Source organism: Lissotriton vulgaris, chromosome 8 (genome assembly GCF_964263255.1).
Source record: "Lissotriton vulgaris chromosome 8, aLisVul1.2, whole genome shotgun sequence".
NCBI lineage: Eukaryota > Metazoa > Chordata > Amphibia > Caudata > Salamandridae > Lissotriton > Lissotriton vulgaris.
The window spans coordinates 1,561,774,849-1,561,919,027 of NC_141696.1; the positions used below are offsets into that span (position 1 = coordinate 1,561,774,849).

General features: G+C 44.8%; 1 protein-coding gene across 1 annotated transcript; it reads left to right on the forward strand.

Moving 5' to 3' along the window:
• The first annotated feature begins 21,966 nt into the window (after positions 1 to 21,966).
• Positions 21,967 to 91,116, forward strand: LOC147700416 (uncharacterized). The gene is made up of 4 exons (XM_086935824.1): positions 21,967 to 22,019; positions 84,553 to 84,619; positions 85,162 to 85,215; positions 85,709 to 91,116. Exon 4 carries the CDS (start codon positions 86,866 to 86,868, stop codon positions 88,546 to 88,548), a length of 1,683 nt encoding a protein of 560 aa, XP_086791950.1. The 5' UTR covers positions 21,967 to 22,019; positions 84,553 to 84,619; positions 85,162 to 85,215; positions 85,709 to 86,865; the 3' UTR covers positions 88,549 to 91,116.
• The last annotated feature ends 53,063 nt before the right edge of the window (positions 91,117 to 144,179 follow it).

Genomic DNA, 144,179 nt, shown 5'->3' on the forward strand with positions numbered 1-144,179 from the left:
CGATAGGTGAGTGAGGTGGAAAATCGGTAAAGGGTGAGGAGCCAAGGGAGGAGTTTGAGGAGCCAAGAGGAGAGTCAGAGGGAGGGAGGAGGATCGAGGGCAAAGCATTGTTAGAAAAGGGGGGTGACAGGGGGTCGGTAGGTGACGCTGGCGGTGTGGCTGAGGTATTGGAAAGGGGGAAGGTTGCGGTGGATTCATCGAAAACTGATAGTCAGGAGGTGAGCGTGTGGCCACGACCTGGAAATTAGTGATAAGGGAGGGGGCCTGAGTAGGCGTGGGGGAATCAGGAGGTAAAGGCGATATAGGGGAAGCAAAGGGGGAGTCGGGTGGGACAGAAGTTGTGGGGGGTAAAAGGGGGAAAATACAATGGAGGGCTGTGAGACATTCAAAGGTTGGGAGAAAGTGTGGGATTGGGCGACATTCAGGGACTGGGAGAAAATAGGGGATAGGGGGATTGCGGTGTCGTAGCAGGTTATGGTGTTAAGGGAGTTAAGAGGTGATTGAGGGTAGTCTGCTTGCTTGGGGGAGGGGGAGAGTGCGATGGAGGGAGGTGATAAAGGTGGAAGGAGAGTTGGGGGATCATTAATAGTAACATTGATAGAGACGGGGGAAGTCAGGTGTTGTTGGGAAAGGGCGAAGATGTTGGGTGTAAGAGATCAGGAGGGCGTATCAAGGGGAAAAGAAAAGGGGGCAGGAGAAACGATGGGAGGGGAAGGAGATGTAGGTTGGGTAGGGACCAAGAGGGGAGCCAAGGGGGCCGGGACAGATTGAGAGAGGGTTTGTGATAGAGAGCTGAAGTGGTGTTCAAAGATGAGTAGGTGATTTTCAGAAGCTTGGATAAGAATGTTTCCAGATTTAAAGATGGAGATATCGATTTCACCCGGAAAGGAAGGGGAGGGAGTTGTGGAGAGTTTCAGACCGTATGGGATATTGCGGGAATTAGTGATAGGGAGGTGGTGGAGAAAAAGGCTTTTCCATTTAGAAGTGCGTTTGGTGTAGAAGATGAAGTTAGTAATGATGGAGGAGTTAAGGGTATTGTGGTGGTCCGCAAATAAGATTTTTGGGTGGAGACAGCTTGAGTTTTTTTTTGCCGTGTTTGGATAGATGAGATAGATAGAGGATAGACCAGGAGTTCGGGCCGGTTTTAGAAATGGGTGAGGCTGAGGCGGTGTGGGGAAGCGAGAGAGGAGGCATGAGTAGGAGTATAGGGAGAGGAAGTAGGTGCAGATAAGTTAGACCAAATAAATAACAGCACAGGGTACTGAAATGTGGGAATGGGCAGGAGTATGGTGAAGTAAGATCAAGGCAGGCTAAAACAATAAGGTGAGGTTAGCTCAGAGCGGGATCAGACAGTAAGAGGCGTGGGTGCAGGCAGATAGCGGGACACAAGTGTGGAGGGGCAGAGTGTACCGAAAAATACATAAAAACATAATCTAAATAATGAACGACCTAAAGTGAGTCCGATAATGCTTCTTCAATTTAGATATTAACCGTGAGAGGAGAGGGTGACACTGAGCATCGTTTGAAAGTGGAGTATACAAAACAGTCTGAACAAGGGCAACCATAAGGAGTAGGGGGGGGGCTAGGAGAGGGGGGGCGTGGGAATATTTATATAGCAAGAAATGAAGTATATAGGGCAACTACATTGAGAGCACTTACACTGCGGCACAGATTGGCCGTGGCGCAGTGCCCTGAGCAGCGAACCAGCAAAACATCTGAGGCTCATCAGCAAAAAGTGGAAGGGAGACTCACGCCAAGGTGCCAGGTCTAACAACAGCCATCCAATCCTTGTTGCCGCATCCAGGCCCATACTATCCATTAAAGTTTCCCTATTAAAATATGTCTCCTCTGTGGTCCATATCCTGTGCCATAGGAGGACAGGTTGAATCTTTATAATATCTTCAATATTAGTCAATCCTAATTCCTTGTGGCATACAAAGGAGGAGGTACTATTTGGAACCATCAATAGGAATTTTAAAAACATATTTTCAGCAACCTGGATTGAGCCCACATCTGTGTATCCCCATATGCCTGCACCGTATGTAGCAAGCTAACGCATTTCACCTTAAATAATTTCCATTAACTCCACAGCAGGCTGTCTCCCAAGTCTCCTGCTAAAGTTGGCGAGAGCTGCCAAAGTCTTGATATAAACCAGTCTCCTTGTTCTTATGGCCTGCACCCAAGACCTCATGCTATCAAACCATATCCCCAGGTTAGAGAAAGTCTTTGTGATATCAATCCACGTATGATCGATAAAAATAGACTTCCTCTTAAAACATCCTGGCCCACAATTCATTACGTATGTTTTTGAGGCATTTATAATAAGACCCCTATCTAACATGTGGGTTTCGAAACTGGAGACCACCTTTTGCAAACCCAGTGGAGTACGCGCCATTAATACAGCGTCATCCGCGTATAATAAGGTGGGTATGGGTCATTTACCAGCCTGGGGCAAATCTCTACAATCTTCAACTAAAACTTTTTCGATGCTGTTTATGTACAGGGTAAAAAGGAAGGGTGCGAGAACACACCCTTGCCTGATGCCTCGTTTGACTTTAAAGTGACTTGTGCATTCACCTCTTGTCCCAAACCTAACCCGCGACCTAGCCCCTAAATAGAATTCTCTAATATTGGAAATTAAAAAAGGGTCAATACCCATTGCTCCTAAAGTAACCCACAGTTTTGTTGTTTACACAATCAAAGGCCGTTGATAAATTAACAAAGGCCAAATATAGGGGCCCCTTTTTTGCCTTGATATATTTATTTAAAAGAATATTCAAATTTAAGCCCTGTTCTACGGTACCTAATTTTTTTTCGGAAACCAAACTGTAGGTCACTGATCACTGAGTTTTCCTCCGCCCAATCTTGTAGCCTATTTAATATGATTCGTCCTATAATTTTTACGGTCGAATCTAATAATAATATAGGACGGTAACAAGCCGGATCATTTCTATCTCCTTTTTTATATATTGGAACGAGAATGGACTCGTACCATGTTGTAATGAGACCAGTTGAGATTGAAGCATTAAATACTTGAGTAAGTAGGGGACCCCATAAAACGATGTTAGTTTTAAAAACATCAGCTGGGACGCCATCTTATACAATAGTCATAGTCCCAGATAAAAAAATCAGAATGAAAGATAAAATGACATTCTGACTCAGTGAAGTGGGAAAGATGTCAATTTAAAGCACTTTATGTTATAAAGTCTCTACAATCGAGGACAGCATTCTTTGTGCCTGACTTGAGATATCCCACCATGCTTGTCCTTAAATTCAGGAAAACCAGAATAGGAGGCTGCTCTCTGTGATGATGGCAAATCCCAACCTTGAGACAATTGTAAGTCTACGATTAGATCTAAGGAGATGGTGTGCCAAGGATACAGAGGAGTGGGTACTGGCCCTAAAAGCCCTTTCGTGTGTGTCCGATTTTCCCCATGCACAAATCTTGCACCCTAAAACGTATTGACGTATGTCTCGACTCATGTGAGGCCACCTCAATCAATCAACCAATCAATCATAACACTTGATTAGCGCACTACTCACCCGGAAGGGTCTGAAGGCGCTTGGGGAAGGGGGTCGCTACTGCTCGAACAGCCAGGTCTTGAGTTGTCTCCTGAAGGCGAGGTGGTCCTGGGTCAGCCGAAGGTGGATGGGGAGGGAGTTCCATGTCTTGGCCGCCAGGTAGGAGAAGGATCTACCACCGGCGGTGGCTCTTCGGATGCGTGGTACGGCAGCGAAGGCGAGGCTAGTAGACCGTAGCTGGCGGGTGGGCGTGTAGAAGGTCAGGCGGTCGTTGAGGTACTTGGGGCCCAGGTCGTGGAGAGACTTGTGTGCGTGGGTGAGGAGCCTGAACGTGATCCTCTTGTTGACAGGGAGCCAGTGCAGGTCCCTCAGGTGGCCGGAGATGTGGCTGCGTCGGGGGATGTCCAGGATGAGTAGGGCGGAGGCGTTCTGGATGCGTTGGAGTCTTTTCAGTAGCTTGGCTGTGGTTCCGGCGTAGAGGGTGTTTCCGTAGTCCAGTCGGCTGGTGACGAGGGCCTGGGTGACTGTCTTCCTGGTTTCGGTCGGGATCCATCGGAAGATCTTGCGAAGCATGCGTAGGGTATGAAAGCATGATGAGGAGACGGCGTTGACTTGTCTGGTCATCGAGAGGGAGGAGTCCAGGATGAAGCCCAGGTTGCGTGCGTGGTCTGTTGGCTTGGGAGCAGTGCCCAGGGCTGGGGGCCACCAGGAGTCGTCCCAGGCAGAGGGCGATGGTCCCAGGATGAGGACTTCCGTCTTGTCTGAGTTCAGTTTCAGGCGGCTGTTCTTCATCCACTCGGCGACGTCTTTCATCCCTTCGTGCAGACTGGTTCTGGCGGTGTCGGGGTCTCTGGTGAGGGAGAGGATCAGCTGGGTGTCGTCAGCATAGGAGATGATGTTGAGGTTGTGTTGGCGTGCGATGGCAGCAAGAGGTCTCATGTAGGCGTTGAAAAGGGTGGGGCTGAGAGATGATCCTTGCGGAACGCCGCAGATGACTTCGGTGGCCTCGGATCGAAACGGGGGGAGGCGGAGCTGTCTGTTGACGATCTTCTCGATGACTTTGGCAGGAAAAGGGAGGAGCGAGATGGGGCGGAAGTTTTTGAGGTCGGTGGGGTCCGCTGTTGGTTTCTTCAGTAGGGCGCTGAGCTCGGCATGCTTCCAGCTCTCCGGGAAGGTGGCGGTGTTAAGGGAGGTGTTGATGACGTCCCGGAGTTGGGGTGCGATGGTGGAGTGGGCCTTGTTGAAGACGTGGTGGGGGCAGGGGTCGGTCGGAGATCCGGAGTGGATGGTGTTCATTGTGCGTGCTGTGTCTTCGGTGGTCACCGTGGTCCAGGTGCGGAGGGTGGCGGTGGGGGGCTGTCACGAAGGCCGGAATTCTCTCGCAGGGGCAGTCCAGTTGTTAGTCCCAATCTCCCCGCCACCAGTGACCTCGCCGAACAGGCAAAAACACAACAGAAGGGAAAAGAAGAAGTGGACAGAGAAGAGACAACTTGAGACCTTCTGACACCACGTTCAGACTGCTGAGAATAGGTCTTCTGCTGTCTGTGCTTCACAGGTGCCTAATACACAGATTGGGGAAGAGAACATAAGCAACAACCCACCTTAACAACTGTACTCTCTCTCTATTTAAATAACAGAACTTGTCCTACCAGGATTTCTCAAGTTATTGCCTCTCTTCTTACAGTGAATTGGTAAACTGCCGGATACTCTTATCTGGAAGAACAGGAGTCAACATTACTGAATGTTCTACTTATGTTTCTCTCCTACCCTCTAATGAAACTTTCTTTACCTGAGAATATCCTTGGCAATGCCTTAATTGGGGTTCTGTTGGAGATTGCAGGCGCTTGAACCTTGGCTTGACTTCTGATAGTCCATAAATCCAAAGCGCGCAAAAAGGGACCAGGGAGGAAGAAAGGGGGAAGGAAAGGAAAGGGGAAGCGCAATGGGGAATTGAAGAGTCTTAGTTCGCAGATACGAGGGGGGAAGAAAAGAACGAGCAAGTCAATGAGATAGGCTTACTATTTCTTCGTTGTGCCGCTCACCCTCAAACTCCTTCTTCTTCCGTAGCGCTGATGTCTTCTTGAAGTGGAAAGGCAAGAAGTCTACCTCAGAAGATAGCATTCTCCATGACGGATTCAGTCACCAGAGAAGTTACGCTTTACCTCAGGAAATGTGGAACTTCGAACTTCTCAAAAGTCTTGAACCTTACTACTCGACGACTTCTCTGAACTAAAAATTACACTATTAGAAGACCGCTAAACTCCCTCAGAATTCCTGTCACGAATACTTGACATGGAGCGAGGAAATGAGCGGCCGCCTCAGGCAACGAAGCAGTTGAAGTGCGCAGATACAAAACTGCGCGCGAGGCACGTTAACTAGACCTGTCACTGCCTTAGATTATCTTTAGCAACCACACGGCGGCCATCTTAGGGAGGGACTCTGATGACGGTAATGAACTATTTACAATATAACAGCCACCTCAACTAAGGGCAAGGATACCACACATTCACCACCCGGGGTCTGGAAATGGTCCTTGCTTTCTTTGCTGGTTTATAAACAGAGGTGGCAGCAACTCGCAAAACCCTGACAGTACCCCCTCTCAAAGACCGATTTATCGGTCCTGGTTTGTTGGGATATCGGGTATGAAATCTTCTAATCAGTTGAGGAGCATGGATATGAGATACTGGTTCCCACGACCTTTCCTCTGGACCATACCCCTTCCAGTCTACCAAATAGTACAACTGACCTTTTCTGAACTTAGAGTCTAAAATATCCTTAACCTCATATTCGGTATGACCTGAAATCTGAAGAGGATCTGGTGGCTTGACAATCCTCAAATGTGGCTTAGTCTTTTTCAGTAGAGAGACATGAAAAACTGGATGAATACCCACTTTAGCAGGTAGTTTCAGCCTAACAGTAACTGGACCCAAGACCTTTTCTACAGCATAAGGACCTCCAAACCTAGGCTGGAATTTTCTATTTCCCTTCAGATGTAAATTTTTGGTAGATAACCACACCTGATCACCCACTTGATATTGTGGAGCCAGTTGCCTATGTTTGTCTGCACCTTTTTTATAAGACTGTTTAGCTCTAATCAAATTTTCCTCAGCTGACTTATGTAAGGTAGCCATTTCAGACACTAAAGTACTGGCAGCAGGGACCTCCAAATCTTCCTGGGTGAGAAATGGATTAGGGTGACAGCCAGAGTTCAAATAAAAGGGGGAGTAGCCAGTGGACACACTGCTCGCATTATTATAAGCAAACTCCGCCATCCACAATCGGTCTACCCACTCACCCCCGTTATCCATCAAGAACAAACGGAGGTACTGTTCCAGTTCTTGATTAATGCGTTCAGTCTGACCATCGGATTCTGGATGGTAACTAGTAGACAGCCTACTCTCCACTACCAATCCTTTCAAGAAAGCCTGCCAAAACCGAGAAACGAACTGGGAGCCCCGATCTGAAATCACAATTTTGGGTACACCATGTAATTTTACTATGTTTTCACTAAAGGTTTGTGCTAACTCAGGAGCTGTAGGAACACCAGACAAAGCGATAAAATGGCTCATCTTAGTGAATGTATCCACAATGACCAATATAGTGTCTAACCCTCTACTAACAGGCAAATCCACTATCAAATCCATAGAGATGGTGTGCCACGGATGAGTAGGGGTGGGTAATGGCTGTAAGAGTCATTGAGGGGCTTGTCTACTGGGCTTACCCCTAGCACACAGAGCACATGACTGAACGTATTGCTTGACATGAGAGGATAACCCAGGCCACCAAAAGTAACGTTGCACCAAATCCAAGGTCTTTGAAATTCCTTTGTGACCCGCTAAAGGATGGTCATGACAACTCTGCAAGGCTTTTTGATGCAAGGCACTAGTAGGGAGATATAATGCCTCCTTAAAGTATGGCAATTGTTGTCGCACCTGTCTCTCCTGATCACATTGAATCCACTCTTGGATCTCACTTGGCGATAAACTTTTCCGAACTTCCTCTTGAAAGTTATCCAAGGAAAGGGTGCACATGAACTTGGCTTCCGGAATGATGGGCTGGACGTCCACGGGATGCTCACTTTCCTCAGTGTTCAAACGCGATAAAGCATCCGCCTTCCCATTCTTATTCCCAGGACGATATGTAAGCACAAAGTCAAAGTCCGCAAAATATAGGGACCATCTTAACTGGCGTGGGGTCAAGGTCTTGGCAGATTTCAAAAATTGCAGATTTTTATGATCTGTGAACACAGTAACAGTATGTTTGGCGCCCAACAGATAATGTCTCCAGTCTTCAAACAAATCCTTTATTGCTAACAATTCCTTTTCTGCAATGGTGTAATTTAACTCTGCAGGATTCAGTTTCCTGGAGCGATAGGCCACCGGATGGAGTTGCCCCGTTTTCGGATGTCGTTGGGAGAGAACTCCTCCAATCGCTTGGTCAGATGCATCAGCTTCCACAAAAAAAGGTTCGGCCGGATCAGCATGCAACAAAACGAGAGCAGATGTAAAGGTGTTCTTAAGTTTGCGAAAAGCTTGTCCTGCCTCTGTGGACCATTCAAACCTTACTCCTTTCTTCAGCAAACGAGTGATAGGAGAAACCAGTTGAGAAAAACCCTGAATAAATCTTCGGTAAAAATTAGCAAATCCCAGGAATCTCTGAATCTCTTTAACATTCCGTGGTTCAGGCCAGTTCTCAACCGCTTGTACCTTCCCAGGATCCATGGTAACTCCTTGCGGGGAAAGGACAAACCCAAGAAACTCCACAGTCCGAGTGTGAAATACACATTTCTCCAATTTCACAAACAGGTGATGCCTCTGTAGTCGTTCCAATACCATCCTGACGTGGCGAGGATGATCTTGTATTTCCTTTGAGTAAATTAGAATGTCATCTAAATAAATGATGGCTACCTTGTCAATTAGATCGCCCATGATGTCATTAATAAAATGCTGGAATACCGCAGGGGTGTTGCAAAGGCCAAATGGCATAACACAGTATTCAAAGAGCCCAAACTTGGTCCGGAAGGCAGTCTTCCATTCTTGGCCTTCTTTCATTCTGACAAGGTGATATGCTCCTCGTAAATCCAATTTAGTAAAAATCTGAGCCTCTTTAATTTGGTCCAATAGAACTGAAATCAAGGACAAAGGGTAGCGGTTCTTGATGGTAATTTGATTCAACGCTCGATAATCTATGCAAGTTCTTAGGCTTCCTTCTTCCTTCTTAGGAATGAAGAGAAGCGGAGAGGATACGGGCGACTGAGATGGCCTAATGAATCCATTGGCCAAGTAACGGTCCAGATACTCCTTCAAATGGGCGTTTTCCGCTTCCGCTAACGCATTAATTTGGCTGCAGGGTAGTACAGCCCCAGGCACAAGGTCTATGGTGCAATCGTACGGACGATGTGGAGGTACCAGATCAGCCTCTTGCTCACTAAAAACTGTGGCGTATTCCTGATATTCAGGAGGAATTCTTTCAGAAGTGATCGCACAAACTGACTGTCCTCCATAGGAAAGTAACGAAGCTTGCGATGGTGACTTTAATTCTTCTTTTTCCCCAAAGCAATGTTGTAGACAAAAACTAGAATTCATACTCACAGTTCGATTCTCCCAATCAATTGCCGGATTATGTTTGGTTAACCAGGGTAACCCGAGAATTAGCTGGAACTGTGGTGCATCAATCAAATTAAATTGCAGTATCTCCCAATGCCCATCTGCCTGAATCAATTCTAATTCTTCAGTATGGCTAGTGATCGGTCCGGATGACAAATTGGTACCATCAACAGCTCGAACAGATTCTTGTCTTTCTTTTCGAATGGCTCGAATTCCCATGCGTTGAGCATACTTAATGTCGCAGAAATTTCCCGTGGCGCCAGATTCTAACATGATAGCCAATCCAAAAATCTGGTGTTCTCTAAACTTCAGTGTCATATGAAGAATTACATGAGGAATGTTCGATTGCAAGGTGTTAAGGATTGAATGAGGATCTGGAGTCGTCTTTGCCTCTGGTACCATCAGTGCGGCTCCATTTACTGATGGTTCCCCCCGTTTCCCTACAGGGGAGTCTTAGGGCGTTTTGGGCATTCCTTTACGAAATGTCCTGGGCTTCCACAGTACAAGCATTGTTTCTTTTGACGTCTCTGCTCCTTTTCTTCTTTGCTCAATGGCCCTCGGACTGCTCCAATTTGCATGGGTTCAGGATCATTACTTCCACCGATGCCCTTCTCAATTTTGGCTCGATCAAAGCGAGGAAAATTTACTCTCCAGTCCTTGCGCTTCTCTCCCTTTCGTTCTGAGTGACGAAAATCTAATTCCAGCACCAGATCTACCAGAGCAGAAAGTTCAGTGGGACGATTCGGTACTTGTGCTAGAACATCTTTGATTTCATCTCTTAGGCCACGATAAAATAAGGCTGCTCGCTTCTCTTCGGGCCAGTTAGATTCCAGAACTAACTTGTTGAACTGCGTCAAATAAGTAATGAGATCTTTAGATCCTTGCCTCAGTTCTAGCAACTCTTTGTCCGTGGCCTGAGAAATCCTTCTCCTATCAAAAATACGTAAAAACTCAGTCTTAAATTTATCAAAGTCACAAAGTATGGGGTCATCCTCACTAACCAAAGGCATTGCCCAATTTGCTGCATCCCCACTTAAATAGGATAGAATGAAGTCCACCCTGGATTGAGCGTCCGGAAATAATGTGGGACGGCACATAAAATGGAGGGAACATTGGGTCAAAAAAAGTTGCGCCTTTTGTGGATCCCCGGAAAACCTTTCAGGAGCTGCTAATGGAATCAGCGGCGATACAGAATGTATCACTTGTGCTACTGACTTAGAATCTTAGACTGGAGTACTGGTACTAGGCATGGTAGAACCCAGGACAGGATTTCCTAAGACCAACCCTTCTACCTTCTGAGCCAACATCTTAGTCTACTGACGAGAGGCTACCAATTCTACCTTTAAACTTCGATTCTCCTCCCGTACTGCTCCTATCTCCCTTTGAATACCAACTAGAATCTCTCCTAACTCCTTTAAATTCAACCCTTCCGCCATACTGCCCAGGCGAGATAAATACTTGGGCACTTCAATCTGTCACGAAGGCCGGAATTCTCTCGCAGGGGCAGTCCAGTTGCTAGTCCCAATCTCCCCGCCACCAGTGACCTCGCCGAACAGGCAAAAACACTAGCAGAAGGGAAAAGGGGAAGTGGACAGAGAAGAGACAACTTGAGATCTTCTGACACCACGTTCAGACTGCTGAGAATAGGTCTTCTGCTGTCTGTGCTTCACAGGTGCCTAATACACAGATTGGGGAAGAGAAAATAAGCAACAACCCACCTTAACAACTGTACTCTCTCTCTATTTAAATAACAGAACTTGTCCTACCAGGATTTCTCAAGTTATTGCCTCTCTTCTTACAGTGAATTGGTTAACTGCCAGATACTCTTATCTGGAAGAACAGGAGTCAACATTACTGAATGTTCTACCTATGTTTCTCTCATACCCTCTAATGAAACTTTCTTTACCTGAGAATATCCTTGGCAATGCCTTAATTGGGGTTCTGTTGGAGATTGCAGGCGCTTGAACCTTGGCTTGACTTCTGATTGTCCATAAATCCAAAGCGCGCAAAAAGGGACCAGGGAGGAAGAAAGGGGGAAGGAAAGGAAAGGGGAAGCGCAATGGGGAATTGAAGAGTCTTAGTTCGCAGATACGAGGGGGAAAGAAAAGAACGAGCAAGTCAATGAGATAGGCTTACTATTTCTTCGTTGTGCCGCTCACCCTCGAACTCCTTCTTCTTCCATAGCGCTGATGTCTTCTTGAAGTGGAAAGGCAAGAAGTCTACCTCAGAAGATAGCATTCTCCATGACGGATTCAGTCACCAGAGAAGTTACGCTTTACCTCAGGAAATGTGGAACTTCGAACTTCTCAAAAGTCTTGAACCTTACTACTCGACGACTTCTCTGAACTAAGAATTACACTATTAGAAGACCGCTAAACTCCCTCAGAATTCCTGTCACGAATACTTGACATGGAGCGAGGAAATGAGCGGCCGCCTCAGGCAACGAAGCAGTTGAAGTGCGCAGATACAAAACTGCGCGCGAAACACGTTAACTAGACCTGTCACTGCCTTAGATTATCTTTAGCGACCACACGGCGGCCATCTTAGGGAGGGACTCTGATGACGGTAAGGAACTATTTACAATATAACAGCCACCCTCAACTAAGGGCAAGGATACCACACATTCACCACCCGGGGTCTGGAAATGGTCCTTGCTTTCTTTGCTGGTTTATAAACAGAGGTGGCAGCAACTCGCAAAACCCTGACAGGGGCGTTGGTTCGACGGTTGGGTGCGTGGATGGTGCGCCGAAACTGTTGTGGATGTCGGCAATCTTGCGGTGGAAGAACGAGGCAAGAGAGTCGCAGAGATCTTGTGAGGGAGTGATGTCGTTGTTGCCGGTGCTGGGGTTGGAGAACTCCTTGACGATGGTGAAGAGTTCCTTGCTGTCGTGGGCATTGTTGTCCAGTCGTTCCTTCAGTGATTTCTTCTTGGTGGTGCGGATGAGCTGGTGGTGCTTGCGGGTGGCGTGTTTGAGGGCGGTCATGTTGTCAGTGGTCTGGTCGAGGAGCCAGGCTTTCTTGAGGGTGCGGCAGGTCTTCTTGGAGTCCTTGAGTTCGTTGGTGAACCAGGAGGCCTTCTTGCTTCTGGGTCTGCTGGGAGGGTTCTTCAGTGGTGCGAGGTCGTCGGCGCAGGCGGTCAGCCACTGTGAGAAGTTGTGGGCTGCTGCGTTGGGGTCCGTTGTGCTGGCGGGTGGGTTCTGGCTGAGGGAGGTGGTGAGCTGGTCGGCGGTGATCTTGCTCCAGCTTCTGTGAGGAACCTGTTGCGGGTGGTGGTGGGTTGTGGTTCTTCTGAAGCTGAAGTGGACACAGCTGTGGTCGGTCCAGTGGAGTCCGGTGGAGTGGCTGAAGGTGATGTGCTTGCTGGATGAGAAGACGGGATCAAGCGTGTGGCCGGCGTAGTGGGTGGGGGTGTTGACCAGTTGCTTGAGTCCGAGGTTGGCGAGGTTGTCCAGCAGGGCGGCGGTGTTGCGGTCCTTGTTGTTCTCCAGGTGGAAGTTGAGGTCCCCTAGGAGGATGTAGTCGGCGAAGGGGAGGGCGTGTGGGCTGATGAAGTCCGTGATGTCTTCGCTGAATTGTGTGTGTGGTCCCGGGGGTCTGTAGATGAGGGTGCCTCTGAGGGTCGTCTTTGGGTCGGTGTGAATCTGGAAGTGGAGATGCTCGGCGGCGGCGAAGGTGTCGTTGGAGTCCGTCGTGATGCGGATGGTGTTCTTGTGGACGATGGCGATGCCTCCTCCGGTCTGGTTGACGTGGTCCCTCCTGATGATCTTGTACCCGTCCGGGATGGCGATGGCGATGTCGGGCGCTGAGGAGGCGTTCATCCAGGTTTCCGTGAGGAAGGCGATGTCTGGTGATGTTGTGTCGAGGAGGTTCCAGAGTTCCACAGCGTGTCTGTGGACGGAGCGGGTGTTGAGCAGGATGCACTTGAGGTTGCTGCTGGTGCTTGGCTTGGCGGGTGCGGTGCAGGTTCGGGGGCAGGTGAACTTGCAGGTTCTGCAGGTGAAGGGTCCGTGAATCCGTTTCGGGGCGGCCCGGCAGCAGGCAGGGTTACGGCCGGCATTGAGTGCGTAGAGGGCGGCGGCGTCGTAGGTCTGTCGGGTCGTCTTGCAGCAGTGGGGACCAGGGGTCCTGGCAGTGGGCGCGGTCCAGGCGCGGACGGGCGCAGACGGGATTGCCTTAGGGGCGCCTTCGGTGCACAATTGGCGCGCCCGCTGCGCACGTCCGCTGCGCGGTTGCTCCGGGGGCGTCATAAGAGGGGAGGAGGGGAGGAGGGGTCAGCTGGGAGGCGGGAGGGAAGAATCCTATGGGTGTGGGGGGGCGGGGCCGCACGGGAGGCAGCAGCGGGAGAACGGGGCTGAGGAGCCCGGTGGGCAAAGCAACTCACACGGGGGTACCAATAGATAATGGGCAGGCAGGCACACGGGCACTCAGGCAGGGGTACAGTAAGGAGAATGGGGCAGGCAGGCACACGGGCACTCAGGCAGGGGTACAGAAAAAGAGGAAGGGGCAGGCAGGCACACGGGGCACTCAAACCAGGCGCAGGCAGTCCAGGCGGCGCTCGAACAGGGTAGGAGAGTGCTGATCTGGAGGGGGGAGCAGAAGACAAAAAGACTGGCAGGCGGAGCAGCAGCGGTGGGGAAGTGACCTACCCGAGGGTTACTGAACTTTCATTTGCGTAAGTCTTCAGTCTTTTGTACACCTTTATGTCCAGCCAGAGGATCGTCATGACACTCATACATCGCTCTGTTACAAAGGTCTTCAGTGGGTAAAAACAGTGTTTGGTCTTGGTAAGGCAACCCATCTCGAACCATTCGTCTGGGGTCTTCAGCGACCCAGTCTTCGATTTCCATTTCATTCATAGGGCATTGAATTTACTTGTGAAATGTTTCCTATGATTTTGTCTTGAGGTATGCTCAGTTGATTGTCAATATTCTTCTTTTGGTTATCTGTATCCAACCTGGATAATGCGTCTGATGTACTATTCTTTGAACCCGGTCTGTAGGTTAAAACAAAGTCATAGTCTGAAAAGTAAAGCGACCAATGAAGTTGGCGAGGGGTAAGGGTCCGAACAGATCTCAGGAACTTCAAATTCTGGTAGCCGGTACATACTGTCACTGTGTGTTTTGCACCCATCAAATAGTGCCTCCAGTCCTTAAATGCATCCTTGATGGCTAGAAGTTCTTTTTCCGTGATGGTGTAGTTACATTCTGCTGGCTTCAACTTATGAGAGCGGTAAGCTACCGGATGCAATTGTCCTGTTTGCTTATGCCTCTGAGAAAGTATTCCTCTGATGGCAAACTCTGAAGCATCTGTCTCAAGATAAAAAGGTTCAGTATGATCTGCATGAAGCAATACCAGTGCAGTGGTGAAACTTTTTTTAAGCGAACCAAAAGCTTCCTCCGCTTCTTCTGACCATTTGAAAGTTACTCCCTTCTTCAATAATCGAGTCAACGGTAGAATCTTCTGGGAGAAATCCTGTATAAATCTTCTATAGAGGTTTGTAAACCTGATGAAGCTCTGAACCTCCTTGATGGTTTAAGGGGACTTCCATTTGGTTACTGCTTTCACCTTCTATTCATCCTTAGTAATAGCAGAGGATGACAATTCAAATCCCCAAAATTCCGGCGTCAGTGTTGAATATACATTTCTCTATCTTAGCATACAGAGAATTTTCTCGTAAGCGTTGGAGCACAGCTCGTACTTGCATGTGATGCTCTTCGTCTGTGTTTGAGTAGATTAGAATACCGTCTATGTACACAATTGCACATGTGTCTATAAAATCACCTAATACATCGTTGATGAAGTAGTGGAAGGCTGCTGGGGCATTGCACAAGCCGTACGGTATCACAAGGTATTCATAGAGTCCGTACTTGGTCCACTCATCACCTTCCCGAAGTTTGACCAAGTAGTAGGCTCCACGCAAATCTAACTTGGTGTAAATCTTGGTTAGGTTAGGCTGATTTGTAAAGCGCAACAGCTGCCCCAGCAAAGGGGAGTCCCGGCGCTAAGAGCAATAAAAAGCCACTGACAGCAAAGAGTCCATCAAAACAAGCAAAAAGAAAGACCAGAGAAACTACCACACCTAGAGGGATGGGAAAAGATGAGTTTTCAGGGCCTTCCGGAATGTCAGGTAGTTGTCCATACTCCGGATGTAAACAGGAAGAGCGTTCCACAGCTTAGCTGCTAGGATGCTAAAAGAGCGTCCACCGGCGCAAGCCATCCTAACCTGGGGAACAGCTGCAAGGTGTTGACCTGCTGAACGAAGGTGATGGGGGGGGGGGCGTAGGCGGAGTGCAGGTCAGCCAGAATGCCAGAAGCCGGGGAGTTCAGGACACTAAACGCAAAACAGAGAGATTTAGACTCCACCCGTTTTGCCACTGGCAGCCAGTGGAGCTGACGAATGGCAGTGGAGGTGGAGCAGCGGCGAATTCTGGCAGCCACATTTTGGACTCTCTGTAGAGTCACAATCTCCATCTTATTGCCCCCTAATATAGCAAGCTGGCATAGTCCAGTCTCGACAGCACGGATGCCTGGACAATCATCTGTCGGATGGAGGGGTCGGAAAAAAACCAGCAGGGGTTTAAGCCCTTGCAGGATGCCAAAGCAACTCAAGGCCGAGTCCACCCAGACCCCAAAGTTCTTTACCACCTGTTTAGGGTTGGGTGCAGGGCCCAAGGTGGTGGGCCACCACTGTTCTCTCCACAGCTCCCGGTCTTTCCCGACCAGCAAGACCTCAGACTTGCTGGTGTTGAGCTGGAGACAGTTGGCCGTCATCCACCCTGCGACGTCCGCTAAACCACTCCGGAATTTTGCAGCGTCGTTCAAACAGTCATCGGAGAGGGCGACAATTAGTTGTGTGTCATCGGCATGTGACACTACAGTCAACCCTCTCTTCTTGGCTACCTCAGCTAGGGGCTGAACATACAGGTTGAAAGGCGTTGGACTCAACGCCCAGCCCTGCGGCACTCCCTGTTTGATAGGATTGGATCTGGAGGTGAAGGGAGGGGCCGATACCTGAAAGGACCTCTCCAAAAGAAAGGAGATAAACCAGTCCAGGGTGCAGCCCATTATGCCAGCCTCCTTCAACCTCTGTATCAAAATCTGGTGAGAGACTGTATCAAATGCGGCACTAAGATCTAATAGGATTATTGCCGAAGTGCGTCCCTCATCCAGTGCTGCTCTTAGTTGTTCGGTCGCAGCTAGGAGGGCAGACTCTCTGCTCAGACCCAGCCGAAACCTGCATTGGGAGGAGTCCAGTATGTTATGGTCCTCCAAGTAGCCTGACAAGATAGAGTTGACATATGCTTCGGAGATATTAGTCGACCAAGGACATAGGGAAATAGGGCGAACGTTTTTTGGTTTTGCTGGGTCAAGGGTGGGCTTCTTTAATAGTGGCATTACCCTGGCCTGGTTCCATGACCTGGGAACCTTGGCCATTGACAAAGACATGTTTATGACCTGGCTCAGAGGTGTTAGTAGCACAGGGAGCAGTCTTATCAACTGGTCAGGCTTCATAGGGTCAGCCGGCGAGCCAGATTCAATCTAACATCAAAGTACACGTAGCACACCCCTGGAGATTGGCGGGAAAGTGGTCAGTGTGTGAGTAGCAGGGGGTGCAACCCCAGGGTCGGGCCCTTGATGACCTGAGGGAATGTTTTATAGATGTTATCCACCTTATTTATAAAGAAGGCAGGGAGGAGGGCGGACATCACCGATGCCCCAGCATTTTTAAGGTTTTTAAGAATAGAGAAAATCCTTTTGGAAGGGTTGTGACTGTTTTTGATGTCCTCAGCAAAATGTGCTGCCCTTACCTTCTGGATGGCCCTATGATAGTTCTTAATGGCTGACTGATAGCAGCTCTCCAGTAAGGGATCAAAATCTCGCCTCCACGCCCTCTCCATTCGTTTGCATGCTTTACGCATATTGGAAAGGTTGGTGTTGTACCATGAGTTCTTTTTAATACTCCTACATCTGGATTGTTTGGCAGGGATCAAATCATCCAGAGAATGTCTTAGCCAGTCTAGCAGTGCTTTACTGGTGGCATCTGGATCTTCCTGCCAGCTGGGCACACTCGACGAATGGATGGAATTAAGGTGATCAAAGTTTAGCTTGTGCCAGGGGAGCCAGAGCAAGAACTTCTGGGATGATTTTCGAGAGGGCATGACCCCAGACAGTGACTTAGGGATCAGATAGTGATCAGACCAACATATCAGGATAGGGTTTGAGACAGAGAAGCATAGGAGGTCGGAGAAGACAAGGTCAAGAAGATGTCCAGCAGAATGGGTCGGGCCGTATACCAGATAGTGTAGCTGGCAGGCCACTAGGTCAGCTAAGAAGTTAGCTGCTTCTAGGTCGTGGGCTTGGCAGGATGCAGGTTTAAGTCACCAATGACAGAAAAGCTGGCATATCTCACAACCAGCGAGCCTACTGTGTCAACCAGTGCAGCCCTACATTCCTTCGAGGGTGCTGGGGGGCGATACACTAATAGGCCAGACATGGTATAGTTGGAGTTAAGAGATCTCAAACTGACCACATTCACAGCCTATTACAGTTTCCTTGACAAATGTGCAGGTATAGCATGATTTAAACACAACTGCCACACCGCCGCCTCTGGTCTCCCGGTTGAGGGTAGTGATGTTATTGCCCGGGGGCAGTGCCAGCCCTGGTTCTTCCACCGTGTCAGGAGACAACCATGTCTCTGTCCGAAAAAGAGCATTGGGAGTTTCATCACATAATAGGTCATACACATCTAGATAGTCTTTAACTACAGACCGGCAATTGAGACAAAGCAGTTTGATGTCCCGGCCATGATCAGATGAATAGGTAGGAGGTAAAGACGTGGGCATCCATGAGTTGAAGCCACAGCTTCTGCAGCAGAATGGACCAATGGGGAGACTGCAGAGGAAAGGACAGTAGGTTACTAGTTGGCTTGATGGATATAAGTTCCTCTCGAGAGTAGGAAAGCATTTTCCCCCCAAAACCGGTAGCATGGCTGGCGTCTGGTGATGTCCAGGCGTGGATGGGGGCAGACGAGCTTGCCATTTGGCGCACCAACGGTGGGCCAACGGCGCGCCCGCCACACCTGTTCATGGTCTGCTCATGCCTAAATGCCGGTAAAGTGAGCAGTTCCACCTCCTTAATCCCCGGAAATGCGTCATAAGGAGGGTGATGCTACTGAGTAAAGTGACCGCCCTCCACAACAATCTGCAAATGCCGCGGTGGACCGGAGCGGGGAGAGTGAAAGTGCAGAACAGTCAGATAGGGAAATGGAAGTCAATTAGAGGTAAAAGAAAGCAAATCTAAAAAATGCCCCACATATCCAATGCAATTTTTAAAAGAATAACGCGATTTGTTGGCTTCTTTTACTTGGTCTAGAAGTACGGAAATGAGAGGTAACGGGTATCGATTTGTTGTAGTCATCCTGTTTTTGGCTCAAGTCAATATAAATCCTAAGATCTCCTCCCTTCTTGGGCACGAAGAAGAGAGGAGAAGAAACTGGGGACTGTGATGGTCTGATAAATCCGTTCTTTAGGTGTTTCTTTATGTATTCTTTTAAATGCAGATTTTCCTTTTCAGTCAAGGCATAAATGCGGCTGGAAGGCAAATTTGCCCTAGGTTCCAGATCAATCTTGCTGTCCTAGGACCTGTGAGGTGGTAACTTCTCAGTCAAATACGTCAGCAAAATATCGATACTCTTCAGGGATTTCAGTTGTCTGGGTGACACACACTGACGCTCCATTCTCGCAAAGCTGAGCGACGGTGCTAGATTCTGATCAGTCTTTTCTTTCCTTGAAGCAATGTGTCCTACAATATTCAGAATTTAGCTGGACAGTTCCAGCCTCCCAATTGATTGAGGGGTTGTGTTCTTTTAGCCAAGGAAGCCCCAAAATTAGTTGAAATTGTGGGGCATCAATTAAATTGAACTGTAAAATTTCACTATGGCTTTCGTTGGTTATCATTTATGTTTTCTGTATGACTTGTGATTGGTCCTGAGGTCAAGTTGGTTCCATTGACCGCTCTCACAACTTCCCTTCTTTCTGTCATGTTCTGCCTGGGCACGATCCCCTGTATGCAGGCAGGAGGGCGGCGGCTCCATTCCTAGGTTAACGGCCGACTTCCGATCCGAGAGTTAGCTGTCTAGCTGCGTACCGGATGCAGTCGTGTCTCCAAGCGCTTCCGGGGAAACCTTAAAGAACCATGGTTTCCGTCTGGCCAGTGCTTCGAATTCCGGAACCTAAGAACCAGCGACAGCCAAGGAGCAGGTATCTTGGCCGTCCCCGTGTTTTACTCTGCCTTGGGTAACCGCGGCTTGACGTTTCTGTGCTTCTGACCTTTCCCGCACAGAGAACTCTACTTTGAACCGGCTCTTCCTTCACGCTGTGTTTTATTGCCTGTTTTCCTCGCAACGCGCTGGTACGCTTTATTTCCTTTACCCCACACCGCGCTGGAGCACATTACATTGCTGTTATTACCTTGCTGATTTTTCCTTTACCCCACACCGCGCTGGAGCGCATTACCTTACTGATTTTTCCTTTGCCTCACACCGCGCTGGAGCGCATTACCGTGTTGTTTTTTCCTTGCTGTTTTTTCCTGTGCCTCACATCACGCCGGAGCGCCTTTCATTGCTGATTTGATTTGATTCGTGCTGGGAGCGCATTGTTGGTTCCAGACACTGTACTCTGGAGCACTTAGTTTGGTTACGTAGTTTTCACCGCGCTGTCGCGCGCTTGCTGATTTTGCCTTACGTGCTGGATGCGCCAACTCTAATTTGCCCCTACCTTACGCAGGAGTGCTGATACTCTGCTTCTCCTGATGACTTCCTCTACAGGTACATTTCCATTCTTTGCAAATGCATGCAGGGGGTAGCGATAAGGGAGGAGTGTTTGTGTGTTCGGGACTATTTGCTAATAAGGGCTGTTCTTTTCCTTATACAGTCACCAGTACACCCAGTGGATTCCCCAAACCGAGGGAGGTTCCTTATCAGGCCATCAAGATCTTCTCAGCGTCCTCTTGCTTCCTTCCCCATACCCATCATCATCCTAACCTGTGTAGCGTCAGTTTGGGGGTAAGGTGGTCCGGTGGTGGTGGCTCATGTCGTCTCCGCAAGAATACTTCACAGGTCACAGGTAAGACTTGTGAGGTCCCTGACACTTTCTTTCTTGATGGCTTATAGACCAATCTGTGCAGCAAATTTTAAGTCACAGAACTTACTGGTTGCACCAGAATCTACCATCACTGTAACATTCTTTAAAATCACGTTTCGAAATTTCAATGTCATGGTCATAACTAGGTGAGGAGTCGATACTTGCAAGGTGTTAGCCAACTGATGTTTTATTGGAGTTGTACCTTTGTTCGCATCAAACAGTCCAACTCCACTTACTGGTGGTGTTGCAAGTTTTCCCTTCATAGGAGGCTTAGGTCTCTTCAGGCAAGCCTTCACAAAATGCCCACTGTTTCCACAATACAAACATAGTTTATTTTGTCTTCTTGTTTCCTTTTCCTCCTTGGACAAAATACCTCGAACAACTCGAATTTGCATTGGTTCAACTCCGGTAGGGCTTTCAGTAGATCAAGTAATTTCAGACTTAATTCGATTGAAATGCTGTAGGCTAGTTCGAAATTCTCTCTATTGTTCTCCTTTTCGTTCACTTTGTCGAAAGTCTACCTCTAAAACAAATCAATTAAAGCAGAGATTTCTGTAGGACGATTCAGAATTTGTGCCAACACATCTTTCAATTCTTCTCTTAGCCCTCTGTAAAAAAACTGTTGCTCTTTTGTTCTCTGGCCAATCTGTCTTGACTACAAACTTGTTGAATTGGGCCAGGCAAGTGACCAGGTCACAATTCCCTTGCTTCATCTCTAGTAGCTCATTATCTGTGGCCTGTGACGCTTGTCTCCTGCCGAAAATCCGAAGGAATTCTTTTTTGAAGCCTTCAAAATCGTATAAAATGGGGTCTTCCTTGGTCACTAATGGCATGAACCACGAGGCAGCATCACCACTGAGGTGAGATAGAATTAATGCAACACGAGATTGAGCATCGGCGAAAATCGTTGGCGGCACATAAAATAGAGGGAGCATTGAGTTAAGAAAATTTGAGTCTTTTGGGGGTCACCTTTAAATCACTCTGGATTCTTTTGGAGGGGCCAAATGGATTACTGGGGATAAAGAATGAATGACTTGTGTGGGAGTGAACGATAATGAACCTTGAGTTTCAAAGATTGGAGTCTTTAAACTTGTCCCTGAAATTGGTGCTTCCAATCTACTGGCTAACTCTGCCGTTTCTTTCCTAGAGTTGACAATTTCTTGTCTAAGAATGTTGTTCTCTTCTCGAACAGCTTCACAGGTCCTAGCCCCTTTGGATGTTCACTAATATTTTACCCACATTTTTTAGGTCAAAACTTTCTGCCATTCTGCTCGGGTGCTAGTACCAACGTGGGCACTTCAATCTGTCAGGATCAATTGACTCTTTAGTTTCCAAATAGCACAGAAGCAGAATGATGCCTAACACCCAATGCCCCTCTCAATACGTCCCTGTTAGGTTAGTAATTACTTCGCAGGTAAGTACCCTGAGGAGAAAGGGGATGCGGAGAGAGAAGAGACTGCCAAGTTGAGATTCCACTGGCTCATCTGCATTTTTCTTCTTTCTGTAAACAGTTAACAACAATACAATTCTTAAGAACTAATTCCTTACTAGAAATATTTGTAAACTCAATTTGTGTTTAGATAACTTATCTTACCAGGAAATTACTTGGCTTTTGCCTCTCTTCTACGTGACTCTTGTAGTAGTAGAGGAAGTGGTGAAGAGGGTGAGTCTTAGGAACAATCTTTATTTTCTTTTGCAGGAAGAAGATAAAGAAGAACTCCTTCCAACAATCTGCTTTGGAGGTGTCTTGGTAAGTGGAAAAAATTTACTGCCACAAAACAATTGTTTTGGATATTATATGTATCGGGTTCTTTTAGTAAATACCTGGTAGGTAGAGGGAGAGGCCTCAACAAACTAAATCCCTTTTTAATGACAATAACTATAGGTCTGAGAAATGAACGAGACGCTGTAATTCACTACGTGATAGATTTAATAAGAAACTACTCTCTGAACCCAGAAACAATATCGAGGCAAGACGGAGTGTGAAAATTCACACTTGCGAATTACTTCGATAACACACAACAAGCGGTCTCCTCACGAGCATGCATTAAACTGAATTTGGGGATTGAGCCTACACGAGGGAAAATGCTGAAATACTACTTCCCAGGAGAATGCATATGAGTCTTTTAGAAAACGAGTATGCATGAAGAAGTTTCACTAACCTTCAATATTGAAAGGCGGAGTTCTGAACCAGCGAAACTAAACGTCCAACCAGACGGAACTACCCTGACTGGCTAACACGACGGACACAAGTAAAGAGGGTGCTGTAACAGTGAGAACTTCAGTGAAGTGTGCATTAGAATGTTACAGCGTGCCTCCCCAAGCCCCAAAATGTTATGGAAGACTAGAATGCTGACTAGCGTGTGAGCTGGCGGCCATATTTGAAATCTAGCGCCACCAGCAACTCAGCCAACTGAGATCCCTAGAGTTTATTTTTCTCTGTTTGAATAAATAAGAGGCTGAAATGGTTGCTAGGGCAGAGTAACAAGGGGTAAACCTCTTGTGAACCCTGACAGAATACATAATTTACACTGATGGTTCTGCTCAACCAGCCATTGGAAGTAAACAGTAATACAGTTCAGCTTGTGCGATTGTAAACGGACATATGTGGGACTGTAAGTTTCGTCCTAGAAATACGCAGACGCAGTCTCTAAGAGATTGCACAGCTTATCTGGCAGTACTGAAAGCCCTGATACTGGCACTAAAAAATACGGATCGAGAATTCCCCACACCAATTGTGTGCGATTCATTTTATTGTGTCAAGTTTTACAATGAATATCTTCACTACTGTGGCCAGAATGGATTTAAATATTGATAAGGTTGCACAATAAAGCATACATTTTTTTGGGAACAAGTAGCAGAGATGAAAAAAGGCTTACCACGGGCTCACGTGATTCATACGCTGAATCATCAATGTATTCAGCTCCAGGACACCTCATGGTAACAGAGCGCTATAGAAGTCTTATTAACATAACATAACATATTGGCATGCATGTTGAAAGGAATTCATTGGCTGGTGAAGCAGCCAAGACAACAGTGCGAACTGCTGCCATTGCTGCAATCACTCTCTCTAGCACAAGGTTAGATGGACAGATAATGGTTGCTGTCATCGCTTCGCATAAAAACAGCACAGCCTTGCCAAAAGGTTTTCTACTTAAGAACTCCCACAAGTTAGATGCACAAAATATTCTGTATGCCCAAATTCCAGGGGTGGGAGATAGAGTAATACCAAACATGGATCGCAGATTAGGTTTAATACTCGCTGCACACAAGGGTCTGGGTTCTGCTCACGCAAGTATTACTGGGACAGTTTCGTTATTGAAGCAACGTTATTGGTGGCCAGGTCTTACAAAACAGACCAAGGGTTTCGTCCTCAACTGCAAAATGTGTCAGCAGATGAAGTGTTCCACCCTAGCACGTACACGACAGACACCGTTACTTATATCAGACAGACCTCTCGCATGTGTCTATTTGGACCACTGCGGCCCCCTACCATCTGATGGGGCTTACAAGTACATCTTGCTAGCAGAGGAGTCATGCTGTAGATTCCTGTGGATTTGGCCTCAGCGCTCAGCTGACGCCCAACCTGTTATAAAGGATTTCCGAGTTTTCATAGGGACATACGCAATTGGCACATTATATTTTGACTGTGACCCTGCGTTTAGCTCTAGGGCTTACAAAGAAGCCATGGGAAGTTTGGGTGTAGCATTGTGGTACTCTTCTCCGTATCATCCAGAGGGAAATTTAATTGTGGAGAGGAAAAACCGGGCCTTAAAGTAATTCTTAACAGCAAGGGTATTAGGCTCGGGTGGCAGTTGGGTCAATCACCTATATGGGGTCCAGAGGGTACTTAATAACATGTCAAGAAATTCCCTAGGAGGTGGTACTCCATACAAGGTCCTGTTTGGGATGAGAATGCGGGTACCCCACCTCGTTTGTGGCAGCACAGTGGCAGATGAAAAAGCATTTGACATCAATGATCATTTTACAGGAACTCGATGAATTCCGGGCACTACAAAGCAACAACCACATGGGCAATCACAGCTACGATCAACTCTGTTATCAAGCTGGGCGCTACAGTCTTTGCTTTCTGGTCCTGTGCCCATGCGATATATCAACAATGCTTCTCTGTTCTCTGCTTATAATGTAACAGAAAGACAGACAACAATGGCATAAAGAGTTGAGAAGTATACAATGTTACACATTGAAAAATTGGACCAATTACATTTCACTGTGGCGGAGTCTCCTTCCACAGAATGGTTAATTCATGGCCATATAACATTGCCAGTGACAATATTCCAATTTCAATATTGTCTACAGTACCATCAAATAGGCAGATTTGAAGCGTTGGGTTGGGAATACATCCATGAATCTTGGGAATTACCGTACAGATTTAGATGCAGGAATGGGGACACTGAAGTATTTCTCAGCGGTACAGACTGCGAGAATTCGTTAAGTGGGTCTCTAATTTGTCAGGATGTTATGCTTCATGGAGCTTGCAATGCTTCGGTTGCACACCTATCTTGTCACTTGAAAGGGTTCCCAGCTACCGTGAATCTTATTTATTTATTTTATAGTATTTATAAGGCGCGACAGCTACCCACAAAGGGTTTCCCGGCGCCGAGAATCAGCAAAGACACAGGGCACAACTGGAGAGAGAACAGATCTGAAAGCAAAGATTATTGATCAAACAACCAGGTTTTCACGCTTTTTCTGAAACTCCTGTAGTTTTCTTCTTTGCGTATCTGAGTGGGCAGTGTGTTCCAAAGGGTTGGTCCCAGAACTGAAAAGGATCTTCCGCCCAGTCTGGCCCGTTTGTACCTTGGCACCGCAAACTTCGCAGATGTAATTGAGCGAAGATTGCGATTTGGAAGGTAAGGCTTGGCAAGGTCTTGAAGATATTTGGGGGCAGTCCCGGCTTTAATTTGGAACAAATAGCTCAGGGCTTTGAAGCGGATCCGATTTTCGACCCTAAGCCAGTGTAGGTCTCTGAGATGTTTAGTTATTCTGGCATATCTGGGGATTCTGCAAAGCAGTCTGGCCGCAGCATTTTGTACCAACTGTAGGCGTCTTATGACTGCTTTGTTTGCACCCAGGTACAGGATGTTGCCGTAGTCAAGCCGAGATGTCACTAAGGCATTGACTACGGTCTTCTGGGTGGTTGATGGTAACATCCAGACGATTTTACGAAGCCATCTGAGAATAGTAAAACAGATACCAGCCACTTTATTCGCTTGCTGAACCATAGATAAGCTGTCATCAATGATGACTCCAAGATTTCTGACCTGGGTGGCAGGGATCGGGAGCTTGCCCAGTGAGGTCGGCCAATGGGAATCGCTCCAGAGATTTTTGCTGTTTCCTAAAAGGAGGATCTCTGTTTTCTCCCCATTTAATTTGAGTTGGTTGGCCGACATCCAGCAGAAAATTTCGTGGAGGCCTGTTTTAAGTGCAGACGAATCAGACGAATCGGATTTAGATAATGAAAATAGGATCTGAGAATCGTCTGCATAGGTCATCAAAACAAGACCAACGTTCTCTGCAAGGGTGGCTAGTGGGCGAAGGGGACTCAGAATGGATCCCTGTGGTACACCGTGCGGGGAGTAGAAAACCTCCGAACAGGCCTCAGAGGAGGTGATCTGGAAGGACCGGGAGGATAAATAGGATTTGATCCATTCTAGCGCCTTGCCCTCGACACCACTCTCCCCCAGCCTGCAAAGCAGTCTGGAGTGAGAGATGGTGTCGAAGGCTGCGCTTAGGTCCAATAGGACCAGTGCCACAGTTTGGCCATCATCCCTGAGCTCTTTAATTTTTTCCGTGATTCCGAGCAGGGCAGTTTCAGTGGAGTACCCACTCCTGAATCCGGATTGAGAAGGGTGGAGTAGTTCATTATTTTCCACATATGTGGAGAGAGCTTCATGAATGTGCTTTTCCAGCATTTTGGAAAAGGCAGGAAGTAACGATATTGGTCGATAATTGGCCAATACCGTAGGATCGGCGGCTGGCTTTTTCAGCAGAGGGCTGACTATGGCGTGTTTCCACATAGCAGGAACTGAAGCCTGTTCCATGGACGCATTGAGTATGTCCGTAATGGGCGTCAGGATAGAATCCTCCAGTTGGCTGATAATGCTGATGGGTATAGGATCACGAGGAGAGCCTGATTTGATAGCTTTAAGAAGTTTCCTTGTTTTCTCCGATGTTAAGGAGGGCCAGACTTCAAGATGACAGTTTCCTTTAAAGCTTTGGAAGGTATCCTCTTGATTATGAGAGATAAAGCTGTTGTTATTAATATTAGAGACGATTTTTTCGATCTTTTCAGTAAAAAAGGACGCCAAGTCTTGACATTGCTGAGTACTAAGAGGGGGAGCCTCCGCTCTTGTGTTTTCTCCAGCCAATTCCTTCACCGTATTAAAAAGAGTTTGGGATTTATTAACCGCTGAATTGATTGTCGTGGTTACGTAGCATGCTTTAGCTTTCATGCATGCCGAGTGATAGCTGTTTCTGGCCCTGCGGTAGATCTCTTTTTGGTGAGCCTCATAGTTCTTACGCCACTGTCTTTCCAAGTTCTTACAAGTAGATTTTTCTTTCTTGAGGGCCTCTGTAAACCAGGGGGCCGGGGGACGATGTACTTTTCCCTTACAGCGGGATAGGGGCAGGCAGGCATTCACTGCATCACTTAGCCATACATGTGTGGCCTCAGCTATGCTTTCCATGTCTCCATCAAGACATGGGAGGTCTTTGTTCAATGCACTGTTAAGATCATCAAGATTTAGTCTTTTCCAATTTCTCCTCAAAGATTCAGAAGAGGTGATAGAGAGAAGTTTAGTGGGTTTAAGAGAGATAGCGAAGAGTATGAGAAAATGGTCTGACCAGCAAATAGGGGTAGTGTTCAGCCATGATAGTTCTTCCATATTAGAAATGATAGGGTCAAGCAAATGTCCTGCTTTATGGGTAGGACCCTTATTGCGCAATGTCATATTCAATGCCAAGAGATCATCAATGAGGTTTTTACAGTTCGTATTATTCTCATCCTCCAAATGGAGATTCAAGTCCCCGAGTATTGTAAAGTTTTGAGCTTTTAAATGGTGAGGCAAAATAAAATTTACCAAATTCTCAGACCATGAGGGGTTATGAACTGGTGGTCGATAAATCAATAAACCAGAAAAAGTGAAATTGGGGCTAAGGGTAATTTTAAAAGATGCTGCTTCGCAATTGGGAATGTCTGCAGGTTCAAAATTGCATACAAGGTCTCTACTATAAATGATAGCTATGCCCCCTCCTGTTTGGCCCGCGCGATCTCTCCTTACAATAGCATAGCTTGCTGGTAGTGCCGTAGCCACATCAGGGCCTGCGCTATCATGGAGCCAAGTCTCTGTGAGAAATATCGCACTGGGCTTCTCATTCATTAGTAGATGGAAGATATCTAGTTTGTGTTGTGGTAAAGAACGGCAATTTACCACATAAAAAGAGAATTCATTAGAACCAGCTTTATGGGAGATACCATGCGATTTATCAGGATAGGGCTGGAAGTTTGACAAGGAAAGGGAACATGCTGGGCAGGTCTGTGTGCCAGCACACAAGGGATTGAGAGTAGTACATTTATCATTTCTGGCAGGGCGTAATGCTGTTAGCGACTCGCGCGTGAGCATCATACCTGAGTAATGGATGGGCAGAGTATTGTGCCCTATGTCCCGACCTGGCCCGGACGGGCACAGACGGGCTGACTCTGGCTGGACTCCGGCGAAGACGAGGCGCGTCCGCTAAAACGCGTCCGCTATCGCGGAAGGAAACTGTTTCCTTTTATGTCGGAGACTAGCGCTCTCTCACCGCGCTGTCCCGCACTAAGATGGCCGCCACAGGAATCCCTAGTGCTCGGTGCCTTGCCTTAACTCGGCAGGTATCGAGCGAGTGCAAATACAATAAAGAGTGAGAGTCGGCGCCAATAGCTGAGCGCTAGTAAGTGAATTTAAAAATGCTTTTTAAAACGATGTACTTTCTTAATCAAAGTGCAATACAGAACACAATTAAATTTTAAAATACGAAAGCGCTAAGCAAATATAGCTGGAACTGGTCTCAAAGTAGGCTGTGCTGCAGCGTAACAAGCTGCTCGTGTCAAATGCAAAATTCAGACTAACACTGTTTGGGGCTCCTTTTATGGCGGAGACTAGCGCTCTCTCACGGCGCTGTCCCGCACTAAGATGGCCGCCACAGGAATCCCTAGTGCTCGGTGCCTTGCCTTAACTCGGCAGGTATCGAGCGAGTGCAAATACAATAAAGAGTGAGAGTCGGCGCCAATAGCTGAGCGCTAGTAAGTGAATTTAAAAATGCTTTTTAAAACGATGTACTTTCTTAATCAAAGTGCAATACAGAACACAATTAAATTTTAAAATACGAAAGCGCTAAGCAAATATAGCTGGAACTGGTCTCAAAGTAGGCTGTGCTGCAGCGTAACAAGCTGCTCGTGTCAAATGCAAAATTCAGACTAACACTGTTTGGGGCTCCTTTTATGGCGGAGACTAGCGCTCTCTCACTGCGCTGTCCCGCACTAAGATGGCCGCCACAGGAATCCCTAGTGCTCGGTGCCTTGCCTTAACTCGGCAGGTATCGAGCGAGTGCAAATACAATAAAGAGTGAGAGTCGGCGCCAATAGCTGAGCGCTAGTAAGTGAATTTAAAAATGCTTTTTAAAACGATGTACTTTCTTAATCAAAGTGCAATACAGAACACAATTAAATTTTAAAATACGAAAGCGCTAAGCAAATATAGCTGGAACTGGTCTCAAAGTAGGCTGTGCTGCAGCGTAACAAGCTGCTCATGTGAAATGCAAAATTCCTTCCTTCTCGGTGTTCAAACTACTCTCAGATGGGAGTTATTTGATGATGAATGATCAAGGTTGTTGTGGGATGCTGCAGGGCATCTCATATCTGGTGACGGTAAGTTCCATGGTTACTTTTTGTATGCAAGTATTGTTTCCACCGACCCACACAGTCAGGGAGGTGCCGCTATGTCCTTCATTGAATGTTTACCTTATATGGTTTGGTTCTCTGAGCAGAATGAGGTGGCCTTAACCTCAGCTCAAGAGAATTTTGATCTCCAGGCTGCAAGGTCTTCAGCTGAGATATAGGCACGAGTGCGAACTAACTTCCCGCTCCATTTCGGGGAAATGGTACATCATATCTTTAACATGTCTGATACGCGTGGGATAGTACACCTATTTAAGAACATAGGTTGTGGGCTACTAAATACTTTTCAGACAATTTGCTGAGTTATTCCATCCTTTATACACTCTGTTTTGGAAAGCGCTTCTGCTTTGGGTAGGGCTTCTGCTGGTCCTACAACTTGTAGTGCGTATCCTGATTTTAATTTTCCTGCTACACAATGGATGCCCCAAATTCCAAGGAGATGGAAAAAACACTCTTGGAGTGATGTTGCTGTGAATGCATGGTAGTCCATCTGAGCACACCTCAGCTTAAGGAGCTCAGGCAACATTGGTTGCTATCATTCAGATTAGTCTGGGTTGACTGCGTCTTGCCTGTACTCCGCTGCTTATTCTGTGGACATGAATGCGTGTTGGACATCTGTCTAACACTTCCATCGGTTGCGCCTCCGGATTTGGATGTACTACTGGACTCAATAAAGGCCCATGTAGTGGAGTGTCCTCAGCGTATTTCAATCCTGATGTCGGCTTTCTTAGAGCCACTGCTGGATGCTTCAGCTCCTGTCAGAATGGACACCCGCTCTGTTTCAGGCTTACAGACATCAAGTGCTTCCCAGCAATGGCTGTGGGAACCGTAGAAGATCACCTTTGCTGTATTGACCTGACCCAAGAGGTGTTACAGGGACCGTTGCCTGTGAAGGCATGCAGCAGTGATGTTGTGTCTCCCAACACACGACACATAAACATTTGGCTCTCCATTCGTGGTTTCAGAACCAAGTTCACATGTTGTACTGTGGAGCATTCTGGGAGTTAATGTCCATTCAGAAGTAGAAAAAAGACAGTCACTACACATATCCAGAGGACTAGGAACAGTGGACCAATTGCAATCCAGAGCTGTAGCCAGGGAGAAACAAAGTAAGTCTTTTTCAGCCAAAGGTAGATGTTATATACTTTTTCTTTGCGGAAAACAGAAGCTGGCAGTGACTCAGGTTCACTCGTTTCCAGGGAGAAGGTATACAAATCGATGAAGTAGTTAGGCACTGTTCGATCTATCTTTGGTAGCTCAGAAGGTTTTCTTGAATTAGTAGATGACTCATTTTGAGGCATATTCACATAGATGTCGGTATTAAGCCGAATGGAGATCTGTGTTTCATTTGTGTTTCATTTGAGCTTTGTTATTGTTCGATTTCAATAGGCACGAGTTCCATTCCATTGTTGGCAACTCCATTACTTCGTACAGTAGAATCTTCAAACGTTATTACACTTTCTGTCTGAACTTCCTGTATGCCAGGGACAGGAGATCGACTGCTACTGAGGAGCACACATGGCTTATTATTTACTTTACTTTACTTCAGTATCGGCCACATAGTGTGGTTTGATCAGATCAATGGAGACAAATATCTTTTCTTTTTTTGATGGCAAGAGGCTGAAGACGTACTGTTCTTGTTCCTTTGACAGCCTGGACAGGTACAGGCATTCTGTATGATAGCCCAAATTCTTTTTTGTCCACAATCTTTTCTTTGAACAGGTCCCCAAACTTTGGGACCCAGGCAGGTCTTGCCAGTACAGCTTTAACTTCCCCTGTGGCGGTGCGTTTTACTTGGACGTTTCTTTGTAATGCCCAGAATTCATTGAGTTCCTGTAAAACAGCCAAATGATTATTGATGTCAAATTCTTTTTCATCCGCCACTGTGCTGCCACAATCAAGGATGGGTACCCACATTCTCGTCCCAAACAGGAACTCGTATGGAATATAGCCTCCCAGGGAGCCTCTTGGCATGTTATTGAGTACCCTCTGGACCCGATATAGGTGTTTGACGCAACTGGCACCGAGCCTAGTACCCTTTTTCCTTTCCACTATCGAATTTCCCTCGGGATGATACGGAGAGGAGTACTGCAATGCTACACTAAACTTCCCATGGCTTCCTTGTAAGAGAATGAGCTAAACACGGGGCCACGATCAGAATGTAATGTGCAAATTGTTTATGTCCCTATGAAGATTCGCAAATCCTTAAAAACAGTTCAGGCGTCAGCCGACCGTGGAGGCCGAACCCACAGCAATCTAGAGCATGAATCCACTGTCACCAAGATGTACTTGTAAGTCCTGTCAAGTTGTATGGGGCCACAGTGGTCCAAATAAACACATGCAGGAGGTCTGCCTGAAAACAGTAGTGGTGTTTGTGGTGGGTGTGCTACCGTGAAAACCCTTAATCTGCTGACAGATGTTGCAGTTAAGAACAAAGGATTTTGTCTGTTTGGTAAGACCTGACACCAGTAACGTTGTATCAGCAATTAAACTGTTGCGGTGATACCCGCGTGCAATGAGCTAAGACCCTCGTGTGCAGTTAGTATTAGACCTAACCTTCTATCCATGCTTGGTATTACTCTATCCCCCACTCCTGGAATTTGAGCCTATGGTATATTTTGTGCATTTAACTTGTATGAGTACTTGAGTGGAAAACCTTTTGGCAAGGCTGTGCTGTTTTTGTGTGAAGCAATGACAGGTACCATTATCTGTCCATCTACTCTCGTGTGAGAACGAGTGATTGCAGCTATGGCACCAGTTCATACTGTCACCTTGTCAGCTTTCTCAGCCAATGAATATCCTTCAACATGCACGCCAACACGTTGATGGCTCAGCGTATGAATCACGTGAGCCCGCTGCATGCCTTTTTCAGCTCTACCACTTGTTCGCAAAGCAACTTGTGCTTTATTGTGCAACCTTTTGAATCTTTAAATCCATTCTGGCCCCAATAGTATAGATACTCATTGTATGACTGGACACAATTAAATGAATTGCACACAATAAGTGTGGGGAATACTCAATATGTATTTTTTAGTGCCAGTACTAGGGCTTTTAGTTCTGCCATCTGAGCCGTGCAATCTCCTACAGACTGCGTCTGTGTATTGCTAGGAAGGAACATGCCGTCCTGCATACAACCCTTTACAATCGCACATGCTGCACTGTTTTGTTGTTTACTTCCTATGGCCGGCGGGAAACAAAGGATTATTCATGAAAGAGGTGCAATTCTCTATTACACATTGGTATTCAAGTTGAACTCCTGACTTGTTTTTTCACGCCATGCTTTATTGGGTACTGTCTCTGTGGAGTTGTAGATTTTACTGGGATTACACGTGAGGTGACTCAGCATCCCACCCTGCATGATTGCAGTATAATGCAGGGGCTAGTGCTTGCGCCCACTTCTGCGCGCATCAATGTTTCAGTGATTCTGGAACTAGGTCAGAGAAAGCTGGTAAAATTACTGCTTCTCCTTTTGGGCAATGCATTACAAACTCTATGGCCAATCTTTTTCTGCTAAAAGAATGTTGTATCCAAAGGACAGGTTTTCCCAAAAGAGACCTTTAACTTTCCTGTTTATGTCCCTATCCATATGGAGTGTTATTTCATATAACTGATGTGGGACACTTACCCTAGTATCGGGTGTGTCCACCGTGATATGTTAATTGAACACCGCTGTGAGAAGAAATGCCATCAGGTTCTGGTGAGCTATTGTTACTTCTGATGTGCTGTCTAGCATCGTCAGAGCCCATTCCCCATTCAGAAGTTGAGTCCTCAGTAGCCTGGGCATTTCTTATTTTAAGTCCTGCTACTTTCTTTTTCTTAAATTGAGGTTTTGATGTTGGTTTATAAAAAATGTATTTTGAATATTAAAGTCTGAACTGGGGGGCGTGGCTTGAGCATGTGGCGAGATGACCGCTCTCTAGAGAGGCTCTGCCCAGCTGAGCCTTAATCTGCCCATCATCCACCTATTACGCTGCACCCCAGTACTAAAAAGCAAGTGCACCTCACCCCTAGAGGATCCTGCCCCGAGCGGGAGCCGCTTTTGGCTCCTGACTCTGCCAATGTGACTGCTGACGAGTGGCGACTGGCTTCAGCGCCTCTCTACAAAATGGCAGACCCCGCGCGGTCCTGGGGTCCGAGCGCCTCGTCTGCACTGGGAGTTCCTTCGCCTGGAGTGAGTATTCTTCATCCCGGTAGGGCCAGCCCTTGCCTCGCTGCTCGCTGTACGCTTGGAGCCTGCTGACGACCCATTGGGACATGAGCCCGGTCCCAGCTGCTGGAGGAGATAACGGCGTGGTGCCCCTGCGGACTCTGGGCCAGCAGATCCTAATTCGTCTGTCCTGGGCATTGCAGAGGAGCTGTGCACACATCGGTGTGTACGGCACCCGCTGTGGTGAGTGGCAGGTGGCCTGACCCCTGCCGGAGTCTGTGGAGGCAGCGCGGGTGGGAGGAGCTCAGGCCACGGCCTGCGAACTGTGTGGAGCGCTGGTGCACAAAGGTGTTTGCGTGCTGCAGGGAGGCTGAACTGCACGGCAACCCGCGGCACCGCCTGAGGGACAGCGTGGCTGCGAGTAGCGTTGAAGTTACGTACTGGATACTGCCATGAGTCCGTGGCTGTGGTTCCTGGTGCACAGCAGCAGCTTGCCTCCTTGGGTCTGTGGGGGAGTACTGGACGCTGTAGAGAGCTTGCTGAGGTTCGAGACTTCCCCCCCTATCCATTGCCTTAGCTGGGGATCTACCTATGCTGCGCTGTTCCTCTCTGTGATCTCCAGCCCCTGAGGTGTGGGTCGCAACATCAGTGTTCTCCTTAGTGGACAGCTCATTACCTGGAGGCCCCCAGTATCGAGCTCCACCGCGACCTGGTGTGGTTGTGGTGCACCCCCTTTGTTGCAGTGTTTTCATCTAATTTATTGTGGACTTGAGCGCTCATTTGCAGGAGGCCTGCATATGCCTGGGCCCTCGCATTGCATGGATCATCCTAGTTGTGCACATCGGGCCTGTGGTCCTACTTCGACTCTGCTGCTATCATGGGGAGGACTGATAAAACTCAACCAACGCCTTACTTTTGAGGGGCGCAAATCCTCTAAACCCTTTCAAAGGGCTGCATGGGACTCTGAGGCTGACCTTCCGGCTGCGGGCCCTCCTAACCTTGAGACAACACTGCTGGCTCTGCAGCGCAGCCTGCAGTCCATAGAAGGGACGATGGCAGCTGTTAACCACTGATTCGATCATATGTCGGCCAAGCTCGAGAAGCAAAATACTCATATGGGAGAGGTGGAACAGGGAGTGTCTGCAACAGAAGATGGGTTGAGGGAAGTTACCAGGAAAACGCTGAATATGGAGAAGGTTCTATCTCTTATTCAGGCTAAGAATGAGGATTTGGAGGCCCGGTCCAGGCGAAATAACATTAGAATTACGAGCCTTCCTGAATCCATGAATGTTGGTAAGATGTAGCTGTTCGTGGAAAACCTGATCAAAGATTTTTTTGGTGCTGCACAGCTCTCCCCCATGTTCTTTGTCGAGCTGGCACACCGCTCCCTTGCTGCGTGGCCTGTCCCAGGCGCTTCGCCTCGCCCAATTTTAGCGCGCCTGTTGAATTACAGAGACCGTGATGTTATTCTACGAATGGCCCGCGACAAGGGTAATATTGTGAATCAGGGCAACTCTCTTTCGTTCTTTCCCGATTTTACAGTCGCTGTTAAGGCAGCAAGGAGGGAGTTTGGTGCTGTTAAAAAGTTCCTACACTCCAAGGGGGTTCCCTACGCTATGTTATACCCTGCCTACCTGCGGATTGGTCCGGAGGGGGCCTCAAAAGTTTTCACTAACGATAAGCTGCCCTAGAACATGGCAAACATTTAAGCGGGTGTGGCGCAAGTCTCTGGTGCCATCGAATAACGAGGAATAGTGAGGGTCTGATTGCCTGTCTCCTGTGGTAATGTTCTGTAGTCTGGCTTCATATATTGCTGCAATGATGTTTCTAACAGTCACCTTTGTTTTGCAGGTTGTCTTATTTTGATCACACTGCCTCAATATGTTTCTCTCCCACGTGGGGCTGGGGGTCACATTCCTATAGTGTGAATGGTACAGCTCTCTGGTTTGCTAAACCACCTCCTACTAGTTAGGAGGCTTGAAGCGCTCTGACGCCCCCCACATGGTAGTACCCAATTTGTATATGTTTGTTTCTTCTGGGTGGTTGGATTGGGATGGGTTTGGCGAGTTGGGGATGCTGAAGTGGGTGGGGGTTGGGTGGAAGGGTTGAAGCGGAGTTTATTTATTTATTTATTTATTTATAGGAACATTTGTAAAGCGCGAAACGAAGGCCCGTGGGCATCTCGGCGCTAAATAACTGCAATGTTTGGCCAACGAGGGGAATAGGAGATCATTGATTAAAAAGCCAGGTTTTAAGGTTTTTTCGGAAAGACCAAAGGGACGTGCTGGTCTTGATCGAATGAGGCAGTGTGTTCCATAGTTTTGGAGCAGCCACAAGGAATCTTCTGTCACCCCAGTTGACAGATTTAGTTCGGGGGATCACCAGTTCCAGGGAGCTGGAGGAGCGCAATGCTCTGGATGGACAGTAGGGGGTAAGGTTCTGAGTGAAGAACGCTGGGCCAGCGTTGTGTAAAGCCTTGTATACCAGGCACAAGGTTTTGAACTTAATCCTCTTCCTCACCGGAAGCCAATGAAGCTGTTTCAAGGTGGGTGAAACCGGGTGGAATTTGGGGATTCGCCCTAAGAGCCTGACAGCCGCATTCTGTATAGACTGCATTTTCGTTAACACTCTCTCCTGGGCCCCTAGAAACAGAGCGTTACAATAGTCTAGGGTGGAGAGCACCAGGGAGCTTACCAACGTTTTCGCAGTGTTTTCAGGTAGGAAGGGCAGAATTTTTTGATGAGCCTGAGTTTATGAAAGGCTGAGAAGGATATCTGGTTGGCATGTGGTAAGAAGTTCAGACGGTTGTCGAACATGACTCCCAGGTTCCTCACTTTGTCAACCGGGACTGGGGGCTGGCCCATGGGTGACGGCCACCAAAGGGGGGACCACTCCGGGGAGAGATTGCCAAAAATAACAACCTCCGATTTGTCGGAGTTTAGCTTCAGACAATTGTGTGACATCCAGTTCCCGATTGCCGACATGCCCTGGTTGAACATGTTGGCTTTCTGAAGCCCGTCGTTTTTGACGGCAAGGACCAGTTGAGTGTCATCAGCATATGAAGTGAGGCTCATCCCGTGTGCCCTGATGACATTGGCAAGGTCCGACACATAAATGTTAAATAGTGTCGGACTAAGGGATGAGCCTTGGGGAACTCCACATGGTAGTGACAAGAGGGAAGATTCAAAAGGTCCCACAGTGACGACCTGGGTCCTGTTGGCCAGAAAGGAGGCAAGAAGATTTTTGGCATTGCCTCGAATGCCTATGCTCTCGACACGGTTGACCAAGGTGGTGTGGTCGACCGTGTCAAAGGCCGCCGACAGATGAGTTGATTGGCACTTGTTTTTTTATGATGTCGATGCATTTCCCTCTGTATCCATGTGTGTGGGCACATGTATCTGACTCCTTCAGCTAGAGTACCTGTTATAACAGTAAGACTTAATGAGCGGTAATGTGAAGTTCCTGACATGGAATGTCCGTGGCCTTAACACTCTGAAAAAGATTAGATCTGTATTTGCCTACCTGGATAGGATGAACGTGCAGATAGTTTTTTTGCAAGAGACGCATCTTACTAAACACTCTGAGAAGTCTGTGGGTACACGTTGGGCAGGGGTGCGAGTGTCGTCCTCCTACTCTACCTATTCACGTGGGGTGTCGATTCTGGTTAAACGTGGGGTTCCCTTCACCGTTATAAGGGCCGAAACTGATTAACTTGGGCGATTGGCACTGGTGCATGGCCAGCTGGGTGGAATGAGTGTTCTCCTATTAAATGTATACGGCCCAAATATTGATGGCCCAGCCTTCTTTGTGGATGTATGTCGCCATATTTCGGGGTTTCCTTCCTTGGAGATTCTTTGGGGAGGTGATTTCACCTTGTGCTTGGATCCGGTGTTGGATAGTATGGGTCAGGGACCTGCACGGCCTAAAAACTGCTGCTGAGGCCCTGTTGGGACTGCTAGAAACAGGTGGGATGCATGATGTGTGGCGCCTGCGACACCCTGGAGTGCGTGAGAGTATGTTTGTCTCCTTTGTACATGGGACGTGCACACGCCTGGATATGTGGCTTGCCACCGAGGTGGCTTTTTAAAAAAAATTGTTTATTGACAGCAGTTAAAATGCAAGGATATTACAAGATACAGTGTCATTTTTATAGGTAATAGAACTGCAAACTGAACAGTCAACCCACCCTCCCCGGTCCCTACATTCTGCGATTTGAGACATGCTATATCATCAACATTCATTCACCCATGCAAATTATTTAAGTTAGACAATGATGCGGCTATATTAAAAACCACAAGAGCCGGTCAGTGTGGAAACCAGTGACTACAGAACCGAATCCATATTATTCTTGTACATCACCCTCGGTGACTCCCTCTTGTTCACTGCACGCCAGCAAGTAGTCTCTGAGCGGAGCCCATATATCTTTAGAGCTAGAGCTCTTGGGAAGTTCTTCCAAGTATATATTTAGCTGCTCCTGGCAATAGACCAAGTCTTTAAGCCACTGGGACGCCTTAGGGCAGCGCTTTCCATCCCAAGTGAACAGTACCCTCCTTTTTGCCAGCAGCAGAGCCACTCTAACAAATCGGCTCAATAACCCTTTGGCCTCAGGTACATGTCCCAGCAGACACAGAAGCGGTGTACAGTCCAGAGTGTGTCCTGTCATAACATCTAACATTTTCAGAACATCTACCCAGTAGGAATGAACGGCCGGGCATTGCCATGATAAGTGTACGAAGTCAGCCCCAGCCAGCCCACACCGTCTGCAACAATCAGTGTCTCTGTAGCCTATTCTGTGGAGTTTTGTTGGGGTGTGATATATCTGATGAATGAACCTCAGGTGTATAATACGTAAATTGCTGTTAGATGATAGCCTACCAGTGAACGAGCAAATCTGGGCCCACATGTGCCACCAAGGTGGCTTACACGTGGGTAGTTAGGATTCACCATAAGGCTCGCACTCTGTCGGATCACTCCCCAGTGCTTTTGGAACTCCAGGTGCCTGCTTGTGAGACGCCTCCGTTTGCATGGAGATTGCAACCCACTTCATTGACAGACTCCGTCTTTAAGCATACTATTGGGGAGGAGGCTATCCAAACCTATTTTCGTGAGAATGAAGGCTCAGTAGACAGTGCTAGCATCTTGTGGGAGGCGTTTAAAGTGACTCTCAGGGGGGCATGTATGTGAGCTCAGGCTTGAGTGGTGCGGGATCTCTGGCGCAGAATTCATAACTTGGCAGCGGAAATATCTACCTTAGAGCTGGCATATGCGACAGACCCATCTCCTGCGACGCTGTCCCCAATATGAAAGCTAGTGACTGAACACAATGATACCGTGGATCAAGAAATGGCTCATAGGTTTAGGTGATGCACGGCACAGTGTTATTGGGCGGGGGAAGGCCTAGCTGCTTGCTGGCGCAGAAGCTGGCTTGCAGTCAAGACTACATTACCGAGATGTTAGATGAGGATGGAACGGCCCACTACACTACACCCGAGATTAGAGAGGCTATCCTTAATTTTTATTCTAAAATGTATGAATGCAGGTCCCTGAGGAGGACATGCATTCATACCTTGAAGTTGTTGCCCTTGGCTGGCTATCTTTGGACCATAGAGAATATCTTTTAAAGCCATTTGACGCAGAGGATGTCAAATTAGCTATTATGTCCCTCCCTACATGTAAGACTGCGGGACTAGATGGGCTTCCCAGCTAATTTTTTAAAGCTTACATAGATGACCTGGCCCGAGGATTCTAGACGTTTATGATGAGGCTTATAATGCTGGACATCTCCCCCCACTCTGAGGAGGCCCTTCTGGTTATGCTTTTAAAACCTGATAAGGTTGCTAATCGCTGCTATTCTTACTGGCCGCTGTCCATTATTAATATCAATGCTAAGATCCTTGCAAAGATGATCGCTATCCGGCTGAAGTCGCTGGTGCCCCTCTTAGTTCTCCCTGACTATTGCGGTTTGTCCCTGCTCGGTCTACCACTCACAATTTGTGCACGGTTTTCGCTACTCTGCATTATTTTGACTCCGACTTTCATGTGGTGGCAGTGCTGCTAGATGCAGCGAAAGCATTTGATTCCCTTCAGTGGGAGTATATGTTCACCGTCTTGACTAGAATGGGCCTTCCTCAGTTTTTTCTTTAATAGATTAGGGTGTTATATACTGAGCCCGTTGCTAGAGTACGAGTCAATGGCTTCCCAATTGGCAGAAGCACACGACAGGGCTTTCCCTGTCACCAATGCTTTCCATACTTGCATTGGAGCCCCTGGCTTGCAAATTGAGCCAGTTGCATGCGTCAGACGCGTTGCATTTCAGACAGTGACCCCTTGTTGTCTCGTTATACGCAGACAACATGTTACTTTATGTGCGCGAGACAGAGACTTACCTGCTTGAATTACTCCGCGAGTACGTACAATTTGAGGGTTACTCTGGGTTAGGGATTAACTGGGCCAAATCTACGGTGTTCCTGCTTACTGCTGGCATGCGCAAAGTTGAGCTGGACTTCCTTCTGACTTGGACCTGTGAACCGGCGAAATATTTAGGGATCTGGCTGCATATGGACTCCGACCAGGTAATTTCCATGAACTATGGGTGGGTTGTATCACTGGTCACAGATAAGGCTAAGCGGTGGGCTAGGCTACCGCTGTCACATGCTGATCGTATCACCATTAAAAAAAATCTATATTGCCAAAATTGTTATACCTGTTCATGAATATTCCTATTCGGCTGAATACTACTCTATTTATCACATTGCAATTGGCCCTTTTGTCCTTGGTATGGGGGGGGGGGCAAGAAGTCCCGAAGTAGCTGGAATGTTCTGGTACAGCAGTTCGACCGGGGCGGATTTGAGGCTCCAGATATGCGCTTATATTATCTTTTGCACGCAGGCGCAGATTGCCCATTATTGGTTCTTTCTGCAGCGTTTTTTGCCACACACAGCAATTGAGGCCGACGAGGTACTTCCGATGCTGCTGATGGCTGCAACGCTCTCTGGGGGAGTGGCGGCCCTCGGAAGGAATTAACCCGGTGCATTGTACTGCCTGGGCTTGGCGGACACTGGCCAAGAGGGAACAGGTAGGTCACCTGTATACCCTGAAACTCCCAGTTGCTGCGTATCTGGGCATTTCGACAGCTCAGGAGCGCCCGTATGTCTGATCCCTTTTTGCCACGTTGTCTGTCTCCTAGTTTTTATTAAAGCGCCGGGACACTCCCCGGAGTAGCCGTGTGCTATATAAAATCTTTTTAACATTAACATTAACATTAACAGGAGCGCCCCGCTCTGCGGGGTTTGGAAGCTGCGGGTGTCACGCGCATGGGGGACCTATATGAACATGGTCAGTTCCGCTCACTCCAGAATGTACAGTCGGGTCGTGAGTTCGAGTTGATGCTGGGATTTACCTACGTGAGAGTGCGGCAGGCAGTCAGGGCCGTGTACCCAAATTATCCCCATGAACCACAAACGTTGCGAGCACTACAGGCAGTGCTGGGTGGGACAGAGCACAAAGGCCTGATCACCAGGCTATATTATGCGTCACAGCGGAAAAGGGAACCGGGGGACCACCCTTCATACCTTAAATGGAACATTACATTGGCGTTTGAGTTACCACTAGATCACTGGAAGTTTTGCTGCGAGCTGACTGGGCGCCTCACGGCAAACTATAATTTGCCTATTATTCATTTAAAATTTTTGCACCAGTTCATTTCATTTTCAAAAGCTTTTATTCGATTTGTGCATTCAAATCATACAAGCAAAAGTACATAGTTAAAATATAAAAATCACCATATGAACTCTCATAGAAAAGGGTAATATGACAAAGTGAAAAAGTTAGAGTGCAGCAATTAGTAGGTGAACATGTCTCTGTAAGTCAACATAATGTAATAAAATGCAAAACATTCTTAAATGAGCAAACTGAGGATCAGTAGGGATTACTCAAGAGGCCTTCCCTGGCAGCTGTACATCAGAATTTTTAAATAGTCATAATATACTGTGGACAAATATGAATAATACCTTAATTACAGAAATTGATATAAGAATTAAAAAACGTATATATACAGACAGGAGTGTTTAACGGTAATAGCATCATAAAACATTTCCTGGCAGCTGTATAACATAAGTACAGACAGGTGAGTATAAAAAAATATTATTATAATACAATACTTTTCCTGGCAGCTGTACATTTCAAAATAAAAGTAGCCAGAAAAAAACAAATCTCCTCATTCTCTAATGAGGATAAAAATATTAATGCTGTTTGTGTTGTGCGAATATTATATTTAATAAAAATTGGCTTAAGGTATTTTAACCTGAAAAAATGAAAAAATTTACAAAAAAGCAAGAAATGGCAACTACTCTGCCGGGAAATACTGTCACACGGACAGGGTATGTCCGGACTGGTTCTTGTGTTTGGAAAAGCAACCAGGTGATGAACATTTAAAATTTTTGCACCAGTTATATTATACGCCAGCGCAGTTACACATGTTAGGCTTGCGAGATACAGCTAATTGTGTACGGCGCGGGCAGGCAGACGCAGAATTTTTACACCTTGCCTGGCGGTGTGTGAGGATAGCTGAATTTTGCGAGTGTGCTTTCAGATGTGGTGCTGGAGTGCGTGCGGTGTGAGCCGGAGGTGTGCTTGTTGGGTAGCGTGAAGTATCTCAAGCCCTGCAACAGATGACTGGTTGCGGTCTCGACCCTGCTGGCTAAGCGTGCTGTGGCACAATGCTGGGGTGCAAAATCCACGCCCACTGTTAAGAAATGGATCAGAGATTTGATATATTGCATGGAACAACTGGAGGCGTATGCTGAGGAGTTGCCGGAGGCCTCACGACCCAAAGATTTTTGGGCTCCACTTACTGTATGTTTATTGAGCCACCCTGCTGAGTGATTTTTAAATTTTTGTAATACTTCTCTACATGATTTCTTCCCTTATGTGTCTGGCCAGGACCTATTCGTTTCAAAATTTACTTTTTCTGACCTGTCATTTATATGTGCCCATATGCCTTATTAAACTCGACAATTGTATTTATCACACTGTTCAAGTGCTGAGTGGGGTAGGGAGGGGGATGTTTTTTTGTTGTTGTCTTTTTTGCTATCTTTATGTAACATGGTAAAATTGGCTGGCATTGATACTTGTGTGGATTGTTGTACTGCACCCCTGTCTTGGGGCTTTGTGTATACATGTTGCAAGCCTGTCAATAAACACATTAAAAAAATATGTAAAAGAAAGTCTGAACTGCTTTGTGTGTCTCTTGAATTTGTTCATTCTTCAGATCTGTTTTCTGACCGTCCTTGCCTCTCTGAGTTTTTCGATGAACCCTGGAAGGAATGAGAGTAGCTTGTATCAGTATCCTGATACCTGTCAGGTGTTTTATTATTATCACCATTTCTGATGTTATACCTCCTTTAGGAGGGCTCCTGCTGAGGAGACCCACACCTTGACTGTGATCTATTCCCTCTATTTTTTGTTTTTTATTATCCCATTTCTTTTTTGAAGAATCAGGTGCTTGTTTGGTGTTATCCTTTTCAGGACTACCCGGTAGTTGTGGTTTCACAGCTCTGGCTCCTAAATTATCTCTACCTTATTTGGCGTTTGTATATTCGATAATAGTTGGTAATTCTTGCTCCTGTTGTGCAGGAGTGCATTCCCTCAGATGTTGGTGTATAGCCACAACTGCTGCCTCCCCTTTTATGTTTCCTAACATAATTGTTGATACCTGGGAAAAAATGCCTCATAATTTCATCGCTAAGTTCAGAGCTGGTTCTGCTCCATACTCATTCTGTATTTGCCTTAATACTTCTAGTATCACTACTCATGAAGGGATACCATGAGTTCTGGTATAGATTGCAGCAAAAACTGTACCCCAAGTGGTACACTCCTCTATTAGGGGTGCTATTCCCATTGGCAAGCAAATTGTTAATATTCTTAGTTTTTCTTTTAGGCCTGTGTGTGGAAACACTGCCTCTAACTGTGCTATTTGCTATCCAGAATGGCATTTGCTCATGTTTCTGGGGCATTCTTCCCATTACTGTGTTCAGTGTTTGTGGCGCAATTTTAATTGCGGTTCCTTATAGTTGACATCGCAGGGGTAATTTTAGGTGGTTGAAGTGTGAGTGATATCCTAACGAACTATGTCGGATTTTTGTAAAGTGTTATTATTTCTTTGTGAAGAGGGCGCTGTTAAACTAGTTTATATGCTCCTGGTAATTGAGCGGAACGTCAATGTCCTCTTATGGACAATATTCTTCCGGTGTTTCATCCTGGGTATGAGTATGAAATGTATTTGTGAGTGCATCTGCAGGCAGGAATTTAACCCATGAATAGAAAACCTCCGTCCTAAATGATTTGTCTGCCTCAATTCAATTCAATAAACTTTATCTGGTGTGTATGAAACAACCACAAAAGTGTGCATGAAAAACAACGTACATTACGAATAATTAATATCAAATAAGAAACGTGTCGAATAGCTCTTGTTGAATAACATGAGGCCAAAGTTGATCACATCATAAAAACACATAAAATGTCAATTTAAAAAGAGCAATGCAGTTTCATAAAATCATCATGGGCTCATCGCTTTATTGGAATAATGATACTTTCATGTATATTAAGTGCGTTTTTAATAAAAAGTGGCACGTTAAGAAAGACCCTAGCATCATTAAGCTCAGACAAATATTTTACTGCAGCAAGATGCCAGCCATTGCTGTATGCAAGTAAAAGTGGTTTTAAGTAATAACTTCTACAACCAGAATAAAAGTCGCAAAACAGCATAAAGTGCACAGTGCTCTGTTTTCTTCGTCCATCACATGGACAAGGAAACCTGTCCGAGGGACAGGTGTTCACTGTGGGGGAGGCGACTAAATGATGGACCATTCCCATTCTGAATCTGACTAGGACAAAATGGGGGAAAAGATTGGGAATAAAAATTTGAAGATCCTGACATCCAGCTGCTAAGGTAATTGTTAAACAAAACATGACAGTTGGTTTTCTGCTCTCACTAGCCAGCCGGATTTCCCTTCTATAATTCATAAAAGTTTCTCTGATAGACAGCTTACTAAGTGATAAAACTTGTGGAGGGTTAGTCTTGAATCCCATATTAAAAAATTTGTTATACATAGAATTAATATAACTTAGCCAAGGGATCATCTTGGAATTATCCAAAGTAAAACAGGCTCGAATATTTGCTTTTGTGAAACTAGTTTCTTCTTTGGACCATATAGAGTGCCAAAGCAATATGGGGCATGATGGGACTATATCTGTGTGGTATTGGAGTCCTATTTCTCTGTGAGTAATCTCAGGTGAAGCCAAAATGGGCAGACTAAGAAGACATTTAAGGAAACCATTTTCCCTAGTCTGCAATGCTTAACTACCGTAGTGGCCCCACACACCAGCCCCATATGTTGCGGTGGATAAAACCCTTGCCCTATAAATTGCAGTCATCTCCTTGACCAGCCTTGATCCCAGCTTAGTGGAAATCTGAAGTTGCCATGGGTACCTCTGTCCATAAAAAAAAAAAAAAAAAAAAATGGGTACCTCTGTCCATTTTGCACCTGACATCACAAGTCGATGAACCGTTACCAGAGAAAGTGATGCCCAGGTAGCAGAATGAATCGACAGAAGTCACCGGTGATTTGTCCATAAAAAGAGTTCTATGTTTTTTAACCCTTGGCCCACATACCATTGTATAAGTACAATCTCAAAGCTCCAAGTAGCCCTCAGGTGAGGGAGCACTCCAGCAGCAGCGTGGTTGCTTTATAGCGGGGAAAGGACATCTCTGTGGCCACTCTGCACACTGAGACCAATTGAGGGTTTTGCATTACACCCATCAAGAGAAGAGACATGTACTACCAGTGCCACAAGACATTGCGTTCCCTCCATATGAGTGGCCCATCTGTGGGCGGTTAAATATAAATAGTCGGAGTGTCTACATACTTTCACTCACGACGAGCCTCTGATGACGAGCACAGACTCAGAAACGCGTCAGGCTGAAAATCCATGTGAGCAGCTGTAATCATCGGCATACAGAGATGTCCTTCACTCACTAAAAAGCAACCACGCTGCTGCTTGAGTGCTCCCTCGCCTGTGGGCACCTTGGAGCTTTGTGAGATATATATATATATATATATATATATATATGTTCAAACCCTCTCTCCACATTGAAAGAAGCTGAGTCGCACACGTGACTTCGTTATAGATCATTTTAATTAAAGGAACAGCATGATACCGGACTTTACTGACGCGTTTCGTTTCACCAGGAAACTTTTTCAAAGTAGTGTCCTGCACCTCAAATCCAGTCCATGGGTTCCACAGTTTAGTTGATGTTTTTGCCACATTTCCTTCGATGGAATTTCAATACGGAAAGCATTCCCTTTTAATGTTGCATTTTGGAGCCTGTGGTTCCGACGGCTGTTTAATGTTTTAAAACCCTCCAGTGGGCGGTGAATTAATCTTGCTGTCCAGATGAGCAGTTTTGATGGCTTGAAGTTACCCCGTGTCAGCCCACTTTTCGAGCTGACTAGGGACCAATACCGAGGTCCAGTCCTCGGCGGCACCTCTCTCCCGGTCCGTTTTGTCGGTCCAAACTTTGGTTCCTGCTGGGAGAGCATTGGCGCTCTTGTGGCGGTGCGTGACCTCTTCGGCAGAACCACGCCGATGTAAATGTTCAAACCCTCTCTCCACATTGAAAGAAGCTGAGTCGCACACGTGACTTCGTTATAGATCATTTTAATTAAAGGAACAGCATGATACCGGACTTTACTGACGCGTTTCGTTTCACCAGGAAACTTTTTCAAAGTAGTGTCCTGCACCTCAAATCCAGTCCGTGGGTTCCACAGTTTAGTTGATGTTTTTGCCACATTTCCTTCGATGGAATTTCAATACGGAAAGCATTCCCTTTTAATGTTGCATTTTGGAGCCTGTGGTTCCGACGGCTGTTTAATGTTTTAAAACCCTCCAGTGGGCGGTGAATTAATCTTGCTGTCCAGATGAGCAGTTTTGATGGCTTGAAGTTACCCCGTGTCAGCCCACTTTTCGAGCTGACTAGGGACCAATACCGAGGTCCAGTCCTCGGCGGCACCTCTCTCCCGGTCCGTTTTGTCGGTCCAAACTTTGGTTCCTGCTGGGAGAGCATTGGCGCTCTTGTGGCGGTGCGTGACCTCTTCGGCAGAACCACGCCGATGTAAATGTTCAAACCCTCTCTCCACATTGAAAGAAGCTGAGTCGCACACGTGACTTTGTTATAGATCATTTTAATTAAAGGAACAGCATGATACCGGACTTTACTGACGCGTTTCGTTTCACCAGGAAACTTTTTCAAAGTAGTGTCCTGCACCTCAAATCCAGTCCGTGGGTTCCACAGTTTAGTTGATGTTTTTGCCACATTTCCTTCGATGGAATTTCAATACGGAAAGCATTCCCTTTTAATGTTGCATTTTGGAGCCTGTGGTTCCGACGGCTGTTTAATGTTTTAAAACCCTCCAGTGGGCGGTGAATTAATCTTGCTGTCCAGATGAGCAGTTTTGATGGCTTGAAGTTACCCCGTGTCAGCCCACTTTTCGAGCTGACTAGGGACCAATACCGAGGTCCAGTCCTCGGCGGCACCTCTCTCCCGGTCCGTTTTGTCGGTCCAAACTTTGGTTCCTGCTGGGAGAGCATTGGCGCTCTTGTGGTGTGCTATATATATATTACCTACTGGCGGTCGCCAGTAGGTAGTTATAGTTAGGACCTAGTTTCCATAGGAAATCCTCAACATTCTATTTGGAATAACTTTGGCCCTGGTTGAAGAATCTTAGCGAATTTCTCAAAGAAGATGGCTCAGTCCGCTGCGCTCCTTCCCTAAAAGTTTGGGGGGGATTGGTCAAGTGGGGGCTGAGATAAAAGGGGGGTCCCAAAACGTGTTTTCTCCATGTTATTTTCCATAGGACCTTTAGACTCGGCTACAGGTCGAACGGGTGAATGGATTTATAAGAAATTTGGCAAAACTGTACAGTCCGGCTCGCAGATTACGCTTTTTTTGGAATGGTGTAAATCCGTTCAGTAGTTGTTGAGAAAATTAAAGTTAAAGTCAATTATATATCTATAGGCGCGCACACGTGCGCGCACCCAAGCGGCTGCGCGTGAGCGGTATTTATTTTGGCTGCGTGACGTCTGTTAACGTTCGATTCGAAGGAAATCAGGAAGTTTTGTCCACCATTTTGTCACTGCGAGTAAATATATTGTTCATTTCAAAGCGTTGAAACATGGAAAGGGGAGAAGGTAGAGATTGTCTTCCTGCGTAGGTTTTCTCAGGGTGTGCAGTAAGGCCCTTAAACGCGAAAAGATATAATTTTTCTCCGAAAAAAAATACGGGGTGCGCGCACTCGGTCGCGCACACCTATTTACAAGAGTGTGAAAATGGAGGTAAATCAGAAGTTTGAGTGCTTAGATATAAGGTGGCTCTGAAAAGAGCCCTTGTGTTAATTGAGTGTTTTCTGCATTTATAAGTAAGTACCGATGCAGAGCCTGATGTTGCAGAGGAAGATTCTGTTTCCCTCATTCGTGAAATGAACACCGTCTCTCCTATAGACGTCTTGCATGTGGTAGCGCAAGTTGTTGTGGTAAATAGAACCCATGCTATAATCTCTGAGGAACGCAGAAAGAGATTTATTTACATGTCTCCTTGCTTTCTCAAATTGTGCACAATGGTGATTGGACCAATTCCATTTCTGTCTTTGGCATATATTGGAATATACCAAGGCAGATCGAGGAAAAAGTGTCATCAATTGTCGAAAGGTGTCTTTTAGAAGCATTTCCAGACCTACCCCAGTGATTGTGCCTAGATCGTTCCCACCACAGTGCACAATTATAAGGTCTGGTTCTGGGAGATGCATAAAAGTTTTCACCAATGGAATTAATTGGTGACATTTCAATCCTCTTTTGGAAATCCATGTTATGTGTACATTTGGTAAGCTGAGGTTGCAAATTCGTCTGCTTACTGCATATTTTTCACTCCAGTGAATATAACTGTGTCCTATTAGCCAGACCTTCATTTTCAAGGGATTTGTAGTCGTCCTCCGATCGGTTCTGGAAGTGGAATGGTAGTTAGAAGTTGAAATTTTAAATAAAGAAAAAGGAAGAGGCTGGGTGTGGTTAAAAAAATAAAAATGATTGGTTGATTGTAACAAGTGGAGAGTGAACAGGTCAATGTTTATGTTAAACGAAAAGTACTATTGGGTGTGAAAAAACAAGACATGTAACAGAGTTGTGGATTGGCAGGTGTTTCTGGAGGGAAAATAGTGTTATTAGTTAGCTGTAGAACGTTGAGAGATGAACTTTTGACCTGTGCCTTCAGCAAGGTGCAGAATGAGGTGTAACCATGGAAACAGCCGGAGCTGGCAGTTGGTGATGGGTTCACTCGTTGGTGCCTCTGCATCTGAGTCTGTTCTCTGGTGGCTGGAGGACAACTGTTTGTTATTGTGGAGATGAAAGGGTGATAAGGAGAAAAATACGACATAGCGTCTGGCCTGTAGAAGCGTGGGAGCAGTGATTAACTCTGAGTAAAGCGGAACTGTGTCGGTGCTTAGTAACAGTAAAAAAAAAAATGTTAACAGTGGTATAACTGTCTTTAAGGTGCGCGACCTACTAAGAAAGAGTTCACGGGCCGTAATTGGCTTGGAGGTTCTAGTATCAGTAAGTGAGTTCAAGAAAAGAAAACATTCAGGACTTTATTTATGAAGGCCTTGCGCCACCGGTGCGTTACTTTTTCCCATTTTAAAAAATGAGGCCCCGGCGGCGGAAGGTCTTCATAAATAAGGTCCTCAGTGTCTACAGTTAAGGTTATGTGGAACCCATGAATAGTTTTTCAATATGAAATCATTTCAGTTGAGATTATGGATTAAAAGAGAAACCGTGAATATTTGAAATGTTTATTTAGAATGTACTATTTTAAAAGCAAATCATTATGTAATCTGAGTACAGAAATTGCAAAAAACACAGTAATTGGTATTGTCAAATGTACATGGAATACAAACGCTATAGTTGAAGAAAAATGAATATAGTTGGAAAAAAACATTGTACAGTCTTATAAGGAAGTATATTATATTTTAATAAATGGAAGAAGGTTTGTGGCCTTTCAGTTTAGGAACGATATATGAAAATGCAAGTGGTTATACATCATTACTTTATGAATCAGCTGTCTAACAACACGAAATCATAATGTCCACTGTTAGTAAAGCAAATAGGTCTGTTCTTCAAAAGAAAATATGGAAAAGAACGTGAAGAATATAGAAAACCAAAAGGAAATGAGGACGTCAATGGGTTGTTTGAGAGTTATTGAAGCATTGTTTAGGCAAAATAGGTAGTTTCTGCTTGTAACAGGAAATCAGTTTTATCATTTGAAATTATGTCAGCTATCCAATGGAAAAGAGTAAAGCAGTACTGATAATCTCCTCTAATCGGAGCCTCTTTTACCATCAGAGTGCAGGTCAGTGGGTTTTCGATGTAGCTCGCTGTTAGGAAAGAGTTAATTGTCCATTGTGTAGGCAAAGTATGCAGCAAGTGCCTCTAACATGAAATCACTGTTATCATCTGAAAACATGTCAGCCATCCAATTGAGAAGATCAAAGGAGCATTCATGATCTGTCATTATTGGAGGGTCTTTTACCATCATTGGGCAGCTCGGTGGGTTTTCGATGTAGCTCTCTGTTAGGAAATCTTGCGCCGCTGCGAATATATTCCAATGACCCAGAACTCCTTGTATCGCTGCAAAGGCCATAAACCCTCCGTTGTAACAAAGCTGTTCATGATCAAGTAACGGATTCATGAGGTGATTGTAATTCGGTTCAGGAGGTACCAAATTGCAGAGACATAAATCCAGGGCCCACGTGAAATCACAGCTCAGGCAATGAAATACAGGCTGCACACAGGTGAAATACGAATATCGAAATGATAATCGATATGATGCATTCAAAGTCGAGAGTGGTAAGATGCCGTAGTAGTCAAGCATCCTCTGGCGAAATAGTTCTAAGTGGCCCGGCTCGTTTGCGAAGGCAGGAGGGACATCCATTTTGAATTTCCCAAGATGGTAAAGGAAACGGCGCAGCACCGCTGGTTGTATAGCAACTCCACAGAATTAGGTCGCCGGCTATGCAGTGGAGAGAAGCAGAATGACTTGATACATTTTCTAAGAGTCTAGTCACTTATATATTGCTTAGTGGTTATTAAAAAAGTAGCTTTTTTTGAACTGGAGGATGCGTTAAAAAATAAGGGAGTGATTTGAGGGAGTTGTAAAGCAAGGTCAATATTTTTTTACATCAATGCTGTTTTCTGTGAATGTTAGCTTAGTGAAAGATATGTGTGTGAGCAGATGCAACGTTCAGTTTTAAATGTGACAATGGCGGTCTTGTTCATGTCTTCCGATTCAAGGTCGATATTCGCTGCCAAATACAAAGATTAAGAAACGCATGCGTGGGGTACATAGTGTGCATTCTTAAAGGAAAGCAAATGAAGGGTTATTTTTACCGCGTTAGCATTGTCGTTTAAAAAGTTATAGTGATTTCTATTATATGTGAAGAAAGTGTCACTGATGAAGACTGAAAATAAATCCTTATAAATGATAGGGACTGGTGTATTTTAGAAAAGGTGTGTAACATTACATGAATTGTGGAAAAAAAAATAATGTAATTGAAAGTGTATGGTTTGAAAATGAAAAGTAGAGGTTTATAGTTCATGTTTTGAAAGCAGTTCTAGAGGGTCAGATGAAAGTGTATGGTTTGAAAATGAAAAGTAGAGGTTTATAGTTCACGTTTTGAAAGCAGTTCTAGAGGGTCAGATGCATGATAGATTTATTAAAAATAGAACATGTTTTTAAATAGTATTTTGGAAAAAATATGTGCCTTTATGTACTATTTACATTATGTGCCTGTTGCGTATTCTTTGAGTTTTAGTAATCCTGTGTCTTATAAGTTTTCTAGGGGCGGTTTGAGGTTCATGGTGGGTTTGGGCAGGGAGGGTAGGTTGGGGGTTTGTAATAGGGGGTTCGGCTGGGGTGGAGTGCGGAGTTTAGTGAAAAGTGAGGGGGGCGGGGAGTTACGGTGATTGGTAATGGAGCAGAGTCAGAGGACGCCACATTTGTGTTATGGGCTGCCACGGAAATATGTATTTATTCTCAGAGGTTTATTATATTAAGGATATATATTAGCATGGTGGCTCTTGTCGTTTTGTGGTTCTGTGTATGTTTATAATGCTGGCTCTGTAGTTTTTGTTTATGGACCTTATTGCGACACACAGGGGACCTACGTTGCACAGTTGGAGATCAGAGACTTAGGAAATAAAACTTTATAATTGTAAGGGCTGTAAGCGATAGAAATCGCCCGTTCTCGGTGTAAAAAATATAACCGCTATTGGTGGTATTTTCTACGGTGTTAGTACTCGAAGGAGACTAGTAACATATATGTGAAAAAAAATGAGGGGGGCGGGGAGTTACGGTGTTTGGTAATGGAGCAGAGTCAGAGGACGCCACATTTGTGTTATGGGCTGCCACGGAAATATGTATTTATTCTCAGAGGTTTATGATATTAAGGATATATATTAGCATGGTGGCTCTTGTCGTTTTGTGGTTCTGTGTATGTTTATAATGCTGGCTCTGTAGTTTTTGTTTATGGACCTTATTGCGACACACAGGGGACCTACGTTGCACAGTTGGAGATCAGAGACTTAGGAAATAAAACTTTATAATTGTAAGGGCTGTAAGCGATAGAAATCGCCCGTTCTCGGTGTAAAAAATATCACCGCTATTGGTGGTATTTTCTACGGTGTTAGTACTCGAAGGAGACTAGTAACATATATGTGAAAAAAAATTATGTAATAGGCTCAGCATTTTACATTATCTTGGAAAACAAAAGTTGCTTTTACATAGCAATAAGTCTCTTATAATTAAGGGACGGAGTGTATATAGTGCTATTTAGTACTCTGCTATGTGATTGATGTCGAATATTTCATAAGAGGAGGCTTTAAAAGTTTTACGATAAACTGGTTTTCTAGGGAAGTGGGTGGAGTGTTCCGTGTAAGTTGCAGAATAGAAACTAGTAAGAACCAATTGGAAGTGTTGTTTTAAAGTCACATGACTGCACATGCGTGTCTCGACGCGATAGGTGGGTGCGCGCACCCGGTCGCGCACTATAAGAAAGCGACGAGAAAATATCAGCTAATATGCTCTTCAAGCTTGTTTTGGTACAAAGAGTTAGTTCTGAAAAGAACTTTTTTTTTTTTTTTTTTTATTTGGAAACAAGTGTTATGATGCTTTTGATTTCTTAAAGTTGTGACGACATTTTTCAGTATGTCATACTATCCAAATAAAGTGAAGAAATTTAACTTTTCTTGGAGCATTTATGACTCTCAATTATTTGTTTAATTAGAGTAAAGCTTTGCTCTCCGTATACAAGAAGTTCTCCACAGTTGTTGCATTTTATGTGCACCTTCGCCAGACATGGTTTCAAGTCCATTTTAGCACTCGATGGAGATACAGGTCGTCCACCGGAAGATGTGCTGATTACTTCTGATGGTAATAGCGTGGCCTCTGTTTTTCTTGTCAAAGGTGGTCGCTCATTTTCATCATATTCGGAAGATGAATGCGGAACGGTAGCCATTGTACCGAAGTCTTCGGGAAGATGTTCGACGTTGTTGTCTCTTGAGAGTAGAAAAGAAAGTGATGGAAGTGGGTGGAGTGCTGCGTGTAAATTCCAGAATAGAAACTACTAAGAACCAATTAGAAGTGTTGTTTGGAAGTCACATGACTTCACATGGGAGTGTCAGGTCCTGTACGCGATAGGAGGGTGCGCGCACCCGGTCTCGCACTAAAATAAAGCGGCGAAAAAATATCTCATAATATGCTCTTGGAGCACGTTTTGGTAGAAAGAGTTAGTTCTGAAAAGAACTTTTTTTTTTTTTTTTTTTGGGGGGGAAAGAAGTGTTATAATGCTTTCGATTTCCTAAAGTTGCTACTACATTTTTCAGTATGTAATAGTTTGAAAATGAAGTGAAGAAATGTATCTTTTCTTGGGGCATTTATGACTTTCAATTTTGAGTTTAATAAGAATGAGGCTCTGCTCTCCATACAAAATAATTTTTCCACACTCGTTGCATTTCATGTGCACCTTCGCAAGATATGGTCTCAAGTCCATCTCAGCACTCGCTGGAGATACAGGTCGTGCACCAGAAGATGTGCTGGCCACCTCTGATGGTAATAGCGTTGCCAGGGCTCTTGTCGATGCTTTTGCATAATGCTCAGGGTGCCTTTGTTTAACATGCCGCTGCATGGTGTGTGCAGAAAAGGAATATTTTTTATTTGGATTTCCCCTTGAGAGCTCCGAATTGCATATCGTGCAGGTTACTTTTGGCGCATTCACTTTCTTTTGATCTTCAGGATAAGTGAAAAATTGCCAAATGAAAGATTCCTTTTTTCTTCTTAACGGTGGTCGCTCATTTCCTTCAGATTCGGAAGATGAATCTGGTAGGGCAGCCATTTCAGCAAAGTCTTCCGGAAGATGCTCGACGTTGTTGTCTCTTGAGAGTAGAAAAGATTGTGAGGAAAGTGGGTGGAGTGCTGCGTGTATATTCCAGAACAGAAACTACTAATAACCAATTGGAAGTTTTGTTTTCAAGTCACATGACTTACATGCGCTTCTCAGGACGTGTAGGCGGTGACACTATCTAGTTACGAACGTGATTACATACTTAGGAACTAGCATTCAAAAAAACTATGAAATTCACTGAAAAAACCATAGGTTTTACACACGTTATAGTTAGGAAGTAGCATTTGAAAAACCTATGAAATTCACTGAAAAAACCATAGGTTTGACACCAGTTATAGTTAGCTGGAAATTTTACTGACATAAAACCAATGAAATTCCACGTTATAGTTAGTTGGACTCACTATAACTTGCGCGTGTAATGCACTGCTGATGACATTACATATTACATCACTCATGACATGGTCAGTGACATCACTTATGACACCATCCAGTGAATGTGTGTCTTTCTAAAAAATAAATATGTTTTATATATGTATATGTAAAGGTCGAGGGAAGAATAAATGTTTAAATTATTGTCTTAATGAATGTTTTTTTCAAAAAGAAATGATTGGATAACTGGCTTATTAAGTGTACCTTAGTGAATACATATATTAGCGAGTAATGTTTAAATATTTGATTATATGTATCAGTGTTTCACTTTGTGAATAACTGGTTGCATGGATTGATGAGTACCTACATGTGTAGGTATTTGGGTTCTTAGATGTTTTTTTAGTATCAGTATGAGTGTTTCTATGGTTTTATGGGGGTATTACTAATCACATAGATGCATGAATGACTAACTCTCTTTTTGTATGTGTTTAGAAGACACCATATGTGCAGGACTGTATGGGTGGTTGAGTGTGTATAGTTTTATATGCAAATAAATGGATGTTCAATAGTTTATTTGCATGTGTGAGTATGTGTGTGAGTAACTTTTGGATGAATGTCGGTGTGTTACAGGATGTATAGGTGTATCACTACATATGATGAGTGAGTATATGAATGAGTGACTATATAGAACTGTTGGTAAATGAGAGAATGTGTATATAGATGGTGGAATTACTGAATTGGTTGTTGTAACTCTTATGGGTATCTCCATTTTTTTGAAAATGTTAATTTCTATTTTCCAATATGTGTTTTAAGGGTTACCTTACACTGAAAGGAGGTCTGTCACTCTGTCACAAAGATGGTGTCATCAGTGATGTCATGAGTGATGTAATATGTAATGTCATCAGCAGTGCATTACACGCGCAAGTTATAGTGAGTCCAACTAACTATAACGTGGAATTTCATTGGTTTTATGTCAGTAAAATTTCCAGCTAACTATAACTGGTGTCAAACCTATGGTTTTTTCAGTGAATATATATATATATATATATATATATATATATATATATATATATATATATATATATATATATATATATATATATATATATATATATATATATATATATATATATATATATATATATATATATATATATATATATATATATATATATATATATACTGAAAAAACCATAGGCTTCACACCAGTTATAGTTAGGAATTAGCATTAAAAAAACTATTAAATTCACTGAAAAAAACATAGTTATAGTTAACTGGAAATTTTACTGACATAAAACCATTGAAATTCCCACGTTATAGTTAGTTGGACTCACTATAACTTGCGCGTGCAATGCACTGCTGATGACGTCACATATTACATCACTCATGACATGGTCAGTGACATCACTCATGACATCACTGATGACACCATCCTTGTGACAGAGTGACAGACCTCCTTTCAGTGTAATGTAAGCCTTGAAACACATATTCAAAAATAGAAACTAACATTTTCAAAAAAATTGAGATACCCATACCCGTTACAACAACCAATTCAGTAATTCCACCATCTATATACACATCCACTCATTCACCAACTGTTCTATAAAGTCACTCATATATATACTCACTCATCATATGTAGTAATACACCTATACATCCTGTTACACACAGACAGTCATCCAAAAGTTACTCACACACATACTCACACATGCAAATAAACTATTGAACATCCATTTATTTGCATATACAGCTATACACACACTACCACCTTACTTCTAAGGAAACGTACACATACTTACTCTCTTAAACAATCACTTATAGAAACACATACTAGATTTAAACAGGAACTCTTACAATCTCTTACTCTCACATATACACACTTATATACATCAATATTCACATATACTAGATTACAACATATGTAGTTACTGATAAAGACACTAGTGAGACAGTCATTCACTTAATAACACACACATATACACACTCATCCACCCATACAGTCCGGCACATATGTTGTGTTCAAAACACATACAAACAGAGAGTCAGTCATTCATGCATCTATGTGCTAAGTCATACCCCACCAAACCATACAGACACTCATACTGATACTAAAAACAACATCTAATAACCCATATACACACACATGTAGCTACTCACCAACCCATGCAGCCACTTATACACAAAGTGAAAAACTAATACATATATTTAAATATTGAATCATTACTCACTAATATATGTATTCACTAAGATACACTTAATAAGCCAGTTAACCAATCAATTTTTTTTAAAAAAAACATCCATTTAGACACTTATTTAAACATTTATTCTTCCATCGACTTCATATTTAATTTTCAGAAAGACACACATTCACTGGATGGTGTCATCAGTGATGCCATGAGTGATGTCACTGACCATGTCATGAGTGATGTAATATGTGGCGTCTTCAGCAGTGCATTGCACGCGCAAGTTATAGTGAGTCCAACTAACTATAATGTGGGAATTTCAATGGTTTTATGTCAGTAAAATTTCCAGCTAACTATAACTGGTGTTAAACCTATGGTTTTTTCAGTGAATTTAATAGGTTTTTTAAATGCTAATTCCTAACTATAACTGGTGTCAAACCTATGGTTTTTTCAGTGAATATATATATATATATATATATATATATATATATATATATATATATATATACTGAAAAAACCATAGGCTTCACACCAGTTATAGTTAGGAATTAGCATTAAAAAAACTATTAAATTCACTGAAAAAAACATAGTTATAGTTAACTGGACATTTTACTGACATAAAACCATTGAAATTCCCACGTTATAGTTAGTTGGACTCACTATAACTTGCGCGTGCAATGCACTGCTGATGACGTCACATATTACATCACTCATGACATGGTCAGTGACATCACTCATGACATCACTGATGACACCATCCTTGTGACAGAGTGACAGACCTCCTTTCAGTGTAATGTAAGCCTTGAAACACATATTCAAAAATAGAAACTAACATTTTCAAAAAAATTGAGATACCCATACCAGTTACAACAACCAATTCAGTAATTCCACCATCTATATACACATCCACTCATTCACCAACTGTTCTATAAAGTCACTCATATATATACTCACTCATCATATGTAGTAATACACCTATACATCCTGTTACACACCGACAGTCATCCAAAAGTTACTCACACACATACTCACACATGCAAATAAACTATTGAACATCCATTTATTTGCATATACAGCTATACACACACTACCACCTTACTTCTAAGGAAACGTACACATACTTACTCTCTTAAACAATCACTTATAGAAACACATACTAGATTTAAACAGGAACTCTTACAATCTCTTACTCTCACATATACACACTTATATACATCAATATTCACATATACTAGATTACAACATATGTAGTTACTGATAAAGACACTAGTGAGACAGTCATTCACTTAATAACACACACATATACACACTCATCCACCCATACAGTCCTGCACATATGTTGTGTTCAAAACACATACAAACAGAGAGTCAGTCATTCATGCATCTATGTGCTAAGTCATACCCCACCAAACCATACAGACACTCATACTGATACTAAAAACAACATCTAATAACCCATATACACACACATGTAGCTACTCACCAACCCATGCAGCCACTTATACACAAAGTGAAAAACTAATACATATATTTAAATATTTAATCATTACTCACTAATATATGTATTCACTAAGATACACTTAATAAGCCAGTTAACCAATCAATTTTTTTTAAAAAAAACATCCATTTAGACACTTATTTAAACATTTATTCTTCCATCGACTTCATATTTAATTTTCAGAAAGACACACATTCACTGGATGGTGTCATCAGTGATGCCATGAGTGATGTCACTGACCATGTCATGAGTGATGTAATATGTGGCGTCATCAGCAGTGCATTGCACGCGCAAGTTATAGTGAGTCCAACTAACTATAATGTGGGAATTTCAATGGTTTTATGTCAGTAAGATTTCCAGCTAACTATAACTGGTGTTAAACCTATGGTTTTTTCAGTGAATTTAATAGGTTTTTTAAATGCTAATTCCTAACTATAACTGGTGTGAAACCTATGGTTTTTTGAGTGAATTTAATAGGTTTTTTTAATGCTAATTCCTAACTATAACTGGTGTGAAACCTATGTTTTTTTCAGTGAATTTCAAAGGTGTTTTAAAAGCTAATTCCTAACTATAACAGGTGTGAAACCTATGTTTTTTTCAGTGAATTTCATAAGTTTTTTAAATGCTAATTCTTAACTTTATATAGGGCCTCAAGCCTATGTTTTTTTCAGTGAATTTCAAAGGTTTTTTAATAGCGAATTTCTATAATTATAAAATCTAATATTTTTATAATGATTCCTTTATTGTATATTTATGTAATACTATTTTCTTTATGTATATTGTTTTTTTTTTTTGCCCTGGAGCGCTCTCGGTGCGCGCACCGGGGCGCGCGCCGGTCAGCGCAATCTTGCGGCGCGCCCCGGTGCGCGTACCGGGGAGTGTCCCGTTAGCCCTATTGCCGCGAACGAAAACATCATCGTGACGTATTGCGTAGCAGCGTCCGCGTGATACGCATGGCGTAAGCGCACCCAGAAGCACCCACGCGCATACGAACGCGCTACTTAAGCGCTGCCGGGCGCGCCCCGGGGCACGTAGCGTAAGCGCGTCGGGTCATGTGACCTGAAAATAACACTTTTCATTGGTTCAGAACAGTTTTGGTTTCCAAATGATGAAAGCCCGGCTCATGTGACCTGAAAATAACACTTTTCATTGGTTCAGAACAGTTTTGGTTTCCAAATGATGAAAGCCCCCGCCTTTTTTCCTCATTCTCACTTTGTTCTTTGAGTGAGGAAGACCTGATTCTATTGTTAGAGAAATGGCTACAGTAGCAGCAGCAGCTGGAGCATCTGCACCACCACCATCACCACCACCACAAGGACCACCACAACATCACATTGGTAGTGAAGAAGAAGAGGAGGAGGAGGAGGAGGAGGAGGAGGAGGAGAGAAGGCAGTTCCTGCCTAAAGACAATCCCCCATATAAACCTAAGGAGCACTTTATATGGGAGTTTTTTTAAATCCCAACGGGTGCAAAAAAAGTTAATGCTGCAAAGGTGACCTGTCTCATCTGTGGCGTTTAACTTTCCAGGGGGAACCCTGCAAAAAAATATTCATTTGGGAATCACACAATGCTTCGCCACATGCAACCAAAGCCCCCCAATAACTATTCTGCAGCAGAGGTCAGAGAACTGACCAGAAACCCTCCCCAATCTTCTCCGAGCACCTCTAAACAACCCACTCCATCGGGTCCTGAAACTAGAGACATGGTCCCATGCATCCAACGCCAGTTTGGAGAATACAAGATTACTTGTATATTTTGTGGGACTACCATTTCTTATGGGGAGCAGAGCATCAAACTCATATGGCTGAGATACCCGCCACCCCCTCTCAACACAATCCCCAAGAATTGAGAAACCGGAAACAGTTCTTGAACTTTTGGAAGGCGGGAAGGCGGGAAGGGAGTTACCCTTCCCGGCCGTATTTATTAAAATATGAAACAAAATCAAAACATTAAAATAACAGTTTCATATCATGTACAATTTCATATCCACATTACGATGTTTGGCTAACCTTAACATATATCTAATACAAAGGTTCTCCTAGCCGATACTTACAAAAATGCATTTCAAATTGAAATTGTACATCCTAACGTTAAGGGCCAACGGCAAGGTCGTAACCGGTGTCAGATCCCTAAACCAGAACTCCCCCCTCACTTGTGAGGGGCGGCCGCACAGAGGACTGCACCTCGTGTGCCATACCAATTTCCCTTGTCTTGACGGGGGCCCCTGTTAACTCGACGCCATGTACGTGGTCGTCCGAGGACTCGTGTGAGGTGTCTAGAAGGTAGCGTAGACCCCCCTCCCCACCTTACACAACTTACCACATCTGCCGTCGCAGATGTCCTGGCCCCGGGAAATTCCCAGGAGGGGCCCGTAGCCCCTCCTATCCAGGGAGGGGCCTTGACCGCCTTCCCTTTCCTTTAGGCGTCCCGTCCTTTAGAAGGGACCGCCTCCCCGTTGAGGGGCCAATGGCCACCTCCCCCCGGGCGCTCCCATCCGTAATGGGTGACGCCCCCCCTAGGGATCTTCCAATGACTGCTCACCGATCATGACCTTACCGCCACAGGCCGGATAGTTGACCGGCTATCCGGACCCCCCACAAAACTCCTACCTAAAGGTCATGTTGCAAACTCCTTAACCAGGCTACGAGGTCTCCTATGAGTAAAGAATTCCCCACCCGGGACAAATGGACCCCACCCTCTAGATACATCTTGTCCCCCCTGATACAACCATGAGGAATCGAATGCAATGTACTGGTGCGGAACAGTCTACCAAGCTTGTTATTAATCTTTTTCACAGAATGCGTTATAGCAGACACTGAATTAGCCCCCCGCCACACCTTTCGTGGAATCATATGGGACCATGCAATCGTGCACCCTGGAACCCTCCTCGCCAACCAACTTACTGTGGATAGTATCGCTTCGAGGAGTAGTCGTCTACCAGCGGTCACCAAATCATTGCCCCCAAGATGTACTATGATTATAGATGGCGGTGACCTTGTCCGCCCTAACAAACCCTCAAGAAAAGGTTGAAACTGGTCAATACAGAGCCCGCCCCTTCCGTAGAAGGTCACCCTGTACCCGTATTCCCCAGCTGTGTGAATCATGTCACCTGCTTGGAATACGTCCCCGGCACGCCTCACGTATGAGTGGCCCACGACCCACACCACTTTTTCCTCAGCCGGTGATCTCTGACCGCTGGTCCCCAGGTGTCGGGCCGACTGCACAGTCCGCCCCGCCTCGTAGGTTTGCGAAACTGTAACCAAACAAAAAACAAGAAGCGTGAGTACATGATATCAGCTTCACAACATGTGCAACCGCACATACCTTTTGTAACAATTCGAGGACCAACGCCCCAACTGTTTCACTTTTTCCACACTCAGACCCCTGGCTGTAGCCTCTGTAGCAGCCCCTATCCGGAAGGAATGAGTCCCAAACTCGCCCGGGTTCAGGCCCGCGGCCGAAATTGCCATTGCAAGCACCCGCTGGAACTGAAACTTCGTCAGTGGGGTGGCATCTGCATGCCTCAGCAAGGTCCCTCCCCATGATGCCGCCCTCTGCGCCAAATACTCCTCAACGCATGCAACCGGGCACATGGGAGATCCGGGAATCCGCTGGACCACTACACTATCCCCGATCGCGCCTTGATCGGTCTTGGACCTGACAAACGAGAGAATCATCGTCTCCCCTTTTACCTGAATGTGCTCTCGGCACAGTCCACCCCCCGTATCCTGCTTATTTTTTGCCACCAGTTCGCTTACCCGCATAGCCCCATGAAATGCTAAAGCAAAAGCGGCCCGGAATAACACTGTTTCCGACTGGGATGAACATGTAGCAGGGAGTACGGACAGTAACAGGGCCAACCTATCCAGACCTATCGGGTGCCTTTCATCTACTCTGCGACCCTCAAGGCGTTGCCACCCACGCAGCGCTTTCTGTATCACGAAAGACGCTGTAGGGTCCTGGATACCATGAGCCCGCGCCATGAAGGAAATGGCGGCCCGATGCCTCTGGGCCGTGGCCACCGATTTGCCTGCCCTGCGTAAAGACAGCAAAAACTTTATGACAAATTCTTCCTGACCCCAAAGCTCTCCCCTAGCAGAACCCAAAAAGGACCAATAGGAACGGAACGCCCCTTCATATGCCTTCCTTGTCCTGGGTGCTAAACTCTCTCCCACGAGGTTTTGTAGTTCGGGGCACCGAGAGACCAGAGAGCTTCGGGAAATGGTGCCGCCACCGGGTCCGCTGTGGGCAGAAAACCCCAGAAGGCCTGCATACGGAAACGAGAAAGCGCATCAGCAGCCTGATTCAGCACCCCTGGCACATGCCTCGCTCTAAAGAGCACGTTCAATTGCATACATAGTAAAACAATTTCCTTGAGCAACCTCAGGATCCACTTGTATCGCGCTGCCTGACTATTGATACACTCCACCACGGTCATGTTATCAGACCAGAACACCACAGAGTGATCCCTCAACCCCTCAGGCCATGTTCTCAAAGCCACCAGAATAGGGAACAGTTCAAGAAAAGCAATGTTACTTGTAAGTCCACACTCGTGCCACCATGACGGCCACGTTTGAGCCGACCAGTGATTGCCAAATATGGCGCCAAAGCCTATACTCCCCGCCGAATCGGTCCACAGCCCCAACTCTTCGGAGGACACCGCCGGCTTCGTCCAGACAACCCGACCATTGAAGTCCGCCAGGAATGCCAAAAAAATGCGCATGTCCTGGCGAATCTCGGCCGAGAGCCTCGTGCGGTGATGCCCCTCTTTAAGACCGACCATGGCTTGTGCAATCGAGCGGGAAAAGGGGCGGGCCATTGGCATTATTCTAAGGGCAAAATTCAACTGCCCCACAGTCTGCTGTAATTGATGCAAGTTCACCTTAGTTTCTCTAATACATGCTTCAAGCGAAGCCCTGAATTTCCGCACTTTTTCTTCTGGCAAGCGGAAGCAACCTTCTTCAGAATCGAGCTCTATTCCAAGAAACTCGAGTGAAGTTGAGGGCCCCACAGTCTTACCCGGCGCCAATGGCACACCAAACTGTCTCATCAAATCACAAAATTCATTTAGAGCCTGTGCACATTCTGAGTCCCCGGCTGCCCCCAGAAACAGAAAATCGTCTAGATAATGCATGACATGCTGAAAACCCGTAATCCTTGTGAATGCCCATTGCAGAAAACAACTGAATTTTTCAAAATAAGCACACAATATGGAACAGCCCATTGGCATACATTTATCCATGTAATAGCGCCCCTGAAACATAAAGCCCAGGAGACGCTGATCGTCCGGGTGTACCGGGAGCAACCGGAAAGCGGACTAAATGTCAGATTTGGCCATCAGCGCTCCGGGCCCCAGGCGATTCAACATGGCGACTGCATCATCGAAGGATGCGTACCGCACCGAACAAAGCCCTGGGTCTATTGCATCATTAACCGACAAATCCCTCGGAGCTGACAAATTATCAGTCTAAACTCACCCGGGTCTTTCTTGGGGACCACTCCCAATGGTGAACAAACAAAATTAGGAACTGGTGGCGTGCTGAATGGTCCTGCCACCCGACCCCGGGCTACTTCTTTCCCAATCTTTGCTTGCACCACTGCCGTATTATGCAGGACCGAAAGTTGGTTCTTACACTGTGCTTTACCCTGAAAATTCCCCACCGGGATGCGGAAACCATAAGAAAACCCGTCCCGCAGCACCCCAGCGGAGACATGATCAGGGTATACGCTGAGCCAAGGAATCATTGCCATGGTATCAACCGGTGTAGGTAAAGCTGCCCCTCGGACTATGTCAGACCTGTTTGGCGCTTGCCCTACTACCGTTATCACCCGTTTTGGCTCTGCACATGGTCTCGGGATGCGAAGACTGTCCACACCCCCCACATTCATGCCTAAACTTGCATGACCCCTGGGGCCTCGTACACTTTCCCTTGTTATAGTTCCAGCATACCCCTTTTTTACCTGTATTGCCGTTCGGCCTTGGGTGATGCTCATTACTTGCCCCTGTCCGAAAGGGCGCCCCGGATGGTTGGCGGGAAAGATCACCCCCACCCTCCCCCCCACCAAAGGCGCCCTTAACATGCCTGATTGTTCCATTTTTTGCCAAGAAATGGAGTCGTAACAATCCCACGTCAGGCACGTATCGAACTCTTTAGCTTTACGAAAAATGTTATCATAACAAAACCACTCATTGCCAACATATGTCTGAGAATATTCCATAATACGTGACTGGTACACAGGTAACTCGGTCAACAAATCTGGTCTCCGTTCCCCCATAATCGAAGTGAATATGCCAAATGCTCTACCCCAGTTACCTATCGTCTCATCGACTCTGAAAGCGGCCATTTTTGCGCGCCAAACACTCGGATGCATGAATTCCTTCTGAACTTTCACATGCTCAATCTCATAATGGTCAGTTAGCAAGGAGAACATGTTTACGTATTTCTCAGCCCATATCCGTTCCTTGACCTCCATCGGGATATGCTGAGCCAATTTCTCCCTTCTCGACGGAACAGACCCCTTCCCCGCAATCGGCATTAGCTGCTTACCTGAGCTAGAAGCTGTAACCGCCGTTGCTGCCGAACTCGTGCCAGCTGCGGGTTGCTCTACTGGAGCCTGCGGGGAAACAAACGGACAAGGAGGTTTCGCGGCCTCTCGAGACTGCCGCAACTGCCTCATTAATTGCTTGGCCTCCTCAGCCGTGTCCCCCGGAGCCACGGAACGCCCGCTGCTATTACCCAGCCATGCCACCAACTGGGCGGCCAACTCCGGAGGCATGTCCCCGTCGTCCACTGGGGTAACCACAACGGGGATCCGCTGACCCTCGGCAGGAGCCGGCGCGGGAATCTCCGCTGGTCTAGGAGGGCTCAACGGAGGACGGAGGAGCCTCTGGAACTGGGACCTCGTCCACGTTTGACCCATTCCTGGCCCTCTTCCTTCTTCCGGGTCTTTTTGGCCTTCCCGCACCGTCCCTGGCCGCCATTTTTCTCTTCATCTCTGCCATGTCCTTCACCAACATCCGGAGCATCTGGTCGGTGCTGACCTTCTGTGCGACTCTCTTGCCCGGCATTTTCCTTCATAGGTGAAAAATCCTGAACGCGATTTGCAGTGCTAGAAGAGAAAAGAGAGAAATTACAAATTTCAAAAATGACTCTTCGTTCCGTCTCGAGCTCACGTGCAGCGAGGAGGTGCAGCTTCAGAGCACAGGAACAAGAGGATGCTTCCTTGGCTTTTGGCTCCTTTTATTCTTCTCTGGGCGGGCGTGAACCCGCCTCCTCCCGCCTCCCTGGGCGTGACGGACGGCTTCGGTGTCTAGGACAACCCACTCTTGGGCGGGAAAAAGCGCGCCCCGGCTACGCCGCTTCGGGCATACCAGCCGAGACGCGCCTCCCGCCAAAAATGGCTTCCCGGGGGGATCGGGGTACTCCACCATACGTTCGGGGGGACCGATTGGTCGCCCCTTTCCATAAACCGTGCTGGAGACAACCACCGGTGCCGAAAGAAGCCTTAATTTTTTCCTGGTTTTTTTTGCTCCAGTTGAGCTGTTTACAATTCCCTGTTTTTTGTTTGTCCCCATAAAAAATACAAAAAAAATATAAAACTGATCATAAAAGCCAAAAAAAGTATAAAATGTTCCAAAAAACTAAAAAATATATAAAACAGCAAAAATAATTTTAAAAAACAGTTCTTTATAGAACTACCTCCAATTTTTTAAAAAAATGCTAAATTTTTTTTAAAAATCTGTCATTCTTTTTTCCCCATGGTACGCTCCCCGGTACGCTCCCCAGTGCGCGTACCGGGCGCTCCCCTGCGCAAATTGAATGTTTTTTTTTTTTGCCCCACTGGGTCCTTTTATGGCCCCCACATCAAACCTAGGGGGTCTATCCTGCCCCTTTTTGGTAATTTCCCTCTTTGTTTTTGCCACCTCTTGTGTCTCGATCCTACCGAGACACAAGATGGCGGCCGCTCCGGACTGTTTGGAATGTTAACAGACACCCGAGAGCCAATCAGCTTTTCGCTCGCGAACTCGCGTAGCGCGCTGGTGCGCGCCCTGGTGCGCGTACCGGGGCGCGCTTATAGATATATATATTTTTTAACCTAAATTACTCAAAATCCACTGGAGCACATATCTTGAGACATAGCAAAGGCACATCGGGCTACCAGTCCCTACAATTTTGCCAAGTTTCGCGGAAATCCATTCAGCAGTTCGGGCTAAAAGTGAGTCCAACCGCCCTATGGAAATTAACATGGGGAAAACACATTTTGGGACCCCCCTTTTATCTTGACCCCTGCTTGACGAATCCCCCCTTTCAGGGAAGCAGTGGAGCGCCGCGAGGCAAATTTGAGGAAAATTTCAGGCAGATTCCTCAACCGGCGCCAAAGTTATTCCCAATAGAATGTTGCGAAATCCCTATACAAAATAATCCTAACTATAACTACCTACTGGCGACCGCCAGTAGGTAATATATATATACATCTATTCACTCAAAAAAACAAAGGTTACAGGGTAATTATAGTTAGAATGTGGATGTGGCCTAACAGCTAGAGCGGTCGACCTCGAAGCTGGAGAACCGGGTTCAAGTCTCATCAACGACACTCAGCATCCTGTGATTCACGGCAAATCACTTAATGCTTCTGTGCCTAACAAAATGAATGTGTCCTTCTGTAATGCAACTTGTGCTCATGTAAAGTGCTCTGATACCTTCGGGTCGAGTTCACGCTATATAAAACTCTGTCCCAAAAATAGCATTAAAAATGTAGAAATTCACTGAAAAAAACCAAACGTTACAGGGACATAAAAGTTAGGAAATTGCATTAAAAATAACCTTAGAAATTTACTGAAAAAAGCAAAGGGTACAGGGTTATTATAGTTAGGTTCAGATTTTACCCATATAATATGATAAAAATTCAACAGTTCTAGTTAGAGTTCACCCAAGTAAATATATTGCGTGCCCTAAGGTAACTATAACTCTCGTCCCCGCCATGCACAGTTTCTCATCAATAATTTTACTGCAAATGTTGCACTGATAATGATATTATTATTAATGTCATGAGTGATGTAATATGTGGGGTAATTAGCAGTGCATTGCGAGTATTTACCTCAAATACTAATAATGTGCAGAATAAGAAACACTCCTTGCCATATTTGCAGTAACTGGGAGTGTAGATTTCACAATGATTCACAGAACATGAATCAGAGGGCACAGAGCGGGATGTCATAGACAATGGTCCCAGCCTAACTGACCTCTGTGTCGAACATGCAGAATCAAAGTCAGTTAAATTGAAGCATGCCTTCGATCCCGAGACCCCACAGCCTTATGCAGAATAGAATGCAGAATTATCAATAAATTTAAGATTTCAACAAAATCCTTCAGTAATTAATGATTTTGCACAATTTACACCTACACTGGGAGCTCCTACTGGACGGAATCAGACACAGTGACGGTGCCCGAGACGGGAGAAGGATTGCATGCTTTTTTGCAGTCCTAGAGGTGCACCAGAGTGGCCCTTTTGTGGAAGGAGAAGCCATCCAGCATCCCTTTTAATCTGTGAAGGTGCTTCCCATTCCACAGTCTCATGTACGGAAGCTCCAAACCTACTCCTCTTGGGAAAAGAAGTACAAGTTGTAGGCACTTTGATGACCAACTAATTAATAAGCTGTCAGCAAATGTTCCTGTACAAATAGTGTCCATAATGAGTGGCCACAAATTGATACTTAGTGAGACAAGTCCAGTGTTTTTAGAGCGTTACCTTCATTGTAAAATAAATTGTATAATTTACTGTACACCGGATGTTGTTGTCATTCAAACCCAAAATGAAGACTCTATATTGTATTCACAAGACCCAAGGGCTCATTTGTAACCAGTCTTCACAAGAGAGGATTCACCTCTAGATTTAAATTACACAGAAAATTAAGAGGCCTGGAATCTTACAGGAAAAGAAACTGGATTGATTGAAAGTGCAGAGCCAGTACAGCCACAGTGAAACCGACTGCAGTGAATCCGCACACTCCTCAGTACAGCCGCGGTGAAACCGACTGCAGTGAATCCGCACACTCCTCAGTACAGCCATGGTGAAACCGACTGCAGTGAATCCGCACACTCCTCAGTGCAACCCCGGTGAAACTGACTGCAGTGAATCCAGACATTCCTCAGTGCTCCACGGTGAAACCGACTGCAGTGAATCCGCACACTCCTCAGTGCAACCACGGTGAAACCGACTGCAGTGAATCCGCACACTCCTCAGTGCAACCACGGTGAAACCGACTGCAGTGTATCCACACACTCCTCAGTGTAACCACGATGAAACCGACTGCAGTGAATCCGCACACTCCTCAGTGCAACCACGGTGAAACCGACTGCAGTGAATCTGCACACTCCTCAGTGGAACCACGATGAAACCAACTGCAGTGAATCCGCACACTCCTCAGTGCAACCACGGTGAAACCGACTGCAGTGTATCCACACGCTCCTCAGTGAAACCACGGTGAAACCGACTGCAGTGAATACGCACACTCCTCAGTGCAACCACGATGAAACCGACTGCAGTGAATCCGCACACTCCTCAGTGCAACCACGATGAAACCAACCGCAGTGAATCCGCACACTCCTCAGTGCAACCACGGTGAAACCGACTGCAGTGTATCCACACACTTCTCAGTGAAACCACGGTGAAACCGACTGCAGTGAATCCGCACACTCCTCAGTGCAACCACGATGAAACCGACTGCAGTGAATCCGCACATTCCTCTGTGCAACCACGGTGAAACAGACCCCAGTATATCCACACACTCCTCAGTGCAACCACGGTGAAACTGACTGCAGTGAATCCGCACACTCCTCAGTGCAACCACGATGAAACCAACTGCAGTGAATCCGCACACTCCTCTGTGCAACCACGGTGAAACCGACCCCAGTATATCCACACACTCCTCAGTGCAACCACGGTGAAACCGACTGCAGTGAATCCACACACTCCTCTGTGCAACCACGGTGAAACCGATCCCAGTATATCCACAGACTCCTCAGTGCAACCACTGTGAAACCGACTGCAGTGAATCCGCACACTCCTCTGTGCAACCACGGTGAAACCGACTGCAGTGAATCCGCACACTCCTCACTGCAACCACTGTGAAACCGACTGCAGTGAATCCGCACACTCCTCAGTGCAACCACGGTGAAACCGACTGCAGTGAATCCGCACACTCCTTAGTGCAACCACGATGAAACCGACTGTAGTGAATTCGCACACTCCTCTGTGCAACCACGGTGAAACCGACCCCAGTATATCCAAACACTCCTCAGTGCAACCACGGTGAAACCGACTGCATTGAATCCGCACACTCCTCTGTGCAACCACGGTGAAACCGATCCCAGTATATCCACACACTCCTCAGTGCAACCACTTTGAAACCGACTGCAGTGAATCCGCACACTCCTCAGTGCAACCACGGTGAAACCGACTGCAGTGAATCCGCACACTCCTCAGTGCAACCACGGTGAAACCGACTGCATTGTATCCACGCACTCCTCAGTGCAACCACGGTGAAACCGACTGCAGTGAATCTGCACACTCTTCAGTGCAACCACTGTGAAATCGACTGCAGTGAATCCGCACACTCCTCAGTGCAACCACGGTGAAACCGACTGAAGTGAATCCGCTCACTCCTCAGTGCAACCACGGTGAAACCAACTGCAGTGAATCTGCACACTCCTCAGTGCAACCACGGTGAAACCGACTGCATTGTATCCACACACTCCTCTGTGCAACCACAGTGAAACCGACTGCAGTGAATCAGCACACTCCCCAGTGCAACCACTGTGAAACCGACTGCAGTTAATCCGCACACTCCTCAGTGCAACCACGGTGAAACCGACAGCAGTGAATCCGCACACTCCTCAGTGCAACCACGGTGAAACCGACTGCAGTGAATCCGCACACTCCTCAGTGCAACCACGGTGAAACCGACTGCATTGTATCCACGCACTCCTCAGTGCAACCACGGTGAAACCGACTGCAGTGAATCTGCACACTCTTCAGTGCAACCACTGTGAAATCGACTGCAGTGAATCCGCACACTCCTCAGTGCAACCACGGTGAAACCGACTGCAGTGAATCCGCACACTCCTCAGTGCAACCACGGTGAAACCGACTGCATTGTATCCACACACTCCTCAGTGCAATTGAAGTAATTCGGGGGTTCCCAAGGCCTACACGCTCCAGAGATAACCCACTTACACTCAAGAACTGTTGGCACGGAAACTGTAAAAGGCAAAGAACAAGTTTATTAAGACCCCATGGGGTGGTGGTACACTCAAACAGCACCCTTCGGTAATGCAAGAGGTATCACACCGAACACCGGTGTGACCCCGTTTATATACAGTTTTGGGGCAATAAAAGATAGGCGGCACGAGTTTAAGACACATTTTAAGGACATATATGGTCATGTTTTGGAATACTGCCAGCTCATTGGAGGGGGCACAACTCTGCTGGTCAGTTTGGTGCACATTCCAGAAGGTTTACGGGTCAGTGGGAACTGCGCATGTGCGGCTTGACCAGTACTAAAAATAGCCTGTTGCTGGGCAGATAGAAGTGGTCAGCGGAACGGACAACGGACTAAAGGGCACGCCAGCCACGAGGCCGCTCATGATCTAAGATGGCCGCTGCAACATTCAAAATGGCGTTTTCATATATAGCCAAGTTAAGGAGGACAACGTGTAGGTTCAGCTAATCGCTAATGCGGCCGGGCCAATTACAACAGACGACCCTTTTAGCGTTTAGCTGAATCTACCTCATAGTGAACATAGTCAGGATGTTCGTCCTCGATGTCTATTAACATTATTTGTGTTACCTCCTTGTGAAGCATCATTTTGTCATGGGCAAGAGCTCGTCTTGATGGTATACAAGCTGATAAACACATTGAACATAAAGCTGGGCCACATTGAATACATAGGCATATGAAAAACATGGCTCCTACAAGTATACAGAGAATCGTCAACAGTTTCCAGCCCCAAGTTGCAAGCATGGACCAGAACCATCCCGAAAGTGTCCAAGTTCCATTGTCCGGGTGAATCTCAGCTGCAATTTTATGAAGTTTGGAGATGGCATCATACACAGATGGAGAATTGTCCGGAATGTATACACAACAGCTGCTTCCGATAATTCTACAGGCCCCCCCACGATCAGCCAAAACAACATCCAATACCATTCTATTTTGGAGGGTGACAATCCTGGAAATCTGTAGTTCCTCGGTAATATTCCCCAGGGCAATGGCAGTGTCATTTGCAACAGCCTCGACAACACGTGTCAGTCGTCTGATTTTCCGGCTGTTCAGTGCAGCCCCCACAAAGGAGAATAGTCCCAGATTAAAGTCCACATATTGTTGTAATGCAGTATCCGTTTGGTCAATGTCCTCCAGGACAACAGTTCGTTTAACCCTATTCAGAACGAAATCATGGTACAAAGTATAATCATTGTGATACATCGGAGGGGCAATGAATACGGGAGGTAACACAAACGATACATAGCACGTGCCCAACCACCCCAATGGAAGCTGATGGTAGCCCTTCGTTCCACAGATAAAATATGTATTTCGTGATGCAACAAATGAAATACCATTCGGGCTATCAAACGTGAGAGTAGTATTACATTCGCTTTTCCCCACTGCAATCGAACCCTTGTTCCTGATACATAAATCGGCTTTTATAGCAATGACATTTATAACATGGGCACTAGAGACATTGATGTTCCTCTGATTGCTGTATACACGTGGGGCAGACACATTATCAGGCCTGTACTCTTCCCATTCGAAACGAGTGCCCTCAGCCCGGGGAAACCCATCCTTGTCGTGGAAACATACTTTATTCAAACGGAAAAGCACCCCCCCTTTTGTTGGCCATCTCATAGTAAAGAGGAGGGTGTACCAAGCGTTGCATGACCCATTATGCGAAAACGGGAGTGGAATAAGTGGAGTGCCCCCTCTCTTCTGGTGCCCTGGCAACATCCCACACACCCAACAATTTGAAGTATTGGTCATGTTATGTGTGTGGTGAAGAATCTGAATGAAGCTGTTATTTAAGTACGTTCGGCGATGTCGTTCTTCATGAAAGGGCAGTGTAAAATGAAAATGTTCAGACGGAGCCGGGGTAGTCGGCAGCAAATGTTCACGTGCAGGCACCACAAGTTCAACTACCCAGGCTATAACAGCTATCACCACAATGGTCAAAACAAAGAGAAAGGCACCCAATATTTTCTTATCACGGGATGCCGTTGATGCCATAGTTCAAGAATGTTCGTGGAAAGTCTCAAATGGCACAAATTGTTCACAAATTGTTCACCAAAGTCTTAGATACACGTACGTGTATACCTAAAAAAGAAAAATACGGTGCTGAACTCCGAGGTAGCCGTTGTTTTCTTCTCCGGGCCAAGACGGGTGTCGCTACTCTGGCAGAACTGATCCCCCCCCCTTGGAATTCCCGGTTTCCGTTTCACAAACCTGGAGCGGTAACCAACCAGTCATTAAAAAAAAAAAAAAAAAATCTTCTTATCGTGGGCGCAGGTTGTAACGCTCTCTTCCGGCAGCAGATTGGTCCGGGAAGGCTCCCTCAACTTCGGCCGACGTCACAGCTGGGCTCTTTTCTTTCTCCAAGATCTCCTTATAATCAGTCAACACAGCAGGAGTCACCAGGTCCGGGGAGACACGGCGACAATGTGTCGAATGCACCCACCGCTTTCTGTTTGTCACTCGTACTGCGGTGCGGGTCGCAAGGAGGACCTGCTCGGGCCCTTCCACCTGGGCTCCAGACTGCTTGCTCTCTCAAACGAGCGTATCATAACATAATCCCCAGGACGAAGATCGTGGCCCTCTCCAATAGAGTTATCAGGGAGCGCTTCTCGAACCTGTTGGTGAATAGAGAGCAAATCATTTGTTAATCGTGCCAAATAATCATTCATCATAACACAAGGTACATCATGTATTAATCGCGGCTTGGGCACCCCCCAGATATTCATAGGGCGGCCAAACACCACCTCATAAGGCGTAAGGCCGGTTCGTGAGTGGGGTACTGATCTAAGAGAAAGCAGTGCCAGCGGCAAAGCATCTGGCCACTTCAACGATGTAGACGCTACAATTTTGGCCAGCTTAAGCTTCAACGTAGCATTGTACCGCTCGACCAAACCTGCTGACTGAGGGTGGAATACAGCGTGGAACTTCTGCTGAATCCCTAACCCCTTCAGTACATATTCCACAATCTTTCCAACAAAATGGGGCCCATTATCGCTCCACAAAAATTTGCAAACTCCAAAGCGAGGAAAGAATTCCTTAAGCAACACCTTAGCTGTCGTCAAAGCCGTATTGTCTTTCGTGGGGTAGGCCTCAACCCATTTGCTAAAAGCACACACCACCACTAGGACGTACTTCAGGTTATTGCAGCGCTCGAGCTGGATGTAGTCCATTTGAAGCACTTCAAATGGTGCAGAAGGTGGAACGAACCCTCCTTTCGGAGTATGGGTCCCCTTTCCAGGATTGTGTTGCAAACACACCAGGCAGGTCTGCACTACTCTCGTTGCAGTATTAGCAATCTCGGGATGTTCCCAAACTCGTGTTAAAAGCCGAGTGATTGCCAGAGCTCCGACATGAGCCAGTCCATGTGTCATCTGGACCATCGCCTGTAAGTAAGCCGCAGGCAATTTCCACTTCTCCATGTCTTTGCTTCTCCAACAACCCTCATCATCTAGTACCCCGTCTGCTGCCCAAGCCGCAAGTTCAGATTCAGTAGCTGATTTTTGAATATCCAATATTTCTGCTCTAGCATCATTCCATCGCTCAGCCTGTGATTGTACCACATACATGGGGGAGCTAGTTCGGGACATAGCCGTTTGTCTAGCTATGCTGTCTGCAAAGGCATTCCCTTGACCCACTTTATCCGTAATCTTTTTATGGGCACTGCACTTCACTATCGCTACTTTCTTAGGGCCAAGCAATGCATTTAGGAGATCACGCACTAGCTCTCCGTGCATAATGTGCTCTCCGTGTGATGTCAGAAACCCACGTTCCCTCCAAAGTAGCCCGAAGTCATGGGCCACTCCAAAGGCATACCGGCTGTCCGTGTATATGTTCACACATAATCCAGCACTTAATTCGCAGGCTCTTGTTAAAGCTATCAGCTCTGCTGCCTGAGCCGACTTTTGTGGTATCCTAGCTGTTTCTACCACTGTCTTAAGTGTCGTGATCGCATATGCTGCGGAAGTCGTGCCATCTGGCAGCCTCAAACACGATCCATCAACCCACAGTTCCCCATCCACATCTGGAAGTGGCACATCCTGTAAGTCAACACGACCCTTTGTCTGTTCCTCGGTCAGGAAAACACAGTCATGATGTTTTTCTTCCTGACCCTCCTCGGCCGGATAGGGCAATAAAGTGGCAGGGTTCAAAGTAGCGCATCTTTTCAATGTAATATGTGGCGCCAAGAGTGTCAGCTCGTATCCTGTTAGCCGTGCACTCGTGAGATATTGGGTCTTGGTTTGGTTTAACAGGGCATCTACTGCGTAAGGAACTAACACCAACAATTTGTGTGATAACACTATTCCCTCACTCTGTCGTATGGCTACTGCAGTTGCTGCTACCGCTCGAAAACACCCAGGCAACCCTCGTGCTACAGGGTCCAAAATGGCAGAGAAGTATGCACATGGTCTCTGCTTATCCCCGTGCAATTGCACTAACACTGACAACGCGCACCCATCATTCTCGTGCACGTACAATGTGAAAAGTTTCGTATAGTCTGGTGTACCTAACACGGGTGCGGAACAAAGGGCCTGCCTCAACTGCTCAAAAGCTTTCTGACATTCATCTGTCCACTCAAAAGGCATTGGTGTGGCTTTGGACAGTAATGCTAGCAAAGGTTTTATGATATGCGAAAAGCCCATGATCCATTGCCTACAAAAGGACGTCAACCCTATAAAGGCACGTACATCTCTCTGTGTGCGGGGGACTGGTGTGTCTAAAATTGCTTGAATTCGATCAGATGTTAATGCACGCCCCTCCTTAGACAACAGATGACCGAGGTAGGTCACCTGGGGTCTACAGTATTGAAGCTTTTTCTTAGAAACCTTGTGATTGTTTTGTGCCAAAAAGGAAAGCAACGCAAGTGTGCTCTGTTCACATTGTGCATAGGAGTCAGCGGCAAGCAGAAGATCATCCACGTACTGGATGAGCGCAACGCCAGACTGCAATTTAAACGAATCTAGCTGCCTTTTCAAAGCCTGGCTGTAGATGCTAGGACTTTCAGTATATCCTTGGGGAACACGACAAAATCTATACGATTTATTATTGAGCGTAAAACCAAACAGATATCTGCTATCAGGATGAACAGGGATGGAAAAGAACGCATTCTTTAAGTCAATAACACTAAAGGTGGTGGCTGTCGGTGGAACCAAGGTAAGCAAGGTCGTAATATCAGACACCACCGGGTATTGGGGAATGACAATTTTGTTGATCTCTCGCAAATCGATAATAAATCGATAGACTTTGCCATCAGTGTCTCTCTTAAGAATCGGAAGAATAGGACTGTTACAAACAATATAAGGGACCTCCTCCACAACCCCTGCAGAAATCAAATCCTGAACAATATGTATCAATGCAATTTCCCCTTCTCTCGAAATCTTATACTGTGGCACTCGTGGTAGAGGGGCCCCCTCCTTAACAGTAATGTGTATTGGTGGAATACGCATCTCTCCCACATCCGTATCTGAGGTCGCCCACAACGTATGCGGTAGAGAGGCCAAAGCTGGAATGTCTAAAATAGCATAAAATCTGTCAGGGTCAGGGTAATTGTGATTCAGGATAACCCGCACTCCCTCTGGAGCGCAACGTATTGTCGCTCGAAAATATTTAAGCAAATCAATGCCCAGGATATTATCTGGGGTATGGGGTGATAACAAAAATTGGCCAAAACTAAAGTATTTGTCTATGCATAGTGCAAGGGGCTTGGACAATGGGCTGGGGGAGGGTGTGCCATCAAACCCTACACACGTAATCATTTCGCCGGACAGGGGAGCCCTCGGAACCAAGTTTTTCGACAAAGCGCTACGAGTAGCTCCTGTGTCGACTAGAAACTGATCAGTAGAACCCAGAATGCCCGCTGTTACATATGGACCTTGCTGATCTACCGGCACTTCAACTGATTCCTTACCCCATCCTACGCAATCCTATGCATGCACATAATCCTGATGTTCCACATTCTCTCCTTCCGAAATCTGATATTGATTCCGTCTATCAAACGTATTTCGTTCGTCCTGGCCACGGCCCCTCTCCTCAACCTGTCTACGATCACCTCCGCCACCCCTCGCTCCAGTATAACCACCTCTTGACCTTCCACTTCCTCGACCACGCTGACTACGCTGTTCACGAAGTACCGGACAATCTTCGGCCCAATGCCCAAACTCCTTACAATAAGCACACTGATCCTCCGCAATATCCGTACGACCATACGATGCGTTTCCTCCACCTCGTCTACCTCTATCATTCCCTCTACCCTGTGTTCCCCGAACTTGCGCCAACATCACCTTCGTTTTCAATTCCTTCGCCTTTTTCTCTACACTTTCTTTAGCCTCCACTTCCTGTCGCTCATAATACTGAGCCATAGTTAACAAGGACGCAGGGGTCGCCGTGGCCCAGGAACTTTCACTCGACTTCAATCGTTTTGCAATCTCTGGTAGGAGATTAGCTACATACTTATCTACAAACAAATGCCGGCCCGTATCGTCTGTTAAAGATTGACCACTGTAGTCATGAAATGCTTCCTCGAAGCGTGTAAAGAAATCTGAAACCGTTTCATCGGGTTTCTGCTTGCACGACGTTAGCATAGTCCAATCAATCTTTTTGGAGGGAACAAGCGTTTTTAATTTATTCAAGATAGCTGCCGGCAGATCTAGAATTAACTGGCAGGGCTTACAGGCTGGTTCTCTATCTAAATCTGCAGCATTTATTTCTTTCCATGTTCCCCCCAATATCGTTTCATCATTATTTTTACGAATTTGCCTCCACATATCAGGTGGTAATATTAGCCCAAAAAACAAATCTATATCCACAAGAGTCATCACACAAGATGATATAGCCCCCTCCACCCCCTCGTAAAATGCCGCCGGATTCTTCTGAAGATCAGGTAGAGAATTTTTCAATGCCATGACATCTGCTCTATTCCACGGCGTATATACCCAATTATACACAAAATACCCTTTCGCATCCTTCGACAATTTATCATCATCCGTACCTTCCCCTTTTGGTGGAACATACAAAGGTGCGGCTTCACGCATAGGCATAACATGCAATGCAAAACTCTTATCTGAACCACGGAGAGAACACTCTTTGGCCTGCCCATTTTTCTCCAATTCGGCCTCCTTTTGCCTCTTTTTCCGTTCCTCCCTCAATCGGATTGTCTCATCCCGCAGCTTGATCAATTGCGCAAACAGGTCATCAACATCTGAAAGATCAAAATCACCTTTAGTCAAATTTTCACGATACACTGACAATGCTTTGGGCTCAAACGTATCAGAAAGGTCACGATATGCGCCTACAACTTCATCCGCCAGACTAGACAAAAAATACATCAATTCAAGATCCGACCACCCTTTCTTTTCTGTTAACAATTGCTCCTGAGTAATACTACGCTTATTCACTTTACGAGCCCAACTGCGTAGATGAGCGGACCTCTCCGTAGTGAACCTGAGAGCGGATATACCCTTCTTGTCCGACTTATCCCGTCCGTCGTCCCCTGAATCCTCAGCCGGAGCCGTCGGCGAAACATGCGGAGGCGGTGACCGTTCTAACAAAGAAAAATCATCAATTTCGTTATTAAGGACAGGATAAAGTGGTCGGCGAATAGGAAATTGACCAGTCGTTTGCAATTTACGTTCCCGTTCCTCCCTTTCTTTCTTCTCCTGAGCCTACTTTTCCTCAAGCTGTAAAGCCTTATCCCGAGCAGCCTTACGCTGCTCTTTGTCCGCCAAGGCAACTTCACGCTTCATTCGCTCACGCGCCGCTTTCTCCCACATTCGCACACAATCAAACATATTTTGTCTAGACCTACGTTGAAACAAACATTGCTCTACAAATTGTATTTTACTTAAATCAAACGACCCGTGTAGAGGCCATTGCAATTCAGAATCGGCCTTGGTGTACTTATGCCATAATTTACTGTACATAATAGGGGGAAGGCCAAATTTTATATACATGTCCCTATTTGGTGTTCCCTCTGGGGGAGCCGGCTGTGCTTCTGCTAACCTAATTGAGGTACCTTCTCCAAGACAACACATTCCTCGGAGTGTGCTGAAAACAGGCATGTTCAAAAAGTATCACGAAAACGTGACACCACACAAAATGGCACTTACAGTTCTTCACACAAGTGTGCCGCTCAGGGGAAAAAACAAAGTTAGAGAAACATCTCTACATGCCTGCCTATGTGAAGTGCACTACACATATAAGTTCAAAGATCACAAATTCACAATGTTAGCTAACTCAAATCAAAGACGTAGATCGTAGGACTTCGGCAAGCGTCCGAGGACTGCCTTACCGATCACAAATCACAGAATTTCAGTAAGCATCCGAAGACTACCTTACCGAACACAAATCATAGGACCTCAGTAAGCGTCCGAAGACTACCTTACCGATCACAAAGCTTACCCAAATTCCCAAATGTCCAGATTCCAACTGCCAAGGTCTTGTAAGCCAAATCAGCCAAACGGCACTTTCTCAGCGATGCAGACACTTCGGAAACTCAGTCGGAGACCGGCGCCACCTGGAAGGTCAGATCGGAAGGAAAGGAAAAAACACCGTCGCAGCCAAGACTCGGGTCACTCGTGGCAGCGCGCGTCCATGGCGAGTTTCCAAGCCTTCGTCACGACCTCTCCTTCGGGCATCCGAGTCACCGATGAGTCCCTTCGTGGTCGCCAATTGAAGTAATTCGGGGGTTCCCAAGGCCTACACGCTCCAGAGATAACCCACTTACACTCAAGAACTGTTGGCACGGAAACTGTAAAAGGCAAAGAACAAGTTTATTAAGACCCCATGGGGTGGTGGTACACTCAAACAGCACCCTTCGGTAATGCAAGAGGTATCACACCGAACACCGGTGTGACCCCGTTTATATACAGTTTTGGGGCAATAAAAGATAGGCGGCACGAGTTTAAGACACATTTTAAGGACATATATGGTCATGTTTTGGAATACTGCCAGCTCATTGGAGGGGGCACAACTCTGCTGGTCAGTTTGGTGCACATTCCAGAAGGTTTACGGGTCAGTGGGAACTGCGCATGTGCGGCTTGACCAGTACTAAAAATAGCCTGTTGCTGGGCAGATAGAAGTGGTCAGCGGAACGGACAACGGACTAAAGGGCACGCCAGCCACGAGGCCGCTCATGATCTAAGATGGCCGCTGCAACATTCAAAATGGCGTTTTCATATATAGCCAAGTTAAGGAGGACAACGTGTAGGTTCAGCTAATCGCTAATGCGGCCGGGCCAATTACAACACAACCTTACAAGAGCAGTAGAGGAGGGAATTTTACGTGTCATTGATAAAATGATTGAGCAAGGCATTCTAAAAGGAGTGCCAGTCCATCATCCCCTTTTGTATCGCTTTGGGAGCCCTTGCAATCATGGGAAATGAAAAAAACAAGTGGAAAATGGAAGGATTGTACAGTACCTGAGAAAAAGTAATACTGTTGTCCCAAGTTGATGTATTGTGTTGTAGAACATGCAATATCCATTGTCATCCCCTGGCTTTTAGTCACAATTAATTATTCATTGTGTAGGTGTGTTTTGAAAAATTGCATTTTGTTTCGCTATATTTTCATGAAAGTTAATTGGTTGTTGTATTATTTCCTCATCATGAACCATGTCAATAATGTGAAAACTTATCAAATGTACTTGTTTTGGGATATTTGCTAGAAATTATTTACCCTTTTCGAAGAGACAGACTTCATGCCAGTCCACTTACAGATTTTTTATGGTGGTGGGTGAAACTCGTTGAGTTTTTCTCCACGGAATTCCAGTGAGATTTACAAAAACTCTGCGAGATTCTGCAGAGTTCCACATAACCACCCTGACTATGACACAGTCTCACACAAGAAACAAAGATTTCTCGCCCCTACCCCGAGTCCTGGGCTTCGGGCTTTGGGCTTCACACAAAGAGCCAACGTGCAAGTGCAGTGCACTTGCCATGGTCTGTTACCTGTGATATTCTGCATGTTAGCATGCTCCCGGACACGATGCATGTTAGCATGGTGCCTGACACGCTACAAGGTGCAAGGACACCACACTGCAGATCAGAAAATAAACACAATAAAGATAAGGCTGAAATAAAATACTGCCTGGATCAGAGGGGAAAACCTGCCTTTCCTTGTAAAATAAATCCTGCTCTTAGCAGGTGAGATTTTAGGAGGGAAGCAAAGAGATGTTTGCGAACACCATGACAAAAATTAGTGCCTTTATAGTTTTGGCATGTGGTCCTGTGAGTTGTGACACTGCAGACTCCTGATACTAATGCCTGTGAGCTCTGCCTTTGTAGAACACCTTGACTCCCACTTAGGCAGTGAGGCGTCAGCGTTAGGGAACACCCCAAGTCCTACCTCACAACCACACAGAAGAAAGAAGCCAGGAGCTGAGTTCCTAACCCTAGTATGAGGGGTGCAATCCTGGTGCCTCACACCCATGCTGTCAAGAAGTGTTGAGAACAAGGGTACGTTAGAGGAGCTATTCTTACCTGAATGAGTACACTCGTCTGTAAATCCAACTATGCGCCCAAAGATGTACAAAGTATGCACATTTAGTCTACACACTGTAGGCGCCTCACCGTTCTGGGTCGAAATCGCTGGGACACCATGTGCTAAGGGCATATCTTCCGATATTTTGTCCATTCAAGCTGCCCCAACTCCTTCCATTCCAGGAGCTAAGGAACCACAAGACATTGTCAACATAGGGAGTGCGGCCTGTCTCATTACAGGAAGGATCACTATAGAACCCTTTAACTTTAGTAAAAATAAGCTTGGGAAACTTCTGAAAACTCACATTGTGACTCCAACCATTTCTGATGGCTGCAAACGACAAGGAAGTTAAGTCACTCTGCAAAGAACACATGCTGGTGCCAATGTCTGAGCTCCAGGATTCAGAAATCCTTCTGTAACCGTGGGGCGGAGCTCAAATAGCGCTCTACGTAGAATTAAACAGAAGCATGCATGCAAATGACTCCACCTTACGATTTATACTACTAACACCCCTCATGTTTGCACAAACTGAACCTAAGGAACTGGAAGCAAAGCTTCAAAGAGAAACATGCAGAGCAGAGGGATTTACAAGCAAACAATCTTTTTCACACTTCCCCGCCTAGCAGTTTCAACAAACTGCACTTTAGGGGCACTGGCAACAGCAGCCCCATGTGCGTCAAACAAAATGAACCTCAACAAAATTGCATCCCCGGATAAGAATTCTCCCACCATATGCACCAACCACTGTAAGCCTTACCCACTCAAGAAGAAAGTGTCATCAACACTTCTTGACAGTGCCAGGATTGCACCCCTCATGCTAGCGTCAGGAACTCTGCTCTTGGCTTCTTCCTTTAAGAACTTTCCTTTCATTTTAAGTAAGCGGACTCTGTCCGTTTCCTATTTGATGTTATAGATGAACCTTTTTCCATTTCTTACCAGACAGCTGTCTTGGTCTGTCTACTTTATGTGATTCTCATGCAAATACTATGATGATTATTTTTCTGAAAGAGTAACCATGCTTTTCTCCTCTGTAATATTTTACATTTTTAATATGGCCTTATAGCTCGCTGTAGCTCCAAAGTCCTGTAACAAGTGAGCGGACCTTTAATGGCTGCTATAGTCTGCTGCGGCAGGGTATGCTCAGACATGAGTCCCTTGCTCTCTTTACCACTGGATTCAAGATAGCCTGGCTGACGAGGGTTATGAACCCGAAACCGGTCCCAGGATGTTTGTTTCCAGTCCAGGGAAGACATGGCTTGGCAGTTTGGGCTGGACTGTTCCCATGAGGCACAGGGTCAGACTGATTTGCATATGGCCATGTCTGACCTGGGGTGGCTGAGTGAGCTAAAGAATGGTGATGGATTAAACCCAGATCAGTTGACTGGGGGTGAGTGTTTGATTTGTTCAAACGCTTCGTCCATCATCCCCTTTTGTATCGCTTTGTTCGCCCTAAGTTGGCAGGGTATGCTCAGACATGAGTCTCTTGCTCTCTTTGCCACTTTATTCAAGATAGCCTGGCTGATGAGGGTTATGAACCCGAAACCGGTCCCAGGATGTTTGTTTCCAGTCCAGGGAAGACATGGCTTGGCAGTTTGGGCTGGACTGTTCCCATGAGGCACAGGGTCAGACTGATTTGCATATGGCCATGTCTGACCTGGGGTGGCGGAGTGAGCTAAAGAATGGTGATGGATTAAACCCAGATCAGTTGACTGGCGGCGAGTGTATGATTTGCTCAAACGCTCCGTCCATCATCCCCTTTTGTATTGCGGCAGACTAAAGGGCTATTAGAAAACTTGCCAAAGGAGGGCAGAATGTGTTAATTAATAAAACAAAGGCATCCCACAGACTGCGGGGGTTGAAACACCCCTCCAGCTCCGAAACCTTTGTTTTGGAACTGTTGATGTGAGTGTTTAACAGTAAGCAGCTGCATGCATGGCCACAGCAGCTAAATATTGAACATTCAATATTGGTGTGGCTCGCTGGTTAGAAGCGGCAGACCCGGAAGCAGAGAACGGCCCGGGACTAGGGTTCAATTCCCGACGCGGTAGGGTCGTGGACCAGGGTCAGCGGACTCGATAATTCTCGCCTCTGTGCCTACTCTAACCAGGGATCACACTCGGCAACTCTGGGCATTAGCTTGCCTCATCTATACAACGGCCCCCCACATTCGCCGGGGATGCCTGATTTCACCTTGGAGATACCCAGTAGGGACCATCTCACAGGGATAGCCAGGACGGGTTCCCCAGCGGTCTACAGCGCCACGACGCCTCAGGGCAGCAGTGCGCTTTACAAGACACATATATACATACATACATACATATATACATTAACATCAATAGCTATGAAAGGAGGCTGAAGTCCGCCCCTTGTTCTACCTGGGCTCGGCTAAACTGCTTTTCCTTGTTCAGGTGAGTCAGGGAGATGCAGAAGATGAAAAGTAATCCCACCCTCTTCTTCTGACACACCAGTGACACTTTGACCTACTGGCGGAGGTAAGGGGGAGGCTCCTGTGTGGCCTACTGCACAGGCTCTATCTTTTGTTTGCCCCTGCCCAATACATATATTTTGGAGAGGCAGGAAAAAGAGAGAGGCTGTGTATTAAGACATTGTAATGTTGAGAGCAGCAGCCCTATATCAGGTTTTAGAGGAAGCTGCTGCTCTACTGTCTTCAATGGAGGTGTCCACATTCCAATGTTCTAAGCTTTGTCCTGCGAAGGTTTGAGTACGAATTCCAGTTCTTGAGTCGCCGTCCTGTGGGGCTCACAAGACACTGACCCTCCACATCATCACTTTGGATAATTTCTAAATACAACACATTGAGGCCTTGTTGCTTCTACTTCTCAGAATGTGCACGCTGCATCAGCTTGAACTTAAATTGCTGTTGCTCAGACAGCATGGTTTGTTTAAATCTAAGCGTGTGGTTGACTGATATATGAACCAGGGGCAGACTTATATACAAAGGCTTTAACATGCTGTTTGTGAACTAGATTGTTTTGCTTCGCAAGTTTCATGGTCTGTAAATGGAAAGGTGGGGGTAATGAAGAAGTGAATTGGGGTCTGTTCCCTTAGAGTGTGGGTGCACTCGATATTCACAGAGGCCTTTTCCAACAAGAGATCATGAGGGCAGATTTATCTCCGCTTTTTTGGCTTAAAAAGCCAAAAAAGCAAGGATAAAACCTGCGCCCTATTTACAAGAGGGTGCTAACATGCATATTCGCATATTCGCAACGCCTCCCTTTGCATCTCCAAAGAGATGCAAAGTGGGCGTTACTGGGCGTACCCCGGATGGACTACCTTCCAAATATCGCTGATGTTTACATTGCGATATTCACAAGGCAGCCCACATGATTTTAGCACACGTTAGATTTAGGCGAAAACAGCAGCTTTCGACAAAATCTAACGTCTGCTAATATCCTGACTTAGTCATCCCTAACGTAGGGGGTAGATTATGCTGATACGGCCCTGTGGGTTGTATCAGCAAGGTTATCACCATTTTGCAAGGAACATTCCTGGAAAACCAGCGATGTTCAGTGTAAAAGGGCGATTACCTCACTATCTCTGGAATTCTTATCACCCTGGAGAAACGCTTTGTTAATAACGCACTACCAGGGCGATACATTCCAGAGATAGCCTGCGATAATATTATTATCGCTGAGCACGGCCAGCGATAATTACTGTGGCTGTTAATAATATGCCCCTAAGTCTTTGGTGAACCAAAAAAGTCAATTTATTCATACCCATAGCTGCTTCACAATGGTTTTCAGAAAAGAAGAGTTCATTTTGTTTTGTTAGTTCAGGACAGTTATTTGGAAGATAGGGTGAAGTGTGATTGTCATCTGATATAAAACCTTCTCTTTACTTCCTTTCAAGGTATTCTGGAATGATCGGACAGTGCTGTCAGGTTGACACCCTTGGAGGAAGAAAAAACAACTGTCAGGTAGTGTTTCCTAGTACCCTAAGTTTCCTTGTTGCTTGTTTTTTCCTCCTCTTTTCCCTTCTCTCGAGCTCAGTTTATTTATGTCTCTCCAACTTCAACATTTGACTCCCTCTGAACACCTTTCTTGTTGCTATCAGACTTCTGATAATAACCTGATGGAGCTACATTCCTCCTGGAACATGTTGGGCGACTAGTGCAACTCATATTCCTTTTCAGGTTGGCTGCACTGGGCCGTGTGCACTTGCCTCCAGTTTTGCCCAGCAGTTCCTTAACTACATGTGCTTTTGTCTCCTCCTCTACACCACGTGATACTATCCACCCTCTGTCTGTACTTTCTGCATCTTTTCTCTCTAAATCTGACTTCCATCTCTTTATGTCCTCCTGTCCTGCCCTTTACTGTCTTCTCTGCCACTTCAGGGATCGTGTTGGGTATTTGTGGTGAGAGTGGAAGATAGTCTTTTTTTCTCTTTCCTCTGCTTGTTTTGTGTTTGTCTTTTCTTGTCCCTTTTTGGTTTCGTTTACTGTGGTTTTTCCTTTGTCAGGTGTTGCAGTGCCTGGGCCCTGTCGGAGGAGTGTGATGAGTTCAAGGCCACAAAGTAAGTCCTTATCATCACCACAGTTTGAAATGGTGAATTCCTCCGAGCTAACTGGACACAGCCTCAGTCTATAGAGGCATTTGAAGCAGCGGGTACAACAGGCCAATTCATTTGTTCAATTAAATGTCCTTTCCTAGATCACTGGAAAAAATAATAGATGAACACTCCCAGTGTGCAGTGGAATAAATAGCATCTGATAACTCATTAAAAGTATTACAAATATGTTGACTGCATCTGATAATCTGTGTCAGAATATATGTCTAACTTGTGATTCTTTCTTAAATATTGACTTGTTTTGCTTTCACAACCTTGAGTTCCAGTGCTTCCAAGCTCCCTTTCTAAACAGTGTCCCAGAGCTGTTTCACCACTATCAGAAATGCAACTGAAACTGATTGCCTATTTTGCTTCTGTAAATGTTTTCTTTCTGAAAAGTATAAAGTCATAAATATGTGTTCTTCATGTTGATTTACAATCTTTAACTCTATTTCTACAGGTGACTGAAGCATGAACAGATAGAAGAAGGTTTTAATTTAGTGAAACACAATAAAAAGGATTATTTCAAGGAAAGTTAAAACATTCTCGAGCTCTAGAGGAGAAGCATATTCTATGTGCCAGGAATGGTGATGAATTTGGAACCGAAGAAACTGCTGAATGTGAAAGTTGGCAAATATTTAAAGAAAAATTATGATAAATGTTTACGAAGAGTCAGTTACTGAGATTGAGGAGCCTCTGAAATATGGATGGAACTCAGGAGTAAATTCTGCATCTACTAATAGTGAAAATATTTTCACTTAAAGTAACATTTCAAGATTGGTTGAACAAAGAAAATTGGCAACAATTGATACTCACGCAGTGCATTTGAGAATAATCAGTGTTGTAAATTCTCTCTGATGGTTTCTGAGAAATGCCTTGGAGACCCAAACCCCACCCAAAAAAACTGTGTCCATTCATGTGATGTGACGGAATTTTCAGAAAGACTAATAACCACAGTTTCAAAGAGCAAACTTTTGTCTACATCTCCTGTGATTTGTATTGAGAAGACATTGTTTAAAAAAACAAATTGTAAATGCTCTTTCTCAAGTGTCATTTCAGCAAAGATGCAGAATTATCCTTTCCAATATCGAAACATTATCCCCACCAACTCTGTCTATTGGGTTGATTAGAGTAGTTTCAAAGTGTCCGGTACCGCAAAATTCGATCATGCACCTGCATTAGCCTTAGAGCAACAAAACATGTCCTGGCACAAAGTTTAAAAGGGGGCGGTGCTATGTATTACTAATTCATAAAACCACCCTGGCATGCCCTAATCACCTGTCATTACATGTATAAACAAATATATTTAAACAGCAAAAACTAAACCCCAAAGACCTTATCAGGGCTTTTAAAATTCCTAAATCTAATCTGATAAACTGGAGTCACAAACTGAGTTTAATTCAACTTGAGAGAACTCACCCGGGCATCACTTAGAGAAAATTAATCCATCTCACTAAATACAAGGGGCTCCTCAGTGAAAGCTTACAAAACAGGTTAGAGAGGCTGCCTTTAAAATTAGGAAAATAATCTCCAGATAAAAGCTTTAATTAGTTAAATGCAAATGTTAAGAAGAACATCTGCAGTTTATTTTAGAAGTTAATGCTAAGTATAACATAAATGAGACAAGACTCTGGAATCAGATTCAGTCTCAACATGGCCGGTGTCCAGGAGCTAACCCAACATGGAGATTCACATAACTTGAATAAGAGTAATGGATGTGATAACAGCTTTAGTTATCAATCTCACCCCACTACACACGAGAAAACCCACACTAGACAAAAACCTTATCAGTGTCCTGAATGCCAGAAAGACTTTCTTTACCAAACCTCTCTCATTTTACATATGAGACGCCACACCGGGGAAAGACCGTATCAATGCAATGAATGCCAGAAAAGCTTCAGTGAGAAAGGTACTCTCACTCGACATGAGAGAACTCACACTGGGCAAAAGCCGTATCAGTGCTCTGAATGCCAGAAAAGCTTTAGCACAAAAGACTGTCTCATTCAACATGAGAAAATGCACACTGGGCTAAAACCTTATCAGTGCTCTGAATGCAAGAAAAGCTTCAGTTGGAAAAGTAATCTCACTCAACATGAGAGAACACACACTGGTCTAAAACCTTATCAGTGTCCTGAATGCCTTAACTGCTACGCTCACAAATACTCTCTCATTCAACATGTGGGAATTCACGCTGGACACAAACCTCATCAGTGCTCAGAGTGCCAGAAAAGCTTCAAGCGGAAATCTTGTCTCATTCATCATGAGTACATTCACACTGGGCTAAAACTGTATCAGTGCACTGAATGCCAGAAAAGCTTCAGTCTAAAAGGTACTCTCACACAACATGAGAGGACACACAGTGGGTACAAACCTTATCAGTGCTCAGAGTGCCAAAAACGCTTCAGTTATAAGGTCAGTCTTAATTCTCATGAGAAAATCCACACTGGGCTAAATACTTATCGGTGCTCAGAGTGCCAGAAAAGCTTCAGGCGGAAATCCTATCTCATTCAACATGAGTACACCCACACTGGACTAAAACCGTATCAGTGCACTGAATGCCATAAAAGCTTCAGTCAGAAATCCCATCTCATTGAACATGAGCACACTCACACTGGGCTAAAACTGTATCAGTGTTCAGAATGCCAGAAAAGCTTCAGTCATAAATCTAGTCTTGTTCGACATGAGAGAACTCACACTGGTAAAAGACCTTATCAGTGCACTGAATGCCAGAAAAGCTTTAGTGATAAAAGTAATCTCACTGAACATAGGATAACACACACTGGGTACAAACCTTATCAGTGCACCGAATGCCAGAAAAGCTTCAGGCGGAAATCCTGTCTCATTCAACATGAGCACAGCCACACTGGACTAAAACCGTATCAGTGCACTGAATGCCAGAAAAGCTTCAGTCAGAAATCCCATCTCATTAAACATGAGCAGACTCACACTGGGCTAAAACTGTATCAGTGCTCAGAATGCCAGAAAAGCTTCAGTCATAAATTTACTCTTGCTCAACATGAGAGAACTCACACTGGTGAAAGACCTTATCAGTGCACCGAATGTCAGAAAACCTTCATCTGGAAATCAAGTTTTGCTGAACATAAGAGAAATCACACTGGTGAAAGACCTTATCAATGCACTGAATGCCAGAAAAAGTTCAGTCAGAAAAGTAATCTCACTCAACATAAGAAAACACACACTGTGGACAAACCTTATCAGTGCTCAGAGTGTCAAAAAAGCTTTGTTTGCAAGGTCTATCTCATTCAACACCAGAGAATCCACATTGGAGAAAAACCTTAACAGTGCTCTGAATTGCAGAAAAGCTTCAGCCAAAAATCTGGCCTCGCTCAACATTAAAGAACTCACACTAGACAAAACTTTGTTATTGCTTTATATAAATGCCAAGGAGGCATCTACTGGAGATTCAGTTTGATACAACATAAGAGAACCCACACGACGAAAGAAAATTAACAGTGCTCTAAATCTGATGAAAACTTCAGTTATAAATGCAACCTCTCTACATGAGAGACAATGTGCAAAAGTAAAAGGTGCTCAGTGGCAACCTTAGGGAGGAGATTTCAGTATTGAATAACATTCACACGTAGAGGCCACAAATACATCAATCCATTGATTGTCCTACAAACCGTCTAATGAGAAAAGCACACCGCGAGGGATGGAAATGCTTGTATTAGCCTTATTCTTTAGTGACTATGTGTGGCCTCATTCCATTCCGCGTGTTTTGCTCCCTATGTGTTAATAAGCTATGGCTCCAACTCACAAGGTCGAGTTGATTCTGAGCTTTGAGGCCATGCCCCTATGACCTAGAATGTAAGTATCTTCAAACTGTTTGCAGCCTTAATGAGCCTCAACAGGGAGCTGTATAGAGTACTCACAGGTGTAAGATACCTTTGGGAAAAGCCCTTGAGGCGTCCATCTCGACCTGAGTGTTTAATTTTTGCAGTTAACCTAAAGTGGACGCGGCACTTATGCTGTTATTAGAGCGAATGGGAGGATCATGTACGAACACCAGAGCACTCGTCCGATGTGTTTGTTTGACTGAGGAGTGACAGCAAAAATCTTGATATAATTTTCCTGGACTTGCTGCATCACTTGGCCTCCTGAGGGCCTCTTGTAGCAGCTATTTGTCATTGAAGTAGTAGGATCAGGTAATTTCTCCATGTTGTTAACCATGTTATCAGGATTTGCTTTTATATTTTTCATTCTCCTCTCCCAGTTTTTCACATAATTTTGTTGTGTTTATCACCACATTGGCGCTGAAATGTATTTTGCTGTTGAATGGTTCTAAGGTCTTATTCTTCATGTACATTTTTATACCATGAACAGTTGTTTTTCCTCGCTGCACGGCTACAATGTAGGCACTGAGAGCCCAAAACATGAGATCTTTGCACCTTGTTCTACCTTTATTGGTATTCCAACTTTCCACTTGGATAATTGAGATATGGGTCGAATTGCTGATCAACATTTAAACCTGCTGTGTTATATCTTGGCGGTCACAGGTTCCATGTTTGTAGCGTCAGCGTGAGCTCCCATACACTGCTTGATGACTTAACTCTTTTTTGTGGCTACTTTGCACTTCATGCCAGTTCTGTGCATCTCATTACCTTCTGTGACTGTTTCTGCCCAAAACCTTGCATCAAAATCCAGTGTTAATCATCATCGGAGACTAGACTTCGAGCACAGCTTGTGAGGTCAAGTACCTTTTTTTTATTTTGGTTCAACATTATTTCAGTGGATATTTTTTATTCTTTATTACTTTACCTTTTTTTGTGGGTTTGAATACATGAATATCAGCGTCTTGTATTTTTTTTAGAGCAGTTGTTTTTGCTAATTATTAATCTTTAAATCGCGGACCTGCTTTTAATTTTGCTTCTTCCTCTGATGAAGATGATGATGTAAGCACTGTAACAGAGTCACAAATAAGGGCTATATTGAGAAATAATATGCGTCCAAGTCACACAATTGTTGTTATGTAGTTCTTTATTTGTTTTTTTAAATTTACTTTAATTTGCAGCAATTCTCCAGGTTACTTATTACTAAGTATATCACTTTCTGTCGCTCTTTGCTCTCCATCAATTGAACATCTGATGTTTGACAAAGAATATGTTGTTATTTTTCCTAGATCATGCCAAAATCCCTTTGTTCTTGATTTGTCAGCATGTGTTTTGTCCCCACGTTGGTCTCGCATGGGCCTTCTCAAGGCTGGAGGCGCTGTAATAGTAATAGGAATAATAATATAGATATATATGAAATTGTCAGAGCTGCAAATTGTGATTGAAAAGAGATGAAAATGCTCCTCTTTAAAGAACATCACATCATGACGCATTAACAGTCCTCTTTCACGGATTAATATTGGGAAAGTCAATGTGAATATGACTTATGATAAATGTATGTATAAAAACGAAATTGCATCTTTATTGACTAATTTGCATGTAGTCTGGTTCTGTAAATATTATTCAGAGCAGTGGAGGAGGTGGATTAGACCTATCTTAAAAATATGGGGCTTGAGGCAATGCCGACCAGCCCACCTTGCTTTGCAATTTCTTGATAATATATGCATTGCAAGAAGTATAGACACTTTTCTGAAATGTACGATGAGACATGGGAAACATCTTGAACTGTCTTCCTCTTGATAACATGATTTTAGTCTAAAACCTTATCTGTAAACGAGTCTTCTAAATATCTTTTGTAAGGCTGCTTTTATGCAAAACTTTTTAACTGTTTTTATAATATATATGATATGAAATATGACATTTTATAATACTTGTAACATGAAATGTTAAAATTGTGCTTTCATGTTTTTTTTTTGATGTTTCAAATTGAAAACCGAATAAAGATACATTTGAATTTGACAAATTCGCCTGTTGTGAAATTTACATCAGTCATAATCACTTTATTTGGTTAATTTAAAACTATAAAAATACACTACAAAAATGTATTATTAAAACAACAATAAGACATAAACAACATTCATTATTTTTACAACATAGTACAAAATCTGATTCCAAGACTTTACAAAAATGTATCTAGACATAATAATCAACCAGATGAACATTCAATTCAATTATACAAAGTTAAAATATATCATATCATGGGGGTCCCCCTTTTTTCCTTTCTCTAACCACCGCAACTAAGAAACTAGCAATATTAAAAGTTTACCAAACATTATTCATCATCTGTAAATATATTAATGTACGCCTTACCTGCATGAAGCCTTTCCCCTTTACAAGAGGTACTATAAAATGCTTACGAATGGGCAAATAATGCTCGCAAAGCATAACAAAGTGCAAAGTGTCTTGGGTAGAAAAATTATCACAGGAGCAGGTACCCAAATCCTCCACCTTTCTCCATCCCTGGGGCTCTGCCAATAAAAAGAGCAAATAGTTACATCTAAATCTTGTTAAAAGGAAGCGGTGGTTGGGCTTTGTTACAACATCTAAATAGGGTTCAATCGCAATGTTTGTTTTCAGTAATGGGTGGGCTCGTACCAATGGTTTCATCAGCTCTTTAGCCTCTCTTTCAGTATGTATCATATATGAGTAGGTTTGCTTGACCCAAGATAAATCTTCCTTCGATAACTTATCTGGTGAATCAAACAGCTCGGGCATCCTAATTGCGTTTTTAATCTCTTGACGTAACTTAAACAGGGGATGCTACTTGCTCTATCCAAGGAAAAACAATCCAGTGCAATCTCACGGTTCATTTCTAGTTCAGGATTAATCAAGGTCATTATCCATTTAAGTAAGGGAGCCATTCCCGGGGCGCTAGGTGGCGCACGAGCGGAATGGCCGCAGATCACTGAGGCTCCCGCTGTCGGGCTGATAATACTCAATTTATCCTTGCTTAATGACCCTTCTGACAACTATACAAGCGGTAGTTTGCTGCCGTACAACTTGCTGCAGGCATCGTGAGGCGGTCTGGCGAGTGAGGTGCGGTTTGATCTCTGATTTCTGTCAGTGAGAGGGAGCGCGGCTGGCACTGGCAGAGGCAACGGATCCTGAGGGCGGCGATAACGACTACGCAAGTACCGAGGCTCACATGTGGGCATGTGCCACGCACTCGGAGAGGCCTGACAAATCGGGAATGCGGAGTTGCGGCCTGGCTGCGCTGTATACTGATATCATCTAACACACAAGTAAGGAAGGGTGACTTTAGAAGTACCGTGGGCCGAGGCGACAAAATGGTGGACATCACTGGGGCTATGGGACTGTGACCGCTTGATGGACTGCTGCCTTTCTACCGCAGTGACTTTACATGCAACACGCTGTTGCGGCTTGCTGATCTGCTGACTGGCACCCTGCTGAATGCGCATAAGGCGCCTCTTTGATGGCGAAACTCTTTAGATGCCTCATAACTCCCTGATGCCCCTGCACATATTGCTCCCGGCTGCAGACTGCTACCGCTGGTGTTGCACACATTAACCGGTGGGACGTCTATGGCAATCGCTGACACTTGATGGCTGGATGCTGGGAGGAACGTTACCAACTGAGCCCTTCTAAAAGTGTGCATTATTGAGCAGCTGAGACTATAGAGGTTGCTTCAAGATGGCGGCTGGAGCTGCACAGTCCTGAACGGGCGTAGAAAGCTGATATTACGGAGTCCTGGTGAAGATTGAGTTGGATCGCCAGTACTCTAGCAATTGTGCTGATTGAAGTCCTAAATAACATTGCTGTGGCGAATTGAGGCTTGCATATTTGTGCTGCTGTACACCGGCTGCTGAGAACTTTTCTCCTTGTCATTTGAATTGGTGACTGTAGCCCTGGTTATACTCCTCGTGCCCTCACAGGTCCTTCCCCTGAGGCACTGGTGGCGAATATTTGCAGCCTCCCAGCGTGGGCTTAACCTGACTTTTTGTTATCGACAGGTCCCTTGTCGACATTAATCTACATTCTTCTGTCTCTTCCAAGCCAAACAATCCTTTGCTCCCGCAGTGTAAGATACACACGTAGGGGCTTGATACTCTGGGAGACTAGACGCACGGGACGCCATGGGTAGACCAGACGTCAGACAGCCGCGCCTTACATTCGAAAATAAAAAAACTGCCAAAAAGGTGCCTAAGATTGAGGACGAACAACCTGATGAGACAGCAGGTGCGTCATCTCCTGCACCGACTTACGCACCATCCTTACTGAAATGCGACAGGTATTGGCGACCATTGCGGATAAGGTGGATACGCTGAAGACCCACATGGATAACATAGCACATAAACTAGATGCGCATGAGGAGAGACTCAAGGAGGCTGAACAGCGCATATCTGACTCGGAGGATGTCAACGACCAGCTCAAGAAGGCAGTCATTCAAATGGACAAGCTGATGCGCATCATAGATGCTAAGAATGAGGACATAGAAGCGCGCAGCAGAAGAAATAGCGTTAGAATTTTGGGTATTCCCGAAAGCACCAACACTGGACGTCTGGAGAACTATGTCGAGAAGCTATTTATGGCCGTTGCTGATGAAGGGACCCTCCCAGCCCAATTTATAGTTGAGCGTGCACATCGCTCACGCGGCCCGGGACGGAAGCCTGGAATGACTCCGAGACCCATTATAGCGCGACTGCTCAACTATCGGGACCGTGATGTTGTCCTTCGGGTGGCTCGGGAGAAGAAACAGCTCACTTACGAAGGCGTTTACTTTACCATCTTCCCTGATTTCACTTCCAGGGTGCAGGAGGAGCGTCGAAAATTCGCTGTGGTGAAAAAGAAGTTGCGTCAGGCACAGGTGGACTATGCCCTATTATATCCGGCAAGATTGCGAATCACGTATCAGGGAACACAAACTTTTCACACCATGCCGCAGTCCGTTGACAAGTTCCTGAAAACATTGAAGAAACGTTCTCATCTCCGAGATGATGCTGATGCACTTGATGAAGAGTCCCTATCTGGGGTGGAGTGAGAGAGATTTAAGGATTTGCTGTGGACTGCTTCTAACAGTGTGCCCCCAGGACTCTGCTGCCGCGATGCAGGCCGATGGAGTCCTTGCAGATACCAGACTGTAATGTATAGTTTTTTGTTCTGTTAGCTGATATTGCGCACCGGGTTGGTGCCCATATGCAAAGGTTCTTACTGAATATGGGGGTTGAGGCCACTGTCCTTAAGGAATGTCGGACGCCCCTGCTGACATTGGGACTTGATAAGACCCGAGGTGTCCCTAAGTACCAGCAGGGTTAACGTGTGCCAACTAGGTGTTTACCCCAATGGGTGTACCCATTTGGCGTTTTGAAATATCTTTGGGAAGGCTGGGATCGGGAGGGATGGGTTGCTGCTGGCATGATTGGGATGCAGCAGTGGGAGGGGGGAGGTGTACTTCTGTTGGGGTTTCTTACAGGGGGGGGCGGGGCAGCTGCATGTTCCATATGAGGATCTGCTTCACTGGAGGAGAGAGTGTGCTGAGAACGCGTACATGGCAAATCACAATTATACATTGTTCTTCGAGACATGGCAGGGATAGTGACGGACTCACAATTGAGATGTATGTCCTGGAATATCAGAGGGCTTAATGATGCTCGGAAGGGTCGGAATGTACTTGCATATTTAGAGCGCCATCAGGTTCATATTGCCATGTTGCAAGGAATGCACTTGACACCACATTCACACGTGACATTTGCCAGTAAATGGGCTAATGCTCGATTCTTCTCCTCTTATTCCACTTATGCTAGGGGGGTTGCCATCTTGATTAAGCGTACTGTCCATTCCAGGTGATAGGTGAGATCCTTGATAATGCTGGTCGATATATTATTGTATGGGTTCGCCCTGGGAGTGATACTGTTACTTTAGTGACTTGTTATGCCCCCAATGTTGACACACCAACCTTCTTCACAATGTCTTGGGGCAGGATTGTGGATATAGGCTCCCAGCACATCATTTGGGGGGTGACTTCCATATAGCACTGATTCCTGCACAAGACAGGGCGGATGGGGTTGCACTATACAAGACTAGATCTAGGGAGGCCTTAATGGGGATAATGGAGGAAGGGGACATGGGCTCGACTGTCTTGATTATTTTTTGATGTCCAGGGGTATTGCTGCGGGTCTGGCGAGGGCAGCACATCTACCCAGAACATACTCTGATCACAGCTTGGTCCTGATTCATTTACGCATGCCGGGGTGGGACAGTCCCAGACCACAATGGCGACTGCAACCCACGGCTCTGCTAGATGACGTATTTTTCACGGAACTAGGGGAGGAAATTGCTGACTATTTTCCCTCAAAATAAGGATACGGTGGTCTCTTTTGGGGTTATCTGGGAGGCCTTCAAGGTCACGGTTAGGGGATACTGCATATCAAAGAGTTTTGGCATCTTACGCAATATATAAAGAACAATACGCATCCTGGACCGCGAAATGAAGGGACTGGAGGACCGGATGGTGGGGGACGAGTGGACACAAGCGCATGCAGAGTTTAGGGACAAGTTGACGAAATATGAGGAGGAGGCTGCGAGAGAAGCCAAATTCAGGGGTAAATACTGGACAGCGAGAAAGTACTGTGAGGGCAACAGGCCTGGAAAGGCCCTAGCAGTTTTAAGTCGTAATCCACATCCTAATAATACGATTCTCGCAATTACTGATGGGGAGGGTCAGGTCGTCAGGGACACTGAGGGTATTTTAAATATATTCACATCGCATTATAGTACTTTATATACCACTACCAATTCAGGTGATATGCAGTATGATGACTTCCTTGGTGATGTTGATCTTTGTTGGCTTAGCGACGTTCGTAGGACCTTCCTGGGCGCCCCCTTCGAGCTGGATGAAATAAGGGATGCCATAATGTCCCTGAAAAACGGTAAAGCTCCGGGCCTGGATGGACTCCCTGCGGAGTTCTACAAGACATATATTGACACAAAGGCCCCCGTTCTTCGTGAAGTCTTTGAAGAATCCTTGGGTGAAGGGATCCTGCCTTGCTCTACGCGGGACGTCATGATAACGTCCCTCTTAAAACCCGGTAAAAACCCTAACTCATGTGATTCGTATTGTCCTCTCTCGCTGATAAATTGTGATGCGAAAATACTCGCCAAGGTACTGGTCACTAGACTGTCCCTCTTGATGACTAAAATCATACTGCCAGATCAATCTGGATTTGTCCCTGGACGTTCCACTTCCCACAATCTCCGAACCCTGTTCTCCTTGATTCGGACGGTGGCTCCTGATTTCCCCGTGGCAGCGATATTTTTAGACGCCTCTAAGGCGTTTGACTCAGTCGAATGGAACTACCTATTTAATGTGCTGATCCGCATGGGATTCCCTAGTTTGTTTATATCTTGGGTTCAACTGCTCTATACACAACCAACTGCGCAAGTGCTTATTAATGGTCGTCTGTCCCCCTAGTACGCTATCACACGGGGTACTAGACAGGGGTGCCCACTGTCCCCCCTCCTTTTTGCCATAGCCGTGGAGCTGCTTGCCTGCCGTCTGCGTCAACTGCACCCAGATGGGGCATTTCGATGCTTCCAGCGTCAAATCGCGGTGTCACTTTATGCAGATGACATGACGCTCTTTATCACAGACCTGATTCATAACTTAAATCCCTTGTTGCGGGAGTTCGTGGTATTAGGTAGACTGTCCGGGGTACGGATAAATTGGACTAAATCGCAATTCTATCCCCTCACTGATGCGGTTGCCGAATTCTCTTTGGATTTCCCTTTGGAGTGGTGCCGCTCAGATCTACGATATTTGGGAATACAGATTTCTAGAGATAGAGACGAGACACTTCGGCTTAACTATGGTGTTGCTATCACCAAATTGACCACCTCGGTTGACCGTTGGCTCTCCCTTCCCTTACCTATGGCCGGTAGAGCATCGCTTATTAAAATGGTGGTGCTGCCCCGGTTCTTGTATCTGTTTTTAAATATTCCCTATTATCCGGGTGCTTTTTTCTTCAAAACATTGAGGGCCGAGCTGTGTCGCTTGTTCTGGGGAGGTAAACAACCAAGGCTTCGGTGGTCGGTACTGGTGCAGCCATATGACAAAGGAGGTTTCGACCTTCCTGATTTTGAAGTTTACTACATCTGTGCCCAAGCGCACTATGCTTATCACTGGATGATACCCACGCCCTTTATGCCTCAGCTGGCGGCCGAGGACTGGGTGGCAAATCCTCTTCCTCTGAGTGGTCTTATACACTGCCCTGTGGTGGCCATAGAGACACCATTCATGACTGTCACGTGTACGATTGACGCATGGTGGCGTATAGCCAAGATGCTGAGCTGTACCTTGTTATATTGGGCGCGTATGCCCCTGACATACCGCCCCAGACTGGAGCTTCTACAGGAAAAGGGTTTTCAATTGTTGTGCCAGTGACTGAAAGTGAACACATCGGGCAATCTGTTTACTGATGGTCAATTTAAAGCCATGGATTTGTTTTTTAAAACTCATCGGCCCACCCCACTTGACATTTTTTATTATATACGGCTGTGCCAGGGGATGAAGGAGATATTGCCAGAATTCCCCAACGATCCTGAAGTCTTGACCCCACTGCAATTTATGCTAGGCTCACAGGATGGCTCACACCTGGTATCGGGCATGTATGGCCATATCAGGGCGGCACGACAGGGCTATGAGGGATCTGCCCGCTCACATTGGGGTGATGATTAGACACTCGAGATCACTGATGAGCAGTGGTTTTACTGCTGTAACATTACAGCTAGAATATCTGCCAGCTGCAGACTCAAGATGATTCATTATAAGTTCTTACAGCGATTATACTATACTCCTGCAAAAAAATATAGGTTTAATTTATCTGAGGACGACAGATGTGAGCGCTGTCACGCAGAGCCTGCTGGTTTCCTTCACTTGTCCTGGGAATGCCCTGTTGTTCTGGATTACTGACAGCAAGTACATGAGGCATTGGAGGCCATGGTTGGGGAGCCATTGTATTCTAACCCCCTATTGATGCTGATTGGGTACACTTTACCTGCTCCTAAGACTTATAGGAAATTCCTTGATATCGCTCTTCTGCTTGCCAAGAGGAGGGTGGCTTGCCGGTGGGGGCGGGTCAGAGCCCCGAAATTTAAGGATTGGCTTACCGATGTGATTTACTGTCAGGAACAGTCTGCGATTTTTGCTGAGACGCAGCCGAGGTCTAGTAGGCCTAGGGACATATGGGGACCATTGACCACCTATTTACTCTCACGTGGGGGTGAGGATGGAGAATCAGCTGGTGAGGAGTTGCGCAGCTCTGGTAGTGGGGATGTGGCAACCTAGATGCACTAATACATCACATCTACTGATCTTTCCTATTGTGCTGTTGCTGTGTCTCACCATTGTATATACTTTTGAATACTTCCATGCCTCGGATGTGACTGTGTACACGGTGTGCGTTTGGCCCTTATAGGTGAATCCAGGGCATGCTATGTGTTTAGTCCTAGGATATATATTTATATGACAGCTCTGTTATATGTTCGTGCAATTTATTGTTCTTCCCATGCACTGTGATACCTGCCTGTACTCATGAAGTCATGTTGCCTTGCTCTGTATCATTTATGATCTGTGATGAAGCAGCTGTTGTAATACCCCAATATAAATGTTCTACTATACTGAAAATGTAAAAAAAAAAAGTAAGGGAGCCATTCCGATCAAATCTGACACAAAACCAATGCTCATTTCATGGTATATAATATATGAAGGCAAGTTACTCAAAAATGTATTTTCCACTATTTGGAGATCCTTAACGTCCTTGAACTCCCAGATTCCAGAGCCGTAATTAGAGATTGCAATACATTTTGCTTTGCATATGTTTAACTTAGCTTGCACTGCCTTCGCCGCTAACCTATGTGCAAAGTCAAGAACCGCTACCGTTGATCTTGCCATAGCATTTCTTTTGGCCTTCTTTTGCGGAGCCCATGTACACCTTTCATCGAATAAAACACCTGGGTATGAAAATGTGGTTACCCTAGTGTAGCGACAGGGTCATTTTAGTCTATTTTCAGACTGGTGGTGACTATAATCCACTATCATCTCAGTCCTAGTTGCAGTTGCGTTCATTTGTAGGGCTTAAATATGTGCTTTGACAGGGTTTAGTGCCTTTGTCCGTTTTCTTGGGCCTATAGGCCCGAAAGCTAGGGAGAAACCATTTTGTAATTCTGCCTCGACTGTCCGAGGCGCTTGCAGGGTAAAGGTAGTGTTTAGAAACTTGCCTGTTGTTCGCTAGTGAGGAACCGGTCAAGACTGGCCCTTATCGAAGGAATGTGTTTGTCTCCCCGGCTCTAGACGCAATACGCAGGTGGCCCCTGTGGAAGGCGAAGGGAACTGGGGACTGGTACAGGAATTCGGTGGGAGTCGGCCTAATACTGGAATTTTACATAGAGAAAGAGAGCTCTGTATTATCAAGGAGCAAGCAGGGAGGGGGAGAGAGTAACGTGTGAAGTAGACAGAAGAAGTTGGACCGAAGGCTGGTGCAGAGAGATTAATACCATCAGCTAATTGAAATCCTGAAACAAAGAAGGAAAGTGGCGCAGGGTCCTGTAGTAACATCATACAGGAGTGGCAGAGACTGAGTCCAGAAGAGGGTTCGAGTATTTCGGAACCATGGCAGCGTAGATGAGGCGCAGCGGTGCAGACGTGTATTCGTGAGCCATAGAGGAAGAGCAGAATCCCGAGACGAGAGAGAGAAGAGAGAGAGGGATCCGCTCCGCTGCTGAGATGGATAGACACACGTCTAAGGTGAGGCGTTCTGAGCTTAGTGTAGAATATATCTAATCATTCATTCTTATTTCCCCTTTTTAGGTTACAGGTAGCGACTAACTTAATTCATGTTTCTTTTGCTCATTCTGTCATGCTTAATTGTAGAATAAAGATTTAATGTTAAATAGCTTTGAATGTTGTTTTTATGAATGGGATTGACCTTTCCTTTTAACCAGGTGCTGACATACAGAAAGATGGGATATGACCTTCTGAAAAGGTAACTGATGATGATGGGAGAGTGTGAACTTCATTTGGGAAATAACTTTTAAAGGTGAATCCCCATTAGTGTAGATCGTCGGGTGATGTTAAAGATAAAAGTCGGGAGACTATAAAGATATCGTCGGGTGACGTTAAAGAAAAAAGTCGGGAGACTATAAAGATATCGTCGGGTGACGTGAAAGATAAAAGTCGGGAGACTATAAAGATATCGTCGGGTGACATTAAAGATAAAAGTCGGGAGACTATAAAGATATCGTCGGGTGACGTTAAAGAAACAGTCTTACGGGACTATAAATATAGCGACAGAAAGGTAACTATAGGATAAGATATGGAATCCTTTAGATGTTAGTGGTATGTTTGACTGTACAGGCTTGTAAATAGCCCTTTTTCACTTTCTCAGGTGAGTACTCTAGATATCATGTAAATAGTGGCCTGAGAAGAGTGTCATTACGTGACTGGGTTAGCTACGGTTGGTAAGCTGCTTGGTCTGAGAATCCGGTTGTTACACTTGGCGTCACGAACCATTTTCGATTGATGGGTGCGTGTATGCCTTCATGATTTTGTATGGAGATCCGTGGGTTCTCACCGTGAATGGCTTTGTATATATTTGTTTTATTATACAGTTTTTTATATTCAATATTATTTTCTTTGTTCTTGTTTGTTTGATACGATTGTGGAATGTTTTCGAAAAAATCGAAACCGTCTTTTCAGTTGCCTTTGGAAATTCCTGGTTGGGAAGTGACAGCTTATGAAGGTCTTGTTCATGAATGGGCTAATTCTACTGGTTTGAGTGAGAACTGGAATTCATGTTTAGAGGATGCTGAGCCAGCTCAGGTGGTTGCGTGCTTGCAGAAAGTTCCGATGGCGAAAGGTGATGAGCTTCCCATATTGGGATGTAGAGGTTGGATTTTATTAAATGCGTACAGGCTTGTACATGAGAAATGTTCTCGATTACAACGTGAGAATAAAACTTAGATTGTTCAGGTTCAAAATGATGTTACCCTTTTAGGATGTCAGAATAAATTGCTTGCTGACAAGTTAGAAACTTATCAAGCTGTAGCCAAAAGGGCTGCTGTACGAATTGCGAAATACAAATATAGACTCAGACGTGGAAAGGTTAACACCAGAAAAGTGTGTATGGTTATTGCGAAAGCAGGGCTCGATTGGAACCCTGACGAGTGGGACGGTGACATTTGGAATTCGTATGATTCATTTTCTTCGGCTGAAGAGAATGCTGCGCGTGCGCCTTCTCGCACTAGACGTCATTGTCACTCTAAAGATCGTACTGAAATTTCTGCTCAACCGATTTATCGACGTAAATTACAGGGCAATCCTAATGCTCCTCATGGTATTCCGCTTGACAGCTTTGAAGATTATACTCAACAAGAAATTAATGACATTTTGGAAAGGTCCCTGCAAAAGTCGGGTGAATCCTTGCTTACTTGGATGGTTCGTCTTTTTGATTTAGGTGCTTCAGGAATTACATTAGATCAGGTTGATGCTGTCAAATTCTGTACTTTGAGTTCTGATCCTACGGTTCAAGAATGTTTTAGAAATTACAATAATAATAATCAGACTAATCTGTTGCAGTTGGCAGTGGTTGGTTGTAGTCACAAGTACCCTACTGAATATGATTGGCCTCTTAACGAGAAGCCGTGGTATACTTTGAGAGATGCTTCTCAACGACTGAAAGAGGAAGTTATGAAAACCGCTATCTTTTTAGGTACGGCGGATAGGTTAATGGATGGTTTGCTTACTGCCTCTGTGCGAAACAGAATCATTCGTACTTCCCTTGCTGCATATAAACAAGTGATGATGACTTTGTTAATTAATCAGACTGGTAATGCTTTGTCTGAGGTGATTGAGGCTGTGCGTGAACTTGGTGAGTTGGGTGAATGGATTAAGCCTAAACGACAGTCTCGACTGGAAGGTCGCACTAATGATTACAGATTCACTAGACGTGACATGTTTCAAGCTTTGGTAAAGGATGGTGTGAAAGCCGATGATATTCATGATTTGCCTAATAATGTGTTATGGACTATGTTTCGTAAGCGTGGTCTGGACAAGAAGGAAGGAGCTAGAAAAGTCCGTAAACAGGACTATGATGTTAATCGTTCTGATGACAGTGAGGAAGATACTATGCCGCGTCCAGCGAGAGGCAGAGAGAGTGGGAGAGAGAGAGAGTGGAGTAGGACACGAGATGAATCGTCTCATTCTAGAAGAGAGCGAGAGAGAGATAGAGAGGAGAAAAGAGATAATTATGAACGCAGAGATAGAGGAGAGAGAGATCGATCCCCAGAGGTGAGGTTGAGAGACAAAAGATCACGATCCCTTGAGCGGAGATCGCAATATTTTTCAAATGACAAAAATCCTTTTCATGAAGAGAAAGGGTATGAACGGGAGGCAACATTACCTAAACGATATGAGAGTCTTTATCCTGATTTGACTTGGGCGACAGAATACAGTAAACAAGACTAGGAAGTAGGTCAAGATCCAGTACAAAATTGGGCTCACAAAGATTACAGGCCTTATGTAGATATTGAAATTTATTGGAGACATCGAAATGTACAGAGGGCCCGAGCATTAGTGGATACTGGAGCGGAGGCCACTCTAATAGCTGGAAATCCCAAAAAGTTTAAAGGACAAGGCTATACGATTACTGGATTAGGTGGTAAAGAAACCCCCTCAGTACAAACTAAACTTGAAATGAGAATAGGTAGGAACCCCCGGAAAGAGTATCATGTATTGGTGGTACCTCTTGATGAATATATAATTGGAATTGATATTTTAAAACGTATGACATTATATTTAGATGACGGATGTTACAAATTTGGATATAAGCATTACATATCAACAAAATCTGTGAGAGTAGGACGTTTAAAAATCCACGAAGGTGGTTTAAATGAAACAATATCGTATTCCCGGTGGGCACGATGAAATCAGTGCCGCTATTCAAGACTTAATGGATGCAGGAGTGGTAATTCCCATTACTTCGGCCTGGAACAATCCTGTTTGGCCGGTACGTAAAAGTGATAATTCTTGGCGCATGACTGTTGATTAGCGAGAATTAAATAAACATACACCTTCTCTGACTGTTGCAGTCCCTGATGTAATTACTTTAATTGAAAGAATCCAGAAACATTCAGGAACATTGCTAATGCTTTCTTTTCTATCCCAATTGCCCCCGAATGTCAAGAACAATTCAGTTTTACATGGAATAGCCGTCAAATGACGTTTAGAAGTCTTCCCCAGGGCTATGTACATAGTCCGACAATCTGTCATCGGATAGTGGCAGAGCATTTAGATGAGGTGATTGTGGATCCAAACATTCAGGTGTGTCATTATATAGATGATATACTAATTCAAGGTGAGACACAAGATCAGGTGCAAATACAGCTAGATCGAATCAAATCAAATCAAATCAAAGACATTTGTAGAGCGCACTACTTACCCGGAGGGTCTCAAGGCGCTTGGGGGGGGGGGGTGCTGCTACTGCTCGAACAGCCAGGTCTTGAGCTTCTTCCTGAAGGAGAGGTGGTCTTGGGTCAGGCGCCGGTCGGGAGGGAGTGAGTTCCAGGTCTTGGCGGCCAGGTAGGAGAAGGACCTTCCTCCTGTTGTCGCTCTTCGGATGCGGGGGATGGCGGCGAGGGCGTGGTTGGTCGATCGGAGGTGGCGTTTGGGAGCGTAGAAGTTGAGGCGGTTGTTAAGGTAGCTCGGGCCTTGGTCATGTAGGGCTTTGTGCGCGTGGGTGAGGAGACGGAAGGTGATTCTCTTGTTGACGGGGAGCCAGTGCAGGTCTCTCAGATGTCCGGAGATGTGGCTGCGTCGGGGGATGTCGAGGATGAGTCTGGCTGAGGCGTTCTGGATCCGCTGGAGTCTCTTCTGGAGCTTGGCGGTGGTTCCGGCGTAGAGGACGTTGCCGTAGTTCAGTCGGCTGGTGACGAGGGCCTGGGTGACCGTCTTCCTGGTCATCGAATTATTGCACATTTACAAAGCAAAGGCTGGGAGATTAAGCCTGATAAATTACAGGGTCCAGCGCAACATGTGAAGTTCCTGGGTATTCATTGGCATGAGGGGAATTGAGAAGTGATTCCACAAGTAAAACAGAAAATTGCAGAATTTGCAGTTCCTAAAAACAGAAAAGAAGCTCAAAGATTCATTGGTTTATTTGGCTTTTGGCGACAGCACATTCCACATTTGAGTCAGATTCTGGCCCCTTTGTATAAAGTTACACGTAAAAAGAATGCGTTTGAATGGAACAGAGCACAACAAGATGCGTTTGATTTGGCGAAAGAAGCGATCCAACATGCTTTGGATCTGTGGCCAGTGCGTGATGGTGATGTGGATCTGAATGTATCTTTACAAGATATGTATGCAAATTGGAGTTTATGGCAAAAGCAGGGTAAAAACAGAGTACCCCTAGGTTTTTGGACTAAAAAGTTACCTGAAGCTGGTGAGCGTTATACACCTTTTGAGAAGCAGTTGCTTGAATGCTACTGGGCTCTGGTGGATACTGAGCAGTTAACATTGGGACATGATGTAATTTTGAGACCAGAAGTTCCTATAATGCAGTGGGTTTTGAGTTCACCGAAAACTCATAGGATTGGCCATGCTCAGGAAGTGAGTATTATAAAATGGAAGTGGTATATACAAGATCGGGCTCGTGTGGGCCCAAAAGGAGTTGCGATGTTGCATGAGAAAGTGGCGCAGGCGCCGATGGAAGAGAGAGAGAAAGAGTTCTCCGTACCTATAGTACAGGAATCTCCTGTTAAGTGGGGTATGCCGTTCGATGATCTGTCCGTGGAGGATAGAAAACATGTATGGTTTACGGATGGTTCAGCCAGGTACATAGGAGAAAAGAGACATTGGAAAGCAGTCTCTTATAATCCCACGACTCAGAAACTGTTGAGCACTACTGGTGAAGGACGAAGTAGTCAGTTTGCAGAATTGTATGCTGTGTACCAAGTTTTAAAACAAGAATTGCCAGGAACATGTCATATTTTCACTGATTCACGGTCGACTGCGAATGGATTGGTAGTCTGGTTACCTACATGGCAGTCCCATAATTGGACGGTCCATAATAAGACGATTTGGGGTAAAGAATTATGGCAGGAGATTTATGAATTACTTCCTCAAAGCAATGTGACAGTTTTTCATGTTGATGCTCATATGCCTATTGACTCACTTGACAAGTTATTTAATAACATTGCAGACGAGAAATCTAAAATTTCTGAGGCAGTGGTGGACCAACAAAATTCTGATTTGGCGGGATTGGCGAAATGGGCCCACCAAAAAGCTGGACATTTTGGAGAGAAAATCACTTGCAGGTGGGCTACTGAAAGAGGCATTCATATTCCCCTTGATTTGATTAAAACAGCAATACTTCATTGCCCTATATGTCAACATTCCCGACAAAGAGAGGTGCCTCAAATAGTGAAAGGTCAGTTACACCGAGGTAAATCCCCTGCACAAATTTGGCAGATTGACTATATTGGTCCTCTGCCTATGAGTAAAAATTGCCAATATATCTGTACAGTTGTTGACACTTCTAGCGGTTTCTTAATCACCTTCCCATGTAAGAGAGCTACCCAGATTAACTCTATGAAGACACTAGATTTGATTACATCATATTATGGTACTCCACTTCAGGTGCAGTCTGACAATGCATCACATTTCAAGGGAAGATTGGTACAAAATTATTGTGCCGAAAACGACATTGATTGGGTGTTTCACATACCTTATTACCTGCAGGCTGCGGGCCTGATTGAAAGGATGAATGGGTTATTAAAAGACCAATTGTGCAAATTGTCGGATGGTACCTTAAAGAACTGGAGAGACCATTTGTCAGATGCTTTAATGATTTTAAATAACAGACCTTATTTGTATGCAAATTCTCCTCTAATGCGTTTATTTCCTCCTGCTGTTGATGTGTTTAACTATGTTCTATTCTGTGGGACGACTTTTTTGAGCTTACTTTTACTTTCTTGACATATTTTTCAAGCAGGCATGTATAAAATAGTTAATGTAGATATTTTTCTACCAAAGAATGACCCCTTACATCAATTCGATGTGTATTAATTTTTGTGTATTAACCTTTGTCAACAGAGCTGTTAATCCCCTGATGAAGGGCATTCGGCCCGAAATGCATTGGGAAACCATGGGGAAACCATGAATGAATAATAAGAAACAAACACAGATGTTTTTCATGGACTTTATGGTGTGAATTCAACATCAAGATATAAAAAAACTTTATTCGTAATAAACCAACTTCAAACGCATAACAACGTTTTTTGAAATTTTCTTTCATCGAGTGCATTTGGTGACGCTACACAAGTTTGGGATAGCGCAATACTACGCAATCTGCAAGAATGAGTAATGCTTGTTTTTTTTTAAAATGCAGATCATTGCATGGATTGCTGCTGCCGGATGTGTCGTCGTTGGACTCCCTTTGGTCTACTGCGCCGAAGGGTCAAGAGAGCGCTCAGGACCGGATTAATCATGTGGACAGAGAACGTCGTTCCATTGCTTCGTGGGACATCACTACTAACTTTTGGACGCATCTAGCCAAGACAATCATCAATTCTACCCACTTTTGTTTAGCATCAATGAGGTCTGTTAATGACCTCCTCACAACTTGCCTTATGGCTGTCCCAATCTCAACAGCCTCCATTCTACATTTTTTCAATGTATCTGAAGTTTATGCTACATATATTTATTCAGATTTTTCGGCATATGACTATTGCATTTCGTGTACCGTTCTAAGTGAACCAGAACCCCCATTGACTTTTCAAATTTTGACATACAATATCACAGAAAGTGATATCTGCTACAATATGACTTGCGATTATAGATACATAGGCAAATGTGCCCAATTATGATTAGAACATTCTAATTCATTTTCTACTCATGAAAAAAGTTTATGTGTTACCAGGACTCCTGCCGCCGGTACTTCAGCCCACAATACTATGAGTTGTAAACGTTTTATAGTGACTGCAAGCCATTATTATCATGTGTTATTACCTTCAGAAAGCTGCATTGCCGATTGTGGGAGTCACTGGAAGACCCTCTGCCCTGAAAGGAGGTAACGCGAGGATTTTTACCAGCTCCTTGCCGGACCCGCTGCGCGGGTCCCGCTGCGTTGCCTGCACCCGCTGCGCGGGTCCCGCTGCGTTGCCTGCACCTGTGAGCCATCGTTTGGGAGCCGCAGGGCTGCGAGCTGACCCGCAGGGACTCAATCTCCCAGGAGTCCCTGCGTGAGGTCGAGACCCGCAACACCTGGGTCGCTCTCCCTGCCTGCCCCGCCCTCGCCTCAGCAGATAAGGACCTGCTGCACCAACCCTCGCTGGGACCTTCAGAAAGCTGCATTGTCGATTGTGGGAGTCACTGGAAGACCCTCTGCCCTGAAAGGAGGTAACGCGAGGATTTTTACCAGCTCCTTGCCGGACCCGCTGCGCGGGTCCCGCTGCGTTGCCTGCACCTGTGAGCCATCGTTTGGGAGCCGCAGGGCTGTGAGCTGACCCGCAGGGACTCAATCTCCCAGGAGTCCCTGCGTGAGGTCGAGACCCGCAACACCTGGGTCGCTCTCCCTGCCTGCCCCGCCCTCGCCTCAGCAGATAAGGACCTGCTGCACCAACCCTCGCTGGGACCTTCAGAAAGCTGCATTGTCGATTGTGGGAGTCACTGGAAGACCCTCTGCCCTGAAAGGTGGTAACGCGAGGATTTTTACCAGCTCCTTGCCGGACCCGCTGCGCGGGTCCCGCTGCGTTGCCTGCACCTGTGAGCCATCGTTTGGGAGCCGCAGGGCTGAGAGCTGACCCGCAGGGACTCAATCTCCCAGGAGTCCCTGCGTGAGGTCGAGACCTGCAACACCTGGGTCGCTCTCCCTGCCTGCCCCGCCCTCGCCTCACACCGCCTTATTAGTGACATAGCGCACCGCTGCGCGGGAGCGCCCGGGGCGAAGCCCGGGCAAAGGGTGGGCCGTCTAAGGCCGTCCAAGGTCGAACAAGGACGGGACGGGCCACCCCCTTAACGTTCAACCCTTGGTAACCGACTTTTCCTTCCTCTGCCACTACCTCCAAGGATTTCTCTACTAAATCTACTAACCTCAAGCCGGATTAGATATTGCCTCTTGTCAAATAGATCCCTGAACAATCATGCCTTCGGATCATGCAAAACCCAGGAATATTACTGTAAACACATCGAGGGGGCCAGTAACAGGAACCATCGATCAATTTTTTAAAAGAGTCACAATTGTCCTAGAAAAAGAAATAGCGGACACTGAAAAGCGCCTATCGATGGACTTGCTAACCGGCAAGCGCTCCTCCTTAGGTCTGATTGGGAATGCCCGCTCTCCACATTTGATTGATTCTGACTTTCAGTCCTCCATTATTCCCTCCTCTAACATTAACTCACTCTCATTTCTGGGAAACGATGCAAGGGATACAATCACTCACCCACTTAGAAACGAACTAGAAACAGAACAAGAACCGGTTCCTGAAATAATTCTAGTCAGTCCCAATGCATCTAGACTATCTAGCTCCCCAAATCTCTCCATTTCCCCCCACCTCCCTTAGACCAAACAATCACACCAAGAAACGAAAGCGACAATCTTCCCCTACTGTTTCCAATACAATCACTACTCTGAACACAACCCCTCCTCCGCCAACACCCCTCCTCCTTACCACCACGGCGCAGAATACCCGCACCACGACAGGATTACTTCCTGAAATGGAGGCGGAACTTCTCTCCAGAATAGAGGTAATAGTGAAGGCTCTCATGCTCCCTCTTCTGGAGAGAACAAGACTAATGAGCTCCCATTTAGAAAAACTGGGTAAACAACTAGAAGAAAATACTGCGGCCTTTCTCAAATTATCCTCACAACCACACAAACACCCAGCAAATATCCCCGCAGGCCAAAACGCACCTCTACTGGCCCAACCATCGACCAGTAGTGCGTCCCTGAAACCAGGGACCACACAAGGGAAAAAAGCGGTAGCAAAAACCTTAAAAAAAACAACAAAAAAAGATAGCCCAAAACCATCGAACAGTAATCAGGTAAAAGTTGGGTCAAAACCAACCGTAGAGGGCAAAAATACGACAGGGAAGAACTCTACAGAAAGAACCCTCCCCGCATCTAACACCACCTCTAACCCCCCAACGAACCCAATACCAACTACCGAGTTGGGCGAACAGTCATCACAGCGCCCATATAGACCCAGATGTAGGATAGTTGATTTACCCCCTGAATCTGCACCTTACACAATTGTAATGGCAGGAGTTCCAGAACTAGCAGAAGGGGACAGAGAATCATACCACGCGCTAAAAAATAAAACCATCTATTGGTTGAAGCAGAATAGACCCCTCCCTGCTCACGTTAACGGGGTAATTCTGTCGGTCAGACGGGCTGTTTGGGTGGGATCCAGGCCGAAAGTCAAAAGAGGGGACGTCATAATCATCAATTTCAAGGATCACAGGGCAGTAAGAACTATAGGTGATTGGTATGAGATTACAGGAGGGGACAACATCACAACACACTACGTTAGATACTTCTACCCACGGGAATTAATGAATAAGCCACCTCACCATCGCATTAGTAGGCAGCGCCCTGAGTGGAGAGAACTAGGCTATCAATTCACCCAGAATCAGTTTCTAAATCAACAACAACACCCACCTTATCACCATCCCTACCAAAATAACCCGTTTAACAACAATTACCATCTGATCCCCTCAGGTTATAACATACCTACATTCAACCCCTTATCAGCCCTGAGCGGCTTAGATGGAACAGATTGACTTGCCAGCAACCAATCTTCACCCGCAGAACCCTCCATGACAAAAGAGAATATCCCCCTGGTTGTTACAGTTCTAGACACTCCAATTGAAACTTGTAGTAACGTAAGCCAACCTCAACCTACCCAATTGCATGAAACAAGTCCGAGGGAGCAGAAAGACTTTAGTATACAGACCAAAACAAATGCGAGGCCCATCAGAACAAATAGGGAACCTATTCCAGAGCCAGATACGGTCACAAGACAATTTACATATCTAATACTATTCCAGGCTTGGAAGCGACTGTACTTAGCTCGGAACCCAACTTTCAAATTTTAAAGCTGGTTTTCAAGACAAAGAGGACAGTAATTCTTGTTAATCTATATGATAATTCAGGGGATAATGACAGGCTAAAAATGCTGGGGACCCTTTGCAAGAAATTATCTAGTGGCGCGAGATTAAGACCAGGGCTGGAACCCGCAAGCATCGTATGGGGAGGTGCCTTTAATCACCATCCGTGTACGATATCAAATTGCGATGTCTGCGGGATTGGAGGTGACTCAGAAGGCCAGATAATCCACTTTAGTCATTCAGTGGTAGGTGATCTATTAAATGAAACACTGTCGAGGCTGGATCTACTTATACTAAATCAAATTGACCCCTTAACCGGGAAACTGGATCCCACCTACCTTGGCAGGGGCCACGAAACAACTGTCGACTACATTCTTACGACAGCATCCCTTGTAAATAGGACTGCAAATTTTAAAGTTAAAATTAACACCCTGAGTGACCACTCTGCCTTAGTTTTTGATCTAACCTTATACCAAGTTCAGCCAATAGTCCAGTCTATAATGTCTACCCTTGCCCAAAATAATCTACAGCTCACAAAAACAAACGGCTACACCCTGGGGTGGGGAAAGATTGACCCAATTGAGCTGACACATAAAGTGGTAACCGAAGCAGAATTTGCTATATTTAACTGCTTAGACCCTGAGGCTAGCGATGAGAATGTAATATTCCATTTAAAAAAAATATTAGCTAAAGTAAATGAATGCCTTACCAAGGAACAGAAAGGGTCTAAGCAAATAAAGAAAAAGGGTTGGTTCAGTCCAGGTTGTACGGCTGCCCATAAACAATTAAAGAGAGCCCTGTCAAAAACAACAAGAAACCAGGAGGAGATTAGGATCCTGAGGAAAAAATATAGGCTAGCGTGTAGAGCGCGTAAAGAGGAACTAAAAAAGGCCCTATGGGATCAGCTGCACGAAAGTTCACTTAATAGAGACAGTGACCTGTTTTGGAAGGTGGTAAAAGCACCGTTCCTGAACGACACAGTCGACCATCCTAGCATAGATGTGGCCATTGAGGGACAAACCTGGGTCAATCACTTTGCTAAGATCTTTGGACAAACCCAGCCTGTAGTCCCTATAGATAGAAGACACTCCCTAAATCAGGATGAAGTATACCCAATCCCATTGGAAATCCAATTATATGAAGTTATCATGGCAGTTAACGCTAGCAAGAGTGGAAAAGCGCCAGGCCCTGATGGGGTCCCGGTCGATTTCTTCAAATTCAAAATAGACCTGTGGGCGCCCATCATAACTAGGGTCTTCAATGCAACAATGCATCAAGGTTTATTTAACTCTTGGACACAATCTATACTAGTACCCATCTTTAAAAAGGGCAATAGAGAGGAGGTGACTTGTTATCGGCCTATTTCCCTTCTCGACTCACTGGGGAAAGTATTGGGAAGAGTAATACTCCAGCGTCTGCAGGAGTGGGCAGAGGATACCGGGGCCCTCTCGGACATCCAGTACGGCTTCCGCGAGGGACTTGGAACAACGGAACAAGCCCTGAACCTGGCCCTTTTGCTGGGAAAATACGTGTCGGCAAAACGCGGGAAGGTCTACATGGTTTATGTCGACCTCTCCGCGGCTTTCGACTGCGTATCCCATGCAAAACTGTGGGCGTTGCTGTCCGATATGGGAATAGACGAGGCCTTGGTGACTTTTCTTAGGGAACTCTACTCGAACGCCTCCTCTAGGGTGCGTTTCGGAGCAAGGGGCGAACTGACGGAACCATTTTCTGTGGAGCGCGGGGTCAGGCAGGGGTGCGTTCTCGCCCCCTTCCTCTTCTCCCTCTACACAAATGGTCTTGAGGCGGAAATGCTGAGGGGGGGTTTGGACCTGCCCCGAGTAAATAAGAGACTGGTGCCCGCGCTCCTGTACGCGGATGACGCGGTGCTTTTAGCACGCACCCCACGAGAGCTCCAAAAATCCCTGAACACCTACGCTAAATTCATGAGCGACCTAGACCTCCACATAAATATAAAAAAAACTTATGTGATGGTGGCGGGACAAGCCCGGAAACAGGGAAAAGCTATCTTCCTAAATAGTGAAAAGCTGGAAACCACCTCCCAGTACCCCTATTTAGGGATTGTGATAGATGAGAGGCTTACCTGGAGAGCAGCCATAGAAGCGCGCAAACACCAACTACTACGCTCTATCGCTGCCCTAATGAAATTTGCCCAAAAACTGGGGAAAAAACCTCCGGTAGAACTACTTAAGATATATAGAGCCAAGTGCCATTCCATCGCTCTATATGGGGCGGGCCTATGGGGACACAAAAACATAAATGCCCAGCAGGTAGCAGAAAACATTTTTCTGAGATTCTTGCTCGCGGTCCCAAAAAGAGCCTCCACCTATGCTTGTCATGCAGAACTGGGACTCCCACACATTGAAGATCTGGCTAAAGTTGAACCAGCACTTCTTTGGCGCAGAATATGGGTCTCAACAAAAAACACACTTACCAAACCTATAATCATGGTGTATGACCCTAGACAGGGCCGAAAAAATAGCCTGGCTTACATATGTAAAGAAACTTTTTGCTGACCTGGGAATGCCAGAGTACTATTATAATCCTGAAACTATCGCCGAAATAACAAAAAAAGAACTAAAGGCAAAAGCATTGAGCCATTTCGACGAGCTTCGCATCACTGTGGAGATCAGGAAACAATCAGTACAGCATTCCATAGCAGTTATGTCCACCCTGGAAATGGAACCCTATCTAACATATGTAAACTCGCAGTTTGAACGTTTCCTATTAACGAGATTTAGGTTGAACATTTTCCACAGGGTGGTAGCATTCCCTAAAAGAAACAGCTGGGAAGAATGTTTAACTCTTTGCCCTTGCGATGAACTATCATATCAGTCAACAATGCATACTGTTTTGTTTTGTAAATTCTATTCAGTTCATCGCAAACTTTGGTTAATTCCTCTGCTTCGATCTTTACATTTTAGAAGATGTCGCCCTGCTATGGTATGGCTACAATTCTTAAATTTGGCTTACGTGTGTAAAGTTGTTAGCACCTTCTTAAAATGCATTTTTAAGCATAGGCTAAACCTTGAAAATAACAACCTCTAAAATTACTTGATAAGTCAATGATGAGCCCCGGCAGCAGTGACAAAAAGACTCCAAGTTACCCAAAACGGTGCCGCCCGACTGTTGTTCAACATCCCCCGCTGTCAATCAGCAAGGAATGCCTTAAAAGAACTCCATTGGCTCCCAGTGGCTGCCAGAACACAGTTTAAGGCCATGTGCATCTTGCACAAATCCTTCCATCGAAATGGCCCGGCAATCTTGTACCCCCTGGTGTTACCGTACTTTCCATCCAGAGCCCTTCGCTCGGCTTCACTGCATTTGGCAACCATGTCTAAAATCAAGAAAGCCCGCTGGGGTGGCCGCTCTTTCACTCACGCAGCGGCAAAGCTATGGAATTCCCTGCCTTTAACTCTCAGACAAAATAACAATCTAATGTCATTTAGGAGAAACCTAAAAACTCACCTGTATTCAAAAGCGTACTAAACTTACCCAGTAGCTCGACACAGTATTCAGTCTAAAGCGCTGCGAGGCCTCCGGGTGGTTATGCGCTATATAAGTGTAATTTTTCATTTCATTTCATTTCATTTTATTTCATTTCATCTCTTACCAAACTGAATTTTAATCTGTATTGTTAAATTTTATAAAATGTTTGTACACTTTTATGGTTCTCTTTGTAAAAATGAAACCGAATAAAGATTTTACTTACTTACTATTACCATCAGGATGGCTTTTCTCCTGTGGCAATGTGTCCTGGTCCTATATCCCAGCAAATATTTCTGGAGGTCAATGTGCTTTAACACGATTAAGCCTTTTGATGTTTTCCCCCGATGAGGTTGCATCATCCCATATAGCGCGAGATGCACCGCTACTTTCAAGAGACTGTGATTCTTCCTTACATTTAGATTCTAAATCTGAATATCTTAGTTTAGCTATTTCTATTGTTGGTGTTCCTGCACTATCTGTTTATAATGCTAAAACTATAGGCAAACGTGCATGCTGGATGGTGAAATCCCTAAACAGTACTTCTGCTATTTTAACTGATTTATTATTAGATGCTCAAGGACAACGCCGTGCTATTTTACAGAATAGAGCTGCAATAGATTATTTACTACTAAAACATGACCATGGCTGTTCAGATTTTAAGGGCCTAAGTTGTTTTAACCTATCAGATCATTCCAAATCCATTAGATCCCATCTTAATAAATTACATAAGCTGACACAAGAAGTGAGGGAACATCTAGATGTTGGGTGGTTTGATTGGCTTTTTATTTGGCTGCCAGATTTACATTTCTTACGCCAGATATTAGGTGGAATTCTCTTAGCAGTTAGTTTCTTAATTCTTATTTGTTGTTGTATCCAGTGTACACCATCCTTTTTCCATATATTCTGTCCACGAGTTATGGCTAGATCTTTTAGTCTTGTTTCATATTATTCTTCAACTGATATACGTCCTATTTGAATTCCCCTCTTTATTTTAATTTTGGACTTTCGATGTTAGTACATTTAGTCAGGAGTGGAATGTAGCGACAGGGTAATTTTAGTCTATTTTCAGACTGGTGGTGACTATAATCCACTATCATCTCAGACCCAATTGCAGTTGCGTTCATTTGTAGGGCTTAACTATGTGCTTTCGTCCGTTTTCTTGGGCCTATAGGCCCGAAAGCTAGAGAGAAGCCATTTTGTAATTCTGCCTCGACTGTCCGAGGCGCTTGCAGGGTAAAGGTAATGTTTAGAAACTAGCATGTTGTTCGCCTGTGAGGAACCGGTCAAGACTGGCCCTTATCGAAGGAATGTGGTTGTCTCCCCGGCTCTAGACGCAATACGCAGGTGGCCACTGTGGAAGGCGAAGGGAACCGGGGACTGGTACAGGAATTTGGTGGGAGTCGGCCTAATACTGGAATTTTCCATAGAGAAAGAGAGCTCTATATTATCAAGGAGCAAGCAGGGAGGGGGAGAGAGTAACGTGTGAAGTAGACAGAAGAAGTTGGTCCTAAGGCTAGTGCAGAGAGATTGATACCATCAGCTAATTGAAATCCTGAAACAAAGAAGGAAAGTGGCTAAGGGTCCTGTAGTGACATCATACAGGAGTGGCAGAGACTGAGTCCAGAAGAGGGTTCGAGTATTTCGGAACCATGGCAGCGTAGATGAGGCGTAGCGGTGCAGACGTGTATTCGTGAGCCATAGAGGAAGAGCAGATCCCGAGACGAGAGAGAGAAGTGAGAGAGGGATCTGCTGAGCTGCTGAGATGGATAGACACACATCTAAGGTGAGGCGTTCTGAGCTTAGTGTAGAATATATCTAATCATTCATTCTTATTTCCCCTTTTTAGGTTACAGGTAACAACTAACTTAATTCATGTTTCTTTTGCTCATTCTGTCATGTTTAATTGTAGAATAAAGATTTAATGTTAAATATCTTTGAATGTTGTTTTTATGAATGGGATTGACCTTTCCTTTTAACCAGGTGCTGACATACAGAAGGATGGGATATGCCCTTCTGAAAAGGTAACTGATGATGATGGGAGAGTGTGAACTTCATTTGGGAAATAACTTTTAAAGGTGAATCCCCATTAGTGTAGATCGTTGGGTGACGTTAAAGATAAAAGTCGGGAGACTATAAAGATATCGTCGGGTGACGTTAAAGATAAAAGTCGGGAGACTATAAAGATATCGTCGGGTGACGTCAAAGATAAAAGTCGGGAGACTATAAAGATATCGTCAGGTGACGCTAAAGATACAGTCTTACGGGACTATAAATATAGCGACAGAAAGGTAACTATAGGATAAGATATGGAATCCATTAGATGTTAGTGGTATGTAAATAGCCCTTTTTCACTTTCTCAGTGAGTACTCTAGATATCATGTAAATAGTGGCCTGAGAAGAGTGTTGTTATGTGATGACTGGGTTAGCTACGGTTGGTAAGCTGCTTGGTCTGAGAATCCGGTTGTTACACCTAGACATTTAGTTTTCTTTAAAGTAATGCATTTTAAGTTTTCTGGGTCTAGAGCTCATAATCATTGTATGAGATTTAGAGAGATTAACATTTAAATCCAGTGATCTCATAAAATCTGCAAAGGAACTTAAAAGACACTGTAGGCCAACCGCTGTTCGTGCTAATAAGGCAGCATCAGCTGCATGTAAAAGCGCTGGTATCAGCCACTCCCTCACTCGTGGAATATCTTTGCTGGCTGTACCCAATACTGAGTCAAAATTCAATATATAAAATGTGAAAAATAGGGGCTAAAATCCAACTCTGTCTAACTCCTCTAATGATACATATTCCCTGCAAGTGGTTGCCCCTTTGATCAAATCTTACAGTGGCGGTACGGTCCCTGTGCAGATCGAACAAAAAATGTACGATGTTCCAATCCATGCCCATTTCAAGTAATAAAGCCCATAGTTTGGATCTGTTTACTCAGTCAAAAGCCGACCACTGTGAGGAACATGGCTAGCTAAACGCCCGCGGTCATGCTTCTCTTGGGCTCCTTGCTGGGGTTCTGATGCCGCAAACCCGACCTCTATTCTTTGTGTTGCTCTAACCCTCTCTCCCACGTACCTCAGAGTGGGCGATGCTTGGTGCTTTTGGTGATTTTCTTGACCTGGGTGAACCGGCGGTCTTGCTTCCTCGCTCCTGGGAGGTCGGTGACTGGCGCTGGGAGGAGGCGGCACGGCTGTGGAATTGCCGAGACGCCACCCGCTTCCTGCTCCGGATCGCCGGAGGCAGAGACAGGAATGGTGCCCGTTTTTTCCTGAGCTCTGAGACGAGGATCAAGCAGTGGGCAGGTATTGAGCAGCAGATACTGCTGAGTGGGCTGCACGAAGATAAGAGGGAACGCGCAACACCCCCAGTCAACCTCTTTATCAGCTTCCCTATTAGTTCTACCTAAGGAGTCCACACGACCCAAGGTGAGTAATTAACAAGTGCATGTACAAATTCACTTGTGGAAGGAGTGGAAGGGGTGGAAGGAGAGGACCCCCTCTTCCGCATGGAGACAGGAGAAGTAGGGACAGTGGTTAAAGTGATCTCCCTACCTCCGAAAATCAGTAGATGCACGCTGAGAGCTAGAGTGCTCCACTCAGCCCATAACACTGATATCATACAGCCTATTCTGACCCTCAGAGTATCCCCTCCTATTTCAGATATTAAAGCATTGGTTAAGCAGCGCAAGCAGCGAGGGGTCACAATGGACGAGGCTGACTCAAAGGGAAGAGAGGTCGGCAAGAATAAGGGGAGAGGAAGGGAGAAGAAAAAATCAACTCTAAAACTTAAAATTACTCCCTCTCTGAAAACATGTTACAAGGTTATGTCCACATCAACAGCAGTCACAAGCGAGCCAGCAAAAAAGGCTATTCAGGAGAGTCCTCAGGGTGGCCTGCATAATCCTTCAGTTGACGATAAAGGTAAACCCTCAGACCACTCCCCCTTCCTGCAGTGTAAATAGAAGGGGCCAAAGACACAGTCCCCGCAGGGTAAGCAAGCGGGAAGCCTGGATGGACCAGAGGGATCAACAGTAACTTCATCAGCTGTCCACTCAGCAGTCAGCCTTTCTAACAGGTATACTGTCCTGGAAACTAAGGACAGTCATTACAATGCAAGTGATACTGCTACTGAGAAAAATGGAGCTCATGACTCCACGTCTCATTCATTGTCCAATATTTTACTTGCTATAAAGGAAGAGATGACGAGCAGGTTTATGATCTCAGAGAGGAACCAGGCTGAGATGGCGAGCAGGTTCTCTGTGTCAGAAGCCAATCAGGCGGCTATCCAATTATCCTGTGAGGTCTTAGCCTAGAAGCTGGAGGAGGTTACACGAGGATCGTCGCAATAGAGTCATAGATTCCAAGACTTAAAGAGGCTATACACTCCACCTCAGAGGATGTGGCAAAACTAGCAGCCCAAAATAAAGAGCTTAAAGATGATCTTGAACGGCTGGAAAATCATTCCAGGAAAACAATTTGAGGGTCTTAAATATTCCTGAAGCCCTTGCAGGGTTGGATATTAAGGGATTTGTTATATCTTTGCTAAAGGGAACCGTTTTAAAAAATTCACCCAGTATAGACCTAGTACATGAGATCCAAAGGGTGCACAGTGATCCCTTCAGGAGGAATCCTGGCAGACAAAGACCAAGGAAGATTTTGATTAATTTCCTTTCATATTCTGTCAAGGAGCTAATTTTATCTTCGGCCCTCAAGGAAGGTAAAATAAGATTTTCACCTACAGGCCAAGACCCATTCCCCTTCTCGATAAAATCTGATATTTCACACATCACCGCAACAAGACAGTGTGAGCTGGGGAAGAGACTGGGGGCTCTAAAAAGTTTGGGGGCAAAGGCCCAATTGAAATTTCCAGCCCAATTACGGGTAATGGGGGACAATCAGATGCATCAGTTTCGTTCAACAGAGGAGGTGGATGCCTTCATAGTAAAAATTAAAACAGAGTCTGAGGATAGAAGAGGAGGGCGATAATGGCATAAGGGGTTCCCTGGCATCAGATTCCCAGACCTAACCAATAGCACTTAAGTACATGATTATAGACCGAGGGAGCAGCGACCGAATAGGCTTCGCCCATTGGAAGGGAGGGTTCCTCATGGCAGTAAGGGTTCATGGGGGAGCACTGGGTGGGGAGCAATGGATAAAACAAAAAAATATTCCTCGTCTCACCTGAATTTTAGGAAAAATCGGTCAATTAGCCAACACCAAGGGTTTGTAAGCTGATACAAAATAGTAAGATCTGTTTTAGCTCTTGGAATTTAAATGGGCTGAGATGTCCACGAAAGCAAAGGCTGATACTGAAATATTTAGAGCTCTCTGCAGCTCAGGTCTGTCTATTACATGAAACACACGTGAGTTCAGAGGAATCTCGTACAATATTCTCCAGAATCCCTTGGATAAAAGTCTATTGTTCCTCTGAACAAACGATTAATAGTAGGGGAGTTTGTAATATCCTCAGGTCTTGTCATTATGTTCTCTGTACCTAGCTGCTCGGCCAGTGTGAATGTTCCAGTTAGAATGTTAGTGTGAGTGGAATGCTTGGGTGCCTGTGTGTGAGTGTTGTCAGTTGAGGATGGGCTGAGCAGCTAGGAGGCTGCTCCTGGTGGGGATTATTATATCTACATTTAAGAACTTAATAAACTACATCTACTTCTACCTGGCCACGTCTACAGCATCTATGAAATAACTCACGAAGACCAGGTGAGTTTCTGTAATTAATCTTCTTTATTTTCTGGAACAGGATAAGAGTAAATCCATGTAATAAGCCTGGGTCTTAACTGTCACCTCTGGAATCCCGAACACAGCGGTGTTCTTGATTCCAGAGATGACAGCACAACACCACACATTTCCCTTCGTAAAAATAACAAAATAAAAACATTTAATAATACAATGCAGATAAAACAATTGTTGTTGGACAAAACGTTAAAACAAAGGAATATGAAGAACAAAATAAGAAGAAGAGAAAACACTTCATATGTTACACAAAAAATTTACAAATCACACTATATAATCCTTAAACCACACAGGATCTTGACGTTTCCTCTGAACACGTTGGTTACATGAATTATCAAAATTGCCATCAGAAGAACTGGTGAATTTTCTCCAATTACCAGCACTATTACTAGACTTGAAATTAGATGTGACACAAGAATCACTTACATTTTCCTTTGGCCACAACCACCTAGGAATAGTAATTACCTTCGACAAACTCCACACATTGCCATCAGATAGTTCTACAACTTGTCTACCCACACGTATCACTTTCAAAGGTCCAGAATACCGAGACTCTCCAGATTTAACTAATCTACCTCTTTTAACACGAACCCAATCATTAACTCTTACTTGAACAGAGCTATCTTTTTGATGATCATTTTTGATACAGTCCTTACGAGAACTCAAACTCCTCATCCAAGCTTGACTCAAATTAGAAACACACTTCCTTCCTCTCATCTTTTCAAAAGGAGAAAGATCACCCATGCTCCTAGGAGTGTTCCTATAACACCACAAGACTTCACTTATGGTTTGTTTGCAATCCTTCCCATTAAGTAATGCTAATTGGAGTCCCTCTTTAAATACTTTCACCCACCTTTCATCAATACCGTTACTCTGGGGATAATACACAGACACCCGTTTATGCCTAATGCCATGACGTTCCATAAAATCTTTCATCTCAAGAGACACAAATTGTACCCCATTATCAGTGGTAATGGATTCAGGAAAACTTTCTCTTTCAAATATTTAATTTAAGAACTTTATCACCACGTTAGAGGTCACACTTGAAACAATTTTAACCTCTGGCCATTGAGATAATTGATTTATCAAAATGATGGCGAACACAGAATTCTTATTGTATGACAAGGGCCCAGCAATGTCTAACGACACACTCTCCCAAACACAAGAGGGTCTAGATATGGGCAACCTATCATAAGAAATATGCTTTTGAGATTTGTCACTCAAACAACATTCCATGCACTCTCTAACCTTACGCTCAATAGCCTTATCCATAGCTGGCCACCAAAATTAACTTCTGACCCTTCTCTTCATGCACGTCATTCCGGGATGTCCCTCATGAGCCATATCTAAAATACGTTCTTGTAACTCACTTTAAATCGTACTTGCCTGCTGGAACCTGCCTGTTACCTGTGAGGCTTCCTGGCGCCTTGAGACTCTTGAGCGCCCACTTCCTTGAAGCGCTACCTCTCGCAGGACCCGCTCCACGGGTCCCGCTTCGTGGCGCTTGTTGTTTGGAGTGCGCAGAGGAGGGGAACTTTGTGTGGACTGTGCTGGCGATAGGAGCTGCAGGGCTGCGAGCGTGTTGGTTGCTGAACTCCGAGTTCCAGGAGTCCCTGCTGCTGACCCGCCCGAGTCACCTGGGCCGCTCTCCCTGTCAGACACGCCCCCTGTGTTAAGGCTATAAGCCGGATTTGTTGCCTTCGTGGGATTCATTCACTTTAAATCGTACTTGCCTGCTGGAACCTGCCTGTTACCTGTGAGGCTTCCTGGCGCTTTGAGACTCTTGAGCGCCCACTTCCTTGAAGTGCTACCTCTCGCAGGACCCGCTCCGTGGGTCCCGCTTCGTGGCGCTTGTTGTTTGGAGTGCGCAGAGGAGGGGAACTTTGTGTGGACTGTGCTGGCGATAGGAGCTGCAGGGCTGCGAGCGTGTTGGTTGCTGAACTCCGAGTTCCAGGAGTCCCTGCTGCTGACCCGCCCGAGTCACCTGGGCCGCTCTCCCTGTCAGACACGCCCCCTGTGTTAAGGCTATAAGCCGGATTTGTTGCCTTCGTGGGATTCATTCACTTTTAAATCGTACTTGCCTGCTGGAACCTGCCTGTTACCTGTGAGGCTTCCTGGCGCCTTGAGACTCTTGAGCGCCCACTTCCTTGAAGCGCTACCTCTCGCAGGACCCGCTCCGCGGGTCCCGCTTCGTGGCGCTTGTTGTTTGGAGTGCGCAGAGGAGGGGAACTTTGTGTGGACTGTGCTGGCGATAGGAGCTGTAGGGCTGCGAGCGTGTTGGTTGCTGAACTCCGAGTTCCAGGAGTCCCTGCTGCTGACCTGCCCAAGTCACCTGGGCCGCTCTGCCTGTCAGACACGCCCCCTGTGTTAAGGCTATAAGCCAGATTTGTTGCCTTCGTGGGATTCATTCACTTTAAATCGTACTTGCCTGCTGGAACCTGCCTGTTACCTGTGAGGCTTCCTGGCACCTTGAGACTCTTGAGCGCCCACTTCCTTGAAGCGCTACTTCTCGCAGGACCCGCTCCGCGGGTCCCGCTTCGTGGCGCTTGTTGTTTGGAGTGCGCAGAGGAGGGGAACTTTGTGTGTACTGTGCAGGCGATAGGAGCTGCAGGGCTGCGAGCGTGTTGGTTGCTGAACTCCGAGTTCCAGGAGTCCCTGCTGCTGACCCGCCAGAGTCACCTGGGCCGCTCTCCCTGTCAGACACACCCCTTACTTTTAGACTCCTATAAACCACGCACAAGACTTCCGCTGCGCGGGAGCGCGCGGGAAGCGCCCGGGAGAAGCCCGCGACAAGAGCGGGACCGTCTGCGGCCGTCAGAGGCTGAAGTAGGCTGGGCTGGGCCCTGTCCCTTTGAAATTCGTTATAATTAATATTGCTAACTTCAGCCTACTGGCCTCTCTAGGTCTCACTTGGTGTGTGTGCTTTGGTAGGCTATTACTGTGCTTCTGCTTTTGGTAAATTCTGTTGTACCTCCCCCAGCTTAAACATGACGGCAAAAAAACTCCGTTCTGGTCGTGTCCTAGTGGGGAGATCTGGTTCTAAAACTAAATCGAACCCCTTACGTAATAAAATTACTTCCTCCCTGCAATTGAAAGGCCAATGCCAACTATTTAATTTATGGGAGAAAGGAAAGGACAAAGTTTCAGAGGCCCATCCAACCACGGAAGTGTTAGAGGGTAAAGTGCCTGAGCTAGCTAACATCACTAATAAGGATAACTCTATCCTGGTTACGGTTCCTGCCCCGCTCCATCTTGGATCCCCCTCTCCCGAAATAGTGGGGGGCTTCCCTTTGGTGTCCATTGATTCGCAAAGGAATTTGGAGCTTCCACATGGGACGTTGGGCTGTAATGTTAGAAAATCTGACAATGCCCTCTCTCCCCAATCCTCTCATTTGGTAGTACCTAATTCCATAGAGAATCCAATTATTTCATCAGATTTGCCTACTAATTCTGCTATACCGGAGGGTGATTTTACATTACCCGATATTGACTTAATAACTCATAAAGGGTTGATGAGACTTCCCCAGGACAGTGTCAGGGCTAATTCTAACACTACTGAAGCTATTCTAATTTCTAGTCCTTGTCCTCTTAGTAGTACCCCTTCTAATAAATTAGATTTTTCTTTAGCTCAGTTAAATTTCACTTCTTGTTCTGGCCCCAATTTGAACAATATGCCTGTGAGCCCTCCAAGTACTAACGATAAGCTAATTTCCAATTCCTTGTCCTCTTTGGAATCATTATTATCTTCTATTCTCCGTTTACTGGAAAAGTTTGTTGGAGGTTCGGATTGCATCCTTGATACGGTAACTCAAATCCTAAGAGTACTCTTACATAATAATAGTGGGTCCGTTCTCGGATGCCTTCCAGTGCCCGTCAATTCCTTGGAGATCCCTAATAAGAGATCTCCGAATGAAATAGTAACACTAAACCCAGTTCAAACGCTTTCATATCCCTCTCCCGAAGGACAGAAAAGAAATAAACTAGTAGTCACATTGGCGGATCCTAAGGTTGACAAGGTGGTTTCAGCTGGAGCCAATTGCGTTGTTACTCATGACGATGAGATAGATGTGTTACCTGTCTCTCCCGTCATTCAAAATTTGGAAGCTCCCCCTCTATTCCCTATATTCTCCCTACAGGCAAAAAAAGAGGAAGAGGCCTCTATAGCTTCTCCAGGTAATGTTGAAAAGATAGTCTCGATAAAACAAAAAAAGAATAGAATAAAAAAGAGGAAACCTATCCGAAGATTTTCTAAAAAAAGACAGAGGAAACTTCTGTTTGAAAAAAATTTGGAACCTATATTAGAAAATTCCGCCCGGACTGAGCAGTCCTTTGCTACACAGGAAGATATAATTGGTTCTCCTAAAGTGGATCAAGTGACTATTGGGTCTGGTCTTATAAGTTCCTCCAACCATTTTCACCCTAGTGTTTCATTACTCCCTGTAAACCCTCTTCCTTCCACTCTTAATCCCTTGGCTAGACCTTTTCAAGACTCTTCCACAACTGTGCCCATTCCCTTGGTGCCAACTAGGGATAAAATAAATGTAGATACTCTTTTTCTAGATTTTTCTCCTTTATTCAATACTGATCTAATTCTAAATAGATCAGCTCTGCTCACTTGTTTTCAGGAGATTGAAAGCTTAAAATTAATTCAAACTTCGGACCTGGATGTGGTACTTCTTCTTAACGCTATATTAGGGAGAACAGCAAGGGTGAAATTTCAGTCCAAATTGGTGTTAAATCACATCTTACAGTGGGCAAAGGAATTACAAATCAGAGGGATTGATGTTACTCCAAATTTCGTAGAAAAACGAAGTGAAGGTTTATCCACTAATTTGTCATCAACCTCTAATGTTAATTTGAAGCCTACAGATTGGTCTTCAGTTAGATCTGACGACTTAAAAATATGTGTCTCAAAAAATGAAAGGCAAGTTCTTTATCAAAATCCCCCTCTTCCTGGAGTTCTGGACTTTTTGGTTCCGTCCAGAGGTGTCAGGGAAAAACACCCAAAGACCCCGGAGTTCCACCTGCCTTGGTGCGCAAATGAACAGAAACACGGGCTTCTCGATGGTGGCGTCAAAGACCAAAGGTTTATTACTGCAGGGACACAGAAGTCACAGAAACTACGCATGGGCAGTGTCTAGGAGCCTGTTCAATTTGTACAAAGAGGGTTGCTCCTTATATACTAGTTTTTGGCCTTCAGGCGAATTCTTCACATGTTAGTACATTCCCAAAACCTTTGTGTCACAGACAATAAATATTTGGCGTACACAGGAACCATTGATAAAATCTGATACAAAACATCTACGGAGAGGGGTTCCCACTAGTTCATCACAATCCCTTGTCAATATTGCATTCAAGAGCCGGACCGCCTCATCGTAAATTTCGTTACCTCCCCCTAATAAAGATTCAGAAAGAAAGGAACGGAGCCAGGTGTGGAAGATAGAAAAGCAGGATAGGAGATGTTTGTGGGTCGTAAATGGGCAAGGCTACCGGCTTCGGCCACCTAATCATGATCGGGACAATGGACACGAGAACCAGTTCAGGTGGGCTGGCCTCGGGCAGAGGAGGCAGCCTTTGAGTCACGTAGCTACAGCGTGATCTGGTTTAAGGTGCACGTGTCATGAAAAGAGGTGAATCTCCGGCTAAGGCTACGTGTCCTTAATCGAAATGAAATGATCAGAGGTTATTGCATATGTGAGGGCAAGAAACACAAAATGGCGGCCATGATCTAAGATGGATGCCGTGGGTAGATCAGAAATGTGTTCATAACAGGAGTGCTCTTGTTCGTATCGTAGCGAAAACACCAGGGTATACTAAATGGATCATTTGCGGTTCGCTGATACCAATATTATGTATTTCCGACAATATTGAAAACACGGGTTCAAATCGTCACGGAACCTCAGACCCTCCTTTTGCCCTTACATAGGCAATTACTTAGTCTATGTCAGAGTCTAGTTCTATACTCATCAGGTCAGTGACATGCTGTTGTATCATCATCCTTTCTCGTGCCTTTTCTCCAACTGCAGGTGGTTTCCTAAAACAGGTTGCAGCACAAAGGCTACACAGAGCTGGACCACACTGGATAATCAGGCAGCATGAGAATAGGAATACTAAGATGACACCGATGACCATTAGAACCTTCCATCCCCACGCTGAGATCAGAGTCCAAAACCACTCCATAAAGGACCAGTTTCCCTCATCTACGTGTATAGAGTCGGAAATCTTGTGTAGCTTGGAGATAGCCTCATAGACTGTTGGAGCGTTATTAGGAATAAAGACACAGCAGCTCGATTGGATCATTCTGCATACCCCACCTCGGTCTGCAAGGATAACGTCTAGAACCATACGGTTCTGCAACGTCATGAGTCTATCCGCCTGAAGCTCAGCTGTCAAATTGCTAAGGGCACCAGCAGTTTCGGTAATAGTAGATTCAACTACCCGTGTTAGCTGACGTATGTTTCTACTATTGGCCATAGGCCCCCAGAACGGAAGGAAGCCTTTGAAGAAGTCTCCAGCTTCCTGACCAGCGGTATCTTCCTTGCTGAAAACACCTCTCGCTACTCTGGTTCTGTGGTAGTCAGATGAAGCAGTGTATGTTGGAGGCAACAATCGAGCAATATAACATGAACCTGAAAAGTCGGCAGGTAACCATGTATATGCCCGGTCTCGACAGATGAAGTAGGTACCCCTAGCAGTAAGGAAGGCAGGGGAAGAGTTAGCCGGAAACATATAAGTCTCAACGCACTCGCTCCTCCCTAGCTGAGCTCTTGGATTTCTCCCATTACCTTGCAAACAGACCTGACCTCGGTGAGGTACGACCCAGATTGGAGTTGAGCTTTTACGCTTGCTTTCTCCTAAACTAAGGCGATACTCTGAAGTATTCCAACTTAAATACAATCGCAGTTCGTCTCTAGGGTATGATGGAGTATTATTGACATCCTTGATCATGTCAATAATTCCCTGGACTAAAGCTTTGTTGGCAGAGTTATATTTAGTGGAACGTGGTGGACGTGGAGGATAGGTTTCAAGGGCATAAGCAAAGATGGTTTGAAGGGCCTGAAATGATCCATTGTAGCTGAAAGGCAAAACCAGATAGGGAATACCTTTATCCATAGTGTGGGGTATCAAGCCACACACCCAGCAGTCTGTAGTGTTAACTACCAGTTGGTGTTGGTGCAAGAGCTGTACAAAAGTGTTGTTAATGAACTCTGAGCGTCGAGCTTGCTCATGTTCGGGAAACGAGTGAAAAGAGTGTATAGAGGAAACAGTAGTAATAGCAGGATCAAGGGGAGGTACTGTGGTTACTGGCACAAAAATCAAATTTATACTGAAGACAATTCCACCCACCAACGTTATCAAAACAATTAGAAATGTAATGGCACATTGCGTCAAAGAGCATTTGCTATGAAGAATTCTGTAAAGTCTGTTTCTGCGAACGTAATTCACATTTTCTTGTTGCAGCGCAGGAAGCTCCATCTTCTACAATCCGCTCGCGACCACTGATGATGTGTACGTAGATGAAAATGCCTCTATCAGCCCTGGGAGTTCCCAGAACCAACAGAAAGATCGACCTTGTGTCAGACCCCTGCAAATTCAACTAGGCACACAGCCACGACCCTACGGCTACCCAGACGGCAAGGCAATTTAAAAATAACAAAACAATAGCAAACTTCCTGGCTGAATGCAAAAGTTCAAAATTTCAAAATATCACAATATGCAGTTGCCTGCTTTATTTGTCCATATTACGTTTTCGTAGATTATATCTCTGCTTCGCAGGTACTGTCTGATCGGCAAATAGTGTCTCACTGGTAGTTGTTGCAGTGTTCAAGTTCGCAAATGGCAGAGTTTTTTCTGATGCAGGAGACAAATGTTCAGTGTTCAAAGGAGTCTTTTCAGGAGGAGAGTCAGAGCTTGGAGTGTCAGTGATCAATTCGGCATCGCTGAAAGGGATGAACTTTGGAGTGCTTTCAAATTCGGAGGAACCAATTCCCTTCTTCACCCAGTCGTCGTAAGGAAGCGGCAAAGGGACACGCTTAACATGGGACGCGTGCACCCAGTGCTTGCGTCCAGCTACACGAACTGCTGTCCTCGTTGTAAGAAGGACCTGGAAAGGACCGACGTAGCGGGGCTGAAGATTCTTTGTCCTCGCGAAGTTCCTGATAACCACGTGTTCTCCTGGTTTCAGCTGATGCCCTGGACTCTCCGGAGGCTTTGGTAAAGCATCGAAAACCTGTTGATGAATAAGACTCAATTTAGCAGTCAAGTCGTAAAGATAGTCTATCAACATAGGATATTCTAAAGAACTGAACTCTTTAGGCCTTGGCACACCCCAGATATTTGCCGGGCGGCCAAAGACTATTTCGTAAGGGCTAAGCCCCACTCTAGAATGTACAGTTGCTCTCGTTGATAACAAAGACAAAGGAAGTGCGTCTGGCCAGGCTAAACCTGTGGATGCCTGTATTTTAGCTAATTTCAGCTTGAGGGTGCCATTGTAACCCTCCACTAAACCAGCTGACTGGGGGTGGTTTGCACTGTGGAACTTCTGTTTCAAACCTAGGCCGGCACACACACTCTGCATAACTTTCCCTATAAACTCACTTCCGTTATCTGACCATACAATCCGTGGCATTCCAAACCTAGGGAAATATTCTTTGAGAAGAATCTTGGCAGTTGATAGGGCAGTATTGTCCTTCAGTGGGTATGCTTCTATCCACCTGGAAAAAGCACAGACTACCACCAGGACATATTTCAAGTTATTACAACGATCCATGTGAATGAAGTCTAACTGAATTACTTCAAAGGGGCAGGAAGGAGGAGCGAAATGACCAGCTGGAGTTGGAGTTCCCTTGCCAGGATTATGCATCAGGCATACCATACAATTTTTTACCACTCTCTCTGCACATTTACTGATTCCATCATTCTTCCAGACTGGAGCCAACATCTTACAGATCCCTTTAGAACTTATATGCGCTACTCCATGCGCCATTGTCACCACTGCAAGCACATACGCATCAGGCAACATCCAACGCTGCTGTTCTGTCAAATCAATCCAACACCCATTCGAATCTAACTTGCCCGTACTCTCTCTCCATACACGTTTCTCTTCCTCAGTTGCTTCCTTCTGAATTTCTTTCACACTTTCCATAGTATCCTCACACATTCCAGATTCAGCAATCCATCTTGCAGACGTTGCAACATACATTCTGCTCATCATGTCTCTAGCTGTCTGTTTAGCGGTCTCATCAGCAAAAGCATTTCCACGACCAACATCATCAGTAACTGCTTTATGAGCACTGCACTTCACAATCGCAACTTCAGTCGGCAAGGTTAGAGATTCCAACAAGTCGTTAACTAGCTGACCATGTTGAATCTTAGTCCCATGGGACGTAATGAAACCTCTTTCTCTCCACAAACGGCCAAAACTATGGGCCACGCCAAATGCGTACTGACTATCTGTAAAGACATTCACTCTCTTTCCCTTAGCTAAAACACACGCTCTGGTTAAGGCTATTAATTCTGCAGCCTGGGCAGAATTCTGACTCACTCTTGCAGTCTCCACAATCGTTTTCAAAGTCGTTACTGCGTAAGCAGCAGTCACATCACCATTTTCCAATTTAAAACATGATCCGTCCACATACAGCGTACCATCCGGATTTGATAATGGAGTATCCCTCAAGTCAATGCGCCCTTTTGTCTCTTCCTCCGTTTTAAAACAACAATCATGTGGCTCGGAATCACTCGACTCTTGATTAGCCGGCAACAACGTTGCTGGATTCAATACATTACATCTTTTAATCTGAATATGACTCGCTAGTAATGTCAGCTCGTAACCAGATAGTCTCGCACTGGTAAGGTGTTGTGTCTTGGTTCGGTTCATGAGTGTGTCCACTGCATGAGGAAACCTTCACCACTAGCATTTTGTTCATCACTATACCAGCAGATTGTCGAATGGAAGCTGCAGCTGCCGCTGTAGCTCTCAAACAACTAGGCAACGCTCTAGCTACCGGATCTAATGTTGATGAAAAATACGCACAAGGGCGTTGTTTATCACCAAATTTCTGTGTCAGAACACTCAACGCGCAACCTTCTCTCTCGTGAACGTAGAGCGTGAATGGCTTACTGTAATCGGGTGTACCCAATACAGGAGCTGAACACAGTGCTTTTCGTAACTCAGAAAAACTCTCTTGACATTCATCAGACCATGGCACCGGACTCGGAACATTTTTCCCAGTCAAAGCTACCAATGGCTTCGCTAAAAGAGAAAAATTTGGAATCCACTGCCTACAGTAAGAGGTAATACCTAAAAAGGCACGTACTTCTCTCTGTGTGCGTGGAACACTCATTTGCGTAATTGCTTTTATTCTCTCTGGGGTCAACTTTCTTCCCTCCTTTGACAAGAGATGACCTAGGTAGGTCACTTCTTGGCAGCAGTATTGCATCTTGGAAGGTGATACCTTGTGATTCAAATTGGACAAATGATGTAATAACGAAACTGTAGCTGCTTTGCAAGTTTCCTTGTCATCGGCAGCCACTAAAAGATCATCTACATACTGTACTAGAGCAGAGCCTGGAGGAAGGACAAAGGAGTCTAACTGGCTTTTTAATGCTTGACTGTAAATAGATGGGCTCTCACAGTAGCCCTGTGGAGCGCGTTTAAATCTGAAACTGCGACCTCCTAGACAGAAGCCAAAAATATCTCTGCTTTCCCCAGCTATCGGAATGCTGAAAAAGGCATTCTTTAAGTCGATGACTGAGAACCAATTGGCCGTAGCAGGTATCAATGTTAACAAGGCAGTAATGTCTGGAACCACAGGAAACTGTGGGACCACAATCTTATTAACTTCTCTGAGGTCGATGACAAACCTATATACTGGAGGCTTTGTGGGATCAGTTCGTTTCAAAATCGGTAATACAGGACTATTACAAACATTTCCTCTAGTTTCTTCAACCACACCTTTCTTAATCAAATCTTGCACAATTAATAAAAGTGCACGTTCACCTTCACTAGAAATTTTGTATTGCGGAATTCTTGGGAATCTCACATTGGCTTTCAAAGTTACTACATATGGTGGTATTTCTAAAAGGCCTACATCATTAGGACCAGTCGCCCAAAGAGAATCAGGGAGTGAACGCAGCTCTGGTGGAAGTGCATCCATTGACAAGTACATCGGAGAGGTGATTCTTTTACCCAATTTAAGCTGTACCCCTTCCGGAGAACAGTACAATGTCGCATATAGTCGTTTTAACAAGTCTAAACCAAGCAGGTTTTCATTACAACTCGTCGTCAGAATCAGTGGTGCTTTCAATTGACACGGTCCAACAGAAATAGACAAAGGACCAGATATAGGGTTGTAAACAGGGGCGCCTGAAAAACCTACAGAGACATTTGTTGAGCCAGACAAAGGTGCGCCAGGGAGTTTCGCATGAATGATAGAACTTTTTGCGGCACCAGTATCCAACAGAAACGGTTCGACTACACCTGATGTTGCTACTGCGACATAAGGCCCACTCTGATCTACTGGAACTGATACTACTCCCTCTCTCTGTCCATGGCTGTCCTAGTACCCATTTTGCTGAAATCCCTCATCCACTTCACAATAGTCTTCAACAAGATATTGTTGAGATCTATTTTGCTGAGTAGACTGTCCATTTCGCTGATCAAAGTGGTTGGAAGGATGATCATTTGTCTGTGGAGGCATAGCACCTCGTCCTCGACCTCTAGAATTCTGTACAAAACCACCACGACCTCTCTGAGCTGCTGCTGCATTATTTTGCGCTAAGACCGGACATTCATTTTTGTAGTGACCCTCTTTCTTACAGTACGCACACTGGTTCCACTGATATTGAGGCCTCGTTGAACTATAATCTGCCCTCTGATAGGGACCCTGTTGCATATTAGTCTGATTTGTGCGAGGCGGATACGCCTGCTGCAACAGAACTTTAGTCTTTAAATCTTTCGTTTTCTTGTCTGATTTCTCTTTTTCTTCTTTATCTCTATTTTCATAATACTGTGCAGTTGCAAGTATTTGTGCAGTTGTAGAAACAGCCCACGCACTCTCTGAATCCTTTAATTTATTACATAATTCAGGTAACAAATTATGCACGAATTTATCGACAAACAGTCTCTGTCCTCCTTCAGTGCTCATATCCTGACCACTATGATCTACAAAAGTCTCTTCGAACCTCGTGAAGAAGTCGGAGACACTTTCGTCTTTCTTTTGCTTGCATGCGGATAACTTGTCCCAATTAACACGCAATGCGGGCATCAAAGTCTTCATTAAGTCAATTATCCTACCCGGAAGATTAGCAATTAGGGGTTCAGGTTTTGCACCACCCGTTTGCTGACCATCCGCTGCAGTGATAGCTGCCCAATCACCACCTAAGGCTACTTGATGATCCTCTCTACGAATTTTAGCCCAGACTGGTTGAGGAACTACATTCCCAAATAACATATCAATGTCTGCTAAGTTCATTATACAAGCCTCAACTGTCTGTGTTCATTCCTTGTAATATCCAGCAGGATTCTTACGCGGATCTGGTAAGGCCTGTTTCACTGCTAGCACTTCAGCTCGCTTCCACGGAATGTGTATCCACACTCTCTGGAATTGCGCCGGAGCGGCTACAATACCATTAGGAGCATCAGCTTGCACAGCCTCGCGCCAAATTGGAGGAACCTCCCTCATTGGATATTGGCGACTCAGTTTCATCTTACCTTTCTCTAACTCTCTCGGTGAACGAAGAGATGGATCATTCCTAAAACTTAAGATCAGTTCCATCGCTTCTTCTATATTTTCACCCACTATCATACCAGCAGCAAACTCTTTCTGAACCTTAATTAAGTCTTCTAAATTCGATTCAATATCATCTTCCTCTATTTCATCACGTAACAACGAGCACATCTCATCAAAGACGTACCGTTGCGTTGGTTCCTTCCACTTCATAAATGTTTCTAGTACATCTTTCGTACTATATCTCCTACTCTTCGAAATCCATCTGAGAGCCGTGGAATCTAAAATTCCCCGTTCTTCAATGCTTGGATGCTGACTACGTCTCTGAACAGAGTCAGAAGTAGGAGTCTTAATCAAAGTTTTATAGAAAGGAGACAGCATGTTAGACACAGAATCAGTGATTCTTCGACGTACAGAAAGTGGAGTCAACACACTCGCAGACGTAGAAAACACAGTGGAAGTAGGAACAGATAGCGAGGCAGTAGGAGTATCGAGAAAAATAGTTTGTGAAGTAGTAGGTGTAAGCGAGACAGTTACAGGTATAGAAGCCGGCAATCCAGGAGGAGGAGGAGGAGCCGTAGGAACAGTCACATTATTTACAGGAGGTACAGGAACTTGATTCTGAGGGGCAGGAGCAGGAATACCAGGTTGTCCAGCAACCGGCAATTGGACATTTGGTACAAGTGGAGCCGTAGCACCTTGTGCATACGGTGGAGGTGACCGTAGCAGATAAGACAACAGAGGATCGTTTTCCGAATCCTCTAGTATCTTAGCCGTTTTCGATGGCAAAGCAGGGTAGCACTTGTCGATCGCTAAATTATGCTCTCTAATGGCCACCTCTATAGCCTTCTCGCACTCGCTATCTTGCAGCTGTTTAGTTGCTTGCTCTAGAGTCAACTCTTCTTTCTCTTTCTGTTCTTTCTTAAATTTCTTCATTTCTCTCTGTTTGGATTCTTTTCGCCAGTAACGGAAAGAATCAAACATTGCCGGCCGGGCTTTCTTCCTAAACAATTTCGCTTCTAAATTATCAAGAATTTCGGGTTCAAAACTACCATGCAGTGGCCAACTAAGGACACCGTCTTTGTTGGTGTAGCGGACCCACACCTCATTATAGGATATAGGACCCACACCATGCTTACAATATAAATCATATAGGGGAGTCCCAATCGGAGGAACCAGACATGAGTCCTCCAACCGTGAGTCACTGTTGCAACCGAAGCACGACAACATACAATTTCTCCGACTTACCATTTTCAGTCCGGAACACAAAACAAACAAAACACAAAACAAATATGTGCACTCGAACCAAGAACTTTTAAGGCCTACCAAAACCAAACTAATGTATCGATACCCAAACTGAACCAAATAGGTTATTGTGACCAGAACAACCAATGATAATCCTACGAAACCAAACCAAACTAAGAACCAAAAAGGATTATAACAACCCTTACGAAGTAACCAACTAGCAACCACTAAATACTTAACTGAGGCACTGAAGACGTCACCAAGGAGAAACCCGTCACGTTTCGCTGTACTAAGGGCTGCACCTCGGGTCCAAGACAGGGCGACGGTCAAGGCAACGGCCCACTGCAGCCGTCCTGAACGGGAACCCTCGTGGAAGAGAACTTCGGGCCACTTTTGCGATATGCCGGGATCGATGAAGTGGGGCGCCTCCCTCAGGAATCTTCACACGAAGCTTCTCGAACTCTTCAGGCTTTTGGACCGGTACCGAATGACGTCGCCCCACGTTGGGCGCCAATTGGAGTTCTGGACTTTTTGGTTCCGTCCAGAGGTGTCAGGGAACAACACCCAAAGACCCCGGAGTTCCACCTGCCTTGGTGCGCAAATGAACAGAAACACGGGCTTCTCGATGGTGGCGTCAAAGACCAAAGGTTTATTACTGCAGGGACACAGAAGTCACAGAAACTACGCATGGGCAGTGTCTAGAAGCCTGTTCAATTTGTACAAAGAGGGTTGCTCCTTATATACTAGTTTTTGGCCTTCAGGCGAATTCTTCACATGTTAGTACATTCCCAAAACCTTTGTGTCACAGACAATAAATATTTGGCGTACACAGGAACCATTGATAAAATCTGATACAAAACATCTACGGAGAGGGGTTCCCACTAGTTCATCACAATCCCTTGTCAATATTGCATTCAAGAGCCGGACCGCCTCATCGTAAATTTCGTTACCTCCCCCTAATAAAGATTCAGAAAGAAAGGAACGGAGCCAGGTGTGGAAGATAGAAAAGCAGGATAGGAGATGTTTGTGGGTCGTAAATGGGCAAGGCTACCGGCTTCGGCCACCTAATCATGATCGGGACAATGGACACGAGAACCAGTTCAGGTGGGCTGGCCTCGGGCAGAGGAGGCAGCCTTTGAGTCACGTAGCTACAGCGTGATCTGGTTTAAGGTGCACGTGTCATGAAAAGAGGTGAATCTCCGGCTAAGGCTACGTGTCCTTAATCGAAATGAAATGATCAGAGGTTATTGCATATGTGAGGGCAAGAAACACAAAATGGCGGCCATGATCTAAGATGGATGCAGTGGGTAGATCAGAAATGTGTTCATAACAGGAGTGCTCTTGTTCGTATCGTAGCGAAAACACCAGGGTATACTAAATGGATCATTTGCGGTTCGCTGATACCAATATTATGTATTTCCGACAATATTGAAAACACGGGTTCAAATCGTCACGGAACCTCATTCCTAAACAAGTTTTGATGGATGATAATTCAAAATGGAGTTGGCTACCGGGAGTTCTCTCTACCAAATCTACTTCCTGCCCTAAACCGCATTCAAATTTTTAACAGAGATTTGAAGTTTATCTCATGGAATACTGCGGGTTTTAAAGAGTATAAGGAAAAACTATGTTTCCTACGTTCCCTAGAAGCTGACATAATTTGTCTACAGGAAACGTGGGTGGAAGGTAAATTAATACTAGAAAAAGAGTACTTTGTCTTAGAAGGTAGTGCAATCCCCTCTAGGAGAGGTCATGCGAAGGGTGGAATAGCATGCTTATTATCCAATAGAATCAATTGGAACTATTCCCACTATCTTGATCCTGATAAATTGTTTCAGGCAATAATTTTAAAAAACGTATTCAAGGATTGTCCCAACAAATTACTTGTTTTAATAAATACTTATATTCCCCCAAACTTTTGTTTTAATGATGGTTTAAAAGTACTCTTCTCCTTCATAACTAAAATTATGGACACTTCCCCCGCCCTTATATATTACTATTTGGGGACCTGAATTGTAATATATCTAATTGTGGTCTTGATTTGTTCAGAAATAAACTTAGGGAAGAATCTCTTAATATACCTCAGGCCTTGTTTCCAGCAAACATTAAATCTAATAAAAGAGGTAAATTAGTTCTGGAAGGTCTTTCTAAAGTGGATTGTCTAATAATAAATGGGAGACTCCCGTCTGACATCCCGGCAGCTTTTACACACAATTCAAAAAACGGAGACTCTATTATTGATTATGTAATCGCAGATTGTTCTTTCTCTTCTTTTCTGAAAGATCTTTTGGTTGTAGATACTAAACTTAGTGACCATAATGCGTTGATGCTTATACTTTCTCTCAGCCCACCTATGGCGGATTCCTGGAACATCGACACGGATGTGGTGAATTTTGGCACCAGTTCGGGGAAATGTTTTTGGAATCACCGATATTTTGTGTGTTTGCTGACTCTTTTAATCTCTACTGTGGAGAATTTATTCCAATGGGATGGGAGGGAACTATCAGGATTTGCTGAGTTTTTAGAATTAGTGACCTCAATAGCCAAGAAGGGCCCCTCCTTTAAAAAATCCTTAGTATTCCCCCAATCGCTTCGGTTATTAAATATTGAAATAAATAAAGTGATAAGGGGTCAATACTTATCATTTAGTCAGGAAGCCCATCAGAAATTAGCACTACTAAAAAGAAGGAGAGCAAGGCTTAAGGCCAGTTTAAAAAGAAATAAGGAGGATTCCGTATGGATTCAACTCCGGGAAGCCTCATATAAGGGCCAAGCAAAGACATTTTGGTCATTAATTGGCAAAGGCTGCGGCACTAGAGTTAGTCCTACGCCAATTGCCATTGATGAGCAGATCTGGGTTCATTATATTGAGAATCTGTACAGTAATAATAATCTGCAACTAAAAAATTATGTAACTTATGTTGACTCTTGCGTGTATGATTCCCCGACCGAAAAGGAAATTGAATTTGCTATTAAGAGTATGCGCTCTTCCAGTGCGATGGGTCCTGACGAGGTTCCCATCTCTGTGCGAAAACAACAGAGCGAATTATGGAGCAAAATTCTTTATCCTGTGTTTAAATCTTGCTTTGCTGGCGGAATAGTCCCCCCATCCTGGAAAGGGAGTATCCTTGTCCCTTTATATAAAAAAGGGGCAAGAGACCTTCCACAAAATTATCGTCAAATTGCTTTGCTTGACGCCATCGGCAAGGTTTTTGCAAAATGTATTCTCACCTTAATCAACGATTGGGTAACTGAGTCCAAAATTTTGCCTTTTGAACAAACAGGTTTTAGACAAAAGCATGGAACGTTAGATAACTTGACTGCACTTCAGGTTATTACGGAAAAATATGTGAAAGTCCGTGGAGGGCATGTTTCTGGTGCATTCATCGACTTCTCCACAGCATTCGATAAAGTGGACAGAACATTGCTGTGGAGAAAGCTATTCGATTTAGGGATGCCTCCCTTTCTTATTAAATTAGTTCGTGCCCTATATTCAGACACCTGGTGCAGAGTGCTGCTTGGCGGTGAAAGAGGTTTATCTAGAATAATTCCCACATCCAACGGGTTAAAACAGGGCTGCCTATTGGCTCCCCTACTATTTTCTCTTTATACAGTTGCTTTACCTCTGGCTCTCTCAGCATGTTCAGGTATTGCCCCGATTCTGGGGGGCTCTCCAATTGTGTGCCTCATGTATGCTGATGATATTTTGATTCTCGATCTGACTCCTAAGGGCCTGAATAATCGCCTGCAGGCTCTATATGAATATGCTGGAAACCATTTTTTGTTGATAAATACTGCAAAAAGCAAAGTGATGTGCATGTCTGGTAGGAAGAAACCTAAATATTCGAACTTTCCTTGGGTACTAGGGGGTCAAAAATTGGAAACAGTGAAATCTTATGCCTTCCTTGGTAAAATTGTTATGAGTAATTTAAGTGAGAAAGCTCATATAGCCAACAATTCCCGGAAAGCCATTACTCAGGGAAAGAGTTTGGTATCCTTGTATAAGGCTACAGGCAGAAGGCATTTTTCGATACTATTGGATGCATTTCGAGCAAAAGTTCCTGCCTCCCTACTCTACGGAATAGAGTTAATTGATGTAAAAAATCGGAGCTTCTTAAATTCCTCGGAAGGAAACATTTTACGTAGCCTAATATCTGTCAACACAGCTAGTTCAACTGCTGCCTTAAGACAGGAACTCGGCTTACGTAGTAGCTGGGTCCAAGGTCTAGCGGGAATCGTACGCTGGGTTGTTAGCCTTGCAAGGAGCGAGCCTAGTACCCTAAGACATCTTATAAAAAATGAGTTGTTGGGAAACTTTAATGACTATTCATTGATCGTAAAAAATTTTAGATATGCTGTGGGTCAATTACAACTGGATAAAGATGTTTTATTCTCTCTGTCATCTTATCAATTAAAAACCCTTTTGAAGTCCTCCTCGTGGGAACTAGGGTTTAGACTGGATAGAGATCTCCGGATTTTGAAAAAGGGCATCACCCCAGTTATCGACTCCTGCCTATTGAGGAAAGCTCAACCATATATTCAATGGAACATTCCTCATGGCGTTAGACGCCTACTGTTTTTGGTAAGACAGGATTTGCTCCCTTTGAAATCTCTCTTATCCAGATGGCATGGCCACTCAGCGGTCTGTGATTTCTGTCAGATGAATGATCAAGATTTGTCTCATGTCATTTTTGTTTGTCCAGCCCTGATGTCTTTCAGGCGAAGATGGTTAAGACCAATCTGCCTTCAACTGAACATTTTGTCTGCCCCTTCTTTTAGTGCGGCTATGATTAACCCCCCTAATGAAATGTTTTGTTTCAAACTGTACAAATTTTTCAAATGTTTTCTGGATCTGTATTAATTTGGTAATTTTAGATTGTCGTGTATTTTTATTCTATGTACCTATTGACATTTTATGTTTAAACTTTCTTCGTATGCATTTTTATGTCTTTTATGTGGACCTCGTAATGAGTCCGATATCATAATAAACTTAAACTTGAAAAACTCACTAGGTACCACTAATTGTAAACCTCTAAACAACACACCGTCATTAAGTGACAACTCATGAGCAATCTGAAAAAATGCAAGTACATTTTCTGACAAGGAAGCTTTGCGAGGCCAATGTGACTTAACATATGTAGTAACATCCATCAAAGTAGAGTCATTTTCACATGTTGATCTCCAAACATCCTCCTGAATACAACCCTTGGATATCTCACAAATGGAAACAACATTTTCTAAATCATTATCTGCTTCGACCAAATTGTCATCAGGTGCAGGCAACCTCGACAAGCAATCAGCTAACACATTCTTTACACCAGGAATATACTCCACCTTAAAATGAAAATCTTGCAACTTGTATTGCCATCTAGCAATCCTTGAAGTTGCCTTACCGCATCCTTTTGTAGTGAATAAATCCACTAAAGGTCGATGATCGGCCTAACTTTAAAAATAGTCCCATAAACATATTTGCGAAAATATTCAATTCCCGACCAACAAGCGAGAGTTTCTTTCTCCAATGTAGAATATTTACACTCTGCACCTCTTAAAGGTCTGGATGCAAACCCAATAGTGACCAATTGATCTTTCTGACACTGCATTAAAACCGCTCCAATACCAACATTTCTAGCATCAGTGATGATAATGGAATTATATGCAGTGTTAAACGTTAATGCTGGTGCAGATGCAATACTTTTCTTCAATTCCTTAAACTCTCTAAAACAATTTTCATCCCAAAGAAATGACACATTCTTTTTCATTAAAAATCTCATATTCAATGTTTTATCAGAAAATAAAGGGACAAACTTAGCATAATATTCGGCAAGCCCCAAGAAAGATCTTGGTTGATCTTTATTCTCCGGAGCTAATTCAATGGCTCTGATCAAATTTAACTTAGGAGAAATTCCTTTTTTACTTATTGAGTGGCCTAAGTAATCCACAGATGACACCCCAAACTTACATTTTTCTTTGGTGAGCGTAAGCCCATTATCTTGTAAAATACATAACACCTTATGTAGAATATCAGTATGCTCAGATGGGTTAGATGCAAAAGACTAATATATCATCCTGAAAATACAGAACATTATCTAAGCCTTTAAACAAATTATGCATTACCCTCTGGAAAACAGAAGATGCCGATATCAGACCAAATGCCAGGGGATACTAGACGTGTGTCAAAGTAGCCTTGTGCACAGCGTTTTCACTCAAAGGAGTGTACATCAAAAAGCTTGTTGAAATCTTGTTAAGTTCAATGATTTATACACAAAAAATGTCAATGGTGTAGCAATGAAAGAAATTGACCAAATGAAGCATAAGTTTTAGTTCATTGTTCGATCTGTATTCAAATCATGATGAAAAGAGTTAATATCCAAGGACAATGTTGAAATTCACAAGATCCAGGACATGAAATACCACACTTCAAATTTCATGAAATCACAAGTCCCAATGCATTTCGGGCTTATAGAAAGAGCCCTTCATCAGGGGATCTAGAAAAACGACATAAACCATGTTTTAGACCTATATGTAAGGCAAAACAATAGGCATAATACTTGCTCAAGCAAGGGGGTGGTGAAAGAAGCCATGCGCAAAAATACACCCAAAGTAAGGTACTTGATTAAAAGAGAGCCCGGTAGTGCGAAGCAAAGTGATAAAAAAACGGACCTGCATTCATGCCTGCAAGCGCAAATATAGTGTGTGTCATAAACTACAAAGTAAAATGTGGAATCTGATCAAAATTGTAGAAATAGTGACTGACATGAGTTAAAACGGGTGCGTGGTGCAGCGACGAAAACATTAGATCACCCAATAAAGTTGCCGTGGTTATCGAAGTGAGAAAACATGCCGGTGACTCAGAAGAAAAAGTGTAAACAACGAGCATGCTCGGTAGAGCTTACGAAGTGGGTGGATAGTAGAGCGTCATCGCCGGTAGCTGCAAAAAAAAATGCAGAAACGAGGCTTAGACAATGTCAGCAATCCGGTGACATCAAAGTGAAAACAAAACGAGCGCGTCTCTTACCGATGGAGACAATGCAGACGTGAAGCGTGTGAACACGGTGCCTTGCGGAGAATTAGTGTCAACGTTGGAGTAACGCCCAAGCTTATACGTGAAAAGAGAGGAAGTCCCAAGCCAAGAGAGTAGAAAGTGTAAAAGGACACCGAGTATATCCAGTGGTCGGCCATTTGTGAGTGGTGTAAAAAATACAACTATGAATAGAAAAGAGGTGGCCAGAAGGTCCAAAAAGCAACTTATCAAACTGGAAGCAACATGATTACACACAAGAAATTCATAAATATTGTCACTGTGACAGTTATGCCAAGTTCCACAAAAACGAAAATGAATGACTTGAATGTATGTAAACAAACGAAATGAAAACATTGCAGAAATATCAGGAGACAGTACAGAATGCACATATGATGGTCTGTTTAAAGAAAACAAGCAACCGCGGGATATACTCGGTGTCCTTTTACACTTTCTACTCTCTTGGCTTGGGACTTCCTCTCTTTTCACGTATAAGCTTGGGCGTTACTCCAACGTTGACACTAATTCTCCGCAAGGCACCGTGTTCACACGCTTCACGTCTGCATTGTCTCCATCGGTAAGAGACGCGCTCGTTTTGTTTTCACTTTGATGTCACCGGATTGCTGACATTGTCTAAGCCTCGTTTCTGCATTTTTTTTGCAGCTACCGGCGATGACGCTCTACTATCCACCCACTTCGTAAGCTCTACCGAGCATGCTCGTTGTTTACACTTTTTCTTCTGAGTCACCGGCATGTTTTCTCACTTCGATAACCACGGCAACTTTATTGGGTGATCTAATGTTTTCGTCGCTGCACCACGCACCCGTTTTAACTCATGTCAGTCACTATTTCTACAATTTTGATCAGATTCCACATTTTACTTTGTAGTTTATGACACACACTATATTTGCGCTTGCAGGCATGAATGCAGGTCCGTTTTTTTATCACTTTGCTTCGCACTACCGGGCTCTCTTTTAATCAAGTACCTTACTTTGGGTGTATTTTTGCGCATGGCTTCTTTCACCACCCCCTTGCTTGAGCAAGTATTATGCCTATTGTTTTGCCTTACATATAGGTCTAAAACATGGTTTATGTCGTTTTTCTAGATCCCCTGATGAAGGGCTCTTTCTATAAGCCCGAAATGCATTGGGACTTGTGATTTCATGAAATTTGAAGTGTGGTATTTCATGTCCTGGATCTTGTGAATTTCAACATTGTCCTTGGATATTAACTCTTTTCATCATGATTTGAATACAGATCGAACAATGAACTAAAACTTATGCTTCATTTGGTCAATTTCTTTCATCGCTACACCATTGACATTTTTTGTGTATAAATCATTGAACTTAACAAGATTTCAACAAGCTTTTTGATGTACACTCCTTTGAGTGAAAACGCTGTGCACAAGGCTACTTTGACACACGTCTAGTATCCCCTGGCATTCATTGAGAAAGGGTTTTGCAGGACCCTTTTCCTTGTGGCACGCATTGGTCAAACCTTGATAGAGGATTTTTCATTGGTTTCAATTTTGAACATCTTATTTACTTGAGTGCATACAGGTTGCTCTTCATTTGGATATCAGACCAAATGGCATTCTTTTGTATCTGAACGCACCTTCTGAAGTGATAAAAGATGTCAAATGTTTACTATCTTCATGCAATGCTATCTGGTGATACGCATTAGATAAATCTAATGTAGAAAATATAGATGCCCCCTTAAGTTTTGTGAACATTTCATTAATATTAGGCAAAGGATGCCTGTCAACCTACACACTGCTGTTGAGATCTCTCAAATCCACACATAATCTCACCTTGCCATTGGGTTTATGTGTGACAACAACAGGAGATAATCATTCCGAAGCTTCTATTTCTACTATTACATCCAAATCGCACAATCTTTGAAGCTCCCCTTTGACTGCTTTTCTTAAATGCAATGGAACATTTCTAACCCTGTGAACGTTGGGTATAGCATCCTGTTTGGGAATGATCTTGTGTACAAAATTCTTCAATAGACCTAATTTTGAAACAGAGAAAACACTTGGAAATCTCTTTTCCTGTTCAGAACCTGATTCAGATTCAACATTTAAAACTAAATCTGAATAACCAAGTACCTGCTCCGGGTGATTAGGGTCCAAAGTTATCATTAAATCTCTCTGTTGTGGCCAACCCAAAAGACAAGACCCATCCTTTGCTACATAAAACTTAGATGTAATAGTTTTGCCTTTAAAGCTAATGGTGGTGGTGTAAAACCCCAAAACATCGATGGGTTTCCTACCATACCCAACTAATCTTATATCAGGAGGAGATAAACTCAAACTTGGAAATTCTTTCACCCACTCCTCACCAATGAGCGTGTGTCTTGCACCAGAATCTGCCATCACATTTACCTCTTTTCCACCAATTACAACCGTACAATATGGAGCATCTTTAGCACACGAGTTAATGTCATAAACTGCAAAGAGAAACTCTTCATCAAGACTATCATCGTCAATTTCATTAACATGTTCACCACATTCCCCTTTGCGATCATAACCCTTACTTTTAAATTTGTTCCTATTTTTGCATATTTTTGTAAAATGGCCCTTCAGCTTACAATATCTACAAACTTGCCCTATGGCAGGACACTTTCTGTCATTTGCTAAATGGCCGGAAATTCCACACTTAAAGCATATATAATTTTTTTTTCTCATGAAACATTTGGTCCCTGCTTTTCCCTTTACTGGAAGTATTCACCACAAAGTTGGTCTTCTTGACAGCATTGACTTCAGATATCTTTTGCTCTGAAAGCTCCTTTATACCTAGTTTCATGTCTTCAAAACGATGAGCAATGTCTAAAGCTTTGTCCAAGGTTAGATCCTCCGTGTCCAACAACTTTCCTTGAAGCTTAACATCAGCAACTTTGTGTACCATTTGATCACGTAACATCTGGTCATGAAATGTTGAGTAGTTACACTTGGACGCTAAAATTCTTAAGTCATTCATAAAAGAGTCAATAGATTCATTAGGCAATTGACCTCTACTCAGGAACTTGTGACGAGAGACCACTTCATTGATTTTTTTTATGTACTGTTTATCTAATTGTTTAATAGCTTCATCAAAAACATCTACTCCCTCTTCAGAAGATGATACACTATTTACACTGGGAGGCAGATGGCTTAAAACATGTCTTTCCTCTGCACCAAGACAATGCTTCAAAATTGCCATTTTACGTTTGTCAGTATAGTCTTCGCCACCAATTGCCTCAATATAGGCAGAAAAGCTCTCCATAGTAAATAACTTATATATATTCTTTAATAGTTGTAAATAATCTCTAATATGAATGTATTCCAATATAAATCATAAAATACTGCCGCTTTGATTTACTAGAATTCGGACAGTTTTATCAGATTGTCATTTTAAAATAAACAATTAGCTTTCCATTAATGTATTCAGCTTTTTATTGCAGAACACCTCAAACAGCGCTGTTGAATCTGGTGCCCGATGTTAATTCTTGCCCCAAAATATGGCCGCTGATCTCGGAAATACGTGCGTGCTAATGCTTTGCATGCATGGAACACACTAATGTCAAGAAATTGTCCCAAAATATGGCCGCTGTAGATAGAACACGTTCGTGATGTGCCCTGACATCACACAAAGCACCACATCATAATGCGCTGTGAC

Excerpts from the sequence above, each read along its gene's own strand:
- LOC147700416 (XM_086935824.1), top strand. The coding sequence starts at position 86,866 with ATGAGACAAGACTCTGGAATCAGATTCAGTCTCAACATGGCCGGTGTC.